Consider the following 144,179-nt stretch of genomic DNA (forward strand, 5'->3'; position numbering starts at 1 on the left):
TTTTAAGTCTAGTAGTAGCTAAAGGTTTGCATCTTGAGTAGCTACATGTAAAGACAACCTTTCTCCATGAGGATTTGGATGCAGAGGTATATATACAGTAGCCTCAAGGATATGAGGTAAAATGGAAGGAGAAACTAGTGTGCGGGATGAAGAAGAGCTTGTATGGCTTAAAACAGGCTCGAAGGCAGTGGTATCTAAAATTTGATAGGCTTATGTCTGAACAATGTTATACTAGATGTCACTCTGAACATTGTGTTTATCTCAAGAGGCAAAGTGATGGCAGCTATATTATATCGCTATTGTATGTAGATGACATGCTTGTTGTAGGTCCTAACATGCAAGAAATAAATGTGCTCAAAATAAAATTAGAAAACTCATTTTCAATGAAAGATTTTGGTGTTGTAAAACAAATCATTGGTATGAGAATAACTAGAGAGAGAAAGAATAGAAAATTAACATTGCCTGAGTGTGAGTACATAGAAAACATGTTGGAAATATTTAATATACAAAATGAAAAACCAGTTAGTATACCTTTGGGTAGACATTTCAAAGTAAGGAGGTTTGTCCCAAGACTCAGGAAGAAATGGCTTATATGTCTAAATTTCCATATGCATCAATAGTTGGAAGTTTAATGTATGCAATGGTCTGCACAAGGCCTGATATTGCACATGCAGTGGGACTTGTAACAAGGTACATGAACAATCAAGGAAAAGAACATTGGATGGCGGTGAAGTGGATTCTCAGGTATTTGAGAGGTACCACAAATAAAGCAATATGCTTTGGTGGTTCAAACATTGCTCTACAGGGGTATGTTGATGCAAATATGGTGGGTGATAGAGACAACAGGAGGAGCACCACAGGGTATGTGTTTACTATAGGTGGAACAAGTGTTAGTTGGGTTTCAAAACTACAAAGTGCTATTGCACTCTCAACAATGGAAGCAGAGTATATTGTTTCGACAGAGGGTAGTAAAGAAATGATTTGGTTAAACAGGTTTCTGGAAGAATTGTGTAAGAAGCAGGAGTTGGGCAGGTTGTAGACTAATAACAATTGTGCCATACATGTTGCAAAGAACTCAAAATTTCTTTCCAAAACTAAACATATACAACTCAAGTACCATTTCATACGGCCAGTGTTCGAAGATGGACAGTTGAAGTTGGAAAAGATACACACTAGCCAGAATCCTGCAGATATGTTAGCAAATGTTGTAACCATGGAGAAACTGATATTCTGCTAAGTTTCCATTGGCCTTCAAGTATGATGAAGAAGATGAGAAATAGCTAGGTCCAAAGTGGAGTCATTTTCCAAAAAATGAAGCAACAATGGAGTTGCTATAATCAGTCTCCAAGTGGGAGATTGTTGGTTGTGGAGCCTGATTATCTTGTTTATTCATAGGTATCACCATATTGGACCCCAGTTCGTAATGTGGCGGCAACTCCACCCATAATATTTGCGCTGCAGGGGGGGTCTAGAGAGGGTAGGAGTGATCTTTAGGAGGCCCCCCTGGAAATGATTGGGGGCAGCACCCCAGAACCTAAAAATAGATGTAAAATTACCTTGTAAAATATTTTAATTTCGTAGTCAATCTAGGTCGTTCATTAGGAAGAGTTTTGACAGTAGAAGTTGTGTTTAATTTAGGGTTTTTTTCCCTAGAAGGCAACCCCTCACTATATATGAGGGAATTGTATTGCGTCTATGTAGATTTATATTCTGAGTGAGTAAGAGAGAGGAGATTGTGTGAGAGAAAAGAGGGAATTATAGCAGATCTATTGTAGGTTGTCTCTCTTCAATTTTCTGGATAATATAAAATGAAGGATTAGCTATTTCTCCATGGACGTAACCCAAATTGGGTCAACCACGTATATCTATGTCTCTCTTGTTTTATGTGTTTTATGTGTTTATGTTTCTGCAATATATTTTATGTGTTTCATTGCTTTGTAATATATAATTTTCTAACACCTTCAATATAGTACAAATTCTCCCCATGGATACACTCTCGTCCCTATGTAGCCCTTGTCCAACATCCCTTTTAGATATAATTTTAGCTCCACTCGTAGTGTTGAACCTTGTAATTGTATTTTATTTTCATTAGAATCTTGAGATTTGATGCTAATTTCTTTCCCTTTTCCTTATATTTATGTTTGATCACTTAGAAAATTTAAAGAGTTAAATGGACTAATAATTTTTATATAATCTTATTATAAATAAAGCTATTTTTTCTATAAAATGCATCGCTAATGTGTTTGTTGGAGGCTTTATTATAAACATGGGTTATAGAAGCATATCAAAGTCTGATGGAAGATGATGGTATTCAAAGACATGGTAGATTCAAGTGAGGGTGATTTTAAATTAGGAAGTTACTTGAAGAGAATATTCTCAACTTCTTCACTAGAAGATAATGGATTGATTTTAATTAGAGAATATTTATCTAAGAATCTTTGATTCTCAGATCAATACTTATTCCGTACTATTCTGTTGTAATGACTATTCTTTGTGATAGAAAAAGTGAGAGAAGTCGACCATGTGCGACAAATAAGAAATGAGGAGAGAATTATTTTAATTTTGAGAACACAACAACGACTAAGCTTGAATTGTAATTATTCAGAAATTTTAATGTGGATGCTTTCATTTATGTTTATTTCAATTTACCAATTATTTTGTTGATCTGAGCTTTTCTTAGATACTCTAATTCACAGGAGTTTTGGCTCACTTCCTAGTTGAGACACTCTCTTTTTTATATCATTACTTTTGTATATTTTCTTACTCTTCTCTCTTAAGCAAATTAAGTGGTCTGGTCCTTTAAAAGTCTTGTTGTGTTATAATATTAAATAGGGATTAATTATCCTTGTGATTTCCTATGAGAATGATATTTATTTTAAGTTTTTTCCTTACTTACTGCTTATTCTTTCCTTGGTTACAATTGGTATTTCCAATTGTTGTTTCCAAGAATATAACAGATTTTGATATGCAGAGGGTTAGTTATTGAATGGTTAGAGTAGTTTTACTTTCAGATTGAATTAATGTGAGTTCTTTTAAAATTATATCCTAGCTTCTCGTAAGGTTTGATTATAGTTCTTATAATTGCATAACTAATTTGATAAGCCTATTCTTTAATATAGGTGTTGATTTTTATCATTGCAGTAGTGGACAGAGCATTTTAATACTAGTACTACTTCATAGTAGTCTCCTCGAGATATTTTATCGATTACCTTGAGATAAAAATATAAGCCCTGAGGTTGGCATTAATGTTCATACTTGATTGATTTAAAACAATTTAGGAACCCAACATTTTGGACCTATTGTCAGTCAAGTTGTCAAAAGAGAGTGCTACTATACTAAATTTTTGGTTATAAATGCAAACCTAATTCCCTGAGGGGTTGATATTAAATACGAGAGGTAACAACCTACGCATGCACCCTAGTAGAAATAAAGTTGTGGAAGTGTCTTCCCTCACTTGAGATATTTAGGTGATTTAATATGCATGACTCAGAAGAAAACTAAAGGTAGGAAAGAAATCGAAATTGATAAAAAATATGCAAGTTCAAAAAGTATTAAAAACAAAGGTCAACTCGGCCTTGGAAAAACAACCTTTATAAAATAAATCATATGAAGAGAAGAATCCAAAGCCTTAATAGGCCCCTGAATGGTATCTAGGAATGGGTCTACTATTATTTCCCCCCCGTAGTGGAATCATATATTGCAGTTGAAGCTGAGATTCACAACAAAATTGTGCCATCTAAAAGGAGCTTCCAATTCTTATCAAACGAACATCTTGATACTCTTAGCAAGAGTGAGGGGGACTCTTGTAATTTAAAGGAAGGAAGAGGTAAAAAAAATGACCTACATCTTCAATCTTCTAAGAAGTAGCCTCCTACAACACCCATTGTGAAGGAAGGAATTGAAATTCCCAATTGAAGTAGTGTTGTAATACCTAGACAAGGTTTAGAGTCTTTCCACCATACCAATCATTTTCAGTTAGTACCCCCTGATTTTGGGATTCCTCAAGGTTATTAGCATATTTTCAATCTAATGGTGAGGCAAGTGTCAGGCACACAAACATAAAAAATATAATTTCCTATTGTTTATCCTCAAGAAAAGGTACCCATGAAAGATATTCCCCTTCAAGGTCTTCCTAATTTTCATGGGTTAGCCTCAAAATATCCTAATGTGTTTTCATTTGAATTTGATGTTTTCTTTCAAGGATACGATTACATCACTGATCGTCGGAAATTGAAGTTTTTTCCTTCTACTTTGAAGGGAGAAACTAAACGATGGTTTATCAGATTGGGAGGTGGTACCATTAACTCATGGGATGGAATGAAACATGACATTCTTACCAAGTACCAGGATTGTTTCTGATCAAAATATATGAAAGAAGAAATATTCAAAATAACTTATAAATAAGACAAAACTCTAGAAGAATATATAGAAAGGTTTCAGTATAATTTGAAAATATCACCTTAGGCTTATCTTCCAAAAGAAGTATTCAAAACTCTCTTAATTAGGGGAATGAAGGATGAATTGTTGGAAACACTTAGTGTAATGGGTAAGGTGGATATTTCTTAGAAATATTATGAAGATATTATCAAATTATGTAGCAAGTGTTTACGTGGAAGCGAAAGAGTTAGACATGGCATACGTGACCCTCTAATCAGAGCCAACAAGGCTACATGTGGAGGGATTACTCATGCTTAAATTGGTAATTTGTTAGAATATTTTAAAACTGATATATTAAGCACACTCACTAAAAAATTCGATCTATTGCATGTGAAACAAAAGCAGGTTGAAACAAAAGAGGCATTGGAAATTTTTTGCCCTCATTGTCGAGGGAAGCATAGTCATAAAGAGTGTTCATTGGATTAAATACAAGTCTTTGTGATTTGCACAAAATAAAATTTGACCAACCATTGCCGATCAATCCTATGATTTTTTTTTTTAAAGGAAGCTGAAGAGGAACCTGAACTAACATATTTTGGGGCTCAACATCAACATTAGCAGTCTTGTCATCTAGGTATAGCTCAAGACCCTTTTATATTTTTTTCTAGTCAATACAATCAAAATCAATATTTTGCGTCACCATGGCAAAGAAAATATTATCTTGACACATCTTGGAAAAGTTAAAAATATCCTTTATCATCCTAGCCAAGTCTACAATTTCCTAGACCTTCATGGAAAAATCAACAAAATCCTGGATCGTTTTAGAAAAACCCACAAAATCCTCCATATCCTCCTCAATGGGTGAATCAGGTTCCTTAAGGGAATGTGTGGCCCCAAAATTGGCAACGTCACTCTGGCCCTTTCAGTCAATCATTAGGAGTGGTTCCTCCATAAAAACCATAACCACAACCACCACTCTAGTTACCTTCAAACACTCCACCACCATTACGACCACAATTTCCCACACAACCGAATCCAAATCTGAATAATAGACATGTACAACTTCTAGAAATTATTGATACTTCTGATTGTTGTCCCCCTTCCTTAGAATGTAATGAGATTCAATTAAGGTTATGGCAAACAATTGTTATAGATAATTCTCTAACAAACCTTAAACTATTAGAAAGTACAAAACATAATAAAGAGTAGACCCAATCAATTCTATTCCCCAATGGATGTGCGCTTGTGACTAGTGCTTCATGGTTGCTTAGGGTTTCCGGTAAACTCTGCAGCAACTAAACCTCTCTGCACAACACTAGACTAAAACAACTCAGCGCCTCTGGCAACAACATTACTTAGTAAATATGCCCATTGCAATGGATCCCCTTCCGGGGGGACTCAAAGCCTCCCCCCAATGGTAGAAGCAAGATTCAGACTCCAATGGGATGGAAAGGGATTTTGATATGGTTTAGTTTGACATCATTGTAAAGCAGACTGACCCAACAGATCAAGGAAAACAAAAATCACCATAGGATACGGAAGCAATGCCTGAGACTGAGCAGCAATATCCTACATTGAGTAGAGAGATTCCTAAAGTGACCTCTGCCACTTGCAAACCTATTGTAGCAAAACGACCCATGATAGAACTACTTGGTCACTGGATCAATACCCAAATTCAATTTATGAAGAACCACACTCTCATTGGGAAATTTATCGGCTTCTGTCTGATGGAGAAAGCCCTGTAGGCATTGATTGTAGCCAAATGGAAACCTAAAGGACATGTCACCGTACAACTTAGACCTAAAGGTTTCTTTACAACTATCTTCAATTGCATAGAATACCATAACACAGTCCTGGATGGTGGCCCATACTTCTTCAACTCCGTGGGTCTATCTGAGAGACTGTATTGAAAGATTCAATTTGGACAAAGAAGATTTCAGTTGGGAGTTGGTCTGGATCTGAATGTATTCCCTTCCATTGTAGTACTGGGATGAAGAATCACTAAAAGACATTGGAAATGGTCTGGGAGACTTCGTAAAGATAGCCAAAGAAACAAAACTTAGACGGTATACCTCTTATGGTCGCATCTATGTCTACATGCATCTAAACAAAGCACTCCTAGACTCGGTAAGTCTATATCACGATGATTTTGAATGGATTCAGCCTATAGATTATGAAAATGTTCCATTCAGATGTAGAAAATTTCATGTCCATGTTCATCTTTTCCGTGACTGTCCCCTAAATGCAACCCCCAAATCCAATACTAACTCAAGAAAACCTGAGTTGGAAGGATTTAGGAAAGTCAATATCCAGCAAAAGCACCCCAAAAAGCCTGCCTCGGGCTTTAGAAATCCCACAGCCATCTCCTCCATACCCTCCACCAGCAATAGCTATGATATATTGGGACAACCAGCATTGAATGACTCTGAGCCCCCCAACCAAACTGCTGATACACCCAAGCTATCTTTGGTAATCCAACCCTCAGACACAAGGAAAGCACTGAAGATACCTCATGCCACTATAAGCCTAACATCCAATCCCAATAAAGAAACTAAATGGATATCTAATGGAATGGAAATTGATATCTTTCTCCAAGAACATATCCATTCAAATGACTTAGTCACAGGAAGCAGTGAGCCAAAACATATGGAAGAGGAGCCTGAAAGTATTGACATTGGGGATTTGGACATATTTAACCTTGGGCAAGCATGTAGGAAGAAAGATTTTGATAAAATCCCAGATAGACAGTTAGAAAGTTTGGAGGTAATCCTTCCTAGAGCACATCAACAGCTAACTTTAGGGATCCAAATGGATAGTCAATGGGATGGGAAAAACCTTCCCAAAGATACCAGGAAATGAGGGAGAAAGACAGATCTGTAAAGAACCATCATCATTGGGGAAATGTTGGTGGAATCAAGAAGATATTCCAAGTTAATGAAGTATTACACACCGCTACCCAATATTGAACCATGAAGCTCACATCATGGAATTTAAGAGGGTTAAACAGCCCTGTGAAGCACAAAATGATCAAAAACATGATACAGCAAGAGAAACCTCAAATTTTCTTCATGTAAGAAACAAAATGTAACAGTAATACAGTTGGCACCATTCTCTCACAATCCTGGCCAGGAAGCCATTTAGTAGCAGTGGATGCCTCAGGAGCTTCAGGGGGACTTGCAATAGCATCGGATACACATGCTATTCGGCTCATTGACATCCGTGCGACTCATAATCACATTCAAGCTACTTCTCATATTATTAGGACCAACACTCACGAACATCTAACCAATGTCTATTTCCCTCAGGATGCCATGAACAAATTGGCATTACTGAACACAATAGCATCGCTCAACAGTACTAGAGTCCATCCTCTTTGGATTACAGGTGGTGACTTTAATATGATTACTAAATTTGAGGAAAAGAATGGAGGCCGAGTCAAATTAGACATTGAAAGCAGCCACTTCAAGGATTTTATACAAAATAACTAGTTCATTGATCTCACCTTTAACAATGGACTGTAAACCTTGAAAAATATAAGATCAGGCTCATAGCAAATTGCCTCATGGTTCGATCAATTCTTGTTATCTGACAATGCCATTCATTTAGGAGGAGACTTTACTGCCTCAATCTTGCCTCTATCCAGGTCAAACCATTGGCCCATATCTCTTCAATGGTAACGAACTGGCAACTCCACATGGAGACCCTTCTTTTTTGAAGCATTTTGGTTTACACACCAAGAATTCAACAATCTGGTCTTATCAGTCTAGAAAATATTCATTCCCCATGAAGGAACAAAAATGTATCAATTTAAACAACGGCTCAAATATCTAAAAATGCACATCAAGCAGTGGAATCAAATGACCTTCAGAAATATCTTTCAAGCCCAAAAAGCTCTAGCACAAGAAATGATGGACCTTTAGCAGAAAAGTATTAAGGAAGGAATGACAGAAGCATTAGTAGAAAAGGAATAGAACCTTCAAAATCAGTTGGACGAAAGTAGAAAGAAAGAGGAGATCCTTTGGAAGCAATAATCCAGAGTAAGATGGCTAAAAGAGGCAGAGTTGAAAACAAAATTATTTCACCTCACCACCATATAGAGAAGAATTCACAACAACATTACACAAATTTAGAATCAACATGGAGAAAGGCTAGAAGAAAATGATGATATCGAAAGATATCTCCTCCAGCATTTCAAAAATGTTCATCAGGAACCACAAATCAATGGAGAGCCAGCTATAGAACGAATTCTCCAGCATATCCCTAAAATCATAATGAAAGAACATAATCAATTACTCCTTCGTCTGGTTACTCTATAGGAAGTTGAATCAGTAATGAATCAGCTCAAGGAGGGTAATACTCCCAGACTAGATTATTTTACCTCCAATTTATTTCATAAGTTCTGGGATCTCATCAAAGTGGACGTATGGTAGGTTGTGGAACCACTGCTTCCCTTGCTCATATCGCTAGAACAATCAGGATACATAGAAGGAAGGAAAATCATTAATGCATCATCCTCACCCATGAGATCATTCATTCATTAAAGCACAACAAATGGGAAGGTATGCTTCTCAAAATTGATCTCTCTAAAGCTTTTGACAAGTTAAGCTGGGTCTACATTCAAAAAATGATTACTACCTTTGGATTCTCTCCTCCCTGGGTCAGATGGGTAATGAACCTTGTCTCCTATACTATTTTCTCCATATTGGTAAATGGCATTCCCTCTCGTCCTTTCCACCCTCCTAGAGGCATTCGTCAAGGAGATCCCCTCTCTCCCTTTACTTTTGTGCTAATGGTTGAAGGGTTAGCCGTATAATCAAGAATTATCTTCAAAATCAATAGCTCCAGGAATTTGAGTCCATGACTCCCCATTTGAAAAATCTGAACCTATTAGAAATCAAACAATAACACAAGTTATATCATGAATTTGAATTGATAGGAAATTTACATAACATTTGCATTAAAATCGACCTTCTTCAAGCAATTAAGGATGTACCTATTTACGTAAAAATCATTAGAGAACTATGAGTTAAAAGACCTGGTTGAAAAACTAACGATCCTCCTACTGTTCATGTGTTGGGAAAATTATCCGATCTGATCCTAGGAAAACAAATTTCTCCAAATTATGAATATCCTAGAGATCCTGAAGTTATAACTTATGCACATGGAATTAGCTTTCCAAACATTCTAGTAGATATAGGATATACCATGAATATCATAACACTTAAATCCTACACCCTTCTTGGATTGGATACATTAAAACCAACACAAACTATGTTGGAGCTAGCCAACAGATATATAATTAAACTAGAGAGATCCCTTGAAGACATTATTGTTTCTCTACACTCCTTGGAGTACCAAGTCTATTTTGTAGTTTCCAATCCTAAAGATAAATTGGATGGAGATCCTCTTATATTAGTAAGACCTTGAATTCGTAAAACAAATGCATATATTGGATATTGAACTGGAAATATGACAATAACCAAGGGGACTGCCACTAAAAGTCTCACTCTTTACCAGCCGAATAAACCGAATAACTAAATTGGTAATTAAATATGGTTTTCTCATTATTATGATAAATCTAATCTGTGTATTGTCCTCACTATTCATAAATCGCTTACTTTCAAATGACAGACTGAAGACAATAATATTTTTCATTCTCATTAGTCAATCGTCTACTGTCGAACATCCAACTTGTCAACTGTTAGGGAAAGTATTGGATAACAAGGCCCAAGGTGATCCTATGGATGGATCCATGACTGATTCCATCCCAATGATGGTGGTCCATAACAATATTTTTGTTGAAATTGAAGCTGAAAAAACATTAAACATTAACTCTTACCTTATTGATTCTCAATGTGAACTATTCATTCAAGTATTTTCCTAACAAAAATATGATTTCTCCTAAGACAATACATATATGAAGGGCATTGATCCACAATTATGCACACATCATATTTATCTTAAGAAAGATTCCCACCCTATGCATCATCCGCAAAGGAGATTGAACCCACACCTTATGGACGTAGTCAAACAAGAACTCTAGAAATTGCTTGATTTCAACTTTACATATCCTATATGCGATAGCTAGTTGGTTTCACCATTGGTTGTAGTTCCTAAAAAGAACAGAAAATGGAGAATTTTATTAGATTACAGGGAATTAAATAAGGCAACATAGAAATACATTTTTCCTCTTGTGTTTATAGATCAAGGCAAAACTACATTTACATGTCCTTGGGGAACATTTGCATACAGATTCCTTCCATTTTGTATTTGCAATTCCCCCACAACCATTCAAAGCGGAAGTCTGAGTATATATTTTGATTTATTTAATGAAGGACTTAAACTTTATATGGATGATTTTACTTCTTACAGTGATGAATTTGGTGAAGCATTAAGTAATCTGGAAAAGGTTCTTATTACCTGTATAGCTTCCAAATTATTCTTAAGTAATGAAAAATATCATTTGATGATGACTAAAGGTGTAGTACTAGGACATTACATATCTGCTACAAGCATTTAGGTAGATCCAACAAAAACTGAGGTAATTCTTAAACTTAGTATTCCACAAACACCAAAGGAGGTAGGCAAATTTCTTGGTTATGTCGATTTCTTTCGTCATTTTATAGCTCATTTTTTAGAATTGGAACACCTTTAGATGCATTAATAGGACATGTAATGTTTGATTAGGTTGCTAAATGTGATATTTCTTTTGCAGAGATGAAAGAATTGTTGTTAACAATACCAATATTGAGAGGTTCCAATTGGAAATTTTCATTCCACGTATTCTCTCATACATATGATATGTCTACAAGAGCAATGTTGGAATATAAGGAAGATAGGGATCCTTATGCTATATATTATATTAGAAGAAAATTGACACGTGTAGAACTAAATTGTACTATGACAAAGAAAGAATTTATAGTTTTCATTTATGCTACTAATAAATTCGATCATTATATTACAGGATATGTTGTCTTCTTATATATTGACCATTATGCTATGAAGTACTTAGCTAATAAACCTATTAAAAATGGGAGAGTAACCCGTTGGTTCTTATTGCTGTGGGAATTTAATATCACTATAAAAGATCGACATGGGAAGGAGAATCTTGTTGCGGACATTTTTTCTAGAAATTCATTGCCGCCTGATCCTTCCTTTGTTGAAGACTAATTTCTAGATGAAAATTTATTCATTCTATCGGTTAAGGCATCTTGGTATGTTGATATTGCAAATCAGCTTGCAGCAGAAAAACTACCATCACACCTCTCACCTAAGGAAAATAAACATATTATTCAATGGAGAGCTTGATTTTCATGGATAAACAATTATCTCTTCCACGTAGTGGCAGATCTATAGATTCACATATGCATTAGAGAAGATGAGGTTTATGACATCCTCAAAGCTTGTCATGATGAACCATGAAAAGGTCATTTTTCTAATCATAGGAATGGACATAAAGAACTCTAGATAAGCTATTTTTGGCCCACCATATTTAAAGATGCTAAGAAAAATGTTTAGATCAATGACATTTACCAAAGAATGGGACATCCCATTTAATCCGAAGAATTTCCCCTTCAGACACAACTTGTTGTAGAACCATTTGAAAGATGGGCCATGGATTTTGTAGGTTCTATCCTTACACCATCAAATCAAAAGTCCTATGTTATGCTTTGTACGAATTATTTCAAAAGGTGGGTGGGAGAAGTAACTATTCCACGAGCTACAAAATAAGTGTCTATAAACTTATTACTCAAACTTTTTGTTTGATATGGTATACCTAGGTAACTTATCACTAAAGGAGGGCCTTAATTAATTGCGCATAAGATATTTGCAACTTTACAGAACTAGCATATTAAACATAGGATCACCTCCCCTTACCATCTTCTTGTAGCGGCTACAACCTTACCTTCTTCTTGTAGCGGCTACAACCACTGCCCAATACTTTGGCTAACATGCAAATTTCACAGCCTACAATGGATCTTGCAATTGATCATCCTTGGTTTCTTGTTTGTAAGCTGTTAATTTCAAGCTCCCCTCCTTGATCGTAAAAGTTGTCCACGTTCTCATATTTATGCAGCATGTGTTATCTTTGGGCATATGGGTTGTTGTTTGTCATGCAAAGGGAATTTTGTTTTTCCTCAAGGGAATTGTGTGCGCACGAGTGGTTCTCATCACATAGACATGTTTCACACTCACTTCATTCACTCTTGTCATGAAGGTTTTTGCATTAAGCAAAGTATGTCTTATGCATTCTGGACGGTTTACATTGTGTCACTAAGTGTTTGTGTGAAATTATAGTCAAGTCCTATCACTATTTACATCTGTGTCATTACTTTCAAACTTAGCCATTTCCCAAGAAACCTAGCCTGATTCATCTTCTTGGAACATTTCACTTTTCTTCTGCAACCATGAAGATTCCTCCTTGCTTGCTAAAACCTCATAGCCCGCAGAGACCCCACGTAACACTGCTCTTGAAAAATGTGCATAGCCGTCAAGAATGGAAAATTACTCTCTAGAAATGTGGAGAGCAGTCCAACTACCCTCAATTCAGAAACTATCCAGAGGTTTCCTCCCAAGACCCCCATCCTATTGTAGTGTCCTGTGTAGTTTTTTCCAAGTTGTCTTGTCGATATTGCATGTAGAAACTGCACAAATGGGCCTCCGAGGGCCTCATCCCGATAACAGTCACTTCCCGCTGAAACTATGTTGGTTTATCACCAAGTGACAACAAGAAAATTTGACATGTTGAGATCACTCCCAAGGAGTTGAGGATAAGGACAAAGAGACCGAGTAATGGGAAATATCAGCACTACATGCAAACTCCGTCAGATGCATGATCATCTAAAGGGTAAGTACGGTAAGTAAAGAACACCTTTTGAGGTACACCTCTTAGTTGAGTTTGCAGGACTGTTTGTCATTGTCATATCATCTCATCCTAAGTAACAAAGATATAAGAAAACACAAAATTCATTTCATGTGGTTCCTCTACATGTCTTGCTTACTTTTCACTTGTTTAACCAACTGTCAGCTTTGGCATGTTGATTTCTATGTCATGTTTGCGACCTCGTTCTAGTGATGTTGAAGGTTTTTTTTTGAGTTAAGTTCACTATGTAAACAAATATCTCACTGACACGTGATCTTGCAAGTGATGTCGTTCAAATGTCGTCGCGGTTGTCCGAATGTATATCAAAAGTGTCGCATTTGTCGGTCTCACTATATGTTGTCTCGTTAGTTAGAGATGTTTTGTCATCAAATCATGTTGAGTGTGTGTTCGCAAGGTCATGTATACATGCGTTCAATCACTCAGACACTTAACTATTTCGCCAAAGATCTATCCACCAGACCAAACTCCATCAGTTGTTCCTCCATTGAGTTGCACCACACACTATTAGCCCTAAGTGACCAAGTACTACTACCTATTATTGTGCAAGGCTTGAGGCTTTATCCCAGCTAGTGTGCACTATGTAATCCTGGTATTGACTTGGCTCACTGTCACCCTGAACAACGTAGAGGTTGCCCAAGAGGATATCTCAATCTGCACTACTCGCAAGCCAATCTATAAAGCCTCCTGCTGGTCAACCATAGAGCTTGACTACGCAGTGATAGCAGGCTTCACCCATCCAAAATAATTGTGGAGAAGTTGTTAGCATGTGCACCTCTCCTAACTAAAGAAATTTCATATACATGAGGGATAGGGACCCACTATCAGTCACTGCATTGTCCCTGAATATTTTGTAGTTCTATCGAATAGTCCCCATGTGAGTCGATTTATTTCTCCTCCTGAAAACTATGTAGTTTTCCTGGAGTGTCCACCAGTTGCCTGACACCCCGCTTAGACCATAAACAACGCAGACATGTATTGCATTCCTGCCTTCTAGTTCTACGCTTTTTTGGCTAGAAGGCTCCCACATCCCGCTCTGAGCCTCCCCTCAAAATCTACACAATTTTCACTCCTAGTGTCCTTTGTTGTCTGCACTGCCTTCATGGGAAAAATTGTGCAGTTTTTCCTCCCAGCCGAGCCGAATATTGCAGAATGTCACTACTAACCGAGACTGCTCATCTCAGCCTCCTAGTGACTTCTGTGCAATTTTTTGCGATAGTGACCTAGAGCCCTATATCTTGTCCTAACATGTGGTATGTGTTGTTTCGAAGCCTTGTCCTCTCTCCTGGTCACTTGCACCCGAAAATGAAAGATGATGCATCATGGTAGACTAGGCGATTTCTGGATTTTATGTCGACTCTTCATGAGTAATTATAGAAACAGGTACGTGGATGAGACATGGTGTGACGACAAATGGGATGAACAAGGAGCGCATGATAGAAGACTTTCTCACAAGTGGACAAATAAATGAAGCATACCAAGTAGCTGGAGAAGGAGACACGTGGATGCATAAACAATCGAGCGAACACGAAGACTATTGAAGACTCCGTGAAATCTACCATGCAGAGGTGAAGCTATGGTACACCATGGGCACACTCATCACTTAACAGCACAAAATCATGACACAAACAACATAAATAGCATGTGCATACCTGCAGCGTCATGTCGAGTTGTGCCATGAGTTGCCACAGGCACATCACTACTTTGGGTCATAATTGTGTAATAAATGTAATGTAATGTGGAAGTCCAAGAGACCGACGAATGAAGTCAAAGATTCATTTAATTTGAAGAGTTATGTAATTCAAATAGTCATGAGGGAAATTGAACAGTGACAAGGGCCAGTTTCACCCTTGGGTATATATACCCCTCATTTGTACATGCAAAAGACTATTCACCTTCACTCCTTCCACATAGCCTTCAGAGTCTGTACTCTTTTCTTTGAGGAGCAAGGAATGGCTCCAACGCCTCGCTATCGGGGTTAGTGATGTATGGTGTATGGATGTGTTTTGGAACTTTTCCTTTATTAAGAAGCATATTAACAGGCCATAACATTTTCACACATGTATTGCATTTGTTTGTAAGACTATTATTTGGAGGCTTGTAATGCATGTTGCTTTAACTTATATTAAGATTGTTGAACTATTTTGGTTGTCTTAGCGCATATGATGTTGGTAATGTGTTGTATCATTTTTTATCACTATCACACGATGTGGGCTACTCCGCCGAACACTCGACATACTCATTCTTGTAAACTTGTTATAACGACCATCACACTTGTGTGGACTATTCCACTGGGTGTTGTATGTGCTATCTGTTCACTTTGTGTTTGTGACTACTGAATCCGTGTTGACTACTTCACCAGAAGCTGTTAAGATCCTACTATGTTATGTGTCTCTAGCAGTGTTGGGAATATTCCCTTTTGACTTGAGACTCAATCTCACCCTCTCCCCCTGTAGTGAAAGAAATTAGACACAAGTTACACTAAGCACTAGCCAGTCACATGAACCTCATTGTTTGAAGACTAAGTATACCACTATTATTTGCTAACAAGAAAGCGTTAAGGCAGATCTTTTAGATAATGGTAACCAGGCCATCATACCCGATGGGACTTGTACACCAAACGGTGTGAGGTCTAGTTGGGAATTCACAATGGGGAGATCCCCTGAATGTTGGCGGGTCCAACACCGTTAACATTTATGGTGCTAGAGGAAGGGCTAGATGACAATTTGAGTCCTAAAAGTATGTTTTGAATCTCCGCATACTTATCATGACTAAAAATAGCATTTCTCTTCCGGAGTGTATGTCTTATGGAAATGACCTTGAAATCTCAAAGAAGCTCTAGAATTTCTTTTCACAATACACACATGAAGGTGACGGGGGAATGGCCTCGCTTGAACACAAAATGTCCTTAGTAGTTATATATCAAAAGTATAAAATCCATGAGGATCACGTCAGGTGCACATTGTTAGCACACATGCTTTGAGGGAATCTGCTGCATTAGTGTGCCACACTGCCTGAGAAATTTATTCACTCTCTTACTCAATTGATCGTAAAGATAGACTGTGCTTTACACCATTTTTACCGTCAAGAACTTAATAAATAAATTCTAAAATTACGAAAAGAACCTGATGAATCCATTGAAAAATTCCACACAGGTTTTTGCAATCTTACATATTGATTTCTTGAATATGAAATTGATTTGGAATTTCTTGATGGAAGATTTAAGTATGTTCTATATATATCTGAAAATCCACAATTATTGGAATCATTCAAATACATCCTAGCAGACCACGATGTTAGAGCTCCTAAATTTAAGATGGACAAGGTCATTGTCACAAGTGATTGTTCGTCCTCTTCTCATCAATCAACTCTAGCTCCACATTGCGAGGTGGGAGAAGGTGCGAGCACATTTGTTGAACTCTCACATCCTCCTAACCCACCTTCTCTTGATGTATGTGTAGATTTGGCTTGCAATCCTGTTGGTTGTCACATGGATTCATTCCCTCAAACTTTGTCCCCCTGTTCCATTGATCCCCTAGATTATACTGTCTTGTGTTCTTCCATTTCAGACTCCACACTTGTTGTGAATGAGGATCAAGTTTTTGAGGGAGATGGTGTTTTAAAACCAAATTGCATTATCATTCATGATGAGTGTGTGCAGAAATTTGAAGAAGAACCTGCGGTGAAGGATGATTCCCTTCCATCCATGCCTCATCTTCTCTATCCTAACATCCCTTGTGATTCTTCCACTTCTAATTTCCCTTGTGAAAAGTCATCTCTGGATGTTTATACTTTCGATCATTCATAGGACACACTGGATGTCATACTGTCATTACATCGCAGAAATGACACATCTTCCTCTGTAAGTCCGTCCCATCTTTCATCTTTTATTTTTCAAAACACAGAGGGTGAAAATACTTATTTTTACATGATTCATCAAATCATGAGAATGCCGATGAATATCGAAAATTTTCTGATCACGACTGTCATGATCTATTTACTTCTTCATTTGATCACAATTTTGATTCACTCGATGTTAATCTCTTTAAGCCACTGGTCTCTGATGTTCTTTCTATTGACAAAGTGGAAACCTCAAAGGCTACTGAGGCACTTTAGCTTGAGCTGATGGTTATATTAGGGCCTCACTGTCCTAAGGTTAGTTCTAACTCTGATTAGAAAATTTTGAAACATGCATGGCTCCTCATCACTCATTTGTATTCATTGAAGATCAACCCAACACAAATATTTCACTTCCTCTGCTCGAATTACATGATCCCATTGCTCATGCATTGAAGGAATCATACACAGCAAGCACACTTGCAAGGCATAAGTTGTCTCACTTTCTCATGTTTTCTTGTTTGTCACAATCAAGAGAGTCTGCATGCTTATCATCTGCACACGGTATGTCATAAAACCATGTTAATTTTACAGAATGTCTCTTTTGTGCATTTGCTTTTTTGTTTTCTGTGAATGTCATATAAATAAGAGTGTGTTGGTCTCCATTGTTAAATATTTCTTGTTCAATGGTTTACATGCATATTTTTAATGCCTTCATCAGCATGGGCTAGCCAATGGGCTGGTGGCTACATTGGAAATATCATTTCAAGTGAGTAGGCCCATGCACTATTTAGCGTAGGAGTAGGAGTAGTCCTTGCTTCTTTTTTTGCTTTTCTTTCTAGTTTGCATGTATGTTTTCTTACTTACTTTTTTTGGTTTTCTTGCTTGCTTTCTTTGCTTACTTATGCTTTTTTCTTCTTACTTTCTTTACTTGCTTGCACCCATATGTTAGCCTCTCATGAAGCCGTGTTCAACTCTCGAGGCAAGCTGGGAAAATATAAGAGGACATGCACAACTATCAACATTTGGTTATCTGTTGTCCTCCTCCTTTATGAATATATTGTTGTATTCAGTCGATGATGACTTGATGGAAAATACACTATGTTCAGAGTGAGTCTTGGTGGAAACATAATGCTTGCACTATTAACTAGTATTGCCTACTCTAATTGGTTGTTTCGAGTTAACCCTTGTCATCTCAGTCAAGTAGAGTAAGGTGAGGGGGAAAAATTTAACAGGTATGTCAGAGGCATATATAACATACTTATTTGAAGGAAAAACCTCTTTTTTCTCTCAATAAGTTGGGATCCCTCTTCTGCCTTTGAAATAATTAAGTGCATATGCACAGTTATTCCAAAATATGAAAAAATGAGAAAATGAAAAATAAATCAGGCGAAAGAAGAGAAAGCCTTCCTGCATAGAGAGGTGACGCAAGTAACTCCACTAGGTACTAACCAATCTCACTGGTAATGGATCGATGCTTGTGTTCGTCCATGATTCCATTGGGGTAGTTTCCAGGCCTCATGGCAGCCCAACAACACCAAAGATGAAACTTAAACTCTGACATCTATATTACTTGCACATCAATATGCCCCTCATCCCCAATCGAGAAAACTAAGTTGACTTGGATTAGAATGTGCATTGACCAATCAAGAGAATGGTAGGGCCTACATATTTCACACAAGCTACTGTGGAAGCCATCATGATCAAGGAATCGAACAATACTTCTGAAAGGGTTAAACTCACTTTTTCCATAACAAGGTCTATACAGAGAGATGGAGTTCTACCAATGTGCCGCTAATGTTGTAGCGACTACAATGACCCTCCAAAATTTTGGCTTGTTTGCAAAATTTGGAGCCTACCTTGGATCCTACGATCAATCATCCTTGGTCATTTGTTGGTAAGATGATGATTTCAAGCTCCCCTCCTTGATATTAAGAGTTTTCCATGTTCTCATCTATATGCAGCATGTGTCATCTTTGGGCTTAGGGGTTGTTGTTTTTCATGAAAAGGGAATGTTTTTTTTCATCAAGAGAATTGTGTGTGTATGTATGGTTTTCATCACAGAGATGTGTTTCACACTCACTTCATGCACTGTTGTCGCGAAGGTTGTTGCATCTAGAAAATTATGTCTTATGCATTCTGGATGGTCTAAGTTCTGTCACTAAGTGTTCGTGCGTGATCACAATCGAGTCGTATCACTGTTTACATTTGTGTCACTGATCTCACACTTAGCCATTTCCCAACCAACGTTTCCTATTTCAGATTGTTGGAAATTCTCACTTCTCTTTTGCAACCATCAAGCTTCCTCCCTTACCTGCTAAAACCTTGTAGCCCGCAGAGACCCAGGGCAACATTGGTCTCTAGAAGTGTGCATAGCAGTCAGGTAGCCAACACTGATTCCCAAAAATGTGCAGAGCATTCCAGCTACCCTCCATTCAAAAAATGCACAAAGGTGTCCTCCCAAGACCCCCATCCTGTAGCCGTGTCTTGTGCCTTAAAAATGCACAATGTTTTCCAGGTTGTCTTGTCGATCATGCATGAAGAAACTGTCTAGATGGGCCTCCTAAGGCCTCATCCTGGTAGCAATCACTTCCCGTTGAACACGCATTGATCCATCGCCTAATGAAAAAAGGAAAAGGTGACATGCTGATATCACTCCTAAGGAGTTGCGGAGAAGGACCAACAGACCGCGTAATGGGAAATATCAACATGACATGCAAACTCCGTCGGATGCATGATCATGTCAAGGTTAAGTATGGTAAGTAAAGAACACACTTTGAGGTACACCTCTTAGATGAGTTTTTAAGATTGCTTGTCATTTTCATATCATCTTGTCCTCATTAACATACATGTTCAGAAACAAAAAATTAATTTCATGTGTTTCCTCTACATGTATTTTTTCCTTTTCTCTTGTTTGACTAACTGTGATCTTTGGCAGGTTGATTTCTATGCCATGCTTGTGACCTTATTCTGGTGATGTTGAAGGTTTGTGCTTGAGTTATGTTCACTAGTAAACATTTATCACACTCACACACAATGTTGTAAGTACTATCATGAAAGTGTCATCACGGTCATCCAAAGGTCTATCTGAAGTGTTGCACTTGTGACTCTCACCATTAGACAGTCTTGCAGTCAGTCACACTAAGCATATGTTGTCTCGTTGGTTCGAGATGTCTTGTCATCAAATTTTGTTGAGTGTGTGTTCACAAGTTCATGTATGCAATAGTTTACTTACTCACACACTTAACCATTTCACCGAAGATCTATCGACCAGACCACCCTCCATCAGTTAGACCTCCACAGCACTGCATTGTGTAGTCTTAGCCCTCTGTGACCAAGTACTTCTACCCAGAATTGCAGAAAGCTTGAGGCTACCTCCTAGGCAGTCTGCATTGTGTAATCCTAGCATCAACTTGGCTGACTGTCACCCATAATAATGTAGAAGTTTCCCAAGAAGCCATCTAAATCTCTGCTACCCAAAAGCCAATATATCAAGCCTCCTGTTGGTTAACCGAAGAGTTTGAATGGGTAGTGACCCTGGGCTTCACTCATCCAAAAACATTGCACATATTCTATCAACATTTCCACCTCCACTGATTAAATGAATTACGCATACATGATGGGCAGGAACCCATTTCTTGTCACTGTACTATCCCTAAAAATTGCACATCTCTATCAATCAGTCCTGCTGCTAGTTGGCCTTCTACTCCTCTTGAAAATTGCATAGATTTCCTTGACTATCTGCTAGCTTCCCGACACCCTACTTAGCCTAGAAACTGTGCAGACATGTCTTGCATGCCTCCCTACAAGTTTGCACAGTTTTGACCAACAAGCTCATGTAGCCCACTCCCATCATCTGCTAAAAATAGGTGCAATTTTCACTACCAGTGTCCTCTCCTACATGAAATTCCCATGAAAATTGAGTAGTTCTGTGTCCCAGCTGAGCCAGATCCCACATAATTTCACTCCTGACTTGGAATTCTCATCTTAGCCTCCCAATGACCTCTGCACAATTTTTCTTGAGAGTGCCCTAGAGCCCCGCACCCTGGCTTGACATGTGCTCTGCACAGTTTCAAAGTCTTGTCCTCTCTCCCAATCACTTGCCCCCGAAAATGAAAGATGATGGATCATGGAAAACTAGGAGATTTCTTGATTTGATGTCATCTCGTCATGAGTGATTGCGAAAAATATGTACATGGATGAGACATTGCGTGATGACAAATGGGATGAATAAGGAGGATATGCTAGAATAATTTCTCATGCTTAGACAAACATACAAATCATACCAAGTAGCAAGTGAAGGAGACACATGTGCATGCATGAACTATCGAACGGACACTAAGACCATTGAAGAATCTGCACACTCTTCCATGTGGAGGTGAAGCTATTCTACACCATGGGCACACTCATCACTTAGCATCACAATAGCTTGACAAGAACAACACAACCAACATGTACATACCTATAGCATCATGTCGATTTGTGTCATGATTTGCATCAGCCACATCAATACTTTGGGTCATAATTGTCTAATCAATGTAATTTAACGTGGAAGTCCAAGAGACCCATCGATGAAGTCAAAGAATCGTGTAAGTTGAACAATCATGAGGGAAGTCAAACAGTGACAAGGGTTAGTTTAACCCTTGGCTATATATACCCCTCATTTGTACATGCAAAAGAATTTTCACCATGCCTCCTCCCACATAGCCTTAAGAGTTTGTAGTCTGTTGTTTCACCATGCCTCCTCCCACATAGCCTCGCTATCGGGCTTAGTGATGTATGGTGTGCAAATGTGTCTTGGAACTTTTACTTAATTTAGAAGCTTGCTAACATGCCAACACATTTTCACACATGTATTGTATTCATTTGTAAGACTATTCTTTGGATGTTTGTAATGCATGTTGCTTTAACTTGTACCAAGATAGTTGAACTATTTCAGTTGTTTTAATGCATATGTGTTGGAAATGTGTTGTATCAATTTTTATTGTTGTCTCACTTGTGTGGAATACTCTGGCGGACACTTGACAATCTCATTCTTGTAAACTTGTTATAACTACCTTTGCATGCATATGGACTATTCCACTAGTTGTTGTACGTACTATATGTTCACATTATGTTTGTGAATATTGCATCTATGTCGACTACTTTGCTAGATGATGCATAGATCCTACTGTGTTATGTGTCTCTAACATATTTGGGACTATTCCCTTTTGACTTGAGACTCACCCTCACCTAATCCCTTTGCAGTGAAAGAACTTTGAAACAAGTTACACTAAGCACTCACCAGGCACATGAAACTCGTTGTTTGAATACTAAGTATACCATTGTCATTTGCTAGCAAGAAAGAGATAAGGCATATCATTAAGATAATGGCCATCAGTCGATCATACCATATGGGGATCCTACACCAAATGGTGTGAGGTCTATTTGGGACTTCATACTAGGGATATCCCCTGAATGTTGGCAAGTCCAACACCATCAACACATATACAAATAAACGATCATTTAGAAAGTACAAATAAAGTTCTGGAAAATATCTTGACTAAGGTAGTATCATTTAATCATTAGGGTTGGGCCTCTAAACTTCTTGAAGATTTATGGTCCTATCGCACAACTTAACATTATACTACTAATTTTTCACCTTACCATCTTGTTTATGGGAAAAAAAAAATATTCCTATTGAATTTTAAATCAAGGCTCCTAAAACTACTCATGAATTTAGCCTGTTGTTAGGAAAAACACTAAGGGGTGTGAATCTGTATTTTAAAAATTACTTCAAATTTACTTTTATCATCCCAATTTCTATACGTGACTATTATTCAATGAACCTGTGTACATACACGAGTATGATGAAAGCAATCTGCATATAACCAATAACCTATATTTACTTATAATTAATCATTTGTTAATCTTTAACCTGTGCATCATTACTTCGTTAAAACATGTATTAAGAAAAAAATATTAGTAGAGAGCATATCTATCATCAACACATAGGAAACACATCAACACACATAAACACCAAGATTTTAGGTCGAAACCAAATGTAGGACAGAAATACCGATGTTGTCATCTTTATCTTCTTCTTTTTTAAATTAAAATAATCTTCTTACAATCTTGTATAGGTGAAAAATTTAGCCAGTGCGCAAGATCCTACCTGCATAAGGCTACAAACTTCTCTCATTTTCCATCTCCTACGGGAAGCTACAACCCCCTTTTTGAAGACTACTATCCTTAGCTCTTTATGGATCACTTTTCAAAATGCTTCAAAATGGACCCACTTTCAACTATTTTGAAATCAATTACTTAAATATTAAACCAACTGAATCATCAAATCAACCATTGTAACAAATTCAACTAGGTCAGACTAGATCACAACAGATCGTGAAAATGCATAGACATTCTCCAATATACCAAGACAAACATTATTACCGAGAATTACTTTGGATTTGGAGCAAGAAGGCAAGATAAATCAAGAACACACAAGGGAATAGTTGGATTAGACACTACAACAGGATTGTTTTGTAGGTAACATGCTCCATGTGTGATTTCTTACTAATTCTTGGATGCATGGTATATGCATGTGATTATTTGGTTATGTTCTATCATTAGCATGGCAGATTGCCTAGATTAAGAATGGTTCTATCCTTGCCTGTCAATTTCCTGGATAACCATGGTGTTGTGGGTTTTTTTCCACTTGATTGTTTTCTGGTTGGTTCTCATAATTTATTATGGCTATGGGTTGGAACAAATGGTCTGAAGTCCTTGAAACCACTTCAGTTGAGTTACTAGACTTAGATCCTAGGTTGGACAAAAATTTTCGAGCCCTTGGTGGGTTGAGTTGCTAGTCCTTTAGTTGGGTTGGACAAATTCTCTGTGATCCTGGAAGGTTATGGGTTGAGTTACTAGTTCTTGGAGCCCTAGGCGTCTTGGGTAGAGACCAATCTAGTTGGTGAGAGTGATGTTTGACCTTGAGGTAGAATCATTGGTTAAGGGTTGAGGTTTTTTGGCCTCTGGATGCCCTCATTTGGTTTTTCTTTGTTTATTTCATGAGATAAGACATTCAGCTTGGAATATTGCGCGAGGGTGATTGGTTGACATAGATATCTGGTCCAACACAATCTATGGTCGAGTGGTACGTGGAAGTCCCTAACTTGGTTGGTATCTTCCTATGTTAATAAGATTTATTATTCTATTGTGATTCATGTATAGTGATTGGAAATATGTTGGTGATATTATGGTTAGGTTTCCATGGTTTATGTGCTGGTTATTTTATGGTTATATGATTTGTATCTTCCATGGCTGTTATCATGAATTTCTTAGCTATTAATCGGTTGATGATTGTATGGACTAATAAGTGTCATGGTAGTTTTGTGGAGAGGACATAGGACCTTCTCGGTGATTTTCATATTAATCTCAGGCTTTTATGATCATATATGCATTCGTGACCTCTATCTTACATGTTTCCCAAGTTTTTGATGTAATGTTTGTTATCTTCTAGGTAGTCTAGGTAAATTTGTGCCTTCAAATTTTCATGTTTACGATTGTTCTTATGTCATTATTAATTCTGAGAAGTTTTAGGAAGTTTTAGGTAGTTGTCTGGAGGATGACTTGGAATATAGGTGTAGATATTGGGACCTCACCATCTAAAACTGACAATTTGGGTCACAACCAAACCTTGGGAGGCTTGTGCATGTGGTTGGAGGCATATAATCACATGGAGCCCTTGAAATGCATGTTGTTGGGGGTTAAAGTGTCTGAAAATGAGCCCCAACTAAGAATTTTGCCACATTGGGTGGTTCTTTGGCCACTAAGTGTCCCTATAGCCCTGTGGAATGTGGTGAGTTGTAAATTAGTGGTTAGTTGTAGGTCCCACTTCTTTAACTAGAGCTGGAAATTTAGGCATGTCATAGTAGCTCTTTGTCTTATGTTTTCCCTATAAGGCTACTGAAATTGGTTAAATGTGGGGGGGGGGGGGGTGGGGGTTACAAATTGGTATTAGAGCTTTGAGGCTCAACACTAGGACTGGATGGGGAAGAATGTGTTGTCACGCATGCATGTCAGTTGTCTATGTGTTCTCTATGCATGCATTGTGATAATCATTATCACACTTTTGTCATCATTTAGAGGTTGGTGATGTTGACATTGACATGATTGATATGCTAATCCAGATTGATTTTAAAGATGAGATAGCCTCCCCTGAACTTCATTAAGTTATGTCTATTATGGTTATATTTGATTTATTAGGCATGGTATGTTTGAAGGAAGTAGATTATCAAAGATGATAAGAAAAATGGTGGAATACAGTTCACGTGATTCTCCCTACAAATTAGATGAGCAATAGGGTGATGAGTACTCCTCATAAATAGCAAATACATTGAGAAGTCTAAAAGTAGAGATCAGAAGTTGTAAGGCATATAGTGACAAGATCATTATGTCACATGAAAGACTTCCTAGGGAACGAGAGAAGCAAATGGAATTTAATTTAGTCATCCTTTAGAGTCTATCAAATTTGCGGATATAGGGACTTCTTAGCATTAGTCATGGATAATAGGAAAGGACCAATGGGGAATATGGCAATAAGTCTCAATCAATATATAGGATTGATAGGGATGATATAGTAAAAGATGGTAGATTCTTGGATACACCTAGCAGGAGGGGTAATGATCATGGGTTCTATTCTGGTTCTGGTTCAGAGAAACAACACCATTGTCATCACCATCGCTATCTATATAGGAGGAGTGAGAATAAGTACTTTCAAGAGGAATTAAAGAAAGAAAAGTCTCCTACATTTGATGGAGAAATGAAGAAGTCATAAGAGGCATATGTTTGGTCGCTTGGGATGAATAAGTTTTTCAGATTGCATGATTACTCAAAGAACATGAAAGTTGGGATAACTACTTTCAATTTTAAAGGAAAATCATAAATTTGGTGGGAATATGTAAAGAATCTTAGAGGAATCTAGGAAAAGGGGTTGAACTAGAGTGAGTTCAAGAGACCTTTTAGGAAGAAGTATCTGTCTGATAGATAGTATGCTGATAGGGAAAAGGAATTTTATGAGTTGAAGATGAGATCTATGACCGAGGAGGAGTATACTAGCAGATTCTTGGATTTGTTGAGATATGTTCCTTATCTTAAGGAGGAGAAAAAAAAGATTCAGATATTTATCAGTGGGTTTCTAGTACCATTCAAATACAATATTGAGTTTGATGAGCCTAGATTGTTGGAGGGATTCCTCATAAATTTAAAGAATTGTTTTGAGTAATCAAAGCACAATACTGAGTCTAAGCAGGATTGGGAAGATAATGATAATAATAAAGGATAGTTAGATAAGAAGAGAGGAAAAACATAGGATATAGATGACAAGGACAATGGAACAACACACAACAAATTCAATGCAATTGACAAATAACAAGGGTTTTAGTTTAAGCCTTTACAGTGGTGGACTTGTGGAAATTATCATCACAGGAGAGATTGTCCACAAAATCAAGGTACCCAACTGTAGATTTAAATTGCTGAGGAGGCATAGATATTTGGAGATGTTGGATAGAGTATTCCTCATATTTATTTAGCATTGGATAATAGGTAGGCTTATCATCAGGAATCTGTTATCGAGATGGAAGGTAAGCTTTGTCATCAATTTGTTTCTATTTTGATTGACCCCGGATCTAACTATCGTTATATAGTCCTCACTCGTTGCATAAGTGTTGCTTGAATAAAGAAGTGCATACAGAGTCTTAGTTCGTGAAGTGAATATAGGTATTAAGAAAATAGTTCATCATTAGGTACAATCTTAGGCATTTTAGTTGAACAGTATCTTTCCATCATCACATATAAATTTGCTTCCATTATGATAATACAATAAGTTATTGGGTATGGATTGGTTGTACATTCATCAGAATAAGGTAGATTTCTATGGTAAGGCTATCGAGTGCTTGGATGATGATGGAGAGAGGAGAATCATATAGCGTAATATGAATCCTACATCATTGAGAATGGTCACAACTATGCATGAGAAGCACAATAGAAATAAAGGATGTGTCTTTTTTGTAGTTCATATTTCTAGTTATAAAGGGAAGGATATTGAGGATGTTGAAGTCTTGAAGAGGTATTTGATTTTGTAGTAGTTCCAGGATGTATTTCCTATAGAGATCTCAGAGTTACCACCTCATAGGGAATTTGAAATTTGTTATTGAGTTGATGTTGGGAGCAGCACAAGCATCGAAGGCACCAAACAAGATGAGCACTCCAGAGTTGGCGGAACTAAAGCTGTAGTTGAAGGAAATTCTTTATAAGGGATACATTATGCCAAGTCTGTCTCCTTAGGGTGCACCAACATTGTTTGTGAAGAAGAAGGATGGTACTCTCAATTTGTGTATTGATTACAGAAAGTTGAACAAGCTGACGATTAAGAACAAGTACCCTTTGTTACAGGTTGATGACTTTTTTTATCAGCTGAAGGGAGAAGTAGTGTTCTCGAAGATTGATTTGAGATTTGGATATCATCAGGTACACATGAAAGAAGAGGACATTTACAATAATTATTTTCAGACTAGGTATGGACATTATGATTTTGTTGTGGTTCCTTTTGGTTTGACTAATGCTTCATCTACATTCATGTGCTTGATGAATAGTGTGATGCATCCTTATTTGGATGAGTTTGTGATAATATTCATTGATGACATATTGATATATTCTAAGAATGAGGAAGATAATTTCAAACACTTAGAAACAATGTTGAGGTTGCTAAGAGAACATCAGTTGTATGCCAAACCCAATAAATGTAATTTCTTTCATACATAAGTTCATTACTTGGGGCATGTGGTTTCCAAGAATGTTATAACAGTGGACCTGGACAAGATTGGAGAAATCAAGGAGTGGGAAAATCCTAGGAATCTGGATGATTTCATATCATTCATGTGGTTAGAAGGTTATTATAGGCAGTTCATTAGGAACTTCTCACATATTTCCTATACTAGATTAGCACAATTTGGACGTCTAAAATGGGCCTCCTAAGAAAAAAGTGGAACCAAAGTAAACTTTATAAGAACCAATAGGATTCAAGATTTGTGAGAGATTTTTCAGCGAAAATCACATGAAATACCATTTGTCGACGCGTTTCGAACCAACCAGTGTGGTTCATCGTCGAGACAAGTTGAAGAAACAGATCCAACATAGTATGTTAAATAGTGTAAGCAGAGCCTTCAACGGCTAACTTGACCAATGACTAGTTTGACTTTAGGACTGGGGTCAAAATTATGGATTCAAGATGTTCACGTCATCCATGGGGGATGATTCACTATTTTTGGAGTAAAAACTAAAAAGATTCAAAAAATAATTAAATAATAAAACTACTTTCTTAACTCGTATTTTCAACTTATATCCCTAACGTTTTACTCAAATCTTGAGTGTGAGTACACATTGGATGAAAAATGTAGTTCCTCATCCAAGAAGTACCCATGTTGCACACTTTCAATGGACCTTGCTACACAAAAAATAAGAAATACATGAAAATTCAAGATTGCAATCACATTTTTCATGTATTTCTTATTTTTTGTGCAGAAGGGTCCATTGAAAGTATTCAACATGAGTACTTTTGGATGAGGAATCAAATTATACATCCGATGAGTGTTACTACTTGAAATTTGAGTAAACCCATAGGGAGATAAGTTGATAATATGAGTTGAAAAAATAGTTTTTCCTTTTTTCCCTTTAAAATTTTATGATGTAATCGAATCTTATTTTTATTATTTCCACTATTATTTTATAATTTCCTTAGGAGGCCCTTTCTAGACCTCAAAATTCCCCTAATGATTACAATATATCAGAGGGAAGGAAATAAATTTTAATGGTTCGAGGAATGTGCGACATGTTTTGAGTAGTTGAAGAAGTTGCTTACAAATGCTCCAGCTATAAAGATTGTAGATCCAGACAAAGAGTTTGTGGTATGTACAAATGTTTTCAAGAGAGGACTTGGTGGAGTCCTGATCTAGGAAGGACAGGTACTATGTTATGACTCAAGGAAATTGAATGAGCATGAGAAGAACTACGTGATGCACATTCTTGTGTTGGAATCTATCATACACCCATTAAACATGTGGAGATGTTATCTTCTTGTTACGAGGTTCATCATGATGAGTTATGATAGTGGATTGAGGTACTTGTTTAAACAACCTAATCTAAATCCTAGGAAAGCTAGGTGGTGGGTTATGCTCAGTGAGTGTGACTTTGAGATCAGGTACATTAAGGGTAAAGAGAATAGGGTTGCAGATTCTCTTATTAAAATATTGTAGGTAAATGTAATACTAGTTATGAGTTCATACAGGACAAATTTATAGGACCAGATATTGCAGGTAAGATAACAGGATGACAGTTACCAGCAGCTTAAGCACAAGTTAAAATAGCAGGGTATATGTGAACAGGCTGTGGTTTATCATCTCAATACAAATGGCTTGATCATATTGAAGGACATGATATATTTGTTATCCAATAGTGAGTTAAAGAAGCTTATATTGTGAGAATTTCATGTTAAGTCATATTCAGGTCACCCTAGATATAGCAAGACACTGATAATGGTTAATAATTTATACCATTGGCCAAATTCGATGAAATAGGTGGTTGAGCTTTTTGCAAGATGTTTGGATTTCCAATAGGTAAAGTCAATGTGTAAGCATCCAATTGGTTTATTGCAGCTCATTCTGATTCCAAAGTGGAAGTGGGAGGTCATTTCCATGGACTTCATTACAGGTTTACTGAGAGAAGCTAGACAACATGATTCTATTATGGTTTTGGTTGGCTTGTTGACTAAGGTAGCTCAATTAATTCTAGTCAAGCCTATGAACTCAACTAGTGAGTTAGCCTAGGTCTTTATCAGGGAGATAGTGAATTTACATGGTATTCGTAGAAAGACTGTGCCAGATACAGATGACAAGTTCTATTCCAAGTTTTAGAGGCAGTTGTTTGTAGGTTTGGGGAAAACGTTGGCTTTCAATATATCTTATCATCCATATAAAGACGAACATACATAGAGGGTCAACGAGATTCTTGAGGACATGTCGAGAATGTACATTATGCATCAAAAATAGAAGTGGGGAGATAATCTTCCACTCATTGAGTTTTCTTATAATAATGGGTATCATGAATAATTGAATATGAGTCTATTTGAGGCACTTTAAGGGAGAATTTATAATACTCCCATTAGTTAGATTGATCCAGTGAATAGGGTGTTGATTGGACTAGACGTGTTGGTAGAGATGTAACAATAAATGCAAGTTATTAAAAAGAATTTGAAGGAAACATAGGATAGGAAGAAGAGTTATGTAGATCAACACAGGGTATTTAAGGAGCTTTAGGTTAGGGAACATGTGTACATACGCATCAATCCACAGAAGAGAACCTTAAGGATTGGTTCATGTGCCACATTGGCATCTCGATATTGTAGGCCTTTCGAGATCATTGTGAGGATTTGACGAGTGGCCCAATGACTTGCACTGCCTTTGAAAGTGAATGTCCATGATGTTTTTATTGTGTCAATGCTTAAGAAGTATGTGAGATATGCTAATCATGTGATTGAATGGTCTGTATTGCAGGTGGAAGTAGAAGGATAATTATGGTTGAGACCTTAGTGAATTTTGCAGCAAAACATAACTTTAGAATAGCTCCAGAATTGAGCAATTGAGCAACTGAAAGTATAGTGGAGGCACTTTGGGCCCAATTAAGCTACATGGGACATGGTTGATCAGATGTGGGATACGCGTCCTTCACTATTCTCTGGTTGAGTGTATGTATTTTGATATATATTTTGATGTTGTGTTTTGGTTATGTCTATGTAAGACTATGTATGTAAATATTGGATTGAGTTATGTTATAAATCTTTAATAAGAAGTATGGTGTTCATGTTATGTTGCTTATGGTCTCAACATGATGATATGATGTAAATGTTGTATCGAGCAGCCTTATAAAGCTCAATGGGAACACATTTGTTTCTTGTAAATAAGTTTCATTAAACACCAAGGATGGTGTTCCCCGGAGGGGGAGGGATTTGTAACGGCCTCTGGTTGATTTCCTATGTAAATAAAAGAAAAAACCAAGGTGATGGAACACATATTCCAAGTTGAATATTGGGAAAAACATAGTGATGGGGATCACTTGTGATTAATTTATGGCTATGGAAATTTGTAAAGGAAAAGTGACATTAATTAGCATTTATTTATGAAAACAATGAAAAATAGGAGAAAAGGGAGATGAAAGGTCACAAATTTGCATGAGAGAGAAATTGAAGGAAAAATGAAGGAAAATGAAGAAAATAGAGACCTCAATGATAAAAAGTCTTTTGAGGATCAGTTCACAACTATTGACAGTTCTATGGTGGAGCTCTCTCTATATTCCCTCATTCTCTCATACTCTTGCACACTTAGATTTTTCTTGGAGCACTCTTGGATGACTTTGGCATACTTTGGATTTGGAGCAAGAAGGCAAGGTAAAGTAGGGAAGAATAAATGAGTAGGTGTATTAGATGCTACAACTAGATTTCTTTGTAGGTTACAGGTTTCATATGTGATTTCCTTGTTTATTTTTTGATGCATGGTATATGGATTTGGTTAGTCTGGTTATGTTATGTCATTTCCATGGAGGATTCCCTGGATCGATAATTGTTTTATCCTTGCCTTTCCATTTCTTCAATAGCCATGGTGTTGTGGGTTTTTCCCCTTGATTTTTTTCTCGTTGGTGCTCATAATTCCTTATGGTTGTGGGTTGGAAAAAACACTTTGGAAGCTTTGAAAATACTTGGGTTGAGTTACTATTCCTAGAGCCTAGGTTGGACAAATGCTCAGGATCCCTAGGTGGGTTGATTTACTAGTCATTGAGTTGGGTTAAAAAAGTGCTCTGGAGCCCTAGAAATTTGTGGGTTTAGTTACTAGTTCGCAGAGCCCTAAATAGATTGGGTAGAGATCGATCTGGTTGGTGCGTGTTAGTGTGAAATTTCTTGGACGGTGTACCATAAACACTTCACTAAAGTCACTAGGTGACAAGTGAGTGTAACAATAAGTTGATGGATGCTCTTAATTTAGATCTGCAATAAAAATAAAAAGCCCACAATAAAAGTATACATGATATAGAATGGAAATCAATAGTAAAAATATCTAATGAAATAACCCAAATGGAAAGACTTTAATCGAATAAATTCTTTATTAAAAACACGTGGTGAAGGATATCTACATATGGGTCCATAAGTCCCCCTCTCTGGCATGGGTCCTTCGATCTCCTTGATGCTTCAGAAAATGATCTTCTCTCTCTATATATGAGAAAAACAGACAAACGGTGGAGAACTCAAATGGGAGCTCAAAAGAAAGAAGACAGTAATGATGATTATGATCATGGTGAAAAATGAATGAAAACCCCTCCTACTTATAACAAAGTATTGATTTAATCTAGAAAATTGAGAATAATAAAATAATATTAACAAAATCAAGACCTAATCGCTTGGAATACTTTATTATATTTATTGGAGAAGGAAAAAAACATTTAAAATGGTTAAATATCTTTATTTAGAAATAATTAACAAATTAAATGATTTATCAATTATTCCGTGAATGTTAAGAATGGTGTGAAATTCAAATAATTATCAAATAGTGATTTAATAATTATTCCTAGAGAAAATTAAATGAATAATGATTTATCTAATTATTCCCATGGGTTTTTTTATTTAAATTGGAATATAATTTAATAAAAGTGGTTCGTAAATTATTTTCCACAGTGAAAGTGATTTTACTATGGTAAAATTAATCCTACATGGTGTATTTTGGTCCACCTTGTTAGAAATGGCTAGGTGATTATTTTTTGGTGATAAGAGTGTGAGTGTGTCCGATTGTGAGGTGGAATCACTAGTTGAGGGTTGGGGTGGTTTGACCTCTGGAAGCATTGGTTTTTTTTGTTAGGTTTACTACTTGAGATCCGACATCCTTTCTTGTAATATGGCATGGGGGTAATTGGCTGAAAGAGAGATTTGGTTTAGCCTAATATATGGTGAGGTGTTATGAGGAAGTCCCTAACTTGGTTGTTCTTTTCCTATGTTAATAAGAACTATTCTTCTATTTTGATTCATGTATACTTATTGGCAATATGCCTGTGATATTATTGCCAGGTTTCCATGTTTTATATGTTGGTTATTTTCTAGCTATATGTTGTGTATATGATGTGTATCTTCTATGGCTCTTAACGTGAATTACTTAGCTATTGATCGATTGATGAATGTATGGACTAACAACTATTAGTGTAGCTATATGGAGAGCGAATAGGGCCTTCTCTATTATTCTCAAATGAACCACAGAATTTCATGATCATATGTGCATTCATGACATGTATCTTACATGTTTACCATGTCTTGGAAAAAATGTTCGTCATGTTCTATGTATTCTAGGTCAATTTTTTCATTGAAATTTGTTTTTCAAACATTGTTTACATGTCATTATTGATTATGAAAAGATTCAGGATGTTTTGGGAAGTGGTGTGGAGGTTGACCTAGAATCTAGGATCAGATCTCGGGACTGCAACCTTTGCACTAGACAATTTGGGTCACAATCACACCTAGGTAGGCTTGTGCATGTCGTTGGAGGCATATAACCGCATGGAGGCATTGCAATTCATACGGTTGGGGATTAAAATGTGTGAAAAGGAGCCACAACTGAGGGTTTGGTCACCTGCAGTGGTTCTTTGGCTGCTTAGTGTCCATGTAGGCCTATGAAATGTTGTGAGTTGTCAGTTGATGGTTAGTTGTAGTTCCCACTTGCTTAACTTGATCTAGGAGGTAAGGTCATGTCATAATATCTCTTCATCTCATTTTTACCCTGGAATGCTGGTGAAATTGGGTAAATTTGGGGTGGGGGGGGTTGATTACAGTTGTTTCCTCATATAGTTGATTATTATTTTATAATTCTTGATAGTTGTCCTTTCCTTGTTTTATGTGACAAAATCATCACGGTGACTTACCAGAATTCCTAATCATTGGAAATATTACTCAATTGACATCTCACCCACTAACTAATATACCGTATGACCAAGGACGACCTTAGTTTCGTTGGGGGGCATGTAGGTGTAATAAATGGGTAATCTCCTGTAGTGTTGTTTTATGTCGAATTATCATTTACATGTCATTCTCTTGGTACCAATTTCCTTTTTGATCTAGATGATGTAACCTTGAGTGTGTATGGTAGGTGAATGGTAAGCCTAATTTTATTTTGTATATCTTACACTTACTCCTTCCTAGATAGTCGACAAGATTGCAATAATGGGAGGACAATATGTCTAGCATGAGCCTAGTCACTTTTGCATTACAGATGAAGCAAAAAACATCTTAAACCATGTTGGATGGATATATTACTTTGAAATAGTTAAAGGGTTTAATAAGATGATAGAATTAGAATTCATGCAAAATTTAAGTGAAGTGATGACGACAATAATTTTTTTTACAGATTCAGGCTAATGACAGAGACATAGCTGAAGTTACAAGACTTGAGATAGAGGGAGAGAACTGGTATGAAATACATGCCTCTTTAAATAATGCAGCGTTGTTATTCTTAAATGATGGTTAAGAATTAGTCAAGAAAGGAAAGGGTTATAATCCCAACTCATTCCTAGAAATTTGTAAGGAACTGGTAGGAGTAAGCCAGAAATATATCACATGTGATTGTAGATATAATGTGGTCCATACATGCCACATAAAATTGATGGAATAACTAAGGAAAAAGGTATCCCTAAATATCCCCTTCTTTTTGAAATATGTTTTACATGAGAATGCATCCAGAATGAAAAGATCCAATGCCCTCCATCAATAGTAAGTCATCATGGGTTAATTAAATTGTTAGTAATAAGAAGTCTCAACCAAGTCCAAAGATCTTGGGAAGTTTTTCTAGGATAGCATGCATGAATAAGAACCTCCACTAGAGAATGTTCAAGCAATTTATGAAGTCACTGGAAGCCCTAAGAAAAACCTAGATGATAGTGTAAATTTTGAAGCTCTAGTAGGAAATGAACATTTAGAGGCTCAGATTGAAGAGAAACATCGTGAAGGAAACATTGAGATATATCAAAATGATGCCTCTTTGCCCAAAAATACTTCACATGAAACTTCACAACCTGAAGCTTCGACTTTTCAAAAGCCTAGAAGTATGGAAAAACAAATTTTATATTTCTTGGCTTTTTTACCTAAAAATAGAAGATGATCATCTAGTTTGAGTAGGTTGCAGCAAAGCCAAGTTCCATATTCTTTTGTTCCCCCTAAAGAATTAATTGCTCTCATAGATTAAATACATTTATCTCAAGAAACCCCTGAGGAAAGGGAACCAAAAATCTTTGAAGAGTCTCAAAAATATTTGGAAGAAAACTTGAGTCAAGGGATCCAAAATAGTGAAGACGCACCGATACTAGAGGAAATTAATGTGGATAAAGAAGAATTGAATGTAGAGGTGTCATGAAAAATGGAAGGCTTAGAAAGCTTAATGGAATATATGGATATAGGAGAAGGGATGACTGTTGGGATCTAAGAAAACTATGATGAATTCATCTAGGAGATTCCAATTGACCCTCCCACTACCAAAGTTCATACCTTCCCTACTGACTCTATAGCTACCACTCTAGAACCATCCCTTGACTCTCCAACAGCCACTTTGTTAGAACCATCCTTTGGATCTGCAACCATTACAATGCAAGAGTTTTTTTATGATTCCATAACCATAATTATAGATCCCTCATCCCTAGATGAGATAACCACATAATTTTATGATTATGCTTTTATTGTTACAACAGATCAACCACAACATGACCTTTCAATTGTTGTCTTCTCATAATCTGTTACTAATTTAAGAGTGACGGAAAATTGTAATTTACCTTTTCATCCTTTAACAATTGCTTCCTTATTTGCTCATGCTCAAGATATTATTATTGAATGTCCTCAAATTGAATTTTCTACTTCCTTTCAACTATTTTTCCTCGACAAGATAAAGATACTATAGGCATGAAAAATAGGAAGAAGAGTAGACTTTTTGCGAAAATAATTTCTCTAAACAAGGAAAGTTTTATGTTGAAGTGGAAGGTGCAGAAACTACAAAATCAACTCGTAACATGTAAACAATCTCAAAAGAAGATAGATAAGCTACTCCAGGCTTATAAGAAAAAGAAGGCCTCTGAATTTCAAACTGCTGAAACTTACACTGAAAAAATTAGCTTTAGTAGAAACAGAGGTACAAATAGATGGCATGCCCTTTATACTCCAATGAGTATAGAATATGTGATAAATTTATTGAAGGAAATCATAGCTGAATACGAAAATGACACAATGTCCTTGGAGGAAAATTATAAGTTGTTCAAATGATTTTGGGCACTAACACATATAGAGATAGAACAAACAAAGGATCGGGTTGAGGCTAGAAATAAAATTAGAATTCTAAAGTAAAAAAATCACAAGTTATTGAAGGAAAAGGATTAAATTTATGCAATGATCCAAGACATCATGTATTACATAGCCCCATATTGTTTCTATGCCTTGTTCTTGAAATACTAGTACTTTATATTTAAGGATCACGCTCTATATCATAGTCATTCTTATGAGTTCACTAGAATTTTGGGTTTTAGAAATAATTTTCACAAGTAGGATTAGCATACATAGTTTATTTTATGTGAACTTCACATGCATAATTTTCTTTCCCTCGGAATAGAGGAATGATAATATTGTCCCTTTTGTTGGGGATGTGTAGTTTCAAGCATTTATCTCATTTTCCTTAAACCAAATAAAGTGGCAAAAAACTTGTAATACCTACAAATGAATGAGTGAAACTATGATTTGTGGCTTAAAGGAGAATGAGAAAATGCCTTCGCCTGATATCTTAGACATAATAGATTTATGAAGAAAGTTAATGTTGTTGAAAGAATAAGGGGAATTCAAGTAGGGGTGTTGATTGTAGGGATTGAGTCTTTAGAAGATATATAAAGAGAAATAGTAAGTAGGTGAAACTTAAAATGGGTTTGATCATCAAAAGAAGTCAAGAACATAGAGCCATTTGAGCTCCACAATTTCTAGCAAGCCCTTTCAAGGGTCTATACCTACGTAAAAATTTTGATGGAAATAGGAATCCATTGGATGGGATGCAGGTATTGGTGCCCCATTATCTAGTGTCCACAATCCTATTATCAGGCTGACTATGAATTTTCATAGAATGATTTGTAATAAGCCTTCCAAGAAATAAGAGACAAGTATGGATTCAGGTAGAGGGGAGAGGATGCATATGAAGCCTAGTCACTAAATATGTTGCATGTTAATTACATATTTGCTTGACAAAATATTTTTTGCATGAAGACATGCAACAACTTAGCAAGGGGACAATGTTGAGCCTTGTAATTGTCATTTATTTCCATTAGAATCTTGAGCTTTGATGTTAATTTTTTCCTTTTTACTTATATTTATGTTTCATCACTTAGCAGAGATCAAGTTTTAACTCGATTAAGATTGTTTTCATAATCTCATTTTAAATAATGTTATTTTATCTATAAAATGCATCGCTAACGTGTTTGTTGGAGAATTTTTTAGAAACAAAGATTATAGAAGAATATCAAAGTTTTATGGAAGCTTATGGTATTTTAAGAAGCGTACTTTGTAGATTGAAGTAGTGGTGATTTAAATTAAGAATTTTGTTGAAGACATCATTCTTGGCTTCTTGAGCAGAAGATATTGTATTGAATTTTTGTTGGCATTATGGTTCAAGTGTTGTCCTTGATGGCAACTCACTCAGTGGATGGTACAGGTGCTCAGAAGTTGGTACAGGTGATGGCAACTTAATCAGAAGACAGATCTCAGTACAACATGCCAAGGAAGCTCATACACGCTGTTTCGTTAAGCCCAAGTCGCGTGTACACGCAAGTTCGATTCAGAAAAAGCGCGTGTATGTGGAAAGGTTCCTTTGGTTCATGGTGGTTAGACCTTGGAAGTTGTGCCTATGATTTCGGACCATTATGTCTCGACGGGCGTGTCGATCCCTAGTTTTAAAGTTGATGGTATTGTGTTACTATGGTTTTGGCTCTTGGTATTGAGAAAGGCCTAAGGCTATATAAGGAGAAGAAGATCATTAGGCAAATATCATCTTTCGACAAGGCATGAATATCTAAGAGAGAAAGAGATCTGATATGCAGGTTCTGAGTTGGTTGATCTAAGCCAAGGAGAGATCACATCGGTTAATGGAAGACTAGATCTAAGGATAGATCGGGATCTAATGGTTTGAAATGCACTATCATGATATGGTTGATTATGCGTATTTCTAGATCTGCATATTGTCGCAATGTTACGTTCTGAGTCTAACTAATATCTGGTACAGCTGCAAGTTGAGAAAGTTTATTTTTAGATCTGTACGCAGGTTGGCTTCGGTAAAAGGGCGTGTATACGCGGTTTCTGCTCATTAAAGTAGCGTATATCTTTTGAAGCTTGATTTTGGTTTACAGTGGGGTCTGACTGTTATTACAGAGTTCTGTAGTCTGCTCTGTGTTCTGGTAACTGGTGATTGACAGGGTTCAGTGGTTCAGTGATTCAAAGTTGGGTTGTTTTATGCTTCAATGATCTGTTGTGAAAATTGAATGAATTGTGGTCTTCAGATTGTAATGTTGTGCTTCAGGAATATCCAAGTCTGAAAATGTATGAAAAGTGATACCTGGAAGAAGGAAGATTGTAGGTCAGCACCTACGTACTAGTATCTTGGCTAGTACAAAAGCAAAGGGGGTTGGAGCTCCCTTCCAAGGAAGTTTGGAGAACGAGAGAAGGTTGAAGCCTTCTGCAGGTTGTAGCCTGCGTACTGGTATAAGGCTGCACCAGTACAAAAGATTGTAAACTGAAGTTTCATATTAAGAAAGATAGAGACAACTTGCAGCAGGTGGTTTTCACCCACATTGGGTTTCCACCTTATATCTTGGTGTTCATGTGTGTGGCTTTTTATCTGTTCTGTTATACTGCACATGTTTACTGTTAATATGATGAATAATGTCCTGATGCACTTAATTGAAGAATAAGCCAACTAAATTGTGAGTTTTCTGCTTATACGCTGTTTTACTTCGTCACAGTAGCGTGTACACGCTGGTTCACTTAACTGAAGTAGCGTATATGTTTTTGGGCATTTAAAAAGTTTGATTAATCTGATAATACTGATTCACCCCCCCTCTCAGTATTATTTCCAACAATTGGTATCAGAGCAGGTCCTTCAGAGAAGCTTGATCGCTTGAAGGAAGATCATTCATCATGAGCAACTACGAGAAAGAAGCATCAATCAGGCCACCGGTTTTTGATGGAACAAATTTCAATTATTGGAAGGTAAGAGTTACTGCATATCTTCAATCTCTTGGTACAGAAGTTTGGGACATTGTAGAAAAAGGCTATGCTTTTCCTTCAGCTACTCCTACAGATCCAGATGAGAAAAGGGCATATGAAACAAATGCAAAAGCAGTCGCTACCCTATTAGGAAGTATATCTCAAACAGAATTCATGAAGGTCATGCACTTCAAATCAGCAAAAGAAATATGGGACAAAATGATCACTAGCTATGAAGGAGATGAACAGGTAAAGGAAGCTAAACTTCAAACACTCAGGATTCAATATGAGACTCTCAGGATGTATAATGATGAAAGTGTGGCTAATTATTTTCTCCGGGTAGATGAGATTGTTAATTGTATGAAAAACTTGGGTGAAGAAATAAGAGAAACTATAGTAGTTCAAAAGGTTCTAAGATCTTTATCCCCCAAGTTTGAATCTAAAGTATCTGCAATAGAAGAAAAAGAAAATCTCCGTGTTCTCACTATGTCTCAGCTACATGGAATTCTAACCGCTTATGAAATGAGAAAGGGAGGTCCATCTGACAGAAGGGAAGCTGCTTTTAAGGCATCAGGAAAAGAAGATTACTATGAAGCAAGCCATGTTCCAGAAGAAGAGGAAGAAGAATCAAATTTTGTCAGAAATCTTCAAAGGGGTTCTGGAAGGTTCAAATGTTTTGCTTGTGGGAAAGTAGGTCATTATGCTGCAAAATGTCCTTATAAGGATAAAGGAAAAGAACCTGCTAGATGGAACAAGAAACAAAGTGCAAATAGGAAAAGCTACTACACCCATGAAGATAGTGATGGCTTATCAAACAGTGATGAAGATGAACAAGGTAATAAATATAAGCTGTTAATGGCATTTGAAGATGATGATTATGAGGATGCTATAGATGTGGATAATCTCTATAATGAAATCACTAGACTCAAGAGAAGCATAGAAGAAAGGAATGTGATTATTGATACTTTGCAATTTCAGATTGATGAAAAGGAAAAACATCTTGAAAAACTAGAAGGTGAAATTGTTGGTCTCAGAAAAGAAATTGAGAAAACAAAAACTATTAATCTTAAATTTGTCAAAGGATCTGAAACTTGGATGAGATTATTAGTGTGCAGCGGTCTCCTCTAAACAAAACAGGTTTGGGCTATAATGGAGAAACCTCTCAAGCATCCACCTCAAAAAGTTATCTTGATGCAGCAAGAGGAAATGAGCGGAAGAACAATGAAGATAATCAGGTAAAGCAGGGACGAGTTACAAACAGAAACTATCAGGGACAATCCTCCTTAAGGATGAACAAAAGCTACAACCAACCACAGGTAAAATCTTCTCAGTTTGGCTCAAGAATAGATGAAAATAGAAATTACAATCAGTTGGCTGGTAGATTCAATAACCGCAGAAGCTTCTTCAATGGACAATGCTTTTCTTGCCACAACTTTGGTCACAGAGCAGCTCAATGTGTTGCATATAAAACAATCATGACTAGGGAAGCTCAAAAACAAAGAAGTATGACAGGGATTACAAAAAGGACCTATAACAACTTTTCGGTGCTTGAAAATGAAGTTGAATGTTCTATTTGCAATAATTTTGGTCATAAAGACTCTGAATGCAGGAGCAGGTTTCAGGAGAAAAAGGAACAAGCCACAAGCACCAAAACATGGAGAATAAAGGAACCTCAAACAGAAAGATGTGGGATAGCATTTTATGCAGAAGGACAGGAAAATCTATGGTACATTGACAGTGGATGTTCGAAACATATGACAGGTGATAAAGAAAAACTTGAATCTTATTCTACTTTAGAAAAGGGAAAGAAAGTCTCTTTTGGAAATGATACTCCTGCAACTATAAAAGGAAAAGGTATTGCTCCTTTAAAAGAAAAGGTCAAGGCTGGAAATGTTTTGTATGTTGATGGATTGAAACATAATCTTCTAAGTGTCAGCCAGATGTGTGATCAAAAAACAGAGGTTATTTTCAGATCGAATGGATGTCTTGTTCGTGATCTTGATACAGGTAAAACAGTTCTCAAAGGCAAAAGAACTCCAAATAATCTGTACATATTTGAAGAAGAACAACAACAATGCTATCTTAGCAAGGATGAAGAGCACTGGTTATGGCATCGAAGGTTGGGACATCTAAGCTTCTCACAAATAAGGAAAGCATGCAAATATCAGGCAGTTCGCGATCTTCCAGATATCAAAATTCCAGACAACACCATATGCAAATCTTGTCAGTTTGGAAAGCAGACCAGAACTAACTTTCCAGAGAAGGAAGGATCAGCTAGCTTGCCTCTTGAGCTAGTCCATACAGATGTATGTGGTCCATTTAGGAAAAGGTCACCTCGAGGAGAAGAATATCTGATATTATTCATTGATGATTTCTCAAGGTTTGTTTGGTTAGGGCTTATGAAGCACAAAGATGAAGCATTCGAAAAATTCAAATCCTTCAAAGCATTGGCCGAAAATGAATCAGGACACAAAATCAAGTGCCTCAGATCTGACAGAGGTGGGGAGTTCACATCAAATGAATTTTTTGATTTCTGCGATGAACATGGGATAAGAAGAGAATTCTCTACAGCTAGAACTCCTCAGCAAAATGGGGTTGTGGAAAGAATGAACAGAACTATCCAACAAATGGCTCGTGCTATGCTCGATGAATCAGGTACTCCTGCAACCTTCTGGGGAGAAGCCGCACATGCTGCTGTTATCATTCTTAACAAAACAAATGTCCGAGTAAACAGCACTCAAACACCTCATGAGCTTTGGAGTGGTAAAACTCCTTCCGTGAAGCATTTCAAAATCTTTGGGAGCAAATGTTATATTAAGAACACTGATGAGCAACTTGGCAAACTTGAACCTAGAGCAGATGAGGGCATTCTTCTTGGTTATTCTCCACATAGCAAAGCATACAAGTGCTACAATAAAAGACTTGGCAGAATTGTTGACAGTATTGATATAGTGGTTGATGAGAAGGGATATATTCCTAGGCAAGTTCATCATGAAGAAGATGAAGGTTACTCTCAAAGGCGAAATGATGAAGAAGAAGAACCTCAAGAAGAAGAAGAATCTCAAGAAGAACCAGAGGAGCAGACAAGAATAGAAGAGAAGACTCCATCCAGATATGTCCAAAAGAATCATCCAGAAACTCAGATTGTGGGGCAGAAAGAAGCAGGAGTACAAACAAGAAGGACACTTGCAGAAGCTTCAAGCTACTTGGCTCTACTCTCCTCCATTGAACCACAAAATGTGAAAGAAGCATGCAAAGATGAATGTTGGGTCAAAGCAATGGATGAAGAACTTGAGCAAATCGAAAGGAACAACACTTGGGAATTAGTTCCTAGACCAAAAGATAAGAATGTAATAGGAACAAAATGGGTCTTCAAGAATAAGTTAAATGAAAATGGAGAAGTAATTAGAAACAAGGCCAGACTTGTTTGTAAAGGGTATGCACAGCAAGAAGGAATAGATTTTGAAGAGACCTTTGCTCCTGTGGCAAGACTAGAGGCCATCCGAATGTTCCTTGCTCTCTCAAGCTTTCAAAACTTCAAGGTATTTCAAATGGACGTGAAATCAGCCTTCCTGAATGGAGACTTAGAAGAAGAAGTATATATTGAGCAGCCAGATGGGTTCATTCTTGGGAATGATCCAAACCTTGTATGCAGATTGAAAAAGGCTCTCTATGGGCTCAAACAAGCCCCAAGGGCTTGGTACTATCGGTTGGACAAATATCTTCACCAACAAGGCTTTTCAAAAGGATCAGCAGATAGCAATCTCTATATAAAAGTTGAAAATAACAAATTGCTAATTCTTGTTGTTTATGTAGATGATATTATTTTTGGCAGCAATGAAGAAACTATGAGTCAAAACTTTGCCTTGGTTATGCAGAAAGAGTTCGAAATGTCACTTCTTGGAGAATTGACATATTTTCTTGGATTGCAAATCCAACAAAATGAAGGAGGTATCTTCTTGTCTCAAACCAAATACCTCAAGCAGATCTTGAAGAAGTATGGCATGGAAGAATCAAAACCAGTATGTACACCCATGGTTACAGGATGCAGCCTCAGTGCAAATGATGAATCAGCAGCAGTTCACCAACCCACTTATAGATCCATGATTGGGAGTTTGCTTTATTTGGCAGGTACTCGACCAGATATTACTCATGCAGTAGGGATGGTTGGAAGATTTCAAGCCAACCCAAAGGAAACCCATCTTCAGGCAGTCAAAAGAATCTTCAAATATCTTCAAGGGACCCAAAACTATGGCTTATGGTATCCTAGAAATACAGATCTCACTCTTCATGCTTACACAGATGCAGATTGGGCTGGAAGTGTGGATGATAGGAAAAGCACAAGTGGAGGTGCTTTCTTCATGGGTTCCAGATTAGTGTCTTGGTTCAGCAAGAAGCAAAGTTCGATTGCCTTATCTACAGCTGAAGCAGAATATGTGGCTGCAGCATCTTGTTGCACACAACTTCTTTGGATGATGCAGACCTTGCAGGACTTTCAAATCACTTGCACTCCACCTGTCTCTATCTTATGTGATAATACAAGTGCAATCAGCATTTCAAAGAATCCAGTCATGCACTCAAAGACCAAGCACATACCAATCAAGTACCATTTTCTTCGGGAACAAGTGCTTGAGCAGAAGGTCAAATTGGAGTATGTTCCTTCTAAGGAGCAAGTTGCTGATATTCTCACAAAACCACTGCCCAGGGAAACTTTTGAATATCTCAGACAAAAGCTGGGAGTAGTTGATGCTTCATCCTGTTGTTGAAATTTGTTTGTTCTACAGAAAAGTTGGTATACGCAGGTTACGGAAGGGATATGAGCGTATACACGCGGATTTATGCTGAGTAAGTCGCGTGTATGCTGGACGCTTGTTGCAGAAAGAATATCCGCGTACATACGCAGTTTTATACAGGATAAAACGCGTATATGAAGTTCTGAACAGCAAAGGAAAACTCTGAAGTTCTGAACAGCAATAGGAATGTCAGAAGTATTCAGGCACAGTTTCAGGGAGTGCAACAGGCACAGGTTCAGGGGGAGCAGCTCAAAAGTCTCATAAAGCATTGTTGGCATTCAGATGTTTTGGTTGTTGGTTTAAGAAGAAGGAGCTCAGAAAGCAATTCTAGTTGCTGATCTAACAAGATGTTTATCCGATGCTGCTGGTGTCTTTTCTAAGTCTTGGTCTAGATCTGTTGTCTCTATGTCTTTCTTGTCTCTTTTATGGTGTCAAGGTCATGTAACGGCCTTTGTTGGTTTCCCCACTATGCCTGGGATGAATGATGAAATGTTCATGTATTATCATGTGTCTTCACATGGTTAGGTGGATGAGTCAATATTGGTATATCCCCACTAGATTGGGTGATGAATGTATGTTGAGTCTTTTGGTGATAGGAAGGTCTTCTTTAATGTATAAGTCTTTGTTCTTCTTGAAGAACATCTTTTGCAGATCTTGCCTACAGTCAAGGGGAGCATGAACAGCACTTGGTAAGCAGGACGGATAGATTGGTACACTTTGGCATACACAAAGGGGGAGCACACTTGGAGATTTCAGCATGTACTCAGGGGGAGTATGGACAGCAGTATGGACAGCAGAAGGAATACCAAGGAAGAGAATATTTTGGTCCACACTTTGCCCTTGATGTCAAAGGGGGAGAGTGACTTGGTGTGGTGGTTGCCATCAAGTCCAAAGGGGGAGATTGTTGGCATTATGGTTCAAGTGTTGTCCTTGATGGCAACTCACTCAGTGGATGGTACAGGTGCTCAGAAGTTGGTACAGGTGATGGCAACTTAATCAGAAGACAGATCTCAGTACAGCATGCCAAGGAAGCTCATACACGCTGTTTCGTTAAGCCCAAGTCGCGTGTACACGCAAGTTCGATTCAGAAAAAGCGCGTGTATGTGGAAAGGTTCCTTTGGTTCATGGTGGTTAGACCTTGGAAGTTGTGCCTATGATTTCGGACCATTATGTCTCGACGGGCGTGTCGATCCCTAGTTTTAAAGTTGATGGTATTGTGTTACTATGGTTTTGGCTCTTGGTATTGAGAAAGGCCTAAGGCTATATAAGGAGAAGAAGATCATTAGGCAAATATCATCTTTCGACAAGGCATGAATATCTAAGAGAGAAAGAGATCTGATACGCAGGTTCTGAGTTGGTTGATCTAAGCCAAGGAGAGATCACATCGGTTAATGGAAGACTAGATCTAAGGATAGATCGGGATCTAATGGTTTGAAATGCACTATCATGATATGGTTGATTATGCGTATTTCTAGATCTGCATATTGTCGCAATGTTACGTTCTGAGTCTAACTAATATCTGGTACAGCTGCAAGTTGAGAAAGTTTATTTTTAGATCTGTACGCAGGTTGGCTTCGGTAAAAGGGCGTGTATACGCGGTTTCTGCTCATTAAAGTAGCGTATATCTTTTGAAGCTTGATTTTGGTTTACAGTGGGGTCTGACTGTTATTACAGAGTTCTGTAGTCTGCTCTGTGTTCTGGTAACTGGTGATTGACAGGGTTCAGTGGTTCAGTGATTCAAAGTTGGGTTGTTTTATGCTTCAATGATCTGTTGTGAAAATTGAATGAATTGTGGTCTTCAGATTGTAATGTTGTGCTTCAGGAATATCCAAGTCTGAAAATGTATGAAAAGTGATACCTGGAAGAAGGAAGATTGTAGGTCAGCACCTACGTACTAGTATCTTGGCTAGTACAAAAGCAAAGGGGGTTGGAGCTCCCTTCCAAGGAAGTTTGGAGAACGAGAGAAGGTTGAAGCCTTCTGCAGGTTGTAGCCTGCGTACTGGTATAAGGCTGCACCAGTACAAAAGATTGTAAACTGAAGTTTCATATTAAGAAAGATAGAGACAACTTGCAGCAGGTGGTTTTCACCCACATTGGGTTTCCACCTTATATCTTGGTGTTCATGTGTGTGGCTTTTTATCTGTTCTGTTATACTGCACATGTTTACTGTTAATATGATGAATAATGTCCTGATGCACTTAATTGAAGAATAAGCCAACTAAATTGTGAGTTTTCTGCTTATACGCTGTTTTACTTCGTCACAGTAGCGTGTACACGCTGGTTCACTTAACTGAAGTAGCGTATATGTTTTTGGGCATTTAAAAAGTTTGATTAATCTGATAATACTGATTCACCCCCCCTCTCAGTATTATTTCCAACAATTTTATTAGAGAGGATTGATCTGAGAAGTTTTTGTTCTTAGATCAATCCTTATTTCAAATATTTTATATTATAATTACTTTGTTTTGTAATATAAAAAGTGAGAAAAGTTGGCCCTATGCACCTAAGAATAAATGAGGAGAGAAGTATTGTAATTTTGAGAAGAGAAAAAAACTAAGTTTGAATTGTAAACATTTAGGCAATTTTTTGTGAATGCTTTCATTTATGTTTATTTCAATTTACTAAATGTTTGGTTGATCTTATCTTTTCTTATAAAGTCTGGCTCCCGGGGGTTCAGGTCAGCTTCCTAGACAATTCACTCTCTTCTTTGTATCATTAGTTTCATAGGTTTTCTTCCTATTTTATCTTAAGTAAATAAAGTGGTATGGTCCTTTATGATCTGGTTGTGTCAGAATATTAGAGAGAGTTTGATTATGCTTTTTATTTCCTATGATAATGATATTTATTTTAACCTGTTTCCTTAGTTACTGCTTAATGTCTCCTTAGTTATGATTCTTATCTCCAATTGTTGTTTCCAAGAATATAGTTCATTTAGATACACATACAATTAGTTTTTGAATTATTAGAGTAGTTTTACTTTTAGATTTAATAAATGAGAGTTATTTTCAAATCAAGTCCTAGATTCTTGTAATGTTTAATTATAGTTCTTGTACGTGAAAAAATAATTTAATAAACATATTCTTTAATGTAGGTGTTGATTTTTATCATTGGATTAGTGGATAGAGAATCTTAAGATGAGTACTAGTTCATAGAATTCTCTTGCATAAATTTTTCTGATTACCTTGACATAAAAGGATGAATCCTTGGTTGATAATAATGTTGATACTTGATTGACTTAAAAAAAAATACGAACGTGACAATGAGCTCATGGGTACTCATCCCGTATGGTGCCTTGGATGTTGGTGCTTGTCACAATACTAATTCAATAAATAGGTCTAACTCTTTGTCAGAAGCTAATCTGGGAACATCCTCTAGAAACATATCTACATAATGATGTTGAATTGGGTACATTTTTAACATTTTCTTTTCATCATTATATGTATCACTACCATCTTTCTAATCACTTGAGATTTGTACTAAAAACAACATGCATCCTTTTTTCTTGTTGTGCTTGGATAGCATGGCTGTGATCAATCTTACTGAAGTGGGTTTCTTCCTACCCTATAGAAGTATGATTCCTCCTTGTTTATATAAGCATTCAATCTCCATTTTAAAACAATCCACTTTAGTTTTGTGCAAGTAAAACCAATTCATGCCCAAAAACATATTATATGTGCCCAGTGGAAATATATTAAGATGAGATTTTGTAGGCATGCCACTGGGCTCAAATGTATAGGATCTCACCCAATGCTTAGCCTTTATTTTGGGTCTAGTCATGAATTGAACCATCCATTGTTCTTCATCCCACTCCTTGACCAAATTGCACCTTTTGACAAGTTTTGGGATGATATAACTATAATTAGAGCATGGATCAATTAGAATAGAAACAAAGTAGTATTACAACTTAACTTCCATCTCACTGATGGATTCCTAGTGGTCTACCTGGTGGTTGTCTATGACTGCATAAATTGGGAAATGATCGAGCTACATCACTCATTGTGTAAGATTCTGTTATGAAACCAGCTCAAGAAAAGATGGAAAAGATAGATCAACGCCTTAGAATTCAACCTCTTCGAGGGGGAACCTCCTTTACATTACATAAATTAACAATTCTTTGATGATACAAATGAAAAGACCCCCTTTCTATATATAGGAGTCTAAGGGGTCATAACATGATGAGAGCCGACATAACAATAATAATGTAAGGGCACATAATAACAATAGTGGGCTTCTATGGGGCACAATAGTAACAATATGGGCACTACATGGGTACATCAATATAATAAGTGGGTTATACTAATAATAATAAGGGGTTACACTAGTAGTATAGGGGCCTAACATGCCCCTCTCCTTCAAAGAGGGTTGTCCTCAACGCTTCTGTAGTTCTTGATGCTTCTGTATAAAATTCCTGTCCTCCCATGTGGAGTATTTAGCAGGTAAGTTCTTCCACTTGATGGGATACTCTGAAATTGATCGATTTCGTAGCTGTCGGGTTCTTGTTTCTGTGACTGCTACAGGTTCCAATATGATTTTTCCTTCCTCTTCAATTTCTAGCAATATTGTTTGAATTGGGATCTTTTGCAAATTTTGAATAAGTGGCAATACTTCTTCATCCTTCTTTCATTCATCCCTCGCTTCGTTTATCCAATCTGTTTGGATAATATAAATAGCACAAAACAATCCTTCCACATCCTCATCCTTGAAGAGTCTTCCCATTCGGTAAGGTCGCCATTTTTTAAGTGCATGTAGTATTGCCAACAATTCCTTCACATAAATAGCTTGCTTGAGATGTAGCAGTAAAAATACCCAATCTCCTACTTCAAAACATTTTTCACTACGATGTTTATCTACCTGTTGTTTCGTTTGATTTTGCACTGAAGTGGCGTTATCCTTTAAAAGTTGGAGAACTTATTGTTGATGCTCGATGTGATCTTTCACTGCCTGAACCTTTTTCTTCTTGATATGTCCTTCTACCTCTAGAGTTTGAGGAGTGGTAATTTCTTCCAATCATTTACAAGATATGGTCGGATTCATTTCTTGATGCTCGATGTGATCTTTCATTTCTTGAACATTTTTCTTCTTGATATGTCCTTCTATCTTAATAGTTTGAGGAGTGGTAATTTCGAACAATGAATTTCAAGATATGGTTGGATTCATTTCTTCCTTCTCGATGTGATCTTTCACTTCTTGCACATTTTTCTTCTTGATATGTCCTTCTATCTTGAGAGTTTGAGGAGTGGTAATTCTTGCCAATTCTTTACAAGATATGGTCTGATTCATTTCTTCTTTCTCTGGGGTGGGGTCCTGGTGTATATCTTCTTCTTTTGATGTTTCTTGATCCTTTCCTTCCTCCTCTTCATATTCTATGTAAAATAATTTCTTCTCAGCACACTTATGACCTTTAGTGCATTTGCTATCATAATTGTAACAAAGCCTTTTTTCTCTTTTTTCTTCCAATTGTTGTGGTGTAACCCTTGTAGGTTGTGGAAGGCTAACACTTAAATCTTTATAGTTGTGAGGGGTATGCTTCCTGGTTTCCATAATTTTTCTTTCCACTATGTCACAAAGCCCTTTTATTCTTTCCAATTGTTGTGGTGTTTCTCTAAAGAAGGTGTTGCTCTTCGTATCCTCATAATGTGCTATCATTTCGTCCGTGAAAATTGACCACGTAACAAGTTGTTTATGAGAACAAAGCCCTTCCTACCATAAAAATTGATCTGGTTCTAAATATGAAGATGCAATACATACCTTTTATAACAGTTGTACACCATGTAGATCAAAATATTTCTCCATCTGAAGTATCCAATTTACAGGATCCTTGCCATCAAACTTCCTCATCTTGCGTTTTCTTGATTTTAGGAGCTCGACCTTGAAACAATTGTATCTTCGTACTTTTAAATCTTTAAGTTCTAAAATTGTGACCTATAGTAGCCCTCTGTGTCCTCTTTCCAATGCCACTGGTCTGATCCAAATTGGATTCTCTAAGAAAGAGTTATGCACAATCTCCCAAGATGACCTGATTATAGACCTTTCTAGAAGAGCGAACTTGTATGAAGATCCACGTGTCACTGTTTAGACCTTTGGATCCAAAAAAGATACACAAGAAAACTACAGTCCGTCCTCTTTCTGTACCTTCTTACGAAATTTCAATCCGATCCCCAGAGAGAAAGTTATGACGATTTTCCCCAGGTCACCTGTTTTGAATGTAATTCAGGAGTCTGCAAAAAGATCAATTTCCTCAGATCATATCTCCGCAAATATCGCATAAAAAGCTTTGAAATTCGGACCCAAGGTTCAGCGCGATCTCTTCTCAAATGGTTTTCTTTTTTGACTTCTGAAACGTCACAGAAAAAAGTTATAGCGAAAATTCCAAGATGACCTGTTTGGAGCAGCGAAACCCTAGAATCCAAAGCTCTGATACCAAATGTTATGAAACCAGGTTAAGAAAAGATAGAAAAGATAGATCAACGCCTTAGAATTCAGCCTCTTCGAGGAGGAAACCTCATTTACATTACATAAATGAACAATTATTTTATGATACAAATGAAAAGACCTCCTTTCTATATATAGGAGTCTAAGGGGTGATAACATAATCAGAGCCGACATAACAATAATAATGTAAGGGCACATAATAACAATAGTGGGCTTCTATGGGGCACAATAGTAACAATATGGGCACTACATGGGTACATCAATATAATAAGTGGGTTATACTAATAACAATAAGGGGTTACACTAGTAGTATAGGGGTCTAACAGATTCTTGGGCACTGTAAAAATTTGGTCCAACATTCCTGATGTAGAGAGTCTCTTCTTCTATGGTTTTCACCACATGTCCAACACTTTAACGTTTCTCAACCTTCTAGCTTTCATTGTCCTATTGTTAGATGTTGAACTTTTTTTTTAACAAGCACAGTAGGTTTATCCCTTAACTCCCTTGCATGAGTTGGGTGGTTACCTTCTCTCCTCTTTGATCTTTTATTAGGCCACCCCTTCTTATGTATGTCATTGTTATTTTCATACCCATTTTTTTTTATTTATGACCTACATGTTTTCTTGCTCATAGAAATGCTTCACCTTCTTAATAGGATCCTTAAAATGTGGTGGTTCCAACAAGTCAATTTTATCTTAGACATCCATAGTTATTCCACTAAAAAACCTTTGAATCTTAGCTTTCTCATCCTCGAGATATTACACATACCTCAATAGCTCAAGAAACCTGGTGACATATTCATCATTTCCGCATATTAAGTTGATAGAACCCCCCTTTCCATCTTAATAACACTAAAAAACGTATTTCTCTCTGAATATATTTTTAAATTTTTTTGAAGTTAATTATTTCTCAAAAATGCCTCTAATATTATTCAATTTTTCCCACTGTATGTCTAATTTTCCCTTCAAGTTGAAGGTGGCAATTCTATCCTTCACATTCTTAGAATAATAATTTATTCTAAAAAAATTCTTTATGCACAAGAACCAAGCTTCTCCATCCTATGATTTCTTCATTTCCCCATCAAACGTGGGTGGATTGTCCTTCTTAAATTCCTTAGGCATGTAACCCTTTTCCTTGCTTCCTAAATGATTATGATGGTGATGATGCAAATAATGGTCGTTCCCCTTGATAGAAAAACTAGATGGTGTATTAGAATAATGCACACATGTGCTACTTCATCCTCTTCGAGTGCTCAATGGTGCATATCCCTTCACAATATTTATTTTGTCTCTGCAAATCTAAGAGACTTTGTAGGATGACTACATTAAACTCAGATTGTCTCTCTTGAGATCTCACTAGCCTTTCATTATCTACTTTGTAGCTTATAACTTCAGCCCTTTGGACTCTCAAGGTATCTAACCAATTTGGAATGTGATTCCATCCAACTTGGTCCACTAATATTTCTTCTTCATTAGCCCTAATCTCATCAGTTCAATGTTGCGATTGGTCAGAACTGTACTATACCATACCAATCACCATTCTATGTGTATCTAGGACTTATGTTGTTTGTTATGTGCTGTCAATCACACACATTGTTAGATATTTCACGTAATAAATAAATAAACAGAAAGATGAACATGAACTTTATTCATGGAGAAATCACATTTATTCCTGCTATGATAGAACGACCATTTTAGTATGCCATCATATTAAAAAATCGTGTATATCAATCAAACAACATGCAATTACACTAATAGTTCATAATTAATAATCAAACCATAAGATTGTGGCCCTAATCTTGCTTTTACATAGTTTTTGTAATAGTTATATACAAAAAACAATCCAGATTGGTTTAGATTGCCTTTTAGCACCTAAGCAAATACTTAGTTAACTCGTATAAATCAATGCCTCATGATAGGGCCCATCCAATCCGAGTGTTGAACATGGATGCCCGGATACCACTTGTAACAATCCACCCACCTTACTTCCCTTATTGAGATAGGTGTCACCTGCTAATCCAACTCTTGTTGTGTTATTAGAGGAATGGGGTAATAAAAAAAGTTCAATTCTTTCAATAATTTTCATTATCAAATTTCACGCAAGGGTTTAGAGGCATCACTTAAGCTTCTCCATTTATCCTCGAAGCCTCTTAACCAAGCCTCCTAATATATATATATATATATATATATATATATATATATATATATAGTGTGTGTGTGTGTGTGTGTGTGTGTGTCTATGTGTGTGTATGTACACACACACACACACACAGATATATATATATATATATATGTATAATGCGCTAACATGCCTGATGGTTCCCAAAGTGCGCAGTCGAATCTAGTAGCCACATGCTACCCACATCATCCTAACGCTTTTAGGTTAGCTCTCCTTATGCCTCTTAGATTGACCCTCTGAGACACATCATGTCACTTCTCCCCACCCTAGTGATTTCCTTAGTGCGCTACTTTGTTAACCATCAGGGCCTCATTACAGGGTTTACATGTTTAGTGGGGTTGCATGACCTCCTTCTGATAGCCCTTCATATCACTTACTATATATTGCTTCAGCGTGTTCCATATCACCTTGATCTTGGTATTCCAATGATTTCCTTTATGAACCTCTCCATTCCTCCATGCTCATTCTGTGAGGGTGACCTGGCAGGTGGGCCGACCTCTCTGCCAATGAGGTACAAGCTTTGCCACATCAGTACAATTTACCCCATCCCTCATGCTTCCTCCTAGAAATCACATTCTTGTCACCTTTTGTACTTACATGGTGAGACCTTCAGGTCTACATGGACTAGTGGGTCTCACCTCCAAATGTTCCAGAATTTTTGTTGGTCCAAAGTGGCTACAACACCATGTCATCCTGCCCTTGCAATCGTCAACACCTTCTCTGTGCACTCATTTTACACTTTCGGGACAAGGCCACTAGGACACATGGAGACTATTTTGATGTTTCCACTCCCCATCAATGGAATGCTCCTCCACTTCCTAGTTATCAACCTATCTAGCCCAGTGCCCCATTAGCCCTGTCACTTCTTTACATTGTTAACTAACCCTTCTCGAGTATGTCCTATGCACCACATGGCTAGTAGGTCATACCTCTACTTAGCTCTTGATCTAAACTGGTCCACAACACAAAAGTGCCATGACATCCCATGCCGAGTCAGCTAGATGCTCCCCCACAATGTTATGTTTTTAACCTCCCAGATAGTATTATGTGCTGATCTGTTAAGTGGATCCTTTCTCGAACAATCGCATAGCTTTCATGCCATGTGTCCACCATCATGGCCTTAAATTACATCATCCTGTGCTCCTTAACAACTCCCCCTTTTCAAATAGACAAGATGTTGGCCCACAGGATGAGTTGGATGGGTGGGCTATGCTACAGCCAATGGGAAGGCTCCCACTGCTTCTAGTTGTTCGACTATATGTTTTAACCTCATACAAAATTTTTTTGCAAACAAATTCTTAAAAGCATAAAATAAACAATGGTGAGAGAATAAAACATAAAACAAATATACACAGACATTTTCCCCTCAATCCCAAAAGTGGGAGTACGAGATTGGTTTTTCATTATATTCCTTTCATTGTTACAATACATACATATACATCTCGAAGCATCCATTAACCCTAGATTAGACGTAATCGTAGTTCCCTTGCCCAAATCTACAAAATACCATTGGTAGAATAACATCATGCCCAAAACCATGTGTGAAATCCATGCAAAAAACCATAGTTAGGTCTGCCCACCTAATAGAGGGTCGCAAAAAGAAAAATTTGGGCATTTTGCCCCACATAACATACAGGAGGGGCTTCTCCCCCCACACCACCCAACATGCGTGGTGTATTTTTGGAAAGAATATAACACACACCCAACATTGACTAGCTAGCATGGTGCCCTGTCATCCCTACCTACCTCATTGCGATGCAAAAGTAAATTTTTGAGATATGGCATCACGGATGAGTTGTCCCTTGCATACCATTCCCAACCAATAATGGAACCCACTGGTGTTGCATGTCAGCCAATGCATCTCATCTGACACCATCCCTATCAATTCTTTTCTATACAAGTTAAAGTTCTGGGACGAAAGCTCTAGGACACATTAACTACCTTCATCCAATCTTGACACAACATGATATCAACATCCAATCCATGGATTGCGAACCTAGGGTTTCTTCTCTATTAAAGGGTAAGGTTATCCAATTTGGTCTATAAGCTTAAACTTCCTCCCTCCATCATTTTGACACTAATCATTGTAGAATATCTTCATTTAAGCATGGTTCTTTTTCTAGCTTGGCTTCGACGATTTTACAAATGCCTGATCCTAAGCCAAAATTTCCCCATGCCCACCATGACCAGCTAAGCTTTCAATGGTTCTATCCTCCTAAGCTTCTGACCAATCGACTCCAACAAGTTCCTAGCCCCTCGGTATTCCTCGTTATTTGGCAAGGAATTCCATGCATGCCCATGCTGGAAAACTTATGGCCGCCCTTTACTGTGGATGGTCAGTGAACTCCGAAAGGTCCTTCACCTATCCTTCCACATGGAAAGTAACTCCGAATGTTTCCTGGTAGCCTCACAACTTATAGTTCCTTCACCAATTACGTGGTAGCTCTTGCCAAATACCTCTAGGGCATTTGGCTACTAGGAATTACATTCAACCATTAGCGACGGTGCCCCTAGGGTAAGAACACAGGTTGGTGAAAATGCATGGCTCGGAGGCCACTTAAGTGTAGAGGATTGGGTTTGATTGGACTCAAAAGAAGAATAAACTCATCAGCATTAGCATAATTACTTTTTAATGGATTCACGGGCTATATACTCTCCCTCCCTCCATCCCTCCCTCCCTCCCTCTCTCTCTCTCTATCTCTCTCTATTACAAGCATCCTCATGTAAATTTTATTCTATAATAAAGGATTTAGATGCTAAGAATGTAATGGTTAGACCTAGCTCTTATGGATCATTTTGATGCCTCTACTTTGTGCAAATTTTTACCATTCATTATGCCATAGTCTTGTCCAGACCCAAAGGGACTATTTCCAATTCTTTTTTCCTTTTATTAGCATATTAAAAATTCATGTTATATCAATAGCACATTCACACATTTCAACTACATAACAATTTAAACTAGAAAATAATCATACTTTATTCATCGCATTCATGAGAACCATTTAAATCTAGAATGCAATACATAATGATTACGCATATACACACCCTTTCAGCCCAACAATTCAAACACATGTTTGGTGACATTGAAAATACATAAGAACACTTTTCTTGTAATGGTTTGGACAAATCAGTCTAGGACAATCAATCTCCACTCAACCATAGGCAATTGTATCCAAGCTTGCTTGTAGCTGTCACCCCAAAGCCAGATTCCAGAGGCTCAGGGGCTTTCTCAAAGGACTAAAACACCAACTTGTAGCTAAACCAAGACTCAAAGTGACCTCTTTCCTCAATCACACCAAATACCTGTTGTAGTAAGAAATGAACAAGGAATATAGAGGCCCACCACCTCCACCCTCAATAGTACTACTAGGGATTCAATCCTTCCTAGGAAGTCCAAATTCCATTGTGATACCAAGGCATCAATGCATAAATACTCAGGAATGACATTTACATAGATTAAATCAAATATTGGTCTCTTCCCAAGATATCAAGGGCTCCGAGGACTACTATCACAACCGACATCCTCTAGGGAACACAAGCTATTATAGGGTTCCAAAGATTCTATCTCAGCACATAGCCTCTAGCAAACCCAAAATGCTATAGGGATTTAGATACTTTATCCCAATCCATAGACTTTATGGAATCCAAAGATATTATAGGGATCCAAAACTTTCTATGTCAATGCACAACCTCCAGAAAACCCAAGGTATTATAGGGCTCCAGGGATTCTATCTCAACCCACAACCTCTAGATAACCCAAGTTGTTAAAGGGCTCTAGTGATTTTATCTCAATGCACAGCCTCCAAGGAACCCAGGCTATTATAGGGCTCCATAGACTAGGCCTTTTACTAGCCTTTTAGTTTTGATAGTTAGATCAAACTCAAGTATTTTAGTTCTCCACCTACCTGTTTTCCCATCAGTGTCAGGCTGTGCTAATAGGTGAATGTAGGACATACATCCTGAAAGATTTCAGGGCTTGAATGAGGGCATAGGCTTGCTTCTCACTTATGTCATACTTAAGCTAGGCATCTCTCATAACCTTACTGAAAAAGGATATGGGCTAGCCATGGGAATCTTCATTCTTTAATAATAGCACAACAATGAGGGTTTCTTTTGAGAAAAAATGAGAAGATACTGAAATGTTTAGTGTAATCAAGGCTAGCCAAGGTGGGAGCTTCAAGGATAGATTTCTTGATCTGATGAAATGCATGCCTATAAGAGACAATCCATTTAACTTCATGATTTTTTTGGAGCATGTCAGTTATATCGTTTACAATATCTACATAATTTGGGATGAATCTCCTTAAAAAATTATTTTTTCCCAGAAAAGCTTGAATTTATTTCTTATTTCTAGGTAACGTCAATGTTTCAATGGTAGACACATGCTTGGGATCAATTACCACTCTTTCCTTTGAAATTATATGGCCCGACATTTTTCATTCTTCAATAGCAAACAAAGACTTTTTAGGGTTCAATGATATCCCAAATTTCCTACACCTGTCAAAAACCTTGATCAAGTTCTTTAGATGTTTTTTATCAGATTTAGAAAAACAGTAATGTCATCATGATAAATAACCACAAAATTGTTTACTTGACCCATAAAAGCTACATCTATATCTCTCTAAAATGTTTCTCCAGCATCTGATAAGCCAAATGACATTATAGCATACATAAATGTACCCTAGGGTGTAGTGAAGGCTATCTTTTGCCTGTCTACTGCATCAACATTTATCTGATTATAACCTGAAAAACCATCAAGCATAGAAAGTCTTTGCGCTCTTGAAGCCATTTTAAGTAACTGATCCATTTTGGACAAAGGGTAATTATCCTTTAATGATTCTTTGTTCAAAGTTCTAAAGTCCACACAAAGTTTGATTTTTCCATTGTTCTTCCTAATAGGAACCAAATTTACAACCCAACTAGAATATCTAAGAGGGAGAATGATTTGAGCATCTAGCATTTTCTTAATTTCCTTTTATACAGTTGGTAGAAGGGCTAGATTAATCCTCCTAAGTTTTTTTTGATAAGGAATTGCTTCTGGCTTCAAAGGGATCTTATGTTGTATTAATGAAGTATCATAGGTTTTTAGATCAACAAAGGTCTAGGAAAAAAATCCTTATAATTTTGAAGTAACTTAAGATATTGAGCTTTAATCTCAGGGTCTAGAGATGCACAGATTTTGATGCTTTCGACATCATCATTTGTTCCAATGTAAATTTCTTCTATGTCCTCTTCTGAAGAAATGGACTCAGGATTTTGAAGGACATCATTTTGATCAAACAATTTTTCTAAAGGTATCAAGCCTCTGTGAATAAAATTGTTAGAAAATTGAATAATATCATGATCAACAATTTTTAAACTGAAATATGAATTATCATTCTCATTTGTATTTTCATTTGTTTCAAACCTATCTTCATCAATTTGTAGAACATAAAATTGATCTATAACTTACAGAAAGGATTTCAAATGTTCATCAACTTCAAATATCTGCCAGTGTTTTGGATTATCTGGGGTAGATGGTCTATACTTGAATTGTATTTGTTAAAGTAAATTAATATGATTGGGAATTTTAAATGAACTTGTAAAAACAACTAAGGCATCTGCATGAATATTCTGATCTCTTGGAATATAAGTCAAAATTAAAAGCATCAAAGAAGTTTTCAACTGAATCCCAAACTTCATTTCGATAAGACCTAAGTCTGTGGTGTTTAGTCTGGAAAATATTTCTCACTTGCTTGACAATAAGTTCTGAATCAATAAAAACACTTAAGTTTTGAACCTTTAAGCCTTTGGCTAATTGCAATCCCAAAAGGAAAGCTTCATATTCAGCCACATTGTTTGTAACATCGAAGTCAAGCTTACATGATTTCGTAATGTTTTCATTTTCTGGTGATATTAAAACTACTCCATCTCCTGCTCCATATTTTGTACAGGAGCCATAAAAGAATAGTTTCCATATATCGGTTTGATTTGATGCTGGAATTTCAATTACATCTTCGATTTTAACTTGAGTTTTAATCTCAGGATCTGAAGAGATTTGAATGCAAAAAAAATCTTGGTCAATTGCATAAATGGGATGGTTCCTTGGCTAGTCTGTTTTACAAACAGTGTGCACAAATATCACCTCTCTATATAATCTTAGTTGTTCTCCCCCATAAACTGGAATAGTAGCATAGGACATATCCCTTTGAAGAGTTTCCCCTAATTTCACACAACAAGACATAGAAAGGAGAATTCCAAATTTGGGAGGGATTTCTGTGACAGCTATATCAAGTATTACACTTTTCAATGGGATTTGGGCAAGGGTGACTACTAAATCCTTAATTAATCCTAAGCAAGGAACCCTTTTAGAATCAAAGTTGTACAAGTCATGATAGGATTTAGCTATGTCAAGTTTCAAATGATCCATGATAGTTTTTGGAATGACATTATGTGATGCTCCAGAATCAAGCACACAATTATACAACATGGAATAATTTGTCTTGAGAGTTACATGAAAAGGAGGAACTATTTCATCTATCATATCTGAGTTAGGGCCAAAAACAACTGCTATTTTTTCATCTTGCTGACTGATGATATCAACTTTAGCATCAACCGAGGTATTTTTTATCCATTTGGAGACTTGATCTTTATACCGAGGTTTTTTAGAAAGTTATGAAAGAGAAATTTGGATTTTAACTCTTTCTAACTCTTTTTCAACATTAAATATAGTCAAATCATTTTTGTCATTTTGAGGAGTATCAATTGACTATTCTAATGGTCGAATAAAATTCATTTGAGTTTAACAAGTTTTGGCACAAGGTTCAATTACTAGAGTTTCCTTAGGAGGTCTTTTAAGGCCAGGCCTAGGCCTAAGGTCATATCTCTTGTTCAACTCTGCAGATAAAAATTCGGAGAAGCCATTGTATTTTGAAACCTGTGAAGATTCTTGATCTTCTTGAACCTGATTTTGTTGTTGTAAGAGGAATAATAACTTTTTGATTAGAGGAGGTATCCATATTATTTATATCTTCATTGATGGTCATAGTATTATCATCAAGTTGTTGATCATCTATCAACAAATGAGTGGGAATCTGTTGATCATTACTAGGTCCCTGAAGAATTTGTAATTGTGGATTTCTTTTATACTGACCTTGATTTTGATTTTGGGGTCTGGTAACCGTTTGTTGAATTGTCCTAGTTTGAGTCTTAAAATTGGAAATTCTATTAGATAAATTTCTAAGAAGAAAAGTTATTTCATCTATTTTTGAATCTTCAGTTTTAGTCTTAGAGGAACTAGAAGCCTTTCTTATTGATTTGAATTTTCTTTGGGCCTTTTCCTCCTTAGCTTTCAAAGAATTTAAAGCAGCCCTTTTTGCTTCTACCTCAATAGCATTTGTTTGCACATCTTCAAGATTTCTTGAAGTTATCTCTCTCAACATAACAAAAAAATCATCATCAAAGGGTTTAGAAAACCTAGACTTTGATGCTGCTACAGGGGGTTTACAATCACGGGGCATTTTATGATAAAGCTTATTGAATCTTTGGATAATTTCTAACACTTGTTCACCAAAATTTCTTTTAAGTTTATCAAACTCAGTGAGAAAGTAAAGAGGATCATTTTTCACAACCCACTGGTTTTTAAATATGTCTGTAAGTTCTTCCTAATTTCTAATGGAATTGGCAGGTAACTTCGTAAACCAAATTCTTACATTTCCTTCAAATGATTGTACAAAAAATCTCATGTAAACATTTTCTTTTTCAATGTTCATGTTATCTGCAAAGTCTAAAAACGCTTGAAGATGGTCTTCAACAAAGGGATCGGTTTCTCCATTATACCTGGCAAGGTATTTCAAGTATCGAGCTGGGAGTGCATCGATATTAGGAGGTAAGACAAAAGGTGTATATCTAGCCTGTACAATAGGTTGGAAATCCATAGTGAGAGGTGGAGTATGAGGTGTTTTGTAAATGATGAAGTTGAATAAGTTGAAGAAGGGTTAGAAACAGGTGATTGAGGGGGTGAAGAAGTAGTTGGAGGTGAAGAAGGAGGAGATCTCCTGAATGATTTCGAAGGAGTCTTAAGAACTATCTTCTGGACCTATGGATAAATACCCTCCTTTGTTTCAAAGAGTGGAATAAGATATACTAAGAGGGCCTCTTCAGGTTGTTCAGAAGTAGAAGATTCAGGCTGTCTGACAGTGGGAGGAAATGAATAAGTGGTAGGGAATATGAAATCTATTGGTTTGTATTCTCGCAAATTAACACCCAAATCAGACTCAGTTTTAGGTGATCCTAGTGGTAGTGAGGGTTCTAGATGAGATTCAAATGAATGAATGATGAATGTTGATTTAAAATCAACTCCCTTGTTTGAGAGTTCAGCATCCCTAGGTGATCGGTGGGAGTAATTTGGATTGGATGGAATGTTACTATAAGGATAACATGATGCTAAATATTCAAAGTGTAAGATTGAAGAGGAAGAAGAAGAGGGTTGATGTCCCCTTTCAGAATTAGCTTTTCTCATAATTTTTTCAGGGACTGACAAAGGATCAACTAAGTTAGCCTCTGAATGAGATCTTGTGTGCTTAAAAGGTTCCAGTTTGGGAGAGTGGAGTGACCAGGTGAAGGATTTAAACCTTTATAAACCTTTAATCACCTTAAAGGAATATAATACATATTGTTGCCCCAGGAAAACTTAATGAATTTGATTCCCCAGCAATGATGCCAGTTTGATGTTGTATCTCTGAGATAATAATGGTCAGCTATTATGCCAAAGCATCTAAGATAATTGTTTTGGGTTTTCCCTTTTTTAATTTGGGAGACCAATGGATGAAACAGATATAGAACTGATGTGCCTAACCTCTTGAATAATATCAATATCTCAGCAGGGGGCTACTGTAAATATTTACACAGTGAAATAGATTTTAAGATGATGAGCAGAAATAGAAAAGTAATATGATTACCACAATTTTCAAATTGAAAGCTAGATAATCATAAGTATGAAAACCTTTAAACTATGTTTAAAGGTTTGAGAAAATACACGTGAGCTTACAAAAGATGTTAATGATTTATTAGTTTTGAGGGAACTAATCAAGCAAACAGTCCATTAATTCATTCTCTTTATAGATTACCACTTTAGAAAGCATATAGGAATAGATTGAAATACAATTATTCCTACCTAGTTATCTCTACAAGACACAAGTATATGAATTAAAAACATAACGAAGGACACAGAAAAAACTTAGAGGAAACAAAAACTGTGTAAAATAGAATTTAGAATCCTTTTCTTTGTATTAATGATCCATAATTATTAATTACATTAGATGTCTATAAATGCTTCTTCAATGGTGCAACCCTGAATAACTCGTGAAGAGTGTTATTTATACAACAGTAGGATGAAAAATATCTTGAACAGATTTTACAAAAATAGATTATTTACACAATAAAAAATTAAACTATCTAATGATCTGGCACTACTTTGGTGCTGCGTTGTTTGATGACTATTACTGAAAAATTTGAAGAGTGGTTGAAGCTAGCTGACTGTTCCCTCAAAAACTGAATGTTGTTTAATTATCGTTAATCAAGTAAATCTGTTAATTCTTCCCAGCATTTCTTATCTCGAATATAAATATTTCTTACCCTCCTGTAGATTTCATCCATCTCATTATATTTAGTAAAAGTGGGTTTTACCAAAATTATATGTCTGATTTCATCCAGGATGGAGAAAGAATCCCTGAGTGTTTTTACTATGAGAGCTGGTGTTGTTGATCCTTTGATATTGGCGACTGAAGTTGCATGGGTGCCCACCTCTGTTAACTTCTTAATATAATCCTCTATTGGCATTAATTTATCATTAATAACCATAATAGAAGGTAACCTTTGCTGACCAAAGGCTCAATCTTGTTGAAAAATATTTGAACTATGTTGTTAACATTGTTGCACTTTTCTCGGATATAGATGAGTAATCACGTTGGTACAACGCAACAAATCTATGCTGGCAAGTGGCGTCATCACATGGCCACCCATGCTTCCACCCAGAAGCCCACCACCATAATTAATGGCAGTTTAATGTTGTGTGAAGGGTGAAAAAAATTAATGTTGTGTGAAGGCCGAGGAAACCACACTCTAATCTATAAGATGGCAATATCGGATCGCCTTCCCCCTGTTCTGCCTCCTTTGGACTGTAACTGGCTCCCCCCTACTATGGAGCTGAGCTCGTGCATGAAAATGGGGAGAAGGTGCTAGATCCTCTGCTATATTGAAATTGTTGAAGGTGCCCACTTCTCGCATAATCTATTTTGTTGCTTTAGAACTACTGCTTTGGCCCTGAATTTTGCTTCTGATCATCGAATTCCCCATTCTCCTGCTTCCATTGGCCATTCTATCCCTCATCCTGATCCTCCTAGCACCAGTCCAACCAATTGCAACCAAGCAAATATGCCTCATTTGTGGGAGAGGATGTGATGTAGAACGGGTAGCAGAAAAGGCAGAGCAACTCGCCCTCCATCCTTGTCCCTATCTGCCTCTACTCCTTTGGATTCCTCCTTACCCTCGACAACTGCTCACTTCACGGGTTGGTAACCTGCCACCTGCAGTGGTAGGGGGTGTGCTCAGACGGCCACTCTAGGCGTGTTGCAGACACCCATCAACCTCCTAATGCATCTGTTCCGATGATGCAACCCCGCCATTCTACCCAGTACCAATTTCGTTGCACGTTGGAGCACTCGTGCATTATTGATACCATTTCTATTGCCTTTAGAGAGGTTCCATAAATCTCTGTCATATCGTCTCGCATCATTCAGGAAAGGAATGACACCAGCAGAAGGAAAGCTACTATTAGCAGCTCGGGGACTCGCAGAACACTTTCTGAAGCTCTGAACCGGATGGGCGCATATCAGGTTCAAAATACTCCAAGCGGAAATATAAATATGGAACCCACAACGAGTAGGTAACATCACAACGAAGATGATACAGAGGCTTACAAGTGTCTAAGTGTGGGGGAACCTCTACCACCTAATGTCACCTAGTAGGCCAAGGTCTATTTCAGGTTTCTTTAAGCACCCAGTCACCAGCTTAGGGGTCTTTTCTGATGTTTTTTGTTGTAATTGATGTCAATTTTGTTCCAAAAACTATACCACAATGTTATTACAAGCGGGTTCCCTTGCGTGGGCAGCACACTCCTCAAATTTTGGACTGGTTTCCCCTTTGATGGTGGTCATTTTCAGTTACTATTTGTTAAAACATGGTAAAATCTGAGACAGGATCTGCAGAGGCCGGTGCCTCCATGTACTATTTCTTGTTTCATTAATAGATTTAGTCACATTTAGAAAGAAAACCATTGCTACAGTTTTCTTGTAGCTGAAGGATGAAATTTGTCTTAGTGATAAAATTCTCTACCTCTAATATTGTTGCAGTTCTGTCACTTATCCTTAAATGAAGCTCATAGTCATCCTTGGAATTTAAAAATTCAATTATATTAGAGGCAGTCTCTGGCATATGCTCCACCCACTTAGTTATGGATTCCATTGCTTCCTGAGGTTTTTCCAAGAGATCTTTTTGATTGAATATTATCTTAATGGAGGTTGAAATATCCTTGATTGCTTCTATGATTTTTTCCCAGAGAATTTCTTTTGTTAAACTGAACTTGTTTCCTATGAAGTAATATGCGACTTGTTTCTCCAACATTTCCACTTGGCCTTTGAGTCTGTTTGTTTTAGTTGTGTGCGAACTGTCTGATATAGACTTCATAAGCCATAATTCTTTGAGTTCATACTTTAGTTTATTAATTTCTTCTATCGATATAGACGGGTTCTGAACAACTTCAGTAAGTCGTTCAGCGCCTTCTGTTGTACCTGTTGCTGATGTAGTGGTTGTAATAGAAACACTAATGATGGGAATTGCTGCAAGAGAGACTATGTCTGTTGAAGTTTGAATGTTCTTGATAGCTTCCTCCTTCTCCTTAACCAATTTCTCCATCTGCTCCTCCATTTGTTTTATTTGCAAATTCTATTCTATGATGAGCTTCCTCATATCTGACTTTTGAGTCTATGTCTCCTTGATTTCTTTGGCCATTGGATGCTTAGATGCTGGTAGTTTGAGCTATTTCTTTAATGCTACAACCTTAGTGTTCTTTTTCTTAATGAGCTTGTCTACGGCATTTATGTTAGAGGGATCACATCCCATCCTTAGCACTAGATTTTCCAAAGACTGAATCTCGGAATCCTTTTCTAATGAGGAGAACCTTTCCAACTTTAGTTGTGAATGAATGTTGGCTAATGTAACTTGCATTTTTAACAAACTCATAGTAGTGTTTGTCAAGGTTGAAACAATCATCTATCCATTTTGTTTGTGCATCTGAATTTGATAAATTGGATGCACATTGTTGACATTAAACTCGGAATAAGTGTGTTTTTGGTAGTGTGCTACAGCCTTGGGCTGAGGAACTTGGGCCTACAAGATATCCATTTGGATATTCCCCTTCTCAGAGTTGAAGCTGAAAGAAGCCTGACTTGAGAGTTGGAATAATTCTTCCAGAATTGGGTGTAAGTATTCAACTTCAATTCTTCATTCTTTATTTTAATTTCACTAAAGACATGGAATATGTCTTCCTCTTTACTCTCTGGAATGCCTCCAACAATTTGGACTATCTGTAGTTCATGAGAAGTGGTAGATTGTGTTGGACAATGTATAGACTATTCATTAGACTACGAATCAATATTCATAGGGACCCTTTGTTTCCTTTTCCTGTGAAAGACCTTGAGGCCTTGGCTTGTTGCCTCTATTGCAAGTGAAGATTGTTCTTCCCTCCCTCTCTTGGCCTTTTTTTCCTGTGCAATTGGAGTTTTCATATTTGATGTAGAGACTGCCTGCTCCTCAACCTCCTGGAGGGTATTCTAAGTCCATTCCAACTGATTCTTGAACTATTCTATCCTACGCCTAGCTATATGATGATATGGTGTGAACGTATTTTCCACCCTGAGTTTGCGGATGACTCCCAATGGGTCATATGACCAAGAGAAACTGAGAGCTAATTTCATTTCATTTAACAACTTATCTCCCTCCTCCCCTACTGCCTTGGTATTACAAATGAAGGGAACAACTTGAGCTTTAAGCTTAAATTGTGATTTCTTTTTGGAAGCTACAAAATGTACTTCATCGGCATTCAGTATTTTCCTAAAGTAATCTAGTGCAAATATTCTAACAAGGACGTACTTTGGTAGTTTGTAGGGTGGAAGATCACAACCAAAAACCCTGATTTCTATGTAGTTTTGGTAGCAATACCAATCTCCTATTGCAGCTTGATTTATGACCTGAAGTTCTTTGAAAATCTCTTCCCCGATCCTTGGTAATGGAGTGCTGCTCATATGGCCAAGGGATGGATGGATAAATAGTTCTATGAACTACTTGTATGTGAATTCTTCTTTCTTCTTCATCCCCATTGGAGTCTAGAAAATCATTGACTGTTTTTGTGCTTCTTCATCAATTTTATGCAAAGGAAATGGGAATTTGTCTCCCTAAAAATATATAAAAAGATACACAAGTACTGAAGCATACTTGAATACTTCTTCAGTGTTAAATTTGAAAAATTGCTCATGTATGGTTTCAGTTATGAAATGACTGAAATCATAAATAATAAAAGGCTTAGAATCAGAAGAAAACATGGATAAGAAACCAAGGATGGCCTCATTGACAGACTGATTAGAGTGATAACCAAACAAATAGGGTGGGATAGTAGTAATATGCCTCGTTCTATCAGGAAACATAGCTGAAACATAATGGGGATTTCTCTTTGGTAGAGGACTGCCAATTGCTAAAAACAGTTCGAGGGTCTGGGATCTCTGGGTAAACTCTAGTTTATTATAAGCTTCTATCAGGTTTTCATGAGAAAAAGGATGAGTTGGTATAGTGGTAGGGGCCTGCAACATTTTCTCAATTGAATCATAATTAATAGGATAGAGGATTTCTCCAGTAGGTTAGATAATGGCTCTCTGGCTAGGATCATAGGATTCATGGCATTTTCTCATAAACTTTGGAGCTCTATGTATTTGTGGAAAAATATAGTGGGGTAATTACGATTCCCAGAGCCCAATTTCATCACTCTGGTCAATTAGCTACTCTTCCCACCAGCAATAAATTTTAAATAAATCAAATTGAGCAGAAGTATCAATGATTTTGAAATCCTTGTCAACTAATGAAGTATGGTGGAAATCAATCTGTGGGTGAATTAGAGTATTTGAAACCTTTGTGGTTGTTTTTCCCTTGGGAGGCATTTTTTCAAAGGAAACTGCAGACTATAAATGGAAAAATGATAAAAGGAGTTACGAGAGTGGAGACAGTTAACTGACAAGTGGACCTGGAAGATGTGCTTGTGAATAGGACAAGTGGCTGCTAGAATGTTGGACAATAGCTAAGCTATTGAGCATGGAGGCTTGAAGAATAATCTTGGTCACAGAAGATAACTGTGTAACCTTTGAAATGCATGACACAGTGTTTATAAGGAGAAAAGTGGAGTGGGAGGATGGCGCTAAATGTTTGAAAGTTCATTAATTATCCAATGGGTTAATTTATAGACATTTGTTTATAAATATGCGGGAGTGAAAATAAATGGGCAAAAAATAGGCAACAGATGATTGGACGGGAGATATGAAGTGAAACGTGACGTGGAGGTGACTTGAGGCGACGGTAAATGGCTATGAAGGATACCGCGTTCAGGGGTAAGACAAAGTGGTTTGTGGTTTTGGGATTCTAGTCCCGAAAGACTAAAAAGGTGGGTTTTTGGTTTATGTAGGGAGTATTAAAGACTATCCATTCCCCCCCGAGGCAGTAAACTTTGGACGACAAATGAGGGATCGAAGGGAATGTGGGCCGTATGATTTCGGAGGAGAGTGCGGGATGAGAGGTGAGGTGGAGGGAGTTTAATGTCTGAGTGGGGAATGAACGGAGGGGTCACGATATGATAGGCGGATATAGCGATTGTGGGTCCAAGTGATTTAATGAATGAAGTGATAGGATATGAATGAAATAATATAAGGTTAAAACTTTGCTTATTCGAACTCCTATCATCAATATGTTTCCTAATGTTTTTATCTTTAGGAAATAACCATTTTAACATCTCAAACATTCACATTTCTACCTACCCTTCTATTCCTAACATTTTTACTTATCCTTTCAGAGAGCATTTGAACTAGCAAGACAATATTTTCTTTTTATGAACAATATATCTCTATACCTTATTCCCACAATTGGCTCAGATTAAACTGTTGAGCAAATTTATTTTCAATCTATGAGAATTAATTTAAAACAAATCCAATTATAGTGAAACTCTATAATGGGATAAAATAACCTAGTGTGGCATCTAAACAAACTGCACACAACCTATTATTTTTCAAAATGAATTTAGAACAAAGTAGTGGAATTTAGATTTGCAACACTTTCAGAGTTGATTTATTTTTCTTTTCTGTCTAACCTAACATTTTATTTTGCCTTCATTTCTTAGGGAATCTACCCTAAAATTCTCTTTGATATGGACATATTTATCAAAATATTTTCCTAACATTTTTTTATTCAATATTCTTTGTGTCCACATCCTATCTTAACATTTCGTAAATATATTTTCATTTTTTGTCGAATTTATTCTAACTTATCAAAACCAAAAAATGCTACAATGCAAGTATAGCCATATTATGTAATAATTGGCCCATTTGCATTCTCTCAATCCTATCTTGGTCCTTAACCCCTCTTAGCTATCTCCTAGTCTATATTCTATTATATTCTCCCTTTTATTCTCCTTTGAATTCAACTCATCCTCTACATACCCTCTAACATATCAAAATATATAAATTTCATTATAAACTCTTAACTAATATTCGTCTAAAAATATACACATACCCCTCTTCTATAAGTAACAAAATATCTCAAACTAACTACTTGCCTCTTTTACAATGTGCCACATGGCCAAGAATGCTAACTCATCAAAATTACCCTAAAAACCTAGATTATGTTCTAGATCTAGGACACTTGTATTTACATGAAAAAATCTAATTAATATATTTTTTATTTGATTTAATCCACTCCATTTTGGAAATACCAAGGCCCCTTTAGGTCTAGGCAACATTTGGTGGTCTTAATTTTATGCTCATGCATCAATCATTCTTAAAATTTATTTTTGATTCTTACCAAATTTACATTTGTAGAGGGAGTCCTTTTAATGTAAGATTAACTTACTCACATTGTGTCTTAATATCTTCTCTAGGATAATTTATTTGATTTTAAGAAACATTTTGATTATAACTATTACGCACCCATATATCTTGGCAACCGTAAGACAAAATTCTTCTCCTATGATGTATTTTCATCATTGGTGGCCCTAGCATGATATGTATGTAACCAGACTCAAATTCATCTCATCCACTCTCCAAAAAATGAATTTTTCCATTTATCTTGGCAATTTAATGATAGTGTGTCATCTATTGCGATGCATATTAACCAATTTTTTTTTTAATTTATTTTATTTAATGTTCCAAGGAATTCTAGTATGGATCTTAGGTTGAATTGGATGACAGACCACTATAAGTTTCAGACTTATTCCTTTGCTTCACCTTGGTGGTTATCACTTGCTCTTAGTCAAAATTGACTTTTGTTGGTGCCTTTCTTGTACTATTTAGGTGGAGAACAAATAAGAGTTTCTAATAATAATAATGTTCCATTGTTTAGATACTTAAACTTTTTCAACATTCCCATGTATGTTTGTTCTATATTTTGATTCATTAATGTTAGTTTGTCATGTTGGTTCATTGTTTAAGTTGTCCTACGATAAGAAGGGGTTATTTATAACCAAGATTGATGCAAACATAAGAGAATAAGTAACATGATAAATATGTTAAAATGCTAAAAAATGGTTTAAAGGTATGTGAAGAAAATAAAATCCAAATTATAGCATGATTTATATCCTCTCTTATATTTCCACTCATCCTTGAGAGTTGTCGGGCACACACTTACACTAAAAGGATGGAGGGATGAATAATTACTTTTTAGAAGACAATTTTAACCTATTTAAACATTAATGAACCACTAATGAAAAATCTTATATGAGATCTATTAGCTGCCGAACATGGAACATAATATTTACATGGAAACCCTTTTGAGAGGAAGGCATATATTTTTTTTTTAATAATTCATTGTATCTATCAGCTTATTTCTAAAAATATTTGTACGAACCAAGACATTAGATATTCCAATTCAAAAACTAGTAGACACCAACCTACTTTTATATGTCGTCATAGGAACCACTCTACTGGAGACACCAATCACTACACTACAAATATTTTTAAGTACCAACCTACTGTGGACATCAATTCTCATTGCTACAAATATTTATAGGAATCAACTTATTAGAGACAGTAATTTCCATTGTTGTAAATATTTGTTAACACCAACCTACTAGAGATGCCAATCCCTACTACTAAGCACCAACTTACGAAGAGACATCAATCCCTTTTTTTCAGCAAAAATCCTCAATTACAAATCTTCGTTACAATTTATTTTTTTCTTCCAATACTTCCTCCTTTTATAAATGATCTGAAAATGAGATCTTAGACTAATACTAAGGTATTACAGACTCATGTGCATGGATTTTCCTGTATCACTTAATGCAATGGATCGATAAGATTACGAATAACATAGACAATGAAGCAGTTAAAGAAACATAATAGACAAACACACATAACACTATAAATTTAATATGGAGTTCACACAAAACTCTTGGGCTACATCTCCTGGTCTAACCTTCAGTGATGACCTCTCTATTATGTCTTCAAAAGTAGAGTTTAACAAAATGTGAGCTCAAATTGAGTCTCAACACAACAGATACAAAACATCAAGAGTTTTCTTGAATTCCTCAAGCCTCTCTGAGTACACAGACTTCTTCTCTCCTTCTCTGGATCTGTTTCCTCTCTATATCGACACTGCTTTATTCATATCCTTTTCTAGGCTCTCTAGCTCCTAGCCTCTGTCTGTTCAGATCCCCCTCTCAGTGTTAGCAATCATTCCTAAATGCCCTCAGGGATGGTGGCCACCTGTTCTGTAATGGAAGGATCATCGGTTCCTTTAAAATGCTCAGAATTGTCATTATTTGTTTACATAGAGAAATACACTAAAACATGGGAAAATCCACCAATATGCCATTTATCGGGCCTGAAATATCATTAAATCTGCCCTAGAGTCCTATCGGGTCAGACTATATATTGCTATAGCATATCCACCCTTGATCTGAGTGATCTTTATCCAAAGGTTGAGATTCATTTCGGGTGGCTTATGCGTATGGGGATTAACTGCCTAGAAAGGGTGGTTTTCTCTCTCCGATACCTGGCCATGTGGCAGCCAATGTATGGTCTTGGGCGAAGCCTAGCCATTAGCACTTACTGCCTATGGCCAGCCTGAAATCCCGCTTATTACAGAACTCAAAATATATATATATGCATGTATAAACCCTTTCGGGTCCATTTTATCACTTTATTTTCATTTCCTTTGTTTTTTGTTCATTTAATGAAAATGCGATTTTACATAGAAAAAGCCTTGTTTCTGAATCTCAAAATATATCAAATATCATCCATAATCTTATCGAGTCTGGCTATAGCAGTCGCATTTCTTATCGGCCCCACTCCCTTACATTGCTCTGATGCGATATTGCGATATCTCAATCGCACATCGCATAGTCCCTGATGGGCCTTTGTATAAGTGATCCTTTGTATTGTGCCAACATGATATTGCGAGTCAACTTGGGCCGTTGATCTGCGCACCTGACCGATGGTCCTCATTGGCTCAAGCTGTCCGCTTTCACAACAGTCATATGATCACCTTTGATAGCCTCCACCTATCTTCACCAATTGCGATACGCCGATCAGATTTGGACCGTTGATCAGCGAGATCCGACGGCTCCTGTGCAAAGTTGTTTAAGCCCCCAATAACTCTGTTTTTTGGCCATTTCTTCTTGTTTTTCCTTTGCGATAGTTTTTTCCAAAATTTTTAGAGGTTTTTCTTTTGCGATATTTTTTCATCTTATGAAGACTTAAAGTGTTTTAGGATCCATTTGGATCATGCCTTCCCACTGAAAAAGCTTTTGGACCACCAAAAGTTGGGATTTAAAAATTGATCAAGTGAGGATACAACTTCCTCACTTGTTCAATCTCTATCCATCTTGCACTGCTTGCTTTTGAACCTTTGAGTTCAATTACGAGGTACTCAACATCCCCTGTGTGCATAGTTCTCACCTTCCTATCCAGAACTGTGTATTCTTGCAACTCATTGAGATATTCACGAAACAAATCATCAATAGAAGGAAACTGACTTTGCTCTTCGGGATATTCAATCAATGAAGGTTCATATAGTCTCAAGTTCTCTACATTAACGAATAAATAGATATGCATATAAGCTAGCAAATCAAGGCAAAAAGCCTTTTCACCAATTTTATCAAGTATCTTGAAGGGCCCATACCTTATTGGCTTCAGCTTCTTACCATTCCTTTGCATTCTATATTTGCTGATGTCCAGCCAGACTTGATCACCAACTTGGAAGCTATGCTCAATTTGATGCTTATCATGCCTTGCCTTGTACTTGGCCTGGCTTCTCTCCAGCTGTTCTTGCACTGCTTGGTGAATTTCTTAGATCTGTTCAATGAACTTGGTTGCTTTGTCGACATCACTATGTACATCAACTGCTATGTCTTTACTGAAGACAAAATCCAAGGGAGACCTTGGTGTAAAACCAAAACAAGTCTCAAAAGGAGATCTTTGGGTAGAAGAGTTCTTGGCACAGTTGTAAGCATGTTGCACATAACACAAATGTTGATCCCAAAGCTTGGGATGCTTGCTGCAATATCCCCTGAGCAACTCGATCACTGTCCTGTTGACCACCTCTATTTGGCCATCTGTTTGTGGATGAAATGATGTGCTCTTTTTCAATATGGTGTCCATCAACTCCCATAGACTTGACCGAAACATCCCAACGAATCAGGAATCTCGATAAGATATAATGGAATTAGGTAACCCAAAATGAACCCATACATGATGAAAGAACAACTTTGATGTTTTTTTAGCTGTAATCTGCTTGTTACAAGGTATTAAAATACACATTTTGTTGAACCTGTCCACAATAACATATATATAATCATGACCCTTTCTAGATTATGGCAATACCCCAATAAAGTCCATGGAAACACTTCCCCAAGGACGAGAAGGAACTAGAAGTGGAGTGTACAAGCCTAGTTTTCTATTGATGAGCTTGCTTTTAGCACACAGGGTACACCCTTTAATATATCTAGAAATTGTTTCATGCATTCTTGGCCAATAACAAAATCTTTGCAGCTGTGAAATTGTTTTACTTACACCAAAATGACCTGATATTAGAGAAGTATGTCCTTCTCAGATTATGTTATCTTTTCCAGTTTCAGGAATGCATAAATTTCCCAAATGATAAAATAGTTGGTCCTTAACATGATAATCCAATTCTTCTACTTGTTTTCGCTGACTTAAAGTTGCATATACATTTTGAAATCTACATCTTTAGCATGTTGTTCAATGTAGCTTTCATGCAATACTGAGTTACGCTTAAGTATAGTAGATAGATTTATGATTTGTCTTGATAACATATCTACAGCCTTATTGTGTATGCCCTTATTATATTTGATGACGAGATGAAACTATTGTAGAAAGTCCATCCACCTATAGTGGCTTGATTGCTACAATTTATTTGGTGAGTGTAAATATTGAAGTGGTTGATGATCTGTATGTATGATTATTCCTTTTCCCATTAGGTAATGTTTCCACTTTTTCACACTCTGTACTAATGCATACAATTCTTTATCATATGTGTGATAATTAACTACTGTAGAAGTAAATCGTATGGGTTTACTGTGTTGCACCAACACTCCTCCCATGGCATAGTCACTAGCATTTGTTTCAATCTCAAATTGTATTTGAAGATCTGGCAATGATAGTACTGATGTTGTACTAATTTCTTCTTTCAAGGTGTCCAAGGCTTTCTGTTGTTTTCCTCCACACTGAAACACCTTGTTCAATCCTATCAAAGCATGTAAGGGAGTTGCAGTCAAGGAAAAGCTAGCAATAAACTTTCTCTAATATTTTGCTGCTCCTAGGAAACTCCTAACTTTGGTAGCAGATTTGGGTTTAGGCCAGTTCATAATGACTTCAACCTTAGAGGGATCTATATTCAATTCACCACCCCTTACAATATATCCCAAATAATTTAAATATGTTTTTCCGAATTCACATTTTGATAATTTCACATAGAGATTTTATCATTTCAAAACATCTAGAGTCTGCTTCACATTGCTTCAAATTTTCTTCCCATGTTTTACTAGAAACAAGAATGTCATATAAATATACAATTACAAAATCATCAATAAAAGATCTGAGTACATCATTCATAACTCTCATGAAAGTGGCAGGAGCATTAGTTAGGCCAAAAGGCATAACCAGCCATTCATACAGCTCTTGCTTTATTCAGAAAGCAGTCTTCCATGCATCTTATTCTACTACTCTGACCTGATGATAGCCACTACGCAAGTCCATCTTGGAAAATTAAACTTCTTCTTTCAACTTATCTAATAGATAATCTATGCAAGGAATAGGATAACAATTCTTGATCGTTATTTTACTCAGTGCTCTATAATCAATGCACATCCTCCAACAACCATATTTCTTTCTCACGAACACAATTGGATATCCACATGGTGATTTGCTTCGCCTTATGAACCTTTTATTGAGCAGCTCCCATATCTGCTTCTTGATCTCTGCATTCTCTAAAGCAGATAACCTGTACATTCTGATGTTAGGCAATGGAGCATCTTGTTGCAAATGAATATCATGTACTATTTCCCTCTTGGGTGCCAGACCTTTAGGTTCTTCAAATAGGATATCATATTCTGTAACAACTTTATCTAAATTAGCTTTCTGTTTAGCATCACAACCTTCAAACGCATTGGTTTTATTAGGGGTCTTTTCCTTTACAACCATTAGTAGAAATTTCTTGCATGAATTTACAATTCTTCTCATTTGCCTTGAGTTTATGAGAGTGTAGTTATTTCTGAGCTGATGAGCTCTTACAATATATTCTATTCCATCTTTTGTGAGTTGATACTTATTTTCAGTTCTATAGAAAATGGCTTTTCTATCATACAAGTAAGGACTTCCTAAAACAATACCACATATATCCAAGGGAACTATATCTAACTCAACCTCATCTACAAAAGTTGACCCAATAGAAAATCTAAGTTTACATTTTCTAGTCACTTGTAGCTTTGCTTTACCACATACTCAACCTAATGGATATGGCTTCTTGTGAGGTGTTGTTAGTAAGCCCAACTTGTTTACAATTGTTTCAGAAATAAAGTTTACTTGTGAATCACTATCAAATAAAGTATCAATCTTTTGGTGCTTGGAAATAACTCTAAAATGAAAAAGCTCATGCCTTTTCCTCTCATTATCTTTATTATCAATATATTGTGTAGAATTACTTGTAGATGGTTCAGAATTTTTACCTTTTATACCTGTGGTTTTTACTGTTGTTTCATCACCAGAGTCTGACCCCAAGTCCTTCTGAATAGTAGCAGCATTATTCTTCTTCTTACCACCAAACTTCTTTGGTTTCAACTCCAGATGCAAAGACCAGCAATGTTCATCATTATGTCCATCATTCTTACAGTGAGTACATGAAGGTTTGTCTTTCTGTACAACATTTTCCTTCCTCTCCTTGCATTTCTGCTTCTTCTTTTCCTTGTTCTTGCTTGCAGAGGGTTTTGATGATCCCCCAATCTTTAGGTTCACATTATTGTCTCTAGCCTCTAGATGTGTATCCTTAACTGATACATCATCTAGGCTAGTGGGATTAAACATGAGAATGGTGTGCCTCAAATAGCTATGAAGACCAGCTATATACTTCAGCAAAGTTTCAGGTGAGTCTAGAGAAATGCCTAGAGTTATAGCTCTTTTTCTAAATTCCTGGGTATATCTTTGTACACTTTGGCCCTTTAATTGGCAAAGAGTTTGCCAACTCATCATTGCTTGCTGCATATAAGCTAGTGGATATAATTGTTTTTTAATGGCAAAAACAAATTCATTCCAGGTAGAAAGAATTTTACCATGTTTCTTCAGATCAGCTTGTGTCTTTCCTTCCCACCACACTAGGGCAGTTCCTCCAAGATGAAGGCTAGCCAGCTGAATCTTTCTCCTCTTTGAATCAATGTTCTACACCCTGTAATATTCATCAATCTGTCTCATTTACTTATCTAGCTTTTCTAAATTTAATTCTCCATCATAGATTGGAAAATCAAATTTCATATCTAATTTAATCACATATGCTTTCTTCTTCTTCTTTTCAGTGCTAGGAGATGAGGATGATGGAGGTTATGGTAAAGGTGATGATGGAGGAATATTTTCCTCTTTTCCTTTGCCCTCTTGGGAATATATAGAAGGTTCTTTTGCTCCTTTGTCTCATTTGGAGGTTGAAGTACTTTCACCTCTTCCTTTCTTAAATTGTTGCTACATCTCTTCAGCCATGGCTCTCATGGTTATGAAATTGTCCTTGGACTCAGATTCTGGTTCTGATGGGGTTTTCTCTGCCATTCTCCTCCCAGGAAAGACTCTTCCAATTTCTGGATTAGCCTCAACAAGTTCTCCTTCTCCTAGTTTGAGTTTTGACCTAGTTATCATTCAACAATATAGCACAAGGTTGTCTAACCTTTGCAATCCTAAAGCTCTGATACCACTTGATCTGAAAATGAGATCTTAGACTAATATTAAGGTATTACAGACTCATTTGCATGGAATTTCCTATATTACTTTGTGCAATGGATCGATAAAATTGTGAATAACATAGAAAATGAAGCAGTTAAAGAAACATAATAAACAAACACACATAACACTATAATTTTAATATGGAGTTCACCCAAAACTCTTAGGTTATGTCTTCTAGTCTAACCTTCTGTGGTGACCTCTCTATTATGTGTTCAAGAGAAGAGTTTTACAAAATGTGAGCTCAAATTGAGTCTCAACACAAAGGATACAAAACATCAAGAGTTTGCTTCAATTCCTCAAGCCTCTCTGAGTACACAGACTCTTTCTCTCCTTCTCTGGCTCTGTTTCCTCTTTGTCTCGGCACTGCTTTATTCGTTTTCTCTACTAGGCTCTTTGGCTCACAGCCTCTATCCGTCCAAAACCCCCTTTGAGCATTAGAAATCATTCCTAAATGCCTTCAAGGATTGTGGCCACCTATTCTGTAATGAAAGGACCATTGACACCTCTGAAATCCTCAAAATAGTCATTCTCTCTTTACACAGAGAAATACACTAAAACACAAGAACATCCACCAATCAGTCATTTATCGGACCTGAAATATTATTAAATCCACCCTAGACTCCTATCGGGTCTGCCTTTATATTGCTATCACATATCCACCATTGGTCTGAGTGATCTTGAACCAATAGTTGAGATCCATTTTGGGTGGCTTATGCGTATGGGGATTGAATGCCCGAAAGGGGTGGTTTTCTCTCTCTGGCGCATGGCCACGTATTAGTGAGCGTATGGACTCGGGCAGAGCTTGGCTAATACCACTTACCGCCTATGGCCCGCGTGAAATCCCACTTGTTACGAAACTCAATATATATATATATATATATATATATATATATATATATATATATATATATATATATATATATATATATATATATATATATATATAGATATATATATATATATAAACCCTTTTGGATCCGTTTTATTGCTTTATTCACATTTCCTTTGTTTTTCGTTCATTTAACAAAAATGCGATTTTACATAGAAAAAGCCCCGTTTCCGGATCTCAAAATATATCCAATATCAACCATAATGTTATCGGCCCCGCTCCCTTGCATTTCTCTGATGCGATATTGTGATATCGCAATCGAACATCGCATAGTCCCCAGGCCTTTGTATAAGTTATCCTTTGTATTGTGCCGATGCGATATTGCGAGTCAACTTGGGCCATTGATCTACACGCTTGATCGACGATCCTCGTTGGCTCGCGTTGATCATTGTTGCAATAGTCATATGATTGCCTCCAATAGCCTCCGCCTACCTTCACCAATTGCGATATGCTGATCGGATCTGGATCGTTGATCGACCAGATCCAATGGCTCCTATGCAAAGTTGTTTAAGCCCCTAATAGCTCTGTTTTTTGGCCATTTCTTCTTGTTTTTCCTTTCTGATAGTGTTTTTTGCCTTTTTTAAAGGGTTTTCATTTGAGATATTTTTTGATCTTATGAAGACTTAGAGGGTTTTAGGATCCATTTCGATCAATAAATTATCAGAATCCTTTAGGAAAAAGACAAGAAAATTCAAAAATTGATATACACTAATTAATAAATTTTTCTTTTATTTCACTTTTCCAAATATCTTCGTAAAATACCATTGGAATACGCCCTTTGATATCGATGAAAACAATTTTCTCAATAATAATATCGATGTATATCAAACATATCAAAGTAAAAAGAACTCTCTATGAACATTTTGGCTCTAATTAAGTGATAAAGCTCCCATCACAAAAGGGATTTTTTATTATAACATGATAATAAATGAAACATATTAAAGAATCCATATAAAGAAAAGGAAAAGGAAAATATGGGGAGTTTTAAAACTAATGTTGAGCAATGTAACATAGGAATTTCTATGTTCTCCTTCTATAAATTCACCCATGAAAAATTGTTTCATATAAGCTAGCACACGACTATGAATTCCCTCTTTGAAGTAAACATGAAATCATAATTCCTTTTACAGCTGTTTTCTGAAAGGGTTGGACTAGGAACTATTCCTCCCATTAAGATTGGAAGTACCTAATAAGCCCTTGTAATAGCCCTTCCATACCTATTCAAGGTAAATGGTTTACAAATCATAAGCAAGGAAGACATTTGAAGATGATCATTATAAGGAATACACATTGCAATGAATACTTCTATAAATGGCTTTAACATTACAAGGTTGTGTTTCGGTTGAGAGCACCCTAGGGCTTTGGGTTAGAACCCCAATAGAGGAGAAGCAAAATACAACAATAAATACTCATACAGCTCAGGTAAGATGCTTATATTATCAAACTACGTAGGAGTGACCGTACTCAGATTTCCTTTGTTCGAGTAGGTCTTGCCGGGTTCAGACCCTCTGCAACTCCCGATGTTCTTCAAACCTCAAAATCATTCAATTTGAACATACATAGCAGTATAGAAGTAAAGAATATTCAGGAAATTGACTTTATATCATATAAAAAAATGATTGATCATACATCAAAATGACATTCATATATGAATTAAAACATAATTTGATGCATAAACATAGTTAATTTAGGAAACAAAACATCATTTTTTTAATTTTATTTTAGTAAGCTATAAATAACATAGAGAGAATTCACCTGAGTCTTTCTTTGGCTCCAGGCAGAACCATCCTTTGAATTCATCATATCCCAGCCTTCAACAATCTTCCTCCATCACCAACACCATGATATCTCAAGTAAAATGAAGGATATCTATAACCAAGGAAAGAAGGGTTTCCTGAAGCTTGGGGAAGTGCATGAGGCACACGGATTCATTAGCCTTAGTTAGGGTTAATCTCAGTATAATAACTCTATCTCTTCTGCTCCTTAAGGCCTTCCCATAGAGGTCTATTTATACCTCTCCCAATTAGTTTTTTAGTTGGGAAACAGTTGGGCCACAGGCAATAGGAGGTAATCAAAAGGTAAAACTCGTGAACTCCACCGATAATTAAGGAAATTTAATTTTTCTAAGTTTTTTAATACATATACTCGGGTTGGGTATTGACTGACCCACGTGTACACGATTTTAGCTCAGGGAAAAGTAGCCTACAAGGAATAAAACATTGTTTTTAATATATTTGTACCAAGTCTAGAAGGAGGGGTTGCCCTAGGCCACAAACAAAGCATCACATATACCAAGAGTGGTAAATGGTGCTATAACAGGTTGGACAAAATTTTGAAAGAAAACTTAACTACAATATATTCCAATCACAAATAAGGATTTTGTAGTTATTTAAATGGATGTTCAGTATAATAAAAAAAATAAAAAAATTGGCATAGGTTTCTACAATGTTTTTTCTTTTCTTTTCTAATTATTGCAGTGTTTATAAATGAACCAATGCATACAATACTTCCTCATATTGAGGTGTACATAATTGTATAAGGCACTAATACTATTGCATATATCACAGATTGATGTGTACTTGATTACAAAGGATCGAAGTATACACAAAATTAAGCACATTAGTTCTCATGCATAGATTACACAACAAATTCCTCATTTAATATGATGCATCAGTTCCATTTTTATGCGATGCATAGCATTACTAATATTATTCCCCTAGTCATTTTGTTTAACACTCTAGTAAATGTATTATGATTTTCACCAAAGACGATGTGAAATTTCAAATATTAGAGGTGAGTTGTCAATGCTTTTCTTTGTTAGTAAGCAGTGGAGAGTATATGTACTAATCACGTCAATGCATATGTATATTTATCAAATTGATGCATATCTTAATTATGTGATTTGTAATAGCTTAAATGGATAATTACAATCATACATGTCATTTAAAATATTATTTATTTCACATTTTCAATCATCAATGTGGTATTTTAGATACTAGGAATTGTGGTCTATTATGGGCTAAAATGCATCAATGTTTATTTTATTTAAGATAGAACTGGTTGAGATTAAAATAATATAATGCATTGATATTCAATATTTATATATTTGAATCTATTTCTTTTATTTTTACAAGTTCTCAATTAACAATCTCAAAATCAAATAGTTTTTAAAATAATATTGATTTTCATATGTTAACTATTGTTCTTGGATATAATTATTACATTCATTTGTTATCCAAATCTATTATTATTAGAAATTTTATATCTTTAAAAATAGAAAGCATCCATAGATTAATTAGTTAGCAATCCAAAATTTCATAATAGTGGAAAAAGTAAAAATATAAGAAACCCATTCTCTCTCTCTCTCTCTCTCTCTCTCTCTCTCTCTCTCTCTCACACACACACACACACACACACAGGAGACTCAAGTAATACAAAATGGGACAACATAAAGGTCCAAAATAGATAAATTTCAACCAATATTTATTTGTTACACTTATTGGTAACCTACCAACATCTAATTTGGCCATACGTCCAGTACATTAAACAAAATGTTAATAGGTATTTGTTACAATTATTAGTAATATGTCCTGATGTACTCAGATAATATGTTATGGAGTATGTTAAACAAAATCATTGTTTTATTGAGAAATATTCGAAAACATTCGTTTTTTTTTAACATTCAATATATTGATTATCATTCATTCCCTGAACTTTCACACCACTTTATTTGTCTTCATTCCTCATTTCCTCATCACTTGTAGGTGATATCATAATTTATTTAACATACATGTTTCTTGATTTACTTGTTTATGATGTTTTGTAGCTTCATGTTTCATCGAAAAATGGATAAATAATGTGTAATAAGCATATCTACATTAATATTCAAATTTATATGATTACATAAATAAATAGAAAAGTACCTAGCAATGAGTTTTCTATAAAAAATTTACATTCTCTAGAAACCATAATTCATGTCTTCTCTCAAGATATATTCCATTATCTCCACTCTAAACTTTGTTTCCTAAATCTTTAATTATACACCATGAAAATGCATAGATATAATTGATCTGAGAATGAAATCTTTGACTAATATTAAGGTATTACAGACTCTTGTGCAGGATTTGCATATACTACTTCGTGCAACAGATCGAAAAGATTGTGAATAAAATAGACAATGAAGTAGTTAGAGAAACATAACAAACACACATACATAACACAACAAAATAATCAAGGAGTTCACCCAAAAATCCTGGGCTTTGTCTCCTAGTCCAGCCTTTAGTGGTGACCTCTCTATTATGTCTTTAAGAGTATATTTTTTACAAATGTGATCTCAATTGAGTCTCAACACAACAGGAACAAAACAATATGGTCAACTTGAATCCCTCAAGTCTCTCTGAGTACACAAATTCTCCCTCTTTCTCTCTATCTATGTTTTCTCTCTATCTTAGCAATTCGTACTCCTCTCTCTGTCATTCAATGGCTTTTAAGCTAATCGGTGCTTGGCTGTTTGTTTTTCCCTTTTGGAGTTTCTGGCTTCCAGCCTCTATTCGTTCAAATCCCCTTTGTGTTAACCAATCACAGTGTAACTTCTTCAGGTATGGTGGCCCACCTGTTCTGTAATGGAAGGGACTGTTAATGCGTTGAGATCCCAAAAATGTCATTTCCCTATTTACGTAGAGAAATACAAAAAAATGTTGTAAAATCTACCATATTGTCGTTTATCATACTTCAAATATTATCAATTCTGCCCCATAATCCTTTCGGATCCGTCTTTTCTTTCTATCACAAGTCTACCATTGATCTATATGATCTTTGATCCAACTGTTGCTATTCATTTCAGGCGGCTTATGTGTACGAAGATTACCCACCCGAAGGGACAATTTTCTCTCTCCAGTGCCAAGCCACGTGTCGGCCAGTGTATGGGATTGGGTAGAGCCCGTCCAATACCATTTACCACCTAAGCTCCACCTGAAATCCCGCTCATTACAGAACTCGAAATATATATCACTGCATGTATAAACCCTTTCAGGTGTGTTTAATAGCTTCGTTCGCATTTCCTTTGTTTTTCGTTTATTTCTCGAAAATGCAATTTTACATAGAAAAACCATTTTCTTCTAGAACTCAAAATATATATATTTTCATCCATAAAACCCATCAGGTCCGGCTTTACCGCAAGTCGAATATGTATCGGCCCCGCTCCTTTATATTGCTCTGATGCGATATTACAATGCGATATACCGCAATCGCACATCGCATAGTCCATGGGCCTTTGGTAAGTTCTCCCTTGTATTTTGCCGATGCGATATTGCAAGTTAAACTGGGCCATCGATCAGTGCATTTGATCGCTGATCCTCATTGACTTGCACTGATCTTTGTTGCAACTTTCATATGGTAGCCTCCAATAGCCTCCACTTGCCACCTCCGATTGCGATATGCCAATCAGATCTAGACCGCTGATTGGCCAGATCCAATGGTTCCTGTGCTATGTTGTTTTAGCCTTCGATAGGCTTTATTCTCACCATTTCATCATGTTTTTCTCTCCTGATAGTGTTTTCCACCATCCTTGAGGGTTTATCTTCTGCGATAGTTCTTATCTATATGAAGACTTAGAGGGTTTTAGGGTCCATTTTGGATCACGCCTTCTCACTGAAAAAGCTTTTGGACCACCAAAATTTGGCTTTTAAGCATTGATCAAGTGAGGATACAACTTCCTCACTTCTCCAATCTCTATCCATCGTGCACTACTTGCTTTTGACCTTTGAGTCCGATTCTCAGGTACTCAACATCCCCTCTGCGCGTGGTTCTCACCTTCCTATCGAGAACTATGTCTTCCTGCAACTCATTGAGATATTCAAGCAGCAGATCATCAATAGAAGGCAACTTACTTTGCTCTCTAGGATCTTCAATCAATGAAGGTTCATATAGTCTCAAGTTCTCTGGATTAATGACTAAATAGATATGCATATAAGCTGGCAATTCAAGGCGAAAAGCGTTTTCACGAATTTTATCAAGTATCTTGAAAGGCCCATACCTTATTGGTTTTAGCTTCTTACCTTCACCTTGCATTTTGTCTTTGTTGATGTATAGCTAGACTTGATCACCATCTTGGAATCTATGCTCAATTCGATGCTTGTCATGCCTTGCCTTGTACATCACCTAGCTTCTTTCCAGTTGTTCCTGCACCGCTTGGTGAATTTCTTGGATCTATTTAATGAACTTGGTTGCTTTGTCCACATCACTGTGTCCATCAACTGCAATGTCTTTACTAAAGACAAAATCAAAGGGAGACTTTGGTATAAAACCAAAACAAGTCTCAAAAGGAGATATCTGAGTAGAAGAGTGTTTGGCACAGTTGTAAGCATGTTACACATAACAGAAATGTTCATCCCAAAGCTTGGGATGCTTGCCGCAATAGCCTCTAAGCAACTAGATCACTATCCTATTGACCACCTCTATTTGACCACCTGTTTGTGGATTAAATGTTGTTATTTTCTTCAATCTGGTGTCCATAAACTCCCATATACTTGACCAAAACTTCCCAACAAATCAGGAATCCCAATCAGATACAATAGAAGTGGCTAACCCAAAATGAACCCATACATGCTAAAAGAACAACTTTGTTATTTGTTCAGCTATAACCTGCTTGTTACAAGGTATCAAAATATACATTTTGTTGAACCTATCCACAATAACATATAAATAATCATGACCTTTTCAGACTTTCGAAATCCCCAAACAAATTCAATGGAAACACTTTCCCAAGGACGAAAAGGAACTGGAAGTCAAGTGTACAAGCCTAATTTTCTATTACTGGGCTTGCTTGTAGAACACATAGTACACCCTTTGATATATATAAAAATTGTTTCATGCATTTTTGGTCAATATTAGAATCTTTGCAGATGTGCAACTGTTTTACTTATACCAAAATGACCTGATATAAGAGAAGTATGTGCTTCTCGGATTATGTTAACACTTTCAGTTTGTGAAATGCATAGGTTTTCCAAATGATACAAGAGTTGGTGCTTAACATAATAACTCAATTATTCTACCTTTTTCCATGAATTAAGGTTGCATATACATCTTGAGCATATTGTGAATTGTAAATTTCATGCATTACAAAGTTATGCTTAAGTATAGTAGATGCATTTATGATTGGTCTTGATAGCATGTCTGCAACCTTATTATGTATGCCTTTCTTACATCTGATGACAAGATGAACTTTTTGTAGGAAACCCATCCACCTATAATGTCTTGATTGCTGCAATTTAGTTTGTGAATGAAAATATTGAAGTGGTTGATGATCTGTATGTATAATTGTTTCCTTATCCATTAGGTAATGTTTCCACTTTTTCACACTTTGTACTAATGCATACAGTTCTTTATCATATGTGGGATAATTAACTATTGCAGAAGTAAATGTCTCAAAATGATAGCATATGGGTTTACCATGTTGCATCAACACTACTCCCATGTCATAGTCACTAGCATCTATTTCAATCTCAATTGGATGTTGACGATTTGGCAGTGCTAGTACTGGTGTTGTACTAATCTTTTCTTTTAAGGTGTCGAAGGCTTTCTACTATTTTCCTCCCCATTGAAACACCTTGTTCAATCCTGTTAAAGCACGTAAGGGGGCTACAATCAAGGAAAAGTTAGCAATAAACTTTCTCCAATATTGTGCTACTCCTAAGAAACTCCTAACTTCTATAGTAGATTTCAGTTTAGGCCAGTTCACAATGACTTCTCCTTAGAGGGATCTATCTTCAATTCAGCAACCCCTACAATATGACACAAATAGTTTAAATATGTTTTGCCAAACTCACATTTTGATAATTTTAGATAGAAAGTTTCTCTTTTCAAAACATCTAAAGTCTGCTTGACATGCTTCAAATGTTCTTCTCATGTTTTACTGAAAACAAGAATGTCATCTAAGTATAAAATTACAAAATAATCAATAAAAGGCCTGAGTACATCGTTCATAACTCTCATGAAAGTGGCAGGAGCATTAGTTAAGACAAAAGGCATAACCAGCCATTCATACAGCCCTTGCTTTGTCTTGAAGGCAGTCTTCCATGCATCTTCTTCTGCAACTTTGACCTGATGATAACCACTACGAAAGTATAACTTTGAAAAGTAAACTGCTTCTTTCAACTGGTCTAATAGATCATAAAAGTGAGTAAGGGGATAACGGTTCTTGATCGTTATTTTATTCAGTGCTCTATAATCAATGCACATCCTCCACAAACCATATTTATTTCTCACCAATACGAATTGGAGATCCACATGGTGATGTGCTTGGTCTTATGAACCCTTTATCGAGCAACTCTTGTTCCTGCTTTTTGATCTCTACATTCTGTAAAGCGAACAGGCAATACATTTCGATGTTAGGTAATGGATCATGTCGCTGCAAATGAATATAATGTACTATTTCCCTTTTGGGTGGAAGACCTTTAGGCTCTTGAAATAGGATATCATGTTCTGAAACAATTTTAACTAAATCAACTTTCTATTTAGAATCATAGCCTTCAAATACATTGGTTTTATCAGGGTTCTTTTCCTTTGCAACCTTTAGTAAAATTGCTTTCATGAGTTTACAATTCTTTTCATTTGCCCTGAGTTTATGAGAGAATAGTTATTTTTGAGTTTATGAGCTCTTACAATATATTATATTCCCTCTTTAGTGAGTTGCTACTTATTTTGAGCTTTATAGAAAATGGTTTTTCTATCATACAAGAAAGTACTTCCTAAAACAATACCACATATATCCAAGGGAACTATATCTAACTCAAACTCATCTACAGATGTTGACCCAATAGCATACCTAAGTTTACACTGTCTAGTCACTTGTAGATTTGCTTTATCACATAGCCAACATAATGGATATGGCTTCTTGTGAGGTGTTTTTAATAATCCCAACTTCTTGACAATTGTTTTAGCAATCAAGTTTAGTTGTGATCTACTATCAAATAAAGTAACAATCTTTTGGTGCTTATAACTCTAATATGAAAAAGCTCATGCCTTTTCCTCTCATTATCTTCATTATCAATAGATTGTGTAGAATTACTTGTAGATGCTTCAGAATTTTTACCTTTTATCACTATTGCTATGACTATTGTTTCATCACTTAAGTTTGGCCCCAAGTCTTTCTAAATAGCAACAACAGTCTTCTTCTTCTTACTACCAAACTTCTTAGGTTTTGGCTCTGGATGGAAAGACTAGCAGTGTTCATCATTGTGTCCATTCTTCTTGCAATGAGTTCATGAAGGTTTGTCTTTCTGTACAATGATTGTCTTCCTCCCCTTCCATTTCTGCTTCTTCCTTTCCTTGTTCTTGCTTGCAGAGGGTTTTGATGATCCCCCAATATCTGGGTTCACATTCTTACCTCTAGGTTCTAGATGTGTAGCCTGAATTGATACATAATCTATTTTAGTGGCATTAAACATGAGAATGGTGTGCTTCAAATAGCTATGCGAACCACCTATATACTTCAGCAAAGTCTTAGGTGAGTCTAGAGATATGCCTAAAGTTAAAGCTCTTTTTCTAAATTCCTAGGTATAACTTTGTACACTTTCGCCCTTTAACTGCTGAAGAGTTTTCCAACTCATCATTGCTTGATTCATATAAGCTAGAGGATAGATTTTTTTTTTATGGTAGAAACAAATTCATTCCAGGTAGAAATAATTTTACCATGTCTCTTCAGATCAACTTATGTCTTGTCTTCCAACCACACTAGTGCAGTTCCTCGAACGTGAAGGCTAGCCAGCTAAATCTTTCTCCTTTCTAAATTAATGTTCTGCACCCTGCAATATACATCAATATGTCTATTCCAGTTATCTAGCTTTTCTGCATTTAATTCTCCATCATAAATTGGCAAATCAAACTTTACATCGAATTTAATTAAAGATGTTTTCTTCTTTTTCTTTTCAGGGCTAGTTTTATGTGAAGAAGATGATGATGATGGTCATGATGGAGTAGATGGTGGAGAAGGTCTCTATTCTTTTCCTTTTCCTTTTGGATGGGCAACTAGAAGAGGTTCCTCTGATCCTTTATCTGGTTGAGGTGCTAAAGTGCTTTCACCTCGACCTTTCTTAAACTCCCGATACTTCTCTTCCACCATGGCTTGCATGGTCATAAAAAATTCCATGAATTGGGCTTCTTGTTCCCGTGGAGTTTCTTCTGCCATTCTCCTTTGAGAATAGACTCTCCCAATCTTTGGATTAGCCTCAAGAAGTTCTCCTTCTCCTAGTTTGAGCTTTAACCTAGTTAACATTCAAAAATCCAGCACAAGCTTGTCTAACCTTAGCAAACCTAAAGCTCTGATACCACTTGATTTGATAATGAAATCTTGACTAATATTAAGGTATTACAGACTCGTGTGCAGGATTTGGCTATATTAATTCTTGCAACGGATCAAAAAGATTGTGAATAAAATAGACAATGAAGCAGTTAGAGAAGCATAAAAGACACACATACATAACATAGCAAAATAATCAAGGAGTTCACCCAAAACTCATGGGCTACATCTCCTAGTCCAACCTTTATTGGTGACCTCTATATTATCTCTTTAAGAGTAGAATTTTTACAAATGTGAGCACAACTGAGTGTCAACACAACTGGAACAAAAAATAGGGTCAACTTGAATTCTTGAAGTCTCTCTGAGTACACGGACTCTCCCTCTCACTCTATGTCTCTATTTTCTCTTTGTCTCAGCACTTCCTACCCTTGTCTCTGTCATTTAGTGGCTTTTAAGCCAATCGACGCATATCTTTTCGTTTTTCCCTTTCAGGCTTTCTGGCCTCCAGCCTCTGTCCGTTCAAATTCCCTCTGAGTGTTAACCAATCATGGGGTAACGTCTTCATGTATGATGGCCACTTGTTCTATAAAGGAAGGGACTATCAATGCATTCAAATCCCAAAAATGTTATTTCTCTGCTTACACAGAGAAATACACAAAAACGTTGTAAAATCCACCAAACTACCATTTATCGGACTTCAAATATTATCAATTATGCGCTATAATATTTTCGGATTTGCCTTTCGTCAGTATCGCAAGCCCACTATTGATCTATATGATAATTGATCCAATGTTTGCTATTCAATTCAGGTGGCTTATGCGTATGGAGATTACCTACCCGAAAAGGTGGTTTTCTCTCTCCAGTGCCAAGCCACGTGTCAGCCAGTGTATGGGATCAGGCGAAGCCCGTCCAATACCATTTACTGCCTAAGGCCCACCCGAAATCCCACTCATTACGAAACTCAAAATATATATCATTACATGTATAAACCATTTCGGGTCCGTTTTATCGCTCCATTCCCATTTTGTTTGTTTTTCGTTTATTTAACGAAAATGCGATTTTACATAGAAAAACCCTTTTCTTCCAGAACTCAAAATATATATATATATTTTCATCGATAAAACCTGTCGGGTCTAGCTTTATCATAAGTTGCATATGTATCGGCCCCACTCCTTTATATCACTCCTCTGTGATATTGCAATGCGATATATAGCAATCGCACATCGCATAGCCCTTGGGCCTTTGGTAAGCGTCCCCTTGTATTTTGCCGATGCAATATTATGAGTTAACTTGGTCGTTGATCTACGTGCTTGATCAATGGTCCTATTTGACTCGTACTGATCCCTATCACAACTTTCTTATGGTAGCTTCCGATAGCCTCCGCTTACCACCTCCTATTGTGGTATGTCGATCAGATCTGGACCGTTGATTGGCCAGATCCGATGGCTCTTGTGCTATGTTGTTTTAGCCTCCGATAGGCTATGTTCTCACCATTTCTTCATGTTTTTCTCTCTCGATAGTGTTTTCTGCCATCCTTGAGGGTTTATCTTCTATGATAGTTCTAAAGTATATGAAGACTTAGAGGGTTTTAGGATCCATTTTGGATCAATAATTAATATAAAATATTTTTGTTGCTCCATTTATTATAAAATGAGTGAAGTTAAACAACATATATACTTAAAAATTATCTAATTAATGCTTGATACTTCAACATATACATAAAACCATTACATTAATCAATGTTGATTGATTCCTTAGTTCGACCTTCCTTGTATCTTAGCACCTATTAGGTGAAATCCTTGGATGTTTAAATCAGTTATGTAAATATATATAGATTACAAAAAACATGAAATTTAAGTAATACAAAAAATGTAAGTACTAACAAACTTCTAGATCAACTATTTTCTTCCTTATTATCATATCCTATGTGTTGAGGGAGACAAAGAGAGAGGGAGAGAGAGAGAGAGAGAGGATGTAGAATGACAGGAAGAGTGAGTAAGAGGTAGTGATATATATATATATATATATATATATATATATATATATATATATATATATATATATAGAGAGAGAGAGAGAGAGAGAGAGAGAGAGAGAGAGAGAGAGAGAGAGAGAGAGAGAGAGAGAGAGAGAGGAAATTTCAGCCTAAAACTCACCTCCTAAGGAAAAATAATAAAATAATAGTCAAAATAATAAAATAAGAGTTATGAAATTTGGAAGGGAAAGAAGAAAACTAATTTTAAAATTGTATTTTTTAATTATATCGTTATATATTTACTCAAATTTCAAGTGTAGAAACTCGTTGGATGCATAATTAATTTTTTTATCCAACGAGTAGCTATTATCCATACTTTTGAGAAGACCCACATTGACAAAATTACAGATACATTAAAAAGGTGTGTTGTACATGTTTTTTTTAATCTATGTGTAATTTTTCTCAATGTTGGTCTTCTAAAAAATATGCATAATGGGCACTCATTGGATGCTAAATTTAATTATGCATCCAACAAGTATCTAAGCTTGAAATTTCAGTAAAACCGTAAGGAAATGAGCCAAAAATACAATTATGAAAAGTGGTTTGTTTCCTCTTCCCCCCAGAATATTTACATGTACCTATTTTTAAGTTTAAAGGATTTTGATTGTTTTACATAATATGACGTGTAAATTACATGAATTTTTCATGGGCAGTTTTAGGCTGAAATTTCCTTTAATAAGAGAGAGGGGTGGGAGATAGAACAAAGCTTGAGAGGAGGGAGAGATGGAGATGGACAAAGAGAGGGTGCTAGAGAGAGAGAGAGAGAGAGGGGGGGGGGGGGATGGATTTGGAGGGGGTTTTCGTGCATCACAAACCAAGTAAGGGATAAAGGGATAGAGAAATAGTGGAAGGGGAATGAAAGATGGAGAGAGAGGGAAGGAATGGGGGTGAGAGAGAGATGAAAGGAATGAGTGGGGGAGAGAGAGAGTTAGTTGAAGCGAGGGGAGAGGGAGAGAGAGAGAGAGAGAGAGAGAGAGAGAGAGAGAGAGAGAGAGAGAGAGAGAGAGAGAGAAATAGTTGGAGTGGGGAGATAGAGGGAAAGATTATGAATAAGAGAGAGAGAGAGTGAGAGAGTTGGAGCAGGGACATAGAGGGAGAGAGAGTGAGTAAGAGAGAGATAGTGGGGGAAGAATATAGAGGGAAAGAGAGAGCGAGAGTGATCACATAGAGATAGAGAGATAGATTAATGGAACTATGGAGATAAGAGAGGAAGGGAGGAGATAGATAATTAGAGCAGAAGGGAGAGGGATGGAGGGATTGAAGGGGGATAAGGGATGGAGGGGGGGAGAGAGGGATAGAAGGGGGCCAGATGCAAAGAAGGACGTGAGAGAGAAAGTCATATAGTAAGTGGAAGAGGGAGGGAGAGATTGGCAATTAGATATAGAGAGACAAATAGTTTAATATGGAGAAAGATAGAGTGGGGTGGTAAGACAGTGAGACATATAAAAAGAGAGGGAGGGACGAAGATATAGCTACAAGTAGGAGAGGGAGAGAGGAGGAGAGATATAGAAAGAGATCAGGAGGCAGAGAGAGAGAGAGAGAGAGAGAGAGAGAGAGAGAGAGATGAGGGACAAATATATTTAGGGAGTGAGGGAGAGGAAAGGAGATAGAGCTAGATATGGAGGGGAGAGAGAAAAAAAAGAATAAGAAGAGAATGGGAGATGATTAGTGTGGGGGGGGGAATGGAATATAGCGAGGGAGAAATAGATAGAGTGATAGGCGAAAAAAGAGATAGAGAAAAAGAGATGGGGGACAAAGGAAGAGAGATAGTGAGGGAGTAAAGGAGATAGAGGTAAAATAATAGAGGTGGAGATATATAAATATAGAAGTAAGGGGAGATATATAGACAAACAACTATATAAATGGAAGTAGATATATAGAGAGTGGGAAGGGGAGAGGTAGGGAAGGACACATGGAGTGACGAGAGAGAGAAGGAGAGAAATGAGGTTGAGAGAGGAGAGAGATAGGTATAGAGAGTGGAAGAATGAAGAGATAGAGATGCAAGAAGATTAAGAGAGATGTAAGTAAAGAGAAAGAGAGAATGAGAGAGGAATACTAAGATAGAGGAGAGGTAAGAGAGAGAGAAATGGGTGAAATGAGGAAGAGAGAGAAAAAGGAGGGAGAGAAGGAGAGATAAAGAGAGGGTGGGGGAAGATAAGACAATGATAGATAATAAGACAAGGAGGGACAAAGAGGTAGAACCAAAAGAGGGAGAGAGGGGAAGGAAGAGAGAATTAGAAAAACCGAGGAAGATTCAAAGAGAGAGAGAGAGAGAATGATAGGGGAGAAAGAGATAGAGATAGTAGGGGAGCCAGGTTGAAGGAGGGAGAGAGAGAGCGATAGAGATAGAGATGGTTGGTGGGATAGAGTTAAGAAGAGATATGGAGACAAGTAGCACGAGGGGGGAAGAGGAGGGAGAGAGAGGGAAGACAAGCAAGGCAAAGAGAGAGAATGTGGGAGGCAGAGATAGAGGGAATTTAGAGGGAAAGAGGGAGAGAGATAGTGAGGGAGTGATCTAGAGAGAGAGATAGAGACAAGGAAGGAAGAGAATAAAGAGAGACATGAGAAATATTGATATGGAAATACATAGAAATAGAGGAGGAGGGAGAGAAATATATAGAGTGAGGGAGGGAAAGAGATAGAAGGAGAGAGGTAGGTAGATAGAGATATATAGGAATAAAGATATAGAGATATAAACAAATATGTAAATAGAAATAGAGAGATAAAGGCTGGTTGGAAGGGAGAGAAAGAGAGAAGGCAAATGAGATATGAAGGGAGAAAAGAGTTAATGAAGGAAGGGATATCAAGAGAGGGGAAAGAGAGAAGGGAAAGGGAGAGGGGAAAGAGAGACAGTAGGATATAGATAGAGAGAGAAGTGTAGATAGAGTGTGAGAGAAGTAGATAAGGATGGATGCAGAGAATGGAATGAGGAGAAAGAGAATGAGAGGGATTGAGGGAGAGAGAAGAGGGAGAAAGGGAGAGAGAGATAGGGAATAATAATAAGAGAGAGAGAGAGATTAATGATAGAGAGATAGAGATAGATATGAGAGAAAATAAGAGATAAAAATACATAGATTAATATTTAAATGTAAATAGAGATTGTTGGAAATATTGAGTGGGTGGTGAATCAATAACTTTTTCAATTGATATTCTTACAAGTTAGTTCACTTATAATTAGAACAAAAAATGAACAATAAGAATACATACTTTTATTAACTTCTTCTTTAGAATAAATATAATAAAATATAATGTAGGGTTCCAACTCTAGATGAAGACACCAATCTTCAATCTCCCAGGATCCAAGCTATATTTTTCCAAGCACCGAATTTACCTTTTCAAGGCTCCAACCTTTTGACTTTGAGGCATAAACCTTTAGGTCTTGATCCCTATCTCTGATATAGGCACCAACCTATTTTCTTGAGAACTCTTATCATCTAGGGCTCCAACCCTAACATACAAGGAACCAACCTTGTCTCTACGAGGCTTCAACCTCTAGGGCTCCAACCCTCAGCTTAAATTCGTCAAGATAAGTTTGATGATTCTTTATGGCTCACAATATCTTCTGCAATGAGGCTTGAAAATATCTTCAAGAGTTCCTTCTACAAATAATTTCATCAATGAAAACCTTATCTCCTTAGAAGGTATCACCACTACTCTTCATCTCTCCCAAACAAAATCTCCAAGGTCACATCATGATGGATTTAATGCATCATGATCTCCAAGGGTGTCTCCAAGACTTCAATTAATGCTTTGTGATGCCTCAAGACTCCTTCAATCATTTGTCCCAAGAAATGTCTTTAATATTTTTCTTGAGATGACATCTATCAACAATTCATCCCAAAATCTACACACATGACATCAAGAGACCTTCAAGAATACTAGAGATGCTCCCAGATTCTTATGTCACCAATGTTCGTAAGACTCAAGGATCTTTCAATAATCCTTTGGTGATGTGTGCAAAGCCGAAATTTTCTTCAATATGCTACCCCAATAGACTCTTCAATACTATTCAATAAGATTCTATGAGAATGTAAAATAAACAATCTTCAAAGCTTCAATCCCAAACTCTAAATACTCCTTCATTGAAAGTTCCAAATGCTCCCAAATATGTGACTGTCCAACTCTTTGAAGTGTAATTTTTCAAATGATTGTAATGTTTCCAAATATGTGTAATCCTTCAAATATGTCACTGTTCAATTGTTCTAGTTAAGTCTTCAAGCCTTGATTGTTTGTACTTTCACAAAAATGCATACTTTCACCGAGCCTTCACAGATTTTGTGTGTCAAACCACAAGAATGGCCTATCCAAGCTCACTATATTTAAGGATCCAAAGTGTATTATTCACTATTGCACCATAGTAGAGGGTTTGAACTACTTTTTTCACCACATTTTAGAAATTCATCACCAAATAATAGAACACATTCCTATAGGTTTCTTACTTGCTACGAAGACAAAAGCTCTGACCGGGCCTTACAATGTTATCTTCAAGGTGTTTGATCCTCCAAAGAACTGATCATTTCCCACTACCATCAAATATGAGCTAAATAGATGAGGGTTTTTTATGAGATTGTAGTGAAATATGGTGGCTTCAACAGAACCAAACTCCAACTAAGGTATAATTTCTAACTGATAAGGGATTTGAATTTAACAAGACTCCTCGAAGAGATGTCTATCTTCCAAAGTTGTGTGTACTATTTGTTTCTTGACCTTCTAACCATAGCTAATATGTCAGGAAAAAATGTTCAAACCACCAATATCGACTCTCCTCAAGATGTAAGTTTAATTGCTAGACTAATTGCTTCATGATTCTAGTTTGGTAATAGTACCTATGTTGCCCAAACAATTAATTTCCTGTCCTCTTCAATTTGATTTCTTGCAATTTCTAGACCTGTAGTTTGCCTACAATTTTTGGATTCCTCCTTAAGTCTATAGTATACCCTTGATTGTCCTTCTCAACCTTCTATCTCATTGTTCTGTATTCCTGATAAATCTTCACTGAAAATAATACTAAGAATGAAGTGTCAACATTGTATTATACTAGTTTTTTGGGATGAATGAAAAGACACAACTATTGGCCATGGAGGGAGCCTACATAGGTCAGCTAGGCTTATATTATTCGCATCTTAAAAAATCATTTTCTCCCAATATACAAAGAGTTAGAGGGCATGTAATAGCTCGTTGGAAAGGGCTTGACCTCCTCTACACTCCTACCCCAATTCCATGCTTAGATAAGGTCATTTAATCATCTATAAAATAATATCTATGAAACTTTCATTATTATTTCATTTTAGGAAACCTTTGGGATATTAAATTTAAGATTTAGGCATTTAATTTTTAGACATCCCTTATCATAGACTTATGCCATTAATTTTATTACAATTAGGGCTTGTATATTAGGCACATAATTGGCACTTATGGATTTATCAATCTTCATGTTTAGGGCACCATGGGAATCTTATAATTCTTCATTAATGGCTTGAAATATTCATAATATAACGGCAAACTTATCATCTATGTTTTACTTCATTAATGTAATCCTTAACACCTAGGTTTTTCATGATAATGTCATTCTCAACATCTATGGTTTGCATGCGGTTCATCTGTCAGAAGAGTATTTTCCATCTCCAATAATTCCATATTGACATCAATGACAACCTTAACCAAAAGTCTCCCCCTTTTTCATTGATGGCAATATTATTTCCCTCTGAACATTCTCTCCCTCTTTGACATTAATGGAAAATAGGATGCCCAAGTACTCCCCCTAACAAGCTGCTTATGTTCATCATATTTTCTTCATCAATGACAGCTCTTCATAGATATGTTTCTCCCCTTGTCATGGTGCTCTTCCTTCTGGAAATGTGGTCCAAGACAGATGTGTTTTCATTTCCTCATGTGATCAAACAACTCCCCATGCCTGCATAAAATCCTCTAATCCTTCCTTTTTCTCAAGAAATATTATTTCCTTGTGATCAAGTGGAAGTCATCTTATACAATGGTTCATTAGATGAGTAATGGATTATGTCCCTCAATGGAGTTTCTCCCAAGAGATTATCTATCATGTGTGACTTATCAAGGGTTTCATCAAGCTCTTCACAGATAACTTCTGCAAGAATAGTCAAGAATCAAAATCTCCCCCTAAGAGTATGAATGGTCTCCTTCTTGGCAGAGTCTCATCATCAAAAATTTCAAATATCATATTTTCCAAAGATGTCTTCATCAAATAAAACACATGTGTTGTTGGCTTGAGTGTTCAAGATATTTTCGTAGCCAATTTGCTTCCCTCTCCATACTTGAGAAACTTTCTTTTCTTTCTTGGTAGTCATTGTTTTAGCTTTCTTAGGTACCCAAGTTAAGTTATAATCACGAGCCTTATGTCCAATGTTATGACATTTAAAGCACTCCATCTTGTTCATGAATTAGGAATCATGACTTCTTCTTGCAAAGTTGCTTCTAGGGAGCTGGTAGGGGCCATTATATTTGTCCTTGTGGTATGCTCTACAATCCTTTTCCATATGCCCAAACTTTTCACTAGAACATAAATAACAAAAAAAAATCGTTTGGTACCTAGAGGATGGAGATTTCATTTATTTACATCTAAATTCATTCTCTCTTGGAACACTTTGATCAAATTTATTGCCTCTTCCATTCTTGACATAATCTACATATCTTCTTGAAGTAGGGTTTCCTCCAATATCATATTCACCCTTTTCCTTGCCTTTGCTAGAATTGGGGGCATTAATATTTTTTCCAAGCTTCTCCACATCCTTTTTATTTGAAGCATTATGGTTTTCATCGTTACTATTTGAGAGTTCACCTGCATAACCAAGACCTAATTTATCAAGAGGAGATATTTGATGACTTATATTTTCATCTATGGTTTGAGAGCTCTTGCGACTCTTGTTTAGATGATCAAATTCTTTCTTTAGGAGATAAATTTCTTATTTCATCATCTTTCATCCTTCATCCTTATTTGTTAGATGGTTCTCCATTTATTCCTTCATCTTGGTTCCTTCATAGGATTGGGCCTTAAGTGAGGTGATTTCGGATTTTAATTTGGTGATGTCTTCATCCTTTTCTTCTAGTTGGCATGTCATGGCATCGAGTTGTCCTTGGTGCTATTTATTTTCTTCTTATATTTGATATTTAAGCGAGGAGACCTCTTCCTTGTATCGACCAATTTTCTCTTAAAGTTTGTTTAAGTCCTCGTTTCTTTTTTCAAGGTAGCTTGAAAACATGTCTTCCTTTTTCTTTGCTTTATCCAATATATTTGTCATGGACATGAATTATTCATGATGCCTTTTCTTGTTTTTATGACAAACCTCCTTTAGCTTGGTGAAGTTTAAATAGGTCAAATTCCTTCCTTGTTTTGTCAAGGTTATGACCACCATCTTGTAATTGCTTCTTAAGCTTTTCATTTTATTTTTTCAAACTACTTTCTCTTCTAGGGAAGCTATAAGCTTTTCCTTGAGATCTTATTTTGAATAATCTTCAATTTCTTCATCTTCTAGGTCCTCCTTGGTCTTGGTGTCTTCATTCTTGTTTTCAACTTCCTTTATCGATTTTAGTTTTCCTTTATTCTTTTCATTATCTTCATGAATAAGAGTCATGTTCAATTCTCCTTTTGAGTGAAGATCTTGAAGTTGGTCCCACATACCTTCTATCAATGAAAATTTCTCCACTTTGGGCTTTATAAGATCTGGTAGCCGACTCAAGATTTTTTTATTGCTTTGGTATTATGCTCCTTTGCTTCAACTTCCATCATGATTTTAGTAAACATTGACTGCCAGAATTCAAAATCTTGAGCCATTAAAAATTTCTTCATTTGTGCCTTCCATATATCAATGTTTCCATTGAACAATGGAGCTTTCCCAATTTGAATATCTTCTACTTTCACGGTTGAAGAATAGACATATTTAAAAGGATTGGAGGCTTTCTTCCTTGGCTTTTCCATTTGTTTTATAAGGATATACCTTCAATCTTTTAGGCTTTCACTGAAGGAACTAGCTCTGATACCAATTTTTGGAAATACTGAGACAGGGGTGAATCAATATCTCTTTTCAATTGTTATTTTTACCAGTTAGATCATTTATAATTAGAACAAAAAATTAAAATAATAACAGATACTTGTAGTAACTTCTTGTTTACAATAAATACAATACAATATAGTGTAGGGATCTAGCCCTAGATGAAGAGACGAATATTCAATCTTTGAGGCTCCAACTTGTATTTTTTCAAGCATCGACTTGGACTTCCCAAGGCTCCAACCTTATCACTTTGAGGAACCAACCTCTAGGGCTCCAACCTAGTTTCTTGAGGAATCCTATCATCTAGGGCTCTGACCCTATATTCCAAGGCACCAACCTTATCTCTATGAGGCTCCAACCTATAGGGCTCCAACCCTCATATTCAATTCGTCAAGATAAGTTTAATGATTCTCTATGGCTCTGAATATCTTCTGCAATGAGCCCTGCAACGAGCCCTGACAATATCTTCAAAATTTCATTCTCCAAATAATTTCATCAATGAAAACCTTACCTCCTTAGAAGGTACCACCACTTCTCTTCTTGTCACCTAAACAAAATCTCCTAGGTCACCTCATGATGCCTTTAATGCATCAAGATCCCCAAGGGTGTTTACAAGACTTCAATTAATGCTTGGTTATGCCTCAAAATATCTTCAATAAATTGTCCCAAGAAATGTATTCCATATTTTTCTCAAGATTACATCTATCAACAAGTCTTCCCAAAATATACACACTAGATTTCGAGAGACCTCCAACAATACTAGAGATTATCCAAGATTCTTAAGTCATCAATGCTCTTAAGACTTCAAGGATCTATCAATAACGATTTGGTGATGTGTTCAAAGCCAAAAATGTCTTCAATGGTCTACCCCAATATACTCTTCAAGAGTACTCAATAAGCTACTACAAGAATATACAATAAACAGTCTTCGAATCTTCATGCACAAACTCCAAATATTGCTTTGTTAAAGATTCCAAACACTCCTAAATATGTGAATGTCCAACTCTTTGATGTGTAATTGTTCAACTAGCTGTAATGTTTCCAAATATGTGTAATTTTTCAAATATGTGATTGTTCAAATGTTCTTGTTAAGGTTTCAATCCTTGAGTATTGGTGCTTTCAGATAAATCCAACCTTTCACTGGTGCTTCACAAATTTGGTGTGTCAAACCACAGGGTGTCCTATTTGATCTCAATGTAGTTAAGAATCCAAAGTGTATAATTCATTGTTGCATCATAGAATAGGGTCTAAATTTCTTTTGTCACCACAATTTAGAAATTCATCACCAAAGAATACAACATAGTCTTATAGGTGTCTTACTTGTTGCAAAGACAAAAGGTGTGGCTGAGCTTTACAATGTTGCCTTTAAGGTGTCCGATCCTCCAAAGAATTGATCTATACCCACTATAATCAAATATAAGCTGAAGATGTGGGGGTCGTATATGAGACAACAATGAAGTATGGTAGCTTCAATAGAACCAAGCTTCAATTCAGGTCTGAGTGATAACTGTTAAGAGATCCGAATTTAAAAACATTCCTGGAAGAGAAGCCTATCTCCAAAGTTTTGTCTACAAATTTTTATTTGAGATTATAACCATATCTAATATCTCAGGCAAACTTGTTCAAACCAGGACTGTCTACTATCCTCAAGGTGTGATTTTGATTGTTAGACTAATTGCTTCAAGATCCGAGTTTTGTAATAGTACTCAAGTTTCCCAAACAATTAATATCGTATCCTCTTCCCTCTGATTTCCTGCAATTTTGGACCTATAGTTTTCGTGCAACTTTTGGATTCCTCCTTAAGTCTATAGTATACCCTTGACTGGCCTTCTCAACCTCCTATCTCATTGTTCTATATTCCTGAAAAATATTCATCGAAACCAATGCCAAGAATGAAGTGTGTATTTATACTCCTTTTACTATGAATGAAGAGACATGATTATTGGCCATCGAGGGAGCCTACATAGGTCGGCTTAATTCTAGTAGGATTTTATTTCTCATCTTAAAAAATCAATTTCTTCCAATCTACGAAGAGATAGAGGGTGAGTAATAGATCGTTGGAAAGGGATTGACCTCCTCTACACTCCTATCCCAATTAAATTGCTATATCATATCATTTTATCATATATAAAATAATATTTGTGAAACTCCCTTTATTATTTTATTTTAGGCAACCTTTGAGACATTATCTTTAAGATTTAGGCATGCAATTTAGGGCTCCTTTATCATAGACTTAGGCCATTAAGTTTATTAGGATTATGGATTGTATATTAGGAACATAATTTTCACTTAGGTATTATACATCAATCTTCATGTTGAGGACATCATGTTCTTCTTATACTTCTCCATTAATGGCTTGACATCTTCATAATGTAAGGGAAATCATAGCATCTACGTTTTACTTCATTAATGACTTGCTTAGAACATAGGGTTTTCATGAAAATAGAATCCGTATCACCTAGGGTTTGCATTAGGTTCATGTATCAAAAGGATATTTTCCATCTCCAATAATTACATATTGACATGAATGACAACCTTGACCAACAAATATATAGAAAGTGGGGAGGAGAGAAAGAGATAATTTAACTTCTATCACAATATATGAACCGCCAATAAATATTCCATAAGAAAATGTCTTTTGTATGATCATACGATGATGGATTTTATTGGAGTTCAATATCATAATATAGATTAAATTAAAGAAGGGATTGGTCCACAACTTCTTAATGAATAATTTCCCTTGGTGAAACCTCTAGTTCAAGAATGTGACATTTCATAAGCTATCTTAAGTATGTCCAATCCCCTGAAAGGAATGTAAGTCCACAACAATTAAATAGAGGTCTCCATAATACAAATATATCACCCTTACGTAAAATCAATATTATGTGATGAAGAACTCCAAAAACTCTTCAGGTGGATGAAACTAGTTTATCATTACTTAAAGATAATCACTTGAATGAACTATTTGTTACCAGTCCTATAAAATCATCAAAGTATAATTTGAATCAAATTCTGATGTAGCCAAATCATAATTATTTTTTATCATTGTTAAAATCTAGGACTATAATTATTTTTAGAAGAATTATGGGCATTAAAATAATGAAAAAACACTAAAATAAATAATCCTATCATTAGAAACCTTATGGATGCTTTTAAAAAAATTAGTAAGTCAGCTCAATCCTGAGAGCATAATATAGACTATTATGTCTTTTCATAATCAATTGTTAAAAAGATGACAAGAAAATTCACATTCTAAACACATGTCCCACATCATTAAATGCAACGTCAAAACCCTTCAAAGGTATTCTATTAGATGAGATATCCTCGATAGATTTGATGAAATAGATTATTGGGCTTTCATGTTGAGGACACCATGTTCTGATATATTTTTAATTGGAATAGTTAAGGGACAAGTAAAATTGTTTTGCCATGATAAAACTAGACCTTATTATAACCAAATATATGTAGTAAAATGAAGAACAGTTCTAGCCTACCTGGAATCCCACATTAAACACTTCATTAACATGACATAGACATAATTGTATGGTAGTTTTAGGAAAGAGAATTTTACAGTTAACCTATGCTAGTTGCATTTGATAAATGCAAGCCTTGGTATGTTAGAATAAACACAACTCATAACACATATTTCTGGTGGTAACACATTGAATCCTCCTACATTATGACACATATATATATATTATTTTGGTACTGCATAACACCGCTTTGCTAGAAATCTTAGCTATGTTGTTGTCGACATCATCGAGAGTGTTTATACATAATATCTTATGTAAAAGGCCTAATGGGGGTGCATTTTATGAAAACATTTTCTTAAAGGGGACATGCCTCAATTGTGGTGAATGACGTTACTGAGAAAGTGCATTCACGTGAGTAATGGGTATGAATTGGGGAGGAAGTAAGTTAACCTCCAAAACTTCAAATATGTCAAATACAATATCAAGGGAGGGAGTAAATGAAAAATACAATTGGTCACTTCCCAAGTCAGCGATGAGTACAAAAATAACATCTTTCCTCATTCATATTATAGTTTAATGCTAGGATTTGAACATAGTATAAAATTCTATTTATATGTGTATTTATAGTTGTTATACCAAGCACGATTATGCAAATTTATCAATTAAAAGACCTAATAATATGTTCAACATATCCATATGTCTTGGTGGATAGATGAGCATTTTCGATTATGTATAGTTATGTTTTTTATTTGTACTATATCATTAGTGGTGGATTTTGTAGATAACTACAACATTCAACTAAAAAATGAGATTTAAAGTGATTATTATCGCTCAAATTAGGTGAACGTAATGGTCCATATCACATTTAGGAATAGACTAGATAGTGGCTAAGACAACATGGATGATGTATAACTTTTACACAAGTGATTATAGGTCCCATGGATTTGCTTATATATAGAAATCCTTTTAGTTGTTCTTCTATCACTTAAAGGATAATTATATATAGATAGATCAATATTGCATTTGGTTATATGGTTCCACTAGTCATTTCAAAACCACATGTACATTTCAACGGTTGGTACACTGCATAAAAGACACAAGGCACCACATATTCAGAACTATTTTGAGAGTACACATGGAAAATGGTAGCATGATGGATTAGGTGCATGCACTAAAACTACATTACATACAAAATAAATGAAATTCACTGCTATATCCATCGTTAAAAAATTAAAATCCATTGTTGATGAGTGTTCTTTAGTTATGGGAGAAGGAGAAAGAAGGCGAGAATGCCAATCAACCAATAATTGATAGGGACATAAATATCTTTTAGATATGGTTCATATATATACAACACATTTATATGAAAGAAAAACAATGCAAGGAACTCATACACTTCATTCAATTCAAACTTCAGACAATGTTATTCTTGAAATATGGATAAGAAAACTATATTTCTTCTATGTGGCATGTGGTAGTCATGATTGGGACAATTATGAATCTACAAACTGGGTTGATAGCTACAATCATGGATCACTCTCCATTGGTCAATGTATAACTATATAATTATCATTGTTGGAGGAGAAACAATCAAGTATTTTATTAGATTATGATCACATTGTTAAAAATAGCAACAAGAAATGTTAAAAATAACATCAAGAAAAATCCTAATTTAAATTGTCCTTGAATTAAATTGGGAAAAAAAATGTAATTACACATATCATGACAAATTGTAATATTTAACTAAGTTAATTTGACTTAGTTAAATTAGTTAATTCGAGTTGAGGGTCTAGCTAAAGTCATGTAGAGTGTCTCCTACAATTAGGAGCTCTAGTTGACTTTATTTTGAGTTGTAGTTATTTAATTCCTTCCAATTGAGTTAAATTGAATTAATACAGTTCCAACTGATGGAGGTATTAGTGGGATATACAGTAGTGAGGTGTAACTAGTAGCAATGGTGTGTAACCAGTAGCGGTGGGGTGTAATATACATTAGTAAGGTCTAACATGCAGTAGTGGGGTGGAACCTGCAATGATCAACCAATAAAATAAAGATTCCCTCATAATTAAATCATGCATGTCAGATCAAAGAAATACCAAGTTCAGAATGGAGTTCAGATACAATTTACTATCAATTGTAAAATCATCTAAATTAAACTAATGGTGCAAGAAATCAGAAAAAGGCGTATGAGGATTGCGCAATTCATAATTGAGGAATTTACTAATTAAATAGAGGTTAATTCCAAAAGGAACAGTGCAAGGATGTTTGAGCTTGGATTCTTGGAAATTTGGCTAAGTATTGGCCAAAGGGAGTGAGTCATCCAGATGATAGAAAATAATTTTGCACGTTGAGATCAAGGCTGATCAAAGCATATTGTATTCATCCATATTCTTTGAATAATGAAATATATAGAGAGCAAGCATTTTTAGCTATGGATTTCCCTAGAAAATCATTTTGTTATGTGTGATTGAATTATTTCTCTTGTATACTTAATTATTTCATCGATTATGTGTGATATAATGTTTTCTCTTGTATAAAGTCTATTGTCTTCACATATTAAAATTAGCAGTTCGAATCTACAAGGATTTTCTACATGGTGTCAGAATTATATTTGTAGAAAGTTCTACATGGTATCAAAGCTATATTTGTAGAAATTTCTACATGGTATGATAGCTATATTTGTAGATATTTCTACATGGTATGGGAGCTAGTTTTGTAGAAATATCTATATGGTATCAGAGCTAGATTTGTAGAAAGTCCCTAGATTGTATCAGAGCTGAAATCATAATATAAGAGAATAATTCAAAACTTTCCTTGCAGATTGATCAAGCTCTAGTTCAAGACAGGTCCAAAACATCCTATGTGCAGACTTCTTTATGAAGCTAGAAGGTTTCTAGTGGGAAGATCAGTCAACCAATGTTTAGTGAAAAAAAAATGAGTTGTGATCATTGATATTGGAAGATTGAGGAGCAAAGATATTTTCCACAAGGAGATCATGACTCAAAGGGAATCTAGCTTCAGAGGGAGAAGCCCTATGGAAGATAGTACTTCAAAATCTAGGGAGATCATACTCATTATTATGGTAGTTGTAGCTATAGATTGGAAGAAGTAGCAATAGTAATATGAGTAGATCATATTTATGTCATTCATGCAAAGCATTGAGGATCATTTAAAAGGTTAGAGACTTGGTGGTTGAGAGGGAACATGAATTACCTCTCAACATGAAACCTTAGATGTAGCCTCAAGATCATCCTCAGCAAGTTGTAAAGTAGCCAAAATTCGAGAAGAAGAGAATAGGTTGAGTGGAGACATCCACTCAAGAAAAGACCTCCGTAGGGAGGAATTTAGAGACAAGTGGGCAGAGGGAGAGCATGCATCCATACTTCCAAGTGAGATGTCGGGAGATGTGAAGCAATAGTCCTAAGAGTGCAGAAATGTGGGTAGGAACCTTTGAGGTGTTCTTTTGTCTCATGGATCATTACCTTGATTCGAGGGCCAAAAGTATTCAGTGGCAGGAGGATTAGTGTCAGTCAAAGATTGAGGAGTGTAGAGAAGTGTTGATAGCAAAGTAGGATGCTCAGTAGGAGAGTCAGTAGTAATGCAACTTTTTCGCAGTAAATAGTTACAGACAAAGTTGATTCAGTTTATTTTTCTTGGATTCTTTTTAGTTATAGATGTTGTAGTAGAAAAAACAACACTCACAAGCTTTTGATGTATATCATTCCAAAGGTACCGTATCATGATTGAGTTTAATTCCTTTCTTGTTGAGATGGAGTATTGAAAATAGCAACAATAAATGTTAAAAATAACATCAAGAAAAATCTTAATTTAATTTGTCCATGAATTAAATTCCGAATAAAATTGTAATTCCACATCTCATGACAACTTGTAATAGTTAACTAAGTTAATTTGACTTAGTTAGCTCAGATAATTTGATTTGAGGTTCTAACTAGAGCCATGTATAGTGTATCCTACAATTAGGAGCACTAGTTGAGCTTATTTTGAATTGTAATTATTTAGTTCACTCCAACTGGGTCAAATTCAGTTAAATTAGTTCCAAGTGATGGAGGAATTAGTGGGAGATCTAGTAGTGAGGTGTAACCAATAGCAGTAGGGTGTAATGAATAGTAGTGGGGCACAACCAACAACAATAGGGTGTAACTTACTGTATTGCACTATAACTTACTATAGCGAGGTGTAACTTACTATATTGCAATGTAACTTACTATAGTGAGGTGTAACTTACTGTAGTGGGGTGTAACCTACAGTAGTGAGGTGTAACCTGTAGTAGTGATCAACTAGTAAACTGAAGATTCACTCATAATTAAGTCATGCATGTCATATCAAAGAAAGACCCAATTGACATTAGATTTTAGGAACAATGTACTATTAGTTGGAAAATCATCTAAATTAAATTGATGGTGCATTCTGTCAGAGAAAGGCCTATGAGGATTGCACAATTTATAACTGGGGAAATTCCTAACTAAATAGAGGCTAATTCCGAAGGAAATCGTCCAAGGAATTAGGATCTTTGAGGCTTGGAAATTTGGTTATGTATTTGCCAAAGGTAGTCAGTCAGGCAGAGGATAGAAAATACTTGTGCAGGTTGAGTTCAAGGTTGAGCAGAGAATATTCTTTTCATCAAGATTCTTTGACTAATGCAAGATATAGATAGAAGAGCTTTTTAGTTGTGGCTTTTCTTAGAAAATCATTGTGTTGTGTGTGATTGAATTCTTTCTCTTGTATGCTTCATGATTTCATTGATTGTGTAATTGTTTCCACCGATGATTAGAGTATTTTCAATTCTATTTTTTCTTTTTATCATATTATAATTAGTAGTTTGAATCTACAAGGAATTTGTACAGTGTATCAGATCTAGGTTTGTAGAAATTTCTACATGATATCACAGCTAGATTTGTAGAAATTTCTACATGATATCAGAGCTAGATTTTTAGAAATTTATACCCACAACTCAAAACCAGTGTAACCAAGTTTGATGAGTATTCTAATAATTTTTATTAACAAGCATGACCATAGTATGTTTTTTTTTTTAGTGAAGTCACATGTTGGCACCATTTTTGGGAAAGCACAGATATGTAGTGGTTTACCCAAATGGTAATGAAAGGGGAAATTAGTATTGTTCGACAAATTATGAAGAGGGAAAGTGAACCCTCAATGTTGCATTAATAGAATTTGAAGGGATTAATTTTACAACTGGGTAAATCGTTACTAAAGGGGCATATCTAACGTAGAGTGAAATAACATGGAAGGGAAAATGGTATATATTTTAATATTATAGACCAATTAATTGTTTATACCACCATACAAACATAGTTGTTGATATAAACCTCCAAATACAATGAATACCAACCAAGAACTCATCATGAACATGAGAAGTTGATGGAAAGAATTATTACTAGAAGTGATCTAAATGGTCTACTTGAATGACCATAAAAAAGTAGTATGATATGTGTTATGTTTTTATGTGGTTTGTGGAATATTTGTTATGTCTTTTTTTCTTGGTATGTGGTATTGTTCATTTTTAAATTAACTTATACTTGATTCCTATTCGATATTAATTAATATGTCTAAATTTATTTTCCTTTTCCTTTCCTAACTAAACCAATCAATTATAGGTAGGCGAAGGATTTCTAATAAGAATAACTATGCTTTTCAACACCACGCTAATGACTCTTGTAAATATATGCTTGATATCGATTAAATTTTATAGTCTTTCTTGAACATCCATTTGTCTATTGATTCTCATTCCACTCTCACTTTTGTTCACTTCTTAGTACAAAAAGGTGGTTTTCCACACATAACCTTAGCCACTAAGTTCATCTCTCCACCTCCTCATATTTAAGCAAGTACACTCAATTTTTTAGAAAGAGAGGCATCAACCTTTTGTCATCATTTATATGTGGCATCTATTAGCTTATTTCTTATGGTGTTTCAATTATGTGTGTGATGTAATAACATGAACTATGGTTCACTTATGATGAATCAATGTATATGTGTTGATGGTCATGTTTCATTACTTATGTGCATCACTTATGTCTTATTAGTGAAGGTGCATCACTTCTATGTGACACCTAATATGGTGTATCCCAGGTTATGTGCATTTCTTCAATACGCTGTTAATTGGGTATCACTTAATTCATAAATATAGGTCAATTTTATTTTTACCTCTTATATCATCCATAATTCACTTTATCCATCAACTAGGTTTTCCACACTCGGCTTTAGCCAACATAACTTAGTACAAGTTAGCACATCAAAAACTCTCCAAAGAAAAATTAGAAACCGTGGCCACGAGGTAGATTTTTCAAATTCCACATTAATAGAGTTTTCAAATTCCACATAATGAATCTTTTGAAATTGCACAAAACTATAGTTTGATAAATTTCACTTTAGTATTCTCCCCACCTTCTCATATTTATCTTTACACTACATACCTCTAAAAGAGCGACATCAACCTCTTTTCAACAATGGTGATTTGATAATATAAGGAATAAGTCCTTACATATGCTCTCATGTATGTTAGAACCACTATATTACATAAATTTTCATGCATATTTGAGTTGTTATGCAAACTTGAAGGTGATGGAAAATTTTGCAAGTACAATTTTATGTTTTAAGCAATGGATCACTTTGCAAAACACATAAAATAATAGTTTTAAAAATTACTTAACAACATAAACAAAAACAAATATACCATATCAGAAACACATAATAGTAGAAATGATAAAGGAGTTCACCCCTCTCTTAGGCTACATCTCCTGGTCCAACTTCCAATGTTGGGCCTCGTTCATTAAGTGCTCAAATTTTTTTTACATGGATTTACATTGCTGAGAATGTAAAAATTATGTCTCTAATGGTTTCAGAAGAGTCAAAAACCCCCAACTGGACTCTTGTTGGGCTCAATTTAGCAAAAAATTGAAAATGTTATGCTCTCTAGAAGTTCTCCCTTCAAACATCTCTACGAATTGGATTCTAATGCTAATGGTTCTATGAATTATGCATTTCAAGGGAGCACGAAGGGCTAATTGCACCTGATTCCGATGAGATTCCCATGGGTTTCGGTGAATTTTTGCACTCTGTTTAAATACCCAATAAGACCTATAGGTGGAAAAATTAGGCCACATCGGGCCACGCGCCTAGGGGCTAGGGCTAACTATCTTCCCTTATCAATATAGCCCCAAAACTTGTCAGTAAGTGGTTATATGGAGCTCCATAAAAATGGGGTCGTTCCTAGAAACTTCAGGCCCACCTACCAGCTCTTTGTACCGTCCTCCATTGGTTGTATGGTGTTTTGACGAGACCGTGGGCTAGTCCCCATTCTTTATCCCCTGTCTATTGGCGTTGGTTAATAACTATGGGTGTCGGAACCTTGGACTAGGGCTAAGCCCAAGCCCTTGACTCTTGCTGCATTTGGTCGCGTGGGTGATGAGGCTATCGAGGTCCACACGTAGCCCCAACCATGTTCCCCGACTCCACAATACATAAATTTTAAAGATGGTTTTGCAATTATGTATTATCATGTAACATCTATGGCATTGTGGTAAAGCATTGTCCTACCACTCCTTACATCTCACATTGGAATCTCTTAGAGGCCCAGGGTGCCATGTGGCAGCCCATGACTAGCCCACGTGGCAACAAACCATTCGCCCAAATAAAAAATCAACCACCAACCAAATGTGCCCAAAATTAACCAATTACATGAGGCCACTTAGAAGCCTTCCATTGGAAAATTTCATAGTCATCATGTCTAATCACCTTTCCTAGTCATCATAGGGACTTCCCAGTCAGCAGTCCTGCATCCAACCTACAAATTTTTTACGTGTTTGGGAAAATTATCAAAACGTGATATCGAGAGCATACAATATATATTTTTAGCAATTCAAATTGCATTGGATTCAGGTGGTAGATTTCTATACTTTGGTATAGGTTTCATGCACATTTGAACAATTTGAATTTTGAGCACTTCACTGATCCCCTAGATCACTTCTCCCCACTGGAAGCTTTTGTACCTCCAAAAGGATACTTTTAGTAAAAACCTAGATGAGGGTATGGTTCCATCACCCTTCCAATCTCAATCCATTTTTCTTTCCTTGGATTTGTGCCTTTCAGTCCCACAAGAAGGTACTCCACATTCCCTCTCTTTGAAGTTCTTTTTTTTTGTCAAGGATATTGTCTTGCTAGAATTCTTCAAGAAATCCAGGAGAGAAATCTTCTATTGAAGGAATATGAACATGCTCTCCTTGATATTAAATCAATGGAGGCTCATATAATCTCAATTTCTCAACATTAACAACTGAATGCATTTTCATATATGGAAGAAAATCCAACCGGAATGCATTATTACCAATCCTTTCTAAAATATTAAAAGGTCCATACCTTATTGGTTTTAGTTTTTTACTTTCTCCTTGAACCCTCTCCTTGCTAATGTAAATCCAAAATTCATCTCCAACCTAAAAATTATGGTCAACACAATGCTTATCATGCCTTGTCTTGTACTTGGCCTGACTATTTTCCAACAATTCTTGAGCCATCTGATGCACCAATCGAACTTTTTCAATGAATCACTTGGCCTTACTAATGTCATTATGACCATCAGTAACAACATCTTTCCCAAATATAAAATGTAAAGGATATTTTGGTAAGTATCCAAACCATGCCTTAAATGGAGATGCTTGAGTCGAAGAATGCTTTGGCCCATTGTAAGGATGTTGAATGTTGTGTAAGTGTTCATCCAAAATCTTAGGATGTTTTTTGCAATAACCGCAAAGAGGATTTACTACCATTACATTCATCACTTATGTCTGGCCATCGGTTTGTGATTGGAACGTTGTGCTCTTTTTAAATTTGGTGTCCATGAGTTCCCATAAGCTTGACCAGAAATTTCCTAATAAATAGAGAATCTCATTCTGAAATAATTGATTTGGGCAACTCAAAATGTACCCATACATTTTTAAAGAACATTTTTACAGTATGTTCAATTGCAAGTTTCTTCTTAAAAGACATTGAAATACGCATCTTGCTTAAATGATCCACTACAACATAAAGATAATCATGATTTTTCCTAAACATAGACAAACCTCCTACAAAGTTAATAGAAACACTTTCCCAAGGACAAGAAGGAACTGGAAGTGGATTATAAAATCCTAACCTTCTATTGCTAGGCTTACTTGTAGCACATAAATAACATCGTCCTACATATCATGACATAATTTGATTCATATAAGGCCAATAGCAATACCTCTGTAATTGTGTCACTATCTTACCTACACCAAAATGGAAAGCAATAAGAGAACTATGTGCTTCCGTTATGATCTTGACTCTTTCATCTTATGAAATGTAGAGATTTCAAATATGATACAAAATTTTATCATGAACATGGTAATCTAATTCCTCTACTTGGTTTCCTTGACACAAAGTTGCATATACATCTTTAAAATCGTCATCTAAAGCATATTGTTCAACGTAGCTCTCATGCATGATAGAATTATGCTTAAGAATAAATAAAGCACTAAAAATTGGTCTATATAGCATATTGAAAACCTTGTTATAGATACCTTTATTATACCTTATCACCAAGTAGAACTATAGCAAGAAACCCATCCATCTTAAGTGCCTCACTTGTTGTAGCTTGGTTTGTGATTGTAAGTATTTCCATGGTTGATAACCATTGTGAATGATAGTTTTCTTCCCCATCAAATAGTGTTTCCATTTTTTCACACTTTGCACCAATGTATATAATTCTGTGTCATATGTAGGATAGTTAACTACTACACCATTAAAAGTTTTAGAATGGTAATAAATGGGCTTACCATGTTGCGTCGAGATCGCTCCCTGTTATAGACATTTTTGTGCCTTACAGCATTGAGCATGAAATGTCCATAATCTAAGGGATCCAAAGTCCCTAAACATGTTGTTCCTACCCCTAGAGGAACAAGGCTAACAAACCACAGCAATTCACAGAAGTTCTCCACCAGAAACTGCTCAAAAACAAGTCAATTCAGGATCATTTCAGTGGCTCCACTAGCTGTTTGCGCTGAATGTCAAAGCCAACACTGGCTACCTGCGTTGAATGTCAAAGGGAACACTGGCTACCTGCGCTGAACAAGAGTGGACATGTGGCAAGTTCATTTCTCAAGGTGTCAAAACCCACGAAGCTTCCAAAATGACACTTGCCTCAGGGAATTCGACTGGTGATGAGTAAGAGGTTCCAAATCTACAAGTGGAAGCAAGAACCTCCAAGTGGAATCAAGAACTGACAGAGGGAGAGGACACTAGTCAGATCTCAAGCTGACTCATCCTCTCTCCAAACATCTATATATGGATCTCTCCTCCATGAGATCTATCGGGGAATTTTGTTATTGCAAAGAATTGTTGTTGGTTTGAGATTGGAATCATTGGGTGCTTAATGCTTTGAACGGGGTGAAGATAGGAATTCCATTTGCTGGGAAGGAGATGCTGGATTGGAGCCCTCTGGGTTGTATCTCTTCCTGAACCTTGTTATTCATCAATAAAGCTATCTTGGTTTCACCTATATATTGATGTATTCTTGATGTATGATTTCATTAGTATGTTTAGTTTATTTCTAATCCTGAACTAGTTATGAATATGAATCTATGTCTTGTGTAGTGTTCTCTTCTTGTGATCTTGCAGAAACCTCTTGAAGCTGGGCGAGCAAGAAGGCAAGTAGCTGGGAACTCTCCAAGAGAAGAGAAGCCGGATCGAGGGACAAATGGAAGACACCGATTAGTCCATCCATCTTTCTCTTCATTCTTAATTCATAAAGGAAGAATACTAGAATAGCTGTCTCTATTTGTTGCTAAGGCACTGTCACACCTTAGGTGGATAGGATCATCCTGCATAGGCATTTTTCCCCACAACAAATTGGAGACTCCACTGGGGAGATCTGTTTAGTCATTTTATTTGTGTTTCTATCATTGTTTGTTTCATAGACTTGACAACAACAATCGAACTGCATTTGCTTTTCCCGGATGCAAAGTAGACAGTTGCTGCTTTGATCCAATCACTGGACTTGTCTATGATCTGAACAATGGACTCACAAATGATTTGATGATCCTTTGTGATAGATCTTAGTACTCCCTCAAAGCATCCCTTTGCCTACACCTTGCTTGTTGCTTTTATTTGCCCTGAAACAGTTGATTAAATAGCAATCTGTGACCCAGAACCAGTGAGAAACGAGAGTTTCTCCTTCAGCGCAGACCCAGTGAAGGGATTTTGAATTTCAACGTAGGTCCCGTGAAGGCTACCTGCGCTAAATGTCAAAACCCCTGTGTTGAGGTTGCGCTGAACCAGTTTGCCCTTGTGCAGCTGGGGTTCTCTGCTTTGTTTTGCCTTGTTTTGGTCTCTGATTTTTGCAGCCTGTAACCAGCATAGGTACCAGTCTAACAACTCCTTTTCTTTGCTTAGATTCCGCCTCCTTTTGTACAGAAAGACTGTGAGTGTTTTTATGTGTTTGTGGCATCATTTACAGTTTTCCTTTTGCATGAGTGAAATAATCATCCCGTAGCCCTTGATTCAGATCTATTGATTGCGATCTTAGGAGAGAGTTCATTGGATGTTTACAGTTGATTATACATTTGCTTTTGCTTATTGGTTTGAATTTGTCTCTTTTAAGTGTCAAAACAAGTATTCATTTCGGAAATCGTTAAGTGTTGTAATATATTCTACCCTCTCTGATTTCGAAAAAGTAAACTTGTTTGTATTGGTCATTTAAAAGCAAATTCAAAGTTGTACAAAAAGCTTTCTTTGTAGGCATCAATACTAAGAAAGAGGAAAACAAACACCTGCATTGTGCATTTGCATCTTCATAGTTTGCATGTTTGATTTAGGAAAAGTGCATTAGAGTGTGCTGATTGCTCTTTGAGAAAAGATGGTGTCTTTCTTTTCCCTTAGTAGCTAGGATTTTCAAAGTTGAAAAGATATAAAGCTTGCTTATCATCTTTAGACTGCATTTAGGAATTGTATCATACATCTCGTGGTGAACCTTGAAAGGCAAAATTCTAAAAATATCAACCTAAAATAAATTGAATGAACTTAACAACGCTTTGCAACATAACGCACAACATAGAGGTCTAGGCTAGAGACGTGTTCCAGCGTCGTAAACCCTGGTGACTGTCGATCTCATGGATGGGGGGTGATTCCTCCTGAGGGACGATAGTGCCAGTACGGATTGTGCTCCCACGTACCATCGCGTATATATTGGGAGACCCCTATAGGCATAAAACCTTTATCCTTAGGAAGCCGTGTCGGCCGCCCTACTGATCGCAATGCACTGAACACAACATTCAGGAAGATCGACCGCCCGTACCCTAAAAATTATTCTGCGGTTTTGCGAAAAGTTTGGCATACCCTCTGCCTAGAACTCCAAAACAGTTCCTTTTGCCCTTTTCCAGACTCTATAACGGAAAAAGTCCATCTGAGAATTTGTCACTTCGGGCTCGTTAAAACATCGAAGGAGACTAGAGTCATCTTTAGCTTTTTCTCGACTCTTCAAAACTGAAAAAGCAAGTTGTGTCTAAGCGTCATTAAAATTTTTATTTTAAACGGAACAATCACCCTTTAATTCCTGCGTTGATCTTTAGGTTGAAAAATGGAGCACACCAACCAAGGAATTCCCCTTGGTGGAAATCCTAGTCCCTTCTCCTCTTGGGGAGATGTTGGTGCGCCCCATATGGCCACATTGTCACTTCCAGGACTGAAAATTGGTCTGCCGGTCTGGCTCTTTTCAACCAATGTCTTTCAAACCACCACTATTCCTAAACAGTCGAGTCAACAGTTAGACCAGACCAGAGTTGCCCACTAGCCTTCTACTTCATCTAACTCTTCCTCTCCTCCTTCCTCTTCGCTTGACAGAACTGGTAAAACAAAAAACCAAGTTCCTAAGGAGAAGAAGGAAAAGAAGAAGAAAGAGAAGAAGAAGAAGGAGCCAAAAGCGATTGGGGGCAAACAAGTGTCGTCTGACAAGAATCCACACACAGCACTAACTAGGCCTAAATCGCCATGTGTCATATGCAAGGGAGACCACTTCCACAGAGATTGTCCCTGCATTCCTCGGATACTAAGGGACTGGTCTCCCCGTTTGAACAATTCGATAGCGTCAACCTCTGATAGCCATGTTGACAGCTCACCGTCGACTAGTGAAATTGAAGTCCCGGGACAGAGAGGGAAAGCTAGATTTCCCTGCAAACTGTGTGAAGGCGACCACGCCATCCACCGTTGTCCCTTCTTAGACGAGGCTAAAAGAGTTCTGGAAGATCGCCCGATTTTACGAGTGCAACTTCCTCCTGGATATCAAAAACTCCTGCCAAGTCCTTCACTAGTTGAGAACCCGGCTGGCCCGCCCAGGTGGTCAGCCGAAGCACCTATCATTGAAGATGAACCGTCTGGATCCATGCCTGACGAAATTCAAAAGGTTGAGGTGGCAGTTCACCTGGTTTTGCCTTCAGAGGCTCTATCTTCGAATGATACCAGCACAGAGGAGAATAAATACGACACCGTCCAAATTATCTTCATCAACACAGACTCCGATGAACAAGGGGGAAATTTGCCCATTCCTTTATCGCAGGAAGGAACTTCGTCAGAGTCATACCCGGCCGTCAATTCAGTCCCACCACCAAGCAACCTAGTTGTCTCGTTCGACTGGAACCAACTAGGCAGACCCCGGTTGCCAGCAAGCATACCATTCAGAATTATCGTTCAAATATACATAATGGTAATGGCTAGCACTATTATTGATGAGGGGTCATCTGTGAGTATCCTTTCCTCTATTTCTTGGAAAGCACTTGGTTCGCCAGCGCTTTTGCCTAAAATAAGAAATCTATCAAGCGTTGATAAAGGAACCAGTCGACCTTTAGGGATCCTCCCCAATGTGCCCATAACATTGAAAGGGAAGACCGTTCAAATGAACGTGATGTTCGTTCAAGGACCCTTGGATTATAACCTACTCCTCGGACGAGACTATATATATTGCATGGGAGCCATTGTCTCCTCACTCTTTAGAGTAATGTGTTTTCCACATGAAGGAAGAGTGGTCAAGCTCGTGGACCAACTTTCATTTCCCGGATCACGCATCGCAAATAGTCATACACCATCCCTAAATGGTCTCTTCACTCAAGAAATGTCTCAACCCACGGTCCGTCCTCCTGATGAGCGTGAGTAATCCAGGGGGATATGACTGGAACCCAGGGGCCATGCGTCCTGGTCTGCTTAAGAAAACTTTGGGTATAGGGTAGGTTTCCGCAGGAGAATATGACTAGTTCGTACCCCGTCCGTGGTTGGAAGAGGGGTTGTTCTGGAATAAGATTTTCTTGTCAAAGTTATGTGAGAGGGCGGGTCTCATCACTCACCTTTGTTTATCTTGGTAGACATCGCCGAAGAAGTGTTTTGTTGAAAGAATAACAGAACAATCTTTAGGTAGCCTGAAAGAGGTAGGCCTCTCCCGGTAAAACAAATGTTTTATCTGCAAATTGAGGGGTAATCTTGAAATCGTACTTTATGCCTGGGGGCATGCAAACCTTTTGGAGTGCAAGCAAGGGGTGGCTATTTATTTTTTTAAATTTTTAGGTCCTCCCTTTAAACCTGTAGGTCTAACCCTTTAAACTCGTAGGATTAGTTGTTTCCGAACTTGCATAATGAAAGGATCTGGAGCAAAGCTTAGTGAGATGAAGATCCATAAAAAATAGAATCTTGATGAGACACTCTTATCATATGACTGGGTTAATCGAGAAGTTTTAGCACACAGTTCATGCTCATTAAAAAATAAACGCAAGATCCGAGCAGTTTTAGCGCATAGTTCATGCTCGTTAAAAAATAAACATAAGATCGAGCAAGTGTTTCAATCTGCGTTTAAGCTCGTTAAAAAATGAACTACCCGGTAAATAACCACAGTGAATGTAATATCATCAGCCATTAAAGCCTTGGTCGTGTTTGCACCGTCACCTCCAATTTTCCATTGGCCGATCGTTCACCTCCATATGTTTGTTTACCCATTTTGAGGAACAGCTGCGAAGAGTGATTTCACCTAGCCATTCTTGTGACACTGCCGTGATTGGAAAATTCTAACCTGTACCTGGAATCAGCTGCTAACCCTGTTTATCACTCGTTCCTCAAAAGACGAGTCTTCTTTAAGCTCTTTTCATCTGACTCGTAAAATATGAAAAGATTACCGAGTTTTGACCTTCCAGCTCGTTAAAGACGACCGGAAGAGCTATCCCTCCTCTAGATTTTAATCTTTTTGGACCTGAGCGATTATTGCACAAAAAGATCGAGCGCTTGTTTTGTTCGGCTCGTTAAAACTATCGAAAACTCATCCCTTCTGTATTGTTTTATACTTTTTCAGACTTAAGGGATTAGATGACGAAAAAGGACTTTTGCAGTTAACTTTATGTACCTTTTCAGACTCTCTAAAAATGAAAAGGACCGAGTTATCTTTGTCGTTAGACTCGTTAAAATCATTAAAGAGCGACAAACTTGTCTCTAGACGAGAAAGAGTTTCACTATCGCTAGGCTCGTTAAAACATAGCGATGGGCTTGCCCGAAGGGCATGTTATAGAACAAGCATATGTTATCCTCCTCAAGCTTGACAAAAATAAAGAGGTACTGGTCAGCAATGACTGGGGAAAAATTGGGAGAAACTCAAGAAAACTTTGATGGTAGCAAGTCACTCTTGAACATGACACTTTTCCTCTATACCACAGTCGGGTTGGGTTGTTTCATTCACCGGTCACATCCATGGTCTCGCCATACCATCCATATTTGGGGTAATGCTACCGATCCATCGCATCAGTGTCGTCATATGTTCAAGAGAAGTCGTTCAGAAAAGTCAACCGTGTCCCATCCACTGCCATACATTATCCTTCATCCTTTCATGACCGCCACCCTGAATCATATGTCAAAGATCGTTTTCACCTCCATCAAAATCATTAGCTCCGTTCCGTGTCATTGATGTGGGATTCATTAAGGCCCTCCTTTGACGGATCGCTTCTTGTCGACATCAGCTCATTATCCAAGAAGTTGATCTAGGAACAACCCCTTCAGTACTTTGAAGCTTGCATGCCTCAATGGCAAGTTTCTCACTTCCGGCGATAGGTATACATCAATGGCCTTCGACCGAAAGATTTTGCGTGGTGTTCGATGCCAAGTCCTTTATTCACACCACATGAATTGTACAGCAGTACCTTGAGGGTCATTATCAGTATCGGTGATTCCTCTCGCGCTTGTTAACGGTTTACATCATTGACCGGTAATCAAGGCCCGTCTTTCCATGTTCGACTTCAGAACATTTCTCACATGGATCGACTTGTACTTAGAGTGAAGATCGAACGAGTTTGAAGACCCCGGATCTAGTTTCATCCATCCGGGCTGCGATATATATTCAAGAAAGATAAAGACATTGACATGCACATCATTGCAACAGATAATCATCCTACTCAAAGGATGATAATTTCATCAAAATTATCAGTCTACCATCAGACGATTGTCTGTTCTATGTACAGAAAAATGAATTTATAAAGCTGAGCATGGGAATGCCCGCCTCAGCTAGATCAAGAAAGCAGTATGAAAAATAATGTATTGTATTTTATCTTTTAAAGGTCTCCTCCCAGCATTGGATGAACTTCGGATCCCCCTGATAAAGCATTTCACCCGATAAACAGCCTCATACTTTAGGGGGCAACTGTTATAGACATTTTTGTGCCTTACAGCATTGATATTGAAATTTCCATAATCTAAGGGATCCAAAGTCCCTAAACATGTTGTTCCTACCACTAGAGGAACAAGGCTAACAACCCACAGCAATTCACAGAAGTTCTCCACCAAAAACTGCTCAAAAACAAGTCAATTCAGGATCATTTCAGTGGCTCCACTAGCTGTTTGCGCTGAATGTCAAAGCCAACACTGGCTACCTGCGTTGAATGTCAAAGGGAACACTGGCTACCTGCACTGAACGAGAGTGGACATGTGGCAAGTTCATTTCTCAAGGTGTCAAAACCCAGGAAGCTTCCAAAATGACACTTGCCTCAGGGAATTCGACTGGTGATGAGTAAGAGGTTCCAAATCTACAAGTGGAAGCAAGAACCTCCAAGTGGAATCAAGAACTGACAGAGGGAGAGAACACTAGTCAGATCTCAAGCTGACTCATCCTCTCTCCAAACATCTATAGATGGATCTCTCCTCCATGAGATCTAGAGGGGAATTTTGTTATTGCAAATAATTGCTGTTGGCTTGAGATTGGAATCATTGGGTGCTTAATTCTTTGAAGGGGGTGAAGATAGGAATTCCATTTGCTGGGAAGGAGATGTTGGATTGGAGCCCTCTGGGTTGTATCTCTTCCTGAACCTTGTTATTCATCAATAAAGCTATCTTGGTTTCTCCTATATACTGATGTATTCTTGATGTATGATTGCATTAGTATGTTTAGTTTATTTCTAATCCTGAACTAGTTATGAATATGAATCTATGTCTTGTGTAGTGTTCTCTTCTTGTGATCTTGCAGAAACCTCTTGAAGCTGGGTGGGCGAGAAGGCAAGTAGCTGAGAACTCTCCAAGAGAAGAGAAGCCGGATCGAGGGACAAACGGAAGACACCGGTTAGTCCATCCATCTTTCTCTTCATTCTTAATTCATAAAGGAAGAATACTAGAATAGCTGTCTCTGTTTGTTGCTAAGGCACTGTCACACCTTAGGTGGATAGGATCGTCCTGCATAGGCATTTTTCCCCACAACACTCCCATGGTAGAGTCACTTAGATTGATTTGAATCTCAAATGGTCTTATTATATTAGGAAGTGTAAGAACTGGAGTTGCGTTGATTCTCTCTTTCAATGCATCAAAGGATTTCTGCTGCTTTCCTTCCCACTAAAAATATTGTTTCACACTTCTCAAGGCATGTAATGGAGCTGCAATTGATCAGAAGTTAGAAACAAGCTTTCTCCAATATTGAGTTACTCCAAAAAGCTTCTAACCTTTGTTACATTATTGGGTTTAGGCCAATATACAATGACTTTGACCTTTTACGGATGTGTCTTCAATTCATCCCCTCCAACAGTATGTCCCAAATATATTAACGAGGTCTTTCTAAATTCACATTTTGACATCTTTAAAACAACTTTTATTTCTTTAATACATTTAAGACTTTACTAGCATGCCTGACATGTTATTCACAAGTTTTACTGCAAATTAATATGTCATCTAAGTAGACAATCACAAACTCATCAAGAAAATGCCTTAAGACATCATTCATAACTCTCATGAATGCTGCAGGAGAATTACAAAGCCCAAATTGCATAACCAACTAATCAAACAAATCTTGATTTGTTTTCAAAGTTGTCTTACATATGTCTCCTTCAACAATCCTAATATGATGATAGCCACTTCTCAAGTCCAACTTGGTGAAATACACAACATCTTTCAACTGATCAAGTAAATCATCGATTGAAGGGAGAGGGTAATGATTCTTTGTTGCGATCTTGTTCAGGGCTCTTAAATCCACACACATGTACCATGTACCATATTTCTTTGGTACTAAAACAATTGGAGTCCTACATGGAAATGTGCTTGGTCTGATGACCCCTTTATCAAGGAACTCTTGGATTTGTCCCTTGATTTTTTCATTCTCCATGACTGACATCCTGTACATACCAATGTTTAGAAGAGGACAATCTTTCTTCAATTGGATCTCATGTTCGATTCGACCTTTAGGAAGCAATCCTTTGGGTTCCTGAAACATGTTATCATAGGTGTTAACAATCTCAATCAAATCATATTTTAACCTTTCATCACATCCTTGGAAGGCTCCATTTCCAATATTTTGTTTTGGGTTGATCATCAAGAGTACAAAATTCTTACTAGCATTAGCAAGCCTCTTAATTTTTCCAGTGTTCACAATTGATAAACTAAACCTCTTGCTATGATCTCTAGAAATGTACTCAATCCCATTCTTAAACAAGTGATATTTTTTCTCATGGCAATGGAATATGGCTCTCCTATCATATAGATATGGGATTCAAAAAAAAACCGCAAATGTCAAGTGGAATTGAATCAAACTCTACCTCATCTATAAAGTTTGTAGTTATGGAAAATCCCAGTCTACATATTGTTGACACATGTGTTTTTTAATTGTCACATATCCAACCTAAAGAATAAGGTTTAGGATGAGGAGTGGTTTCTAATTTTGATTTCTTCACAATTTCTTTTGAAATAAGGTTTCCTTGTGATCCACTATCAAACAAAGTATCTAGCTTGGTATGTTTTGAAATGACTCTAATGTGGAAAAAAATGTATTCCTCCTTTTCATGTTTAGTTTTATTGAGGCTACTTGAAGAACTAGTAGCTGCAATAGAGTCCTTACCTTTAAATCCCATGGTTGTGATCTTTGCTTCATCCCTACAATCAGATGCTAAAGCATGTTTTGTAGTTGCAACAATCTTTTGTTTCCCTTTGTTGTTAAAATTTTTGGGTCTCATTTCAAGATGAAGTTTCCAACAGTGGTCTTCACCATGGCCTTCTTTTGAACAATGTTTACATGTGAGTTTTTCTACCGCCTTTTTGACTGAAAAATTCTTTTTCCCTTCTCCTTTGAATTTTCCCTTTCATTTGCCTCCACTCTTGAATTCATTTTTGTTTCCCTCTTGGGGAATATTATTCCCTCTTTCTTCTAAATGAGTTTCTTGTACACAAATTTCATCTAGTTTTGTAGGGTTAAACATGAGAATATTGTGTCTCAAATAACTATGTAACCTCCAATGTATTTGAGTAGAGTATCTTCAGAGGATAAATCTATACCCAAAATAAAACCTCTTCTCCAAAATTCTTGAGTATACTTTGCATATTTTGACATTTGGCTTGCCCAAAGACTTTCCAATCCATTATTTCTTTTTGCATGTATGCTAATGGGAAAAATTGTCTTATTATTGCAACAACAAAATCATTCCAAGAGGGTAAACCTCAACACTTTTCTGCATGTCCTCTTGATTTTTTGCCTCCCACAAAATAAGTGTTGCACTTTCCAACCTAAGAGAATAAAGTTTAATTTTGGTCTCATCATCCTTGATTCTTTGTATCCTATAATACAATTCTATCTAACAAATATAATTATCTAATTTCTCAGCATTTACCCCTCCATTGTACATAGGCAATTCAAAATTTATGTAATGATTTAACAAAGGAGTTTTACCATGCCCCTTTCAAGAAGTTGAAGGTGTTTGTGAAATGGTAGAACAAGTAGAAGAAGATAAGGATGAGGATGGAGGTGAAGTTGGTGGCTTGTCACCATTCCCTCAATTCCTTTTTGGAGGTTTTTCTCATTCCGCCCATCTCCTTAAGGAGGTTTTTAGCTCTCTCGTTGCAATCTTGAGCACCTCCCCTCATAAAGGAATTTAACCATTTCATAAATTTCAAAGAAATATTTGCTTAAAGTTATCACATCTTAAGAAATCCCTTCAGGCCCTTGTTCATGTTCCATGACAGGTGAAGCTTGAGGTACGTGTTTTCTCCTTGAAACAATTTGATATTTTGGCTCCATAAGTTCTCCTTATCTTGTCTTAATCTTCAACATTCAAAGCACTAGAAAGCACTTTCAAACAAAATCAAACCTTCAAAATAACCTTCATCTCTGATACCAAACTGATCTGTTATGCAAACTTGAAGGTTATGGAAAAATTTGCATGTAACATTTCATGTATTTTAGACAATAGATCACTTTGGAAAACACATAAAACAATAGTTTTGAAACTTAGTTAACAACATAAACAGAGACAAGTATACCATATAAAAAACACATAACAACAAAAATGATAAACGATTTCACCCCTCCTGGGCTACATCTCTCGGTCTAGCTTCCAATGTTGGGCCTCTTTGATTAAGTTCTCAAATTTATGTTGACATGGGCTTACAATGCTTAGAATTTAAAAAATGTGTCTCCAATGTATTAAGAATAGACAAAAAATCCCAAGTAGGCTCTTCTTAGGCTCAATTTGGCCAAAAAATGAAGTTACGCTCTCTAGAAGTTTACCCTTCTAACTTCTCTACAAATTGGATTGTACTATTAATGGTTCTATGAATTCCACATTATGGGGACGTGCCAAGCACCAATTTTTCCTAGTGCCAGTGAGATTCCCATTAGGTGAATTTCGTCTCTCTGTTTAAATGCCCAATAAGGTCTGTAGGCAGAAAAATTGGGCCACATGGGGCCATGCGCTGGGAGGTTGGGGCTAACCATCTACCTTGTCATCATAGACCCACATCTCGTTGGAAATTGGTTATGTATAGCAACATAAAATTGGGGTCATTCCCAAAAACTTCGCTCTTGCCTTCGCACACTCTGCGTCATCTACCACTGCTTGTATGGTGTTATGTCAATACCATGTGTTGCTCCCCATTCTTCTGCCCCCATCTATTGGTGATGTTCCAGTCGTTAATAATTGTGAGTGTTGTGAACTTGGGTGGGGGCTAAGTGCGAACACTCGGCTCCTACTTCTTGTGGTCCGATGTGTGGTGAGGTGACAGGAGGTCAGGGCTTTGCCCCGACCCCATCCCCTCAATACACAATGCATAAACTTAAAATATGGTTTTGTGACTATGTATTAAAAAGTAACATCTGTGCCACTGTGGTAGAAAATTGTGCTGCCACTAGTTGGGTCTCATGTTCGGATCTCCTGGAGGACCATTTTCCCATAAAAAAATTATTGAAACCTCGAGTGCCACATGAAAACCCATGACTGGGCCATGTGGCATCCCACCATTAACCCGAATAAAAAATCAACCACCAATCAAATGCGGCCAAAACAAACCAATTACATGAGGCCACTTGGTACCCTGCCGTTGGCATAATTTATATTCATCTTTTCCTCTCACCTTGCCTATTCATCATATATATTTTCGAGTCATGATTCCTACATCCAACATGCAATTTTTTTACCTATTTGGGAAAAACCATTAGAACACGATATCGAGAGCATGTGATATCACGTTTGAGTGATTCAAGTTGTGTTGGATTTAGGTCATTGAGATCAACGCCTTGCTATATGTTTCAAGCACTTTTGAAGGATTTTAATTTTGAGAACTTTACTAATCCCTTAGAAAAATATTTCACACTATGTATAATGGCTAATTTAGATTATATGCATTTCTTATGGTGTGTTAATTATGTGTGTCATGTAAGAAAAATAATTATGTGTCTCTTATGGTGCATCACTTGTGTTAATTAATGGTTATGTGTTTATGGCAATAATTCATTAGTTTTGTGCATCAATTATGTCTTGTTAACCATGTTTATCATTTATATTTGACACCCTAATATGGTTTATCATGGATTTAGCCCATTGCTTTAGTGCATTGATGATTAATTATGCAATTTATGATAAGTATCTTATGGCATGTTTACTATGTGTCTCACTTTAAAGATTATCAGATATATACATTGACTATGGGGAATCACTTAATTATGTCACTTTTGTGTGTTTATTAAGTATTTCACTTATGGGAGTCACTTGTGGTTCTTTGCATATAAACTAGTTACATTGGTGTAAAAAACAATTCCATTCATATAATCTTCCATTAGTTTAGAACATTCATAAAGAATGATCAATTATAACATCCTAAGGAATGTGCATTGAGAGAAAGATTATTTTGAACTCTTAAGATAAAATTCCATCAAAATTAGGGTTTTCAAACTCCATAAAACTTGGGTTTTTCAACTTACAATTCAATATACATTGGCAAACATTGAGAACTTGAGATGCAAGGTTAATATGTTGGGTTAACTTACATTTTATAATTATGCACTCAAAATTTAATTCTCTGTGTTGGATTTTTTATTCGCTTTGACTTTCATACCCCCAAACAAGATTGTACACTCACTTTGTTTTTTATACCACTAAAAAAAGTTCACAATATGCCCCTAAAAGGATTTTTGGGGTTGCAATTCATTATAAAATTCAAACTAGACTTATATGGTAAAATTGTTTGTTCCATTGGACTCCTATCATTGGCCTACCATAAGGGACACCTCACCCCTCACCCTCCCATGACATCATCGATAAAAAATTGGTTTATTTTAGGATCTTAAATGCTAGGGTTTTGTTCAATAAATATTAATGAAGAATGTTCACAAGGGGTTGGATTTTGCAAAACACTATATCAACTCATTATGTTTATTTTTCTCGCATGGGCCTTAGCCAAGAACAAATAATTGAGCTTGTCAAAATCATCTATAATTCTCAGTTGTCTTCTATACCCCCCAAAACAATTCACAATATTCCCCTCAATGGCTCTTCGAAAGAGTTGATAACTCACCATAAAATTCAAATAGGCACATAGATGGGAAAGCAATTCATTTCATAAAACTCCTAACATTAGGTCATCGTTAACAACACCCCCACCCCCTAACACCATAGCCCAAATATCAATTTATTTTAGAATCTTCAGAGCTATAGTTTTCTTAAGAAAAGTCAAACAAAATTTTCATAAGGGGTTCGAATTTACAAAACACTTGTTAGAGTGATCATGGGAAGTGTTATCACCTGGTCCTTAACGAAAAGAAAAATCTTAATGTTATGAAACATATTTCCATTGTCTGTTTTTTTCTTTATACCACCATATAAAATTCCCAATGTTTCTAAATGGATCTTGCAAGTGTGTTGCAACTTGCCATCAAATTCAGAGAAATACCTGGATGGGAAAATGATTAACTTGTTTGAACCCATTCCACTGCGATACATCTATGGACATCCCCCGCACGATGCTATAGGACAAAAATTTATTTATTTGAGAATCTTAAGATCTATGATTTTTTTCAGTAAAGGTCAATGAAATTATTACAAGGGGTTGGATTTCACAAAATGCTTGTTCGAGTGATCAAAGGTAGTTTAATATCATGGAAATTCACCAAACATAATTGATTTAGCTTATGAAAAAAATTGCTACTTGTTTTGGTTTTTATACTACTAGCAAAAAAACCTAAATGGCTTATTGAAGTGAGTTTCAAATAGCCATAAGATTTAAACCATTCTTAAATGGGAAAATGATTGATTTTTTTGGACTCATGGAACTAGGTTAAAACTATGAAAATCCCCCACCCAGGACTCCATAGGTCAAAAAATAATTTATTTAAGGATATGCAAGGCTATGGTTTTGTTCATTAAAGATCAATGAAAATTTTTCACAAAGGATTGGATTTTGGAAAATTATTACATGAGCGACTATGGGTAATATGCTCACATGGGCCTTTTCCATCCATAATTTCAAAATATTATAGAACTCATTTTTGTAGCTCATTTTGGTTTTTATACCCATGGAAAGAATTTAAAACATGTCCATGAATGACCTTTGAAAGTTCAATGTAGATGGCTATAAAATAAAAACCAAGCATCAGATGGTAAAGTTATGGATTGCTTGAGACTCCTAGTGCTAGGTCATATCTAGGGCCTCCACTGTTAACAATTCCATAGGCCAAAAAATGATTTATTGGGAATATTTTGAAGATAGGGTTTTTTTGAGTAAAGGCCAAGATTGGAAATTTTGTACAAGGGGGTGGATTTTGAAAAAAATGCTAAGTGATCGTGAGCAGTGCCTTGACATGGGCCTTGGAAAATCACACTTTTGAATGCCAAGGGAACTCATATTTTCTACTCAGCTTTATTTTTATACCCATAGATGAAATTTAAAAGATGTCCCTAAAGGGATCAAGTGAGATGTAATTGGCCATAAAATACAAACAAGGAATTAGATTTCCAAGACCTAAATTCTATTGATCTCCTAGCACCAAGTTACATCTAAGGGTGCCCCCTTCCTACGACTTTATAAGTAAAGACATGATTTATTGAGGATATTTGAAGATATGGTTTTGTTTAGTAAATAGTAACACATTTTTTTCATGGGGGAGTGTATTTTTCAAAACACTTTAAATACTATCACTTATATAAATTTCTCGATTTGGTTTTTATACTTGGAAACAAAAGACTCCAAGGACTGCAGAATGGTGAGAGAGGGTTCCTAAAGAACCCTCCTAAGTACTAGACATGTTAGTGAGGTCCCAAATCTAGGTTAAGGTGAAAGTGGCTCAAGGGACATGTTTCATGACATTATATAGTAGTTTAGTGATATGGTATCATCATTAGATGGACCATGCATGAATATGACATACATGTGGACTGTATAAGGTTCCTTGCAAAGGTAGACATATGTGAGTACTCAAGTGAAAATCTTATATGGTATAAACACCATTAAGAAAAAGTGGGAAATTCTACATAAGATAACAACAACAAAATCTTTCTTTCAAATGCATAAAATGGTGTATTTTTTTATAACTTAATATTAAGTGGTTTATTGTGGTACATTAATGATAATATTTTAAAAATAATAACAAGGAATGTTCATCCTTTTCATAATGAACTCTAGAGAAAAAAACCTCATCGGAATGAAAACTGGGAGTTTATATGGGGGAATTCACAACCACAAACTCTAATTTCTATACAATGTTGATAAAGATACCAATCTCCCACTTTTGATTATTCACTCAGACGCAAGATTATTTTATTTCTATATATATTCTTGGAGTTGCATCACTATAAGGAGACACAATAAAATATATATAAAAAATGATTCACAAAATCATTGAAAGAATACTCTTTCGAATTTTTCTTGGCTAATGAATTCCAATGGATGATATATTGTGGTCCTCCCTATGAATCATGCTTTTGCAATGAGATTTTGAATCTTTCTAACTTGCGGTACAAGAAAAAATATACCAAGATTGATTGATGCTTAAAATATCCCTCATCACTAAATTTTAGAATTTTTCATGTATAACATTTGATATAAACTAGCTAAAATAAAAACTGACGTAAGGTTTTTTGCCAGCTGAAAACATTAGCAGAAATCCTAAAATTAGGTCATTCACCCGCTGATAATTTTGGTAACCTAAGAGACAACAAGCCAATGAAATAACATGTCTGGACATTTATGGAAATATTGTTGTAGAATATGATAGATTGGTTTGAGGAAATTCTAAATTTTCAGGGAAGAATGACTAGAAAATGTGAGATCGCTACTAAAAGGTAAGTTTTTGATAACTTTCCATGAAGGAGTCAACTAAAAATGGATGAAGAGAAATTGTATGGTTTATTTGCAAAGCCTAGAAAATTGACTCTGGGTTATGGAAAATAAAATCTCATTATTTTGGGCAACTGTGGCTCTTTAGCTTGGTAGGTAATGACTTTCACACCAAGTAATGAATTTATGGACATGATGAGTTTGGGGGAAATTAAATTTCGGTAACATGGACTCCTAGAAACTAGATTCATCATTGTTATCCACGAACATCTGGAATGCCCAATTATGTAGTTCATACAGGTCAAATTCACATTGGGTCTCTATCATTTTAAATTGAGTTTCAACCAGACGAAGTCTGTCTAAATTGGGCATAGGAGGTAGGATTTGGATTTCAATGGCTACCTTAGATTTAACCTTTTGACTATCCATATTGAAAATGAAAAGAATGTAGAATGCTTGAAAGAGAATACCCAGTGAACTTGTGATTAATGGCACTAGTAATTTGCTGCAATTTGGAGATGTGGTGCCAATGAGTTCTCTAGTGAACATTGGGGAAACGAAGAATAATGCACTTGAAATAAGTCAATTTTGATTTACAACGGGGCTTGAATAGATGTGGTTTGAATATTCATTATTGGAACGTCAATAAATTATAATCGGGATCTTGGCAAGAGGCATTAAATAATTTAACGGTCAAATATTTAAATTATTAGGGAAAAAAGTGGAGGCAAATTTGGCAGAAATGGTGGCGATGTGAAAAAATGACGGGAGTGTTATTGAAGGGAAGAAGAAAATTGCGGGGGGGTGGGGGGATGGGAGGGGGGTAGTGGTAGTAAGTGGTTTATGGGGGTGGTCCTGTAATCCGTGAAATGTTGACACATCATGTCTGGCGGTAAATGTAAATCCATTTTACGGTCCACACCACCCCCTCGTGCACCCCCCCTCCCTTCGTTAATTGTTGGGAGTGTGGGGGGTCCCGAAATTCTTTGTTACCCGTTGATCTGAGCGGTGGTGATCCGAAGCATCCAGAGTTTCTCGGACGATAATTTTTCTTGGCGACAATTTTATTTATATTAAAAGATACATTTAAATGAAATATTCACACCTATATCAAACTTGAAACGTCATTTTAACAAAGTGTATGACAAAACTAACTCTTTTTTTTTTAACTATAAAATTTAAGAGATAAATTACATATGCAAAAATAAGTTACAACAAAACCTATGCATTTAAATTAAAAGGCATGTATCCTATAATGCTAGAGGTATACTCAAGTATGGTGGCCATTTTGGAATGGTAAAATTTACTCATTGGATTTGTTGAATATGTCAAGTTGTTGATCTATAACAACATGTCATATTTAGGGTATGCTAAATAATTGAAGATATTGGAGTGAGAAATTTGCATCAACCCCCAAATTCTCACTTGAAGTATACTAGAGCAAATTTGGGTACGAAGGTGTTGAAGGTATAAATATAAGAAGTCATCAAACTCATTTATCATAACAACATAATTAGGTTGAATCCCTCCTTGCGGTTGAGGATCTAAGTAACTCCCAGAAACTATCGTTTGGAAAAACAGGATGATGCCATATGTGTTGATGATATGAGCACTTGATTCATCTATTTTGTAAAATGGCAGTTATTTGATAAAGATGAGGATCATCAATATAGGGTTTTAATATTTAATAAAGATATCTTAAGGTTTATGAATGCTAATATGCAAAGAGGGTTGAACAAGGAAACCATTGTGTATTGAATGTTTCTTCTGAAAAATTGAAAACAATAGCCTCTACATGGAATAAATGGCATCATGATGAGAACTTGAATAAGGTGCAAGATGAATGCAATAAATGATAAGTCCAAGAGGGAGTTGGCATGTCCTCAAATAATAAGTATTTTACATCTCTCTAATTTAGTTATTTACTTTTAATGATTTTAGTAGTAGTAGGTCACTTGTCCTTAAATTGTTTTATTGGCTGTAATTGTTCTTTAATCACCTCCTGATGAGGAATGTAGGCACATATCGAAGGCTACCAAGGTTCTTGGCAGCAAATGGAAGAAAAAAATAATGTATGTGACAAAGAGACTCTCTATGATGAGAGATATTGTATTGAACAAGATCTAGACTAAGAGGGAATGTAATTCTTTTCATATAGAAAGAAGTACATGACAAAGGATTCCCTCAAAAATGGAAAGAAGCCTATGAAAGGACATCTTATTAATTACACTTGTGTAGAAGTTATGTTTCTTGATGACATAATGGAACTACCTCAACCGCGTGAGGTACATGAATAATTCCTACACTTGTAAGAAAGAAACAAGGCTTCGTACATGATCATCAGAGTTGAAACACTTGGACTGATGTATCAAAGGTGATCGTACATGAATTGTTCTCTGATGAAAGAAGAGATGCTCATGTGTCAAGGGATTTTCATAAAAAAAAATAGTTTCTCTACACGGAGAAGTTAAAGCTTCACCAATGACCCATGCTTAGCTTAAGATGGAGTTGACCTTAGATGAAGGGTCTTGACTTGATGCCTGATAACATTGATGACAAAGAGAGAAAATCTAGATTGCTATAGCATGATATAATTTAGAAGGAATCCAAAAATATGATGATGAAATAAGATCAAGTTATTATTAAGCCAAGGAATGTAATTCAATATGTGTTGAAGTAAAAATATGGTATGCATAGTACACGACACAATTAGTTTAGCTATAGAGAAAAGAGTGTTGAAAACATATAAATTGTATCAACTCTAAACGGGCTTTGATGAGTAGGGAGTAGACATGTATTTCACTTAAAGGTCAAGTATGTTATAGCATGAAATTAAAGAAGTATGATTGTAGGGTGTAGGATTAGTTAATCAGGTGCACATAACAATAGGATAACAAGTCATAGCACCTTGAGATCAAGTATTGCTACATCCATGACATGTTGCCAAGGAGAAACATAATGCTCAAGTGTATTTCCATCGATAAGCAAAAACTGATTTCCTGACAAAGTCATTTCTTAGGGATAAGTTTTTGTACTTTATAGAAAAGTTTGGGCTCATGGAGATTATCCCTCTCATTGAGAGGGATATTTGATATGTTTATACCATGGATGGACATTATCTTGGTAGGGAGAATGGGTCTAAGAGATCTAGAGTGCTAAAATAGAAGGGTTGAGTGAGTGTCTCTTGGAGGAGGACCCTGATCACACACCAGAGATTGTGAAGTGAGGTCTTGTACCATGATCACAAACGAGCAATGGTGGAGTGAGGTCCTTCAACATGTGGACCCTTCAAACATAGGGCTTCCAGGTAAGACCACTTCTTCGCAGTTCAGTAACTTAAGCATTTAGGTTGTTTGTTTGTGCATTTCTTGTTGCTGTATTCTCTCTGCTCTGTTGGGGTTTTCACCCTAAGACTGTAGGGTGTTCCCACCCGCAAGAGTACCACCCCGGATATGGCCAGTAACAGATGTTGATAATGATGATTATGTTGAGGTTAGAGATGCATATTAGTTGATGCTGATCATGTGTCAAACACTTCGACTAGTAGTTGAATTAAAATATGATGGTGATGATGTCAAAAATTTTGACAAGGCAAAAAATGATTTCTCATAACCTTTTCATAAGAAATTACATCAATGAGAGAACATCTGGATAGCTATTATGAATACCTCCCTAGTTAAGAGGGAGTGTTGATTTTTGTAACTATGGTCAGTCTTCATAATGTATGTTTGAGTCATTATAAATTTTGTAAAGCATATTTCAAACAATGGAGTCAAAAGAAAATTATTTTAAGTTAAAGCCCCATTACGATTTTCAAAGGAAGAAATTTTAATTTTTCAAAATTAAAATTTTAGCTCCAAAATGTAAATTTGGCAAAGGAAACTTTTAGGGGCTAATATTCAACCATGGGCTAATTTTATATACTTTTTCCAAAGAGAAGATTTGTTAATTTCCATTTTTTGTGAAAATGATTCGCCCAAATTTTATAGAATGAAATTATTTTACCTTAAAAATCACCAAAACATTATATATAGACTATATAAAAATATTATAAATTTGAATATTTTTATAAAAGTATCGCCAAACATTTTATAGATTTCATATTATGGACTACTAGGATTCGCCAAGTTTTCTAAACTTTCAGATAAATTTCCATCCTTAAAATTTTCTCTGAAATTTGGCCTCCTCCGAGTCATTTTGGCCCATCAAAGAATTCAAGTCAGCTCCACGAAAAGACGCATCCATTCAGCATAAGGGAAAACTATATAAAGTTCCTATTCCCGCCCATCAAGCTAGCATGTAGCTCGCATCTCTTAAAGGCTTGAGGCTAGTAGAGGCGGTGAATTGGCTAAGTCTAAGGAACCATTTGATATATTTTTGAGACAAGGAAGTTCGTATATTTTGAGGTAGCGAGGCCAAAAATTTTATGCCTGTTTTGAAGTGAGTAAGGGGATGCAATGACCCAAATGAAGGAGGATTATTTTGAGGCCAATAAAGGACTACCCACAAGCTTTTTATAAGGCTAATGAAGGCTTGTTCTAAGACCAGCAAAGGGATGCCCTCTTGGCATTGAAGTAGGCCTATTCTGAGGCTAGTGAAGGCTTGTTCTGAGGCTTGTTCTAGGGCCGGCGAAGGCCTATTCTGATCCCAGGAAGGGGATGCTCTAAGGATAGCGAAGGGATTTTTTCTGAGGTAGTTTGTGTATCTATTTCGAGGTAGCTCACACCTAACTTCTGAGGTATAATGAAGGCATTCCTCATACATGCAAAGGCTAGTCTTCGAGGAAAGCAAAGGTCATTACTAAGGCAGACAAGTTCTCTCAAAGTTCAGCGAAGGTTGGCTTTTGAGACAATGAAGAAGCACTATCAGAGTATGCTTTCGCGCCAAGCTGACTTGACTAGGACGATGCACAAGAGACCAGGTTTGACCTAGTTGTTGACATATATGTGTGTCTATTGAATTACACAAATCTCTATTGAAACGTTTGTTCGGTGTTTCCCTTTCAATATTTTTTGAGGGTGAATCTTTGTGCCATTTGCGTGGACTATCTATTTATGATTTAACATTATATGGTTAATGTGTTTCTCTATAGTTATTGAATGATGAAATCCTAATAAGAATGTAATAATATCAAAAATAATTATCAGTTTGAAAGGCATCTCAAAAATCAACTAAGGTTAGATAAATCTACTAATAATCATGAATACTACTATGTAAATTGACATCACCCAAGAAATATTTAGTAAGTATTTTTTATTGTAAACTCAATTTTTTTCCGGAATGAAATAACTTTATTTTTAAATTAAATTATCAAGTTTTTAACAGTTAGACTTTTTTATTTTGTAGACATAGTTACAGAAATTACTCAACTAATACACAGTTTTTTGAAATACTTGGTCTCCCAAAAGATTTTTAGGTTATAAAAGAATTATTTGAAATTTCGAATTCATATAATACTCTCAGTTAGTTATAAACTAATATAAAATGTTTTCCGTACTTCTTTTCACCTAACATGATTTGCAATATGCCTTTCTTCTCATTTTGATTGGAAAAATATATTTACAATGTGTCATTCTTCACACTTTCTTATTGAAGAATACAAAATCCAAAACTCTCTAACAGAACCGCACATTCTAGCAAATATGCTGATACTGTGTACACTGAATATACACCTACTAAGCAGGGCTCACAAACGCATTCTCTATACATATACACATACATACTTTTAAACTACAAATATGGGATGGGCCAATAACTATATTTATACAGCATATATGTAATGTGTAGAGCATTATTATATTCAAGGGCACTTGAGTCTGTTGCCGTGCGTTCTCATGGTGGCGTAGCAGGGGCAAATATCCTCGTTTCCAGATGTACCAGGGGGAACACAACTGCACCTGCTGCAGCATGTGTCACAAGCTCTTAAACACATTTTATGGCGCGATGCTTTTTGACATCTTACTCGACACGCTGCGTTACAATCTGTATGAAGCAATCCAAGCAACCAAAATAAGCCAGTAATGCCTAAGAAAAACTTTAACTCAACAAAAAGAAAGACGCTGAAGAAAATGTTTAATTCAATAAAAAGAAACAAGCTGAGGATCATTGAGAAAGTTAAAGCACCAAATACATGATCTCTAATATGATACTTAACTCACCGGACAAACTTGATGCCAAAAATAACCCTTGAATTAACCCGAAAAGTTGAGATAAAACCAATAAATGATGACCAAAATGAACTTTAATTGACTCGAAATTGACAATAAATATACAGCAAACACAGCAATAACAACGACAATTCACACTATAATCAGCACAACAATAATATTAACAATTGACATAAAGATCGAAAGTAAAAACAACAGATCACTATCTACAACAACAATTTAGGCGAGAAATATGACCACAAAAGAAGCAACACCAAATGATAATAGCAATTATCACCTTGAGAACATACCTATAACTATTCCATCTCCTTGCAGCTACAATCAAGGAAAAAGTAACCCATTGTAGTTGGTCAGATCTATATACAATAGAGCTTTTCTAAGCCAATTCATGAATATAGCTTTTCGTATGAATGAATCATGCCCATGTGAAAATTTAAAATTAAATGTACCATTACTCACCTGTGCTGTTGAACGTCCAATCTCAGCACCTTCCACAAATATCTGTTCCATCCTTCAATCAGTAATGAACTACTAATAATATCCCCTCTCTATTAAGTCTAAAAGAATAGAACATGTACATATCATATAAACTCAAATGGGCATAAAAAAATAACGTTGGATACCTGAAGAAGAAGTATCATCACAAGCGATAAGACAAACAACCTGCCCGCGGAAGCCATGGGAAGTATTACAAAATGAGTAATAGTTATACAATAGATGTTATCTACTCACAGGGCAATATCTAGTACGTATCTTATTCTCTGAATGTGATGCAAGGTAGGGGATGTTCTCAACTTATAGGAAGGAGAAGAATCATCGCATCCTGAAAACTGTTGGTGAATATTCAGATTATGTGTATCGCCATGAATACTGTGGTCGAGCGGAGAAATGATAAATCCATGTCTCTGAACACTGTGGGCACACCCCTTGATCACCAAATGGCCATGATCTTTACAGCTTGCAATTGATTGATTAATCAAAATCAATTCCCTACAATCTAATCAAAGGAAATCAACGGGCAGTTTTGGCTTTCACCTGCTGCCCACTTGAAATATAATTATAATTATTAAATTTCAGAAGAAGCTTCATTTTTATTTAAAATTCTCTCATGGAAATGCTCAGATTATGTGTATGTCGAATGGAGAAATGAAAAATCCATGTCTCTGCACACCCGCTCACCGACTGGCCGTGGCCTTTACAGGTTACAATTAATTCATTTACCAGAGTCAATTCCCTACAAGCTAGTCAAACGGAGTGATGAAAACAGTGGGTAGTTTTCTCTTCCCGCTGCTGCCCACTTGATCTATAATTATAGTTATTATATTTCAAAAGAACCTTCATTTTTATTTAAAATTCTCGCTAGGAAGTCAGTGAGTGAGGGAAGTCACATTATGCACTCTCTCCTAGGTATCGGAGCCACTTGGAATAACTCCAGTAACGTAACTGTGATTTTCTCAGGTTTAGATGCACGATGGAAGTGTCCTCGTGCTTTAAAACAGATAGGCGTTGTCTAACGAGGGCACACTTTTTTCAGAAATTTGAAAGGAAGTCTTTTAATGGTTTATTTTGGAAATGGATTCAACGTGGCATCCAAAATTATTAAAAATTTTGACACAAAATCATGAATACTAAACGCTTAACTCAGATTTCCAAAAAAATTTCCTAAATTTTTAGGAAAATCTTATTGAAAATTCCGTGATTTTCTAAAGAAAACATAACCTCTTGAGACGCCTTTAACCCCTTAGACAACTCTTAATTGATAGAGATTACCCTGTGTGAGCTACTATATGTAATGTAACGTCAACATAGAGTGACTTTATGTATACAGATTGGTCAGCTTTTGAAATCATTTTATTCATCTGTTTATTTTATATGTTAATTACGCGTATTGTTCAGCCTTTGAAATCATTTAATTCATATGTTAATTACGCGTATTGTTCAGCCTTTGAAATCATTTAATTCTTCTGGTTAGTTTACATATTAATTACGTGTATAGGAAATTTGTTTTTAATCTTTTTAAGCATATAATTTATTTTTATTTTGTTGGTAATTTTTTGTGTTTTTGAAATATATTTTAAAATGTATAAATGGATTGAGTATTTTGAAAAAAAATTGATGTTATATTTTGGAATTTTATAAACAGATTTGTCAATCAAATATCTGGCATTATTGTTTTAAAAGAATTATATCAAATTTTAAACAATTTGACCAAAAAAATATTCCTAAACAACTATTTATTCTATAAATAGTTAACAGAAACATCTTACTGGAAGAAAAAATAGCAGAAACAACAATTTCACCTGAATCAAATAATTTTTAGATTATAAAATCTTATATTTTTAAGATTCTAATCGCAACTTTAACACTAAAAATAAATACAGCATTTTTAGAAACGTCTAGAGTGACTTAAATTCTACAACTTAACCTATAACTCGTGTTTCTTTTTAAATCCTGCCAAATCTAATTTCCAGCCATTGGGCACTATAATTTCCACAACCTAACTACTGTAACATGGATTATTAAAATTCATACAGAGTAAATAATCTTGGGATTCCAAACCTAATCATCAGTCACACCGACAGAGAATAAGGATATCGTGTTTCGAAGTCCAAGAGCAGGCCAAAATTCACATGTGACAAGGTGATATCATCGAAATTCATTTCCAACGGTTAACTAGTCGTGGTTAGAACTTGGGTGTTATAGTGACAGCCATCATTGAATGTAATGTCAAACGTGAAGTGTCTAAGACTTCAATGACAATGCGATTAACATATATTAACATTTTGCGCCGACGTTAAATCCCAGCTTGATATCTGTAGTGACCCCAACCTAAACCTCAAATGCTAGTCAATATTGACGGTACCTATATGTGTGAAGGGAAAGAGCTAACCAGCCATATATTGGGTATTTAATGTCCTCAGAGCAACAGGCGACTTAACGCGATAACACGGGAGTGGGCAAATTCGGCATTAAATAATATTTGCCCGCTCCGTATTATCGGGCTAAGTGGCGTGCTGCTCTGAAGGCGTTAAATACCCAATATATAGCTGGTTAGCTCGAGGGAAAGAGCTAACCAGCCATATATTGGGTATTTAATGCCCTCAGAGCAGCAAGTGACTTAACGCGATAACACGGGAGCGGGCAAATCCGGCATTAAATAATATTTGCCCACTCCCGTATTATCGGACTAAGTGGCGTGCTGCTCTGAACGCATTAAATACCCAATATATAGCTGGTTAGCTCCAGCCTTAGATTTGAAGGCATTCTCATTTGTTTGTCAAAAATATTTTCTATTCTGTTGTGAATATTTCAAAAAATTCAGGACTTCTTCGCGATCCTTTTTTTCAGTTTTTTTCAACATTTTTGTTTCCTCTATATAACTAATGGTAATAATGTGGATTTATTTTGGCAGTCCCGTTCCATATAGTGGCGTGGCTCATTATCACAGTAATCTCGCCTTCATTTGTTTGTCAAAAATATTTTCTATTCTGCTGTGAACATTTCAGACAATTCCGGACTTTTTTCGCGATCCGTTTTCTCAATCTTTTTCAACATTTGTTTCATCTATATAGCTAATGGTAATAATGCAGATTTATTTTGGCAGTCCCGTTCCATATAGTGGCATGGCTCATTATCACAGTAATCTCCAAGTTATTTCTCATGGCTCATTATCATAGCCAATTCCAGACTATTTTGCGCGACTCATCATCCTCGTTAATTGCAACCTATTTTGCATGGGTCATCATCGTCATTAGCAATAAGTTATCAAGGCATGGCAAAGAAATCTCACTCAAGAGTCTCCGTTTTTTCTTCTTCTTTTCAAGGAGAGTTAATGCTATATGTTTGAGTATTAGTTACCTTAGTAATAGGTTATGCAATTATTTAGGAAAGTCAAAGAGTGAAAGACGTGTAAAGAGTTTTTCTTGAGCATATATGTAATGTATATAATTCTATAAAATGGTGTCTAACATCCCTCCAGTAATGAAAAGCACAAAATGAATTAAATAGAAGTCATGTTGGCTTGCAAAAGGAGACGCAACATTTCACTTTGTCAAGGCATCTTAACATAGACACACAACCATTATATATAACCAACTTGGGTCACCGAAAAAGAGAATAATTGATAGATCTATCTCTCATTCGATGTCATGAAATTCAGTTAAGATTCTTCCTTGTAAGGAAATGACCATCTGACCACTTTCTTTATTGTTCTGTAATGTCATTAGTTTCTTTATGGAAAGTGGTCTTATTGGTATATATTTGGAACCTTCTTCATATGGCTACTTCTTTCTCGTCATGCTTCTTTCCAAAGTTTCCATCCATCACATGAATGTTGGTTGTACTTTACCTACAAATCTTGTTTTAGTAGCCCTACATGAACTTCACCCAAATATTATTGAAGAAATCAAAACATAGCATTAAATCAAATAGTACCTTATGATATGGCTCTTCATCATGACATGTTCCTGTAGGTATCAATATCATGCATACATGTTGACACATCTCCGAAATATATCCATTTTCAAGTGTCTTCATCTTTTTCAGACTTCCATCAAAGTCTTCATATCTTTCTGGGAGATTTCCTAGAGAAATCTTCTTGGTCTTTTGGATATGATTTCCTTCATCAGGGTTGCATATTCTACAATCTATTCCTTGCTCACACATTCCATTCTCAGTAGCTTTCAATCAGATTTTCTTGATTGTACTCAACCTCCTCATACTTCATATGAGGACATATTATGTTGATTTCCTCTAGTGTGACTTTATGCCTTCTTACATCCTCTGAGAGGAGGACATCCTTTTTCTCTTTATCAGGTTTCTTCAGGTAGAAGTAATGATCCACATTACCAGCAACCATACGACATGAGATTATAATATTAAACACAAGCATATAGCTCATGTTACCTTTAGGTCATCTAGGCTTCTTCTGGCAACTTCCTTCTTTGAAAAGATATTCAATCTGTTGAACTGCTTCATTTCTCATGTTATCATGCCATCATCCCATGAATTCCATAAGTTGGATCTCTTGGTCAAACAAATCCTTCCTCTCTACATTAGTGAACTCTTTGATGAGAATTCTTTTACAAAATATTAAGGATCATGCATAGCCCTATTTGGAAAATGTTTCCTTTTTGAATTGATGTATGATGAGCCTTCTCTTGTATGACTTCTTCCTTTCCTACAATGTCCACTGAGGTTCCTGATATCTATATCGTTCATTTTTTACTACCATAGGTTTTTCCCTTCGTGATTCCCATGGTGATCTCATGAACTCTTGTTTTGCATGCTTCCATGCTGCCACGATGCATCTTATTATCATTGTAATATGTTATAACACGAGCTTACAATAGGGCCATTTTGTGAGGCATACTATCCCAATAACAGTAGAGATTTGTTGCTCCCTCTTTGCTTGGCTCTTTTATTTAGCTTCATCCATCTATCAATGGGTACGAACTTCCATTATTTTAGTTATACCTATTCTGCCTTATTTGAGGAGAAACCTCCCTTTCCTTTCTGCACATGATTTAGCCCTTTACTTTTTCCATCAACTCGTCTTTCTGTATTAAGCATAAAGACCATAAATTTTCAAATGAAGTAGCCTCCTTATTAGATGGATATTTTTTACCTTCATTTTCTATTAGTGCATTATAGATCAATGAAGGTTATCTTCCTTCCTAGATCTTATAGAGAAGACCTTATGAATATATCCTATATCCATTGATATGCTTTACTGTTATGTAGATCAGATTTCATGTGATCTTATTCATTGCACCTTCAGAGATTTTATCATATAAATCTCTTTGATGTATCCAACGTGGCTGTATCAGGGTATCTTTTCATAAGTACCCCTTTTCATAAATTCAGAGGACATATATATTTTTTTTAATGACTTCAACTACTTAGAGGACTATAACTATCCTTATTATCCGTGCAAGGAACCTTCATGACCCAACAACCTATAGATGTCCTTGCAATTCATGAAGTCACCTAACCAAATTTATAAATCGAAAAGATACTTACTTATCATGTGAACATGAAATTTTCAACTTCATTGTTTTGATGATGGTTGAAGAAGATATATGAAGGCTTCTTCTTGAATGATTTTCGTTCGAATGAGAAAGACTTTTCTTAATATAAATGGTTGCTCCTTTTGATAGCGATGATTTGTTGCTTCCTTGGATGATCTTCTTCTCCGATAAAGAAACGATCCTTGCTTGATTATGACAATGCCTTCCTGGCTTCAATATGTTCTCCCTTCTTTTGTAGAGTAGGTCAAGATTGCTTCAATCTTTTCTAAGATAATGAAATTTTTATGTTGAGGTCATTTGAGTTTCATATCATTTTAGATACCTCGATGAGAGTCGTGATTGTCTTTTGATGATGGTGACGTGGAGTTACCCGTGTGTTGTAGACTACATGTTGTAGGTTTTTTTCCTAAAACCCTTAGCCTTGTTTTGATGACTTTCTTGAAGACTGATGCTTGTCACTAAAAATTTTAGGGGCTAATATTCACGAGTAGGTTAATTTTCTATAATTTTTCCAAATAAAAGATTTGCCCATTTCCATTTTCTCTAAAAATGATTCACTGATGTTTTATAGCAGAAAATTATTTCACAAGTGGGCTAATCTTCTATACTTTTTCCAAATAAAAGATTTGCCAATTTCCATTATTTCTAAAGATGATTCAACTACGTTTTATAGTAGAAAATTATTTTACCTTAAAAATTACGAAGATCTTCTATAGACTAATATGATATTATCCCAAATTAGATATTTTTACAAACATATCATCAAATATTTTACATTTTTCGATAAGAGACTAGTAAGATTCACCAAGGTTTATAAACTTTAAGATAGACTTTCAAACTTAAATTTTACCCTGATCCTTGTATGTCTCTTTTGCTACCCTTGCTCTGACATCAACACCTTACCTCTCAGACCCTTTTCAAGAATCTAGGGCAAGTAGGATTAATGTGATTCTTCTGATCTTGATAATTATTTGTGAGATGTTTTAAATTTTCCTCTTATCATAGTCTTTACTTATTATTATTAGAGTGTATCTTCATTAGCTCATCAAATAGCTACCAAAACAAAGAAACAAGAACACTCAATGTTGGCTTTTTGCAAGGGCAAAAACCTCTCCCTCTTATAGAGGAAAAATTGCATAAAACTCTTCTTATATAGATTCCATTTGACGAATGCTAAGACCATGAGCATTGACCTATGAAGCCAATCCAAGATGACACTACAACAAAACCAGCGATTTGCGCCAGATTTAGCACCAGATTTTAGCGCATTTTTTTGTAATTGTGATGAGAAACCTGGCGCTAAATCTGGCTCTATTGTACAATTTTTAAAGCGTCCTTTTTTGCACCTGATTTTGCATTCTTTTTCACGCTAGATTTTGCATCATTTTTTACACCAAACTATGCATCATTTTTTGCGTCAAATTTTGAACCAAGATTTGCATCTTATTTTATGATAGGTTTTGCTTCTAGTTTTGTGTCATTTTTTGCATCTATTTTTCATTCTCTTTTTCTTCCTATTTTGTGTCATTCTTTGCTCCCATTTTTGCACCATCATTTGCATCAAGTTTACACTGTATTTTGAATCCAATTTAACGTCTTTTTATGCATCCATTTTGTATCAGTTTTTGCATCTAGTCTTACGCCAGGTTTTGTATCTAGTCTTACAGTAGTTTTTGCTTCTATTTTTGCACCAGCTTTGGTGCCTATCTTTGCACCATGTGTTGAATTTGATTTAGCACCAAATTTTGCATCCATTTTTGTGCCCATTTTTGCATCTTTTTTTGGACCATTTTTTACATCCACATTTACGTTTGATTTGTCTCCATTTTTCCCATCTCATTTTGCACCATATTTTGCGTCATTTGTTTCATCTAATTTTGCATCATTTTTAACACCATCTCTTGCATCTAATGTTACATCATTTTGAGCATCCAAATTTGCATTTATATTTGCATCTTATGTTGAGTCATGTGTTGTGTCCACCTTTGCATCTTATTTTGTGTCTAATGGTACATTCAATGTAGAGCCATTTTTTACGTCTAATTTTGTATTTGTTTTTGCACCAAGTTTTGCATCCAATTTTAAGATATGTTATGCCCCTTTTTGCACCATTTTTTTGTGTCTACTTGTGTCCAATGTTGCACCATTATTTACACCGACTTTTTCATCCAATTTTGCATTTTTTTGGTGTCTAGTTTTACATCGTTTTCACCATCCAAATTTGCATCTTTTTTTGCCTCATTTTGTGTCCACATTTGCATATAATTTTGTGTCTGAGTTCGAGCCTAAATTTGCATGAGATTAGGAATCATTTTTTACATCCAATATGGCATCCTTGGTTTCACCTTTTTTTCAGCCCCATTTTGCATCATGTTTTATGTCTTTTCTTACATCTTTTTTTTTTTTCCTTTTTTGCACCCAAGTTTGCATCCCAAATTTACACCATTATTTGCATCATCATTTGGCATATTAATTTGTAACATTTTTTGCTTCTTTTTAACACTCAACTTTGCATCTTATTTTACATCTAGTTGTTGTCTTTTTTTGCATCTAATTTGGTGCCCATTTATGTGTCCTTGTTTTTGCCCAATTTGATATCCTTTTGTATGCCATGTTTTGTTCCCTTCTTTGTGTCAACTATTGCACAATTTTTCACTTCTAATTTAAAACACTTTGTATGTCAATTGTTTGCATTTTGTATTAATTCCTAGTTTAACATCCAATTTTACTTTCAATTTTGCATCCATGGTTACATCCACATTTGACTTCTTATATAGAGTATATTTTTCTTTACATATATGACCCCCTTTATAGATTCATAGTGAAATATATGATAGTTTCTAAATATCATTAAAGCAGATATCACAATTCAAAATCATTTGTAAAGAAATTTAAGAGAAATTGACAACATCCATCCAAAAAAATAACAATGTGTCATTAAAAATTTTCAAAACATGTATAAAATAGAAACATAATACTAATAAAATCAGTATTATTTTTAATCAAAACAACTAAAATTCAAATATGTTTAACAAATCAAAATATTTCATGAATATCGTTATTCTATGATAAATTAACAACATACATAAATCAAACTCATCGTATGATTACAAAATCAAAATGTCTCATTGATATAGGGTAAATTCACAACACCCATCTAAACATAACAATGTCATTCTACACAATAATTTCTTCATAAAAAACAATGCATGTGCATGCCTAGCTACCACCACCAAGATCATCCTCATGATCATCTTGACCATCCTCATTACTCTGATCCACATCATCACCAACACCGCAACTATCATCATCATCTCCTCCTTCACCACCATCATCCTCATCCTCATCCTCATCATCTCCTGATATATGTTGAACATAATTTGGATCATCGTCTTGGCAATCATTACCTATAGCATTCTGACAAAAAAAAATCAATATTACATGTTAGTATTAATTACACAACACAACACATGTTTTTGTTATACAATGTTAACCATAAAATGAGGTAAGATATAATATCTAATAGTACTAAAAAATAAAATGAAAATATGGTTTAAAAGTATATTGGAAATCCAACTAAGATTACATACCATAGAGTCCATCCAAACAACAAATTCAACCCATCTCTTTTTCTGCAGCACCTCCTTTTCCAAATGATTTGGAGGTCTTCCATATTTTAGTTCCTATCAATTAGTAAATAGGGAGAAATTAGATTACAATGACTTTCTTCTAGTACAAAATTTATTAAAAAAATATCACATGTTTAATATACTTACAAAGGTTGTTATCAGTGCTTTTAAACCTTTCTGGCCACTACGATGAGTGACTTTTGTCTTGGTTAAACTCGCCTTGGATGCCTTGTCCTTAAACATAAACCAATTCAATTTATTTTCACACAAATACATGTCTAAGATACTTATAAGTATTAATACATTCTAAATAATGTTTAATGAAAAATTCAATACCTGAATGCTCTCATTGCCGGCTTTTCTTTGTGCATCCAACTTCTCATATGATTTTACAAGTTCTTTCCATACTTTAAATGGTATGTCAATAGGTCTTTGTTTCAGTCTTTGATCTTGAGGCATTTTTTTAATTTTTCTTGTTTGGTTAAAAATTTTGGTTAAAAAAAACCGAACAAGTAATTCACATCAATGGCATGGGGACTCTATGGATATGTGTAAAAAAATGGCTATAAAGAAAACATCCAAAAAACATATGAGCTCTCGCTTTGATGGTCACTTGGGGCATATGGTTGGAAAGGAACAACTCCATTTTCGAAAATCAAGGACAATCCTTTCTCAAAGTCCTTCCTAATATTTGCTCCAAATGTCTTAAAATGAAAAACAAAATTCAAACATCATCCTTAAACATCTCCCTTAGATATAATATTGGACCATAAATTCTTCACTTTTATTGTTATCGGCTCTGGAATGATTTTTCTATATGCAATTATATAATGAAATATGCGTGCACTAATAAAAAAACATTGAGTTTCATTTTTCATAATCACAAACAATGAAAAAAGAATCACACGTAACTAGCATCATTTTGGAAATT

The 144,179-nt window shown here is 36.2% G+C and overlaps 1 protein-coding gene across 1 annotated transcript; it reads right to left on the reverse strand.

The window, feature by feature from the left end:
* Positions 1–142,646: 142,646 nt before the first annotated feature.
* Positions 142,647–143,861, reverse strand: LOC149213001 (uncharacterized). Its single transcript, XM_089390697.1, has 3 exons — positions 143,396–143,861; positions 143,210–143,302; positions 142,647–143,036 (listed from the first exon to the last, which is right to left on the reverse strand). The coding sequence occupies exons 1-3, from the start codon at positions 143,522–143,524 to the stop codon at positions 142,839–142,841; spliced, it is 420 nt and encodes a 139-aa protein (XP_089246823.1). The 5' UTR covers positions 143,525–143,861; the 3' UTR covers positions 142,647–142,838.
* Between the last annotated feature and the right edge of the window lie 318 nt (positions 143,862–144,179).

This window comes from Pinus tabuliformis, chromosome 1_1 (assembly GCF_031772625.1).
Source record: "Pinus tabuliformis cultivar Carrire ecotype Pingquan chromosome 1_1, CPIR1, whole genome shotgun sequence".
NCBI lineage: Eukaryota > Viridiplantae > Streptophyta > Pinopsida > Pinales > Pinaceae > Pinus > Pinus tabuliformis.

Excerpts from the sequence above, each read along its gene's own strand:
- LOC149213001 (XM_089390697.1), bottom strand. The coding sequence starts at position 143,524 with ATGTATTTGTGTGAAAATAAATTGAATTGGTTTATGTTTAAGGACAAG. Across the intron at positions 143,303-143,395 it reads AAGCACTGATAACAACCTTT|GAACTAAAATATGGAAGACC; the intron begins GTAAGTATATTA and ends ACTAATTGATAG. Across the intron at positions 143,037-143,209 it reads TTGTTTGGATGGACTCTATG|AATGCTATAGGTAATGATTG; the intron begins GTATGTAATCTT and ends TTTTTTTGTCAG.